This window comes from Cuculus canorus, chromosome 21, assembly GCF_017976375.1.
Source record: "Cuculus canorus isolate bCucCan1 chromosome 21, bCucCan1.pri, whole genome shotgun sequence".
In the NCBI taxonomy this organism is placed as follows: domain Eukaryota; kingdom Metazoa; phylum Chordata; class Aves; order Cuculiformes; family Cuculidae; genus Cuculus; species Cuculus canorus.
Window position 1 is genome coordinate 6015594 of NC_071421.1, and position 118599 is coordinate 6134192.

The window sequence follows — 118599 nt, forward strand, 5'->3', positions numbered from 1 at the left end:
GCCTAAACCCATCAAAAGACTTCCATCATCTGCTCTAGACAATGGCTTATGCAGACATGTGGTCACTATCTTATTGTAAACTATTTCTAATCGCTAAAAGCGTTCACAATGGAGAGAACAGTGTAAATTATATTTCCTTCTTCCCCTCAGGAAGAAGTTTGTAACCAGCCCCTACAGTGCAGGCAATCACTTGCCTTCTGCATAGCGTATATACTGGTCCAGCGCTATTGCAGCTTTAAAGCAAATTAAAGGTGATTAAAAATGCAAGTTTCCCATAGCTGTTGAATGGGAGGATACTCTCAGGTATATCCACTTCTACTCTGGGATGTAATAAACAAGTAAAGCTGTCTTGAGTTTCTTCTCAAATGCAATTTATCTGGTCATCACCAACGGGTCTGTTGGTATGTGAAAAACCTTGGGGAGATGAGAGAGCTGAGATTCTTTAGGAGTACAGAGTTTCCAAATAAAAATATACACAAGAAAAACAGCACAGGATTTGCAGAGAAAACTTTGGAAGTCTGACTTTAAGGCAGCAGTTGGAGATGAACATAACTCTCATATCTGAAACCTGTTTCAACCTGCAGTTACGTTTCAAGCAGAACAGAGAAGGAAGTCTGAGCAAATTCTCTAACCCCCAAGACATCACCAAATTTAATCCAGCTCTGATGTAAAGCCAGAGCTTTATGTAGATTGTTATTTTTAACCCATGATTGCCATTATAAACGTGGCACAGAACATTAATAACTCTCATGAACCAATCTCCTCCAAACCATGCACTCTACACTCATTCATTCCAGTCCTTCCATAAAGAAGAACCACTAAACACTTCATCACAGCATTCAGACTGACTGCCACTGTGCAATCTGGCAGAGCAGAGGGGAAAGTACGACAAATGGCATATGTTCTGGTGAAAAGGAGGCAGGATTTCCTTCCTAGTAAGGGATGAAAATCAGAAATTATTCTGAAATATCTAGAAGCAAATCTGTGTTCTCTCAGTGGGAAGTATCCAGGTTTAATTTGTACTCTGTGCCACCTAGAAGACCTTTTGGAGAGCTCTCTTTGTTCTGATTAAAGCAAATTGATTTACAGTAATTAAAGAATTATATAGTATAATATAAAACCACTACCTCTGTATTCTTTGAGTATAACCTCCCCAGATCTGCAGGTCTGCATGGTACAGCAGAGAGGAAAACAAAAATCAAACCAAACCAACAAACCCCGACAGACAAAACAGGGACTCAAACTCATTTTTGCTATCACTGTAACACTCATGGGGTGAACACCTTTTCCACATCAAGAAGATGGTGCACTTGTGAGGATCTCGCTCAAATTTATACCAAATATCCACCAGCAAGAAAACAGTTCCATTTACAAAGGCACAAAGAATTTAATTGGAGGTTGGGGTCTTTTAATGACTTCTTAACTTGCTTTGATAAGGGGATTTCACACTGACATTACAAGTTACCTTCCCTGGCTGTATTCATTTAACTTATTTAATGTGGTCCAAGCAGGCACAACAGGGGGAAATTACAGGCCAGATCTTCCAGGTATTTTCTCTAACATAGCGCAAAAAAAACCCAAGACAGTCATTTGTCTATCCTTTCCTTCTCTAATCCACCACACTATTGCCACGTACCCTCCACGGATTTAAATATGCAGAAAGCATGTTCGTATTAGTGGGGATATCGAGCATCAGTTGAGAGGTGGGAATAACGGAAATAATGATGACATTCTACGTGTTGCCATAAAAATACTTCATCAAAACTATAACCAAGTGCTTAAAAGATCAGACTGTAATTTCAAAACAGTCTTGAAAACTGCCTTCTGAATAGGATGAAAACCCTGGATGCAAAGGTCTTGTTTGTACCTTTAAAACATAAAGTAAGCACTGAAGAGGCCAATACACTTTACTGCACGCAAAAAAATGTTTGGAAGATGACAAGAATTCGTTCTAGTTACCAATCTCTTGGTATAACCACCATATCTACAGTCCTATTCATGGCAGTTGATGCTAGTCATTCACTTGTCTTCACTTCTAGAGGGATCTTTCCATCCTCTTACAAGTTTTCCTGGCCGTGCAGGAGTATAGTGTCCGTAGGGAAAGCAGCACATTCTGACTTAATGCCTTCTGACATTTCACTCGCCTTGTTAATAAGATGGGTGAAATGTCAGGTGAAATCACATCAGTGAGTGCAGCAGTCCCCAAACAGGAGACATTCGGAGCCTGGAATACTGCCTCTGGATTTGCTTTTCAAAAACATGTTGATAGTCAAGGCTAATTATTACAATGACTAGTTTTCATAATTGCTTTACATACCTCATTGAAAACAAAGTGGGGGGCCTTGTCTGCTATCAGACACAACCCTCAGAATTTTCTTGCAGTCAGACTTTGTGTGGTGAATCAGGAATCGCTAGCACAGCTGCTCTCTCTAACCCAACTTCCTTCAGCCCACACGCTGATACTGCAGTGGTACGGAGCAGTTTAAATACTAGAGCTTCTGCAGAGCCCTTAGTATCGGGAGGTGAGGGTGTCTCAGCGCTTGGTTGCTCACTTCCAGCATGCAAGAGTTGTTCCACACCACTCCAGAGTGCTGCTGAGGAAGGGCAACTCACCGCCCTTGGTCAGCAGACAGAATTCTTACATATAGAATCATAGAATAGTTCGGGTTGGAAGAGATCTTAAAGATTATCCAGTTCCAACCCCCCTGTCATGAGCAGGGACAGCCCACAAATTCATGTTTGCATGAACTCCTTCATACATCTGCTTATACAGTTCACAATTTTGAAGGCTGCCTCATGTTAGAGATATTAAAGCTGAGACATCACCAAAAGAAGCTAAAAGGCAGAATTTCCTCCCTGGGGAACGTTAGTAAAGTTAATGTGCATTAGTGCTGGCAGCATGCAGAGCGCAGTTCTCAGTCATCACAGTCTCTGCGATGGGTCTACATCATTTTTTTTCCTTTAGTACTATAAAAAATAAATTAATCTCACCAACATGAAGTCTCTTAAATCTCAAATTTGAACAGAACCCAGAAGAAAAAGTAGGTTTGCTTCAGGGTCTTGTAAATGTTTCAGGAAGTTAATAGCACAGAAGATGCATGCGGTAAAATTATTGTTCACATGGTAACACGTGGAATGTACTATACTCTTCATTTCTCAGGCTATGCTGTAAGCAAAAAGATATTTTTAGGGATCATGAAATGGCTGCAATCTAAAGATAGATAAGCCAAAAAAGGTCCAAGAAACCCCTTTCAATCAATCTAAAATTGAAAAGTTAATTTTAACTGCTAAATTCTGTTTTCTTTTTAGATCAGTTTTTAACCAGGTATTTAATTTTTTAATGCTTACTTTTTCCCTGCAACATTCCTCAGGAGGATATCATCACTTTTTCCCTGCAACATTCCTCAGGAGGATATCGTCTTCTAAGTTTTCCAAAAAGTCATCTCCTATAACTTACGGTCAGATATGTCTTATCAAAGCACATAATGAAAAGCTTCAATTTCTTTCTTGACACAGACACTCATGCAAATTACTTAGTTCCTTGTGCAGAAGCTCGGTAAGCACCTGCTAAAATCACACGTGTGGCTTCTTCTCATAGAGATTTTACTTTATAAATACTTTATTTGCTTTTCTTGCAAATACAGGCCTAGCTTCCTGCTTTTCTTTATCAAAGTGGTTTTCTTTGTTTTAAGGAAGACGGCTTGAAATGAACTTCTTCACAGGTGCCTATGCAGTGCAATTAGTCAAAGCTACCTCAGACAGTCCCGTACTTGTGTTAAAGCACCTACGTGACTATCACGGACAGGGGTGGAACAGCTGGCAGGGTCTCCATGCGGCTTCTCTGCAGTCTTCAAAAGTTACCCACCAAGAAATAAGTCTCGAGTTGCCAACAATGAAAGATTTGTCCCTGCCCATCGCAGGGAGCTGGAACTGGAGGATCTTTAAGGTCCTTTCCAAGCCAAACTATTCTATGATTCTATTTTGATGGTGGTGGGAAGGACACTTTGTTTAAAGTTACTTTTTGTTATACTGCTATTGTCCAGTCACTAAAAATAGAACCTTCCTTTTCCCCACAAGGACAAAAGTAACATATTATCCAGAAAGGCTTCTCTGGCTATTATTCCAGCCAGGAATTGTGCATGTTAGCCTGCGGTAGGGCCAGAGTAACAGAGTTACCATGTACCATGGGGAAGTGCTTTAATGACAAGCTTTGAAGTAAGACTAATCTTTCCAGAGGGACTTTTAATGCTAAAAAAAAGATCATCCAATAAAGGATTAGTTAGCACAAGTGTTCAAGAAAGACCTAATGATTTCTAGTTTGCTTTTAGACTTGTCAATTTTCAGAAAATACAGAGTATTGGAATACCATCACGGATTGCATGGCTACCGGGCATCATTCAGTGGAGCAGACACTTCATTGTTACTTTTAAGAAGTCCTCTCTGCTACTTGTGCACATCATTATTACTTTACACGACAGAGGGCAACAGCAGAAAGACGTGGGGTCACAACCGCTGAGCCAAGAATAGAGCTCCATAACTCCTGGTGTGTTTTCTGAAAGACTTACACACAGAAATTTTATGCAACAGAAATATCCTGCACATTAAAAAAGTACAGGCCAAATTCCCTGGATACATGGCGTAAAGTTAAAAAAAAAAAAAGTCTATGTAAAGTCCCACATTTTACCTTTACTCCCACTCAGTGTTAATGCCCCAGGGCCTCGGTTTCCCTTTTTGAGACAGAACAAGGAATCAAACTGTTATAAGACTCACGGGCTACACAAAGATTAAGATACATGGATCTAAATCCCTTATTTTAGGGTAATCTTCTTTGCTATGAAAGATGCTGTGTTATCAATAACACTTGCAGGCAATTAAAATTGTTAATATCCTTTATATTGTACTTGGTGTACAGCTGCCTACGCCTACAACTACATGAATCACGGCCCTCTAATTCAGTTTCCTGCAGGGAAACTGAGAAGACAGGAACATTCCAGTAAAGAAAAAATCCTCTTTATTCACTATTAGTTATATTTAATGAAATAATTTATAGAACAGAAGCAGTGTTAGCACTGGAGGGAGAATCTGCAATGCTCATTTCTACTCCTGATTTACAGTCTGCCCTCACAGTGCTCAGTGCCTCGGTTTCCCCACTCTTTCACATGGAAATAACTAGAAGCAGCAACAGGATGGAGCATTCAAGTCAGATGATATTCACCTCAAAAGCTTTCAGCATTTCTATGGATGTTTAAACATTCATATTTTAACAATACAATAGCTCCTTGATCCGAAGACACATGCAGATGGCTTGGGGCTATTAAAGTGGTGAGCAAGCCTCCAAGAGAGCAACCATCCCATTCTCCTTTGTGTCCTAGGATTAGTTTATGCAAGACAGGTCTTGCAAATACAGAACAAAGTATAATACATTTATTTCCTAATTTAAAGCTTGAATTAACTTACACCCCTTAGGAAAATCATGCATTTGAACTGCCTTCCCTTCTCTCCCTGAAGTTATTACTGATGAGCCAATATCACAGAAGAGTGATCTCCTGCAATGGTTTGAGAAGCACAAAGATAAGTTCTGTTTGTGAATTCCAGTTTAAACCCATTCCTGTAGGTCCATCTTCTACACTGACTGGGACTCCACCCCTATATACATTCTCAAACCATCATTTCATTTTATCCAGACATCAATGATTTATCATGTAGTTTAGAGAATAATCAAGCCTTGACTCTAATATTGTTTCAGCTATGATGAACATTCATTACGTTTTATTGGCGTTCTTTGTTGTTCTTGTTTCCCTTGCTGTGATACTTACTTTATTACTCAGAAAAACAATCCAATATAAACATTTGGCAAAAAATATTTGTAAAGCCATGCTATTAGTCTGGTATTTCTCTTAGACAAAGCATTAGCAGCTGCAGCTGAGACCCTTTATTAAATTCAGGAGTACAGTATTTCAAGAGATTACAGGACATGATTCAGCTACATGTCAGTGGAATAACACATGAATGAATCCAGATATTGCAAAATAGCTGAAACACTCATGATTCCCCTCAATTTCAGAGTTCAGTTTCATTTTCATTTGAGGAATTCTTTGCTCCATAATAAAATTCAAGTTGCTGCTCTCTGTGAGTTTGGTTGCCAGTCAGAAGGTTAACTGGGGTCACCACAGAGACTGCCATCTCAAGAAATCCGATGGCTTCTACTGCTGAAAGATCACTACTATGCCTTACTCCTCTCACCAAACCCTTCACTGAAGCATGTATTTTCATACCCATTTGGATGTGTAGCCAGGGTGGAAAAACATGCTGCTGCTTGAAGATGTGGCAAAACAATTGCAGTCCAACCCCTCACTTGTCTGGAGCATGTTTTCTGCTTGGTTTCCTCACTGGGAAATGGGAAGTGGTAGAACCCAGCCCTGCAGCAAGTGATTTCAAAGAAATCAGTACCTGCAAACACATCACTCCATCTGGTGGCTGCAAAGTAATATGAAGATGGGCTCTTTCTGTTTATTCACTCGGATTATTTGCAGATAAATCAGAGTTGTATGAAATTCGTCACGGTCAGGAAAGGAGGCTGGAGGAAATCATTCTGTGCTCACTCCTTCCCCACATCCCTAAGCATCCATCCTCACAACGATCCCCCTTTTCTGCCCCCCTTGCTCTCCCCCATATGCAGTACAACTCTTCCTTCACCCAGCTTTCATTCATCTTTGTGCTTCCTTGATGAAGCTGCTTATTTTTGGGAATAGGCTTTGTATACAGAAAGGTCAGGAAACTGCATTCTTTTGTATGCGATTCCTCCCTAAAATCAGAGTTGAAATGAGAATTTTGTCATGGAACTGAACGGGGTTAAAATTTCTATCTGTGTGCATTTAATTTCTTCTAAAAGATACACAAAGCTTATTCAAAGAGACGATTACTCGTTCACAGAAAAACTGGCTGCGCCCCTCTTCTGTGTCTGCCCATCTCCTTGTGAGGCCCCCCAAACCCTGCCCCGCGCTGCAGACGCCCCGTCAGCCGACGGCCTGGCTGCTGGGACACAGCGCAGGTTCAAGACGTACAGAGACTGTGCTGGGTTCTGCTCCAATTCCATGCAGGTGTGATCTCAGCCTCCCTGTCAAAATTACAATATTTCTTCGTATATTTTCAGTTCGCTAACACCATGCATATTTAAAAGAAATGAGGACTTGTAAATTCTTAAAGACAGACATTTGTTTTGTCAATATAAACTCGCTATAGAAGCAGAGAAAGTCTGAGAGTATAAAGAAACAAACTTATAGAACCGTTGTGTACTACATGAGACTGAGTACACAGTACCTCTGTGTGTGTGTTTCCTCTTCTTTTGGCTCCATGGCTGTGTTGCTTTCCTTATATAACCCTTCTAGTTAAAAGAATACTCCTGACCTAAGAAAACCTACGTCAACCTTATAATTTTTTGTTAAATACATGGTGGTCATCCACAGGTTTAAAAGTAGTAAAGAGTGGGCATTCCATATTTAACTCTGAGTCACTCCATTGTATGTCACGTAGACACAACTGCTGACAGCTGGAAGGACTTTCTCCAGATAAAGTACTCACTGACAGAAATCCCAACTCCAGAGTGTCCTCGGGAGTGTGCCCACTCCCTATGCGCAGCTCTTGCGCCGTGTGGAACCTGTTGAATTCACCGAAATATATGTTTTCAGAACTGTGCCCCCAGAGAACTTCACTCTCTTAGGAGAAAGCAGCAGAGCATCGCTTGCTCCCAAGGTCTTTACATACACCCACCCTACATATCGTCTTGAGAAAGGCGGTGCAGACCGTCTACCAAATGTCTCCCGCTCCCTTCAAACCAGTATTTTGCTTCAGGTAGGCAATGGTATTACTCAATTAAAAAAAGACTAAAGTTCCTGCTTTTGTTTTAAGCAGGCCAGATTCATCTGCTTCTAATGAAGAATTGCACAGTATGAACAAAACCAATTTCAGTTTTGAAATGATAAAAGCAGGAAATCAAGTCACTCCAACATCAAACCACAGACTTCAAAACATCATAGAGAATGTGACATTTTACATAGACCAACTCAATCTTTCATAAAACCACTGCATAGCTCGCTCTATCCTTTCCTTCTTCCAGCCCTTCTTAACCAAGACTGAAATGGCATCATAGCGAAAAGCAGCTCGCACAAAGAACAACTGCCCATAAATCTAAACCGGCACTATTGCAAATGCAGCTGCTTAATTCTTTTCCCTTAAATTGTAGTTTACTTTGAGAGTCAGTCCAATACATCTGGGTTTCCTGGCTAGGATGGAACCCGGCTGCTTCGGAGTTGCGCTTTCTCCCTCAGCCTGCTGTGTAGCCCATAGGCAGTGCCTCTGTGTGTGCCCGTGTGGGATCATAAAATATTTAGGTAGCTCCTGCACCCCACACACTGGATTGTGAACACTGGTATATATGGGTTTTGGTGAAACTGAGTTATATCAGTTATATAAACTGAGTTATAGCCTGGCCCCATCCCTGCAACTGACTGATAAATTATCAGTACTATTAAGATCCCCAACTTCAAGCACTGTTGTATTTTTCTCATCCAATAATCTCTCCTCTCTCCAGCTGACAGCCAGGGTTGCTCACACATCTGTGCACATCATATTCTGCCATGAGGGTCACAGATGGTCAGGGGCCAGGATTTGATTTATAGTTGTTTATCTTAAAAATAGCTACATAATATGAATATTTGTCAACATACTAATACCATTCTCTTCCTATAGGGCACATTTTACTTTTCAGAAAGTGAATTCTATCAGCTGCAAGCCTGACTTCCCATCAGATGTGGTGTCCCTGTCAGCTGGGAAAGGCCTCCTGAAACATAAATAGGGTAAAAGGATCATCTTCTGGTTCTCCTGTTCCTTGACACCTGCCCAATGAAAAACTTCTGGATTACCATTTTAAAAGCTAAAGGCTTTTTTATTACAAATACTTTTGTATTATTACATCTTGCATCGCAAATGCACTTCCAGAAATTAAACTAGAAGTACAGAGACTCAAACCCAAAAGCTAACACAAAGCCATGGCTATTTAAGGCCTACACAAACCAATGAAGAGATATTAGACTTCACCTTTAATGATTTCTGAATAAAGAAAGGTAAAAGCCATTTCTGAGGGCAAGAGACTGTATTTCTGCAAAAGCGTTCTAAGAATCTTTGGCTTCCATGTAAATAACCTCATCAGATGGGAACACAATCATCCATACTCTCATATTAAAGTCTACTACATGAATCTGAGTATGTGCATGACCATCCACAGATTATTTCTCTCTACTTGCACACAAAGAGGCCAGACAAACGTCCCACCTCTTGAATGAGGAATATCCAACCTACCCCTCCACAGTCCTAAAGTCCCACAAGTTGTCAGAGATTGAGGCATGGTGACAGACTGGAATGTCCTGGCTCCTGCCTGACTTGTTACAGAATCTTCCACGAATGTGCTGCTAGACATCCTCTTTCCACAGTTTCCAGAACAAGTGAAATCTTAGCTTACAACATCCCCAGCACATCAAATGTAAATCTATACTTTCCCTTCCTACTTTTTTAAGTAAATTAAGCACTGTTTGATGATATCCTTTGCAAATCTACCTTGTAACTAAACAGATACTGTCTTTCTGTTGCCAAATTTCCTGTTTCTGTACCCCAGGGGCAGCAGTGGGCCCTGCAATACTTGGTCAGAAGCATAAAAAATGTTTTCTGCAAGCTTTATTAACTTTCAGGCCGTTTCCTGTTTTTCCTTTGCAGCCAACCCCACCCCTTTTGGCAGGTACTGAAATTAAAAAACACATAATGCAGTTTGAGGAAATGTTCTATTACTTGAAAGAGAAGACCCAGAACGGTAACTACAATTTTCACTGTCTGCTTTCAACAAGTCAGCTTCGCTTTACTGTGAGGTGATCTTGCAGTAAGTTACGCTGTATAGAATTGCCCATCCCTGTTTTGGAATATTTTAAATAACAGATTTTTGTCTTCGAAAACATTGTATAAGCCACAGGCAGAACATGTCTGCAAAACAAATTCACCTGGAAGTAGAAGTAGAAAGCAAATTCTATTCATAGATTGCATTTTTCATAACTGACGTTTAAGAAGCTTCTTGTGATATATAACCCAAAACTGCAGAAAGTCTATTCTGTTTCATGTGCGACACCAGAGCCTCAGATTGCAGAAGGGACAAGCATAGAATCATAGAATAGTTTGGATTGGAAGGGACCTTAAAGATTATCTGATTCCAAACCCCTGCCATGGGCAGGGACACCTCCCACTAGACCAGAGTGTCCAAGGCCCCATCCAACCTGGCCTTGAAAATAAAGGCTTAGAAAATAAAGGAGCTCTGCATGCTTGACACTCGTGGAAGACACAGATGTCCTCAAAGCGTTTCTATAACATCAAATCTAAAAAAAAAAAAATCAAATATCAATTCTGGTAATACGGCCTTAAAAATTTTACACCTTGATATATATCATTCATTGTGCTTTAGAGATAGCTGTAATGAAGAGTAATTCCTGAAACATTTCAGGAAAATGGTAATAAATTTGCTGTAATCTGAGATGAAGTGAACTAACAGATTCCTGCCACGCTTGGGCTTTGTAACAACAGCCCCTTCTCTCCAGCTCATATATTCCAGAAGCTGGATCAGCATCACCCAGAGTTTATTGCCACACTTTGCCCTACATAGTATCGCTTACTGTCTGGATCATAGTAAAGCTCGCTTGCAGAGAAAGGAAATCTGGAGCTCAGTTTTTGCACTGCAGATGAATTAAATGTGCGCATATAGATCATTTAACTCAGAGAAATGTGATCGGTTCCAGGATAAACTGCCAGACAAACTGCCAGTTATAGGGCCAATGCTACCAGAGGAGAGATCATCACAAGCACCACTCTTCCAGAAGAGCATCCTTAGGCAGACGGACCAACTCTAACACCAAAAGCAACCGGACAGTCTTGCGATCAGTCTGCCTACTATTTATTCCCTGCACGACACCCACTGTATCGGCAAAATTACACACAGAATAAGTGTCAAGGCTACTCTCGCTGATCCTGGAGTTGCTGTTCAAAGGTCTGGTTCAAAGCCTTTTTTACAACAATGGGGAGTCTTCCCTTGACTCCAGCGCTCCTGGGTTCATATTGCAACACTGATTCCAGGGAAAACACATCATCCCACACCACTCCTGCCAATGAGGCGTAGCACTCTGTAGGATACAGTCACTATTTCTCTACTCCCCCAGGTAGGTTGCATTCTTTGCTCTTATTGAACTAGATACAGCCCCAGCTTCTCACAGGGCTGTGCAAATGACTGAAACGGTCAGACGGAAAGAACAGATTATGAAACGAAAACACGAAAGCCTGCTTGCACTCCAGACTCTTTCTACCTCCTCCCTTAAACCTGTGATTAAAAACACACAGAACTGCTCAGCCAAGAGGATGACCCGTGCACTCATATCCTGGCGATTTGTGGGAATTGTTAAAACATGCCCAGAACAAATGAGACCAAATGACAACATCTCTGTACACACAGAAATTTAATTTCCTTACAGTGTTTGAGCAAACGCACGAGTCCACCACGGATCAAAGACACATACTTAGAGGTAGACAGTTTCTGGTTTGAGACAAATAGATCACATCATTAAGTGTTGCTTTAAATGCAGGTAGATTGTTAAATCATAACCTCAAAATTTCTAACTCCTTTATTTTCAACAAAACCTATTGGCTTAACAGAATTATAATACAGTGAACTCTAGTTCAAAGGAAAACTGCTCCCTCATTTCTCCCTAGCTCCATATCCTCTCCCAAGGGGATATTGGCTCTTCTGAAATCGTTGTGTAAATCAGAAGGCTCAGCAATGGCTCCCATCTCCTTACTCAGCCATGTGCCATCCTCACTGGAAGGCAAGTTCTTGCCATGGTTGTCCTTAAGGAAAAATTTCATCCCAAGATGACAATTAGTAAGACATTCTTGGCTTTTTCGCTAACTTGCTTTGCATCTGTAGGCAAAGTTCTTTCCCTTTGCTGCACTTTGATGCTGTGCTAAGAGCTGATTTTATTAAATTCTTCATAGTTCAATAAATTTATCTAAAGAGTTTTTCTTTGAGGGACAGGCTGAAGCAGAAGAAATAGAGAAATAGGCTGGTATTAAACTATTCCTTACTGGAAGAATAAAAATGTTAAAATGTGTTGAGGTACCCACTGGAACTCAGACATCTCCAGTTTCTGAAAGCCCAAGAGCTCCAGATCTATACCTAGAATATAGTACTCTTTAAAGGAAGAAATTCTTTAATTTAGCAAATAGCTTATCCTTCAGAAAGGCTTATTCCTAAACCTGAGACGAATTTGGTTATATGAATAATCATAAAACTGAAAGGCCTCAGAGAGCCTTTGAGGAAAATGGAATGAAATTCTAAACTTATCTTTTTTGGTTTTGTTCCTGAAGAGAATTTGTTAACGTTAATAAGTCACTGTTTGTGCCATTTTGTCTTTCAGCGTATTGCATTCATTTTTTATTCTGAAAATACAATCAGAAATCCAAACATTCCATTCTAATAAGGTAAAGAATGATTTGTTTCGATTTTTCAAAGTAAGCGTCATTAAAACTGACATCCTCCCCTAGGAAATTTCAGTTTCACGAGTGGCATTTCCCAATAAGCAAACATTCTTTTAAATAAATTTGAGGCAGCATTGTTGAGGAATAATTAGTCCCAGATTTTAAGATCCAAGACATGCTGAAAATTAGTATATGGAATATTTTACCGGTTTTCTAAAGACAATAAGCCCCTATTGCCTATTTCTTTGCATTAGCCTTGACTATTTTCATCCTGCTCTCTTAGAGACCTTCAATACAAAGACAATTCTACCATCTTAGTTTATAGCTGTAGCTAACAAATTGCTTCGGCACCGATCCCTTTCTGAAGGGATGAGATGCTCTGCGGAAGGTGTTGCTGCCCATCTGCAGCCCTCCTTACATGACGATATCACTGCTTATATTTGAACTCTCTTTGCTTTATAGCATAAAAAGTTGCGGGGTCTTAATGAAGGCTCCAACTCCCATTCTCTGAGCAAAACACCCTACCACGATTAGGGTTTGTTTTTAAAGAAAGATAAAACCTCTCCCCCAAGCCCAGCTCACTCCTCTGCAGAGGTTACCCCCTCCACAGCTGTCAGCAGAAAGGACACAGTCTGTGCTCCTGCTGCCACACTTGAGAGCTTGATGTCCCAGCGCTGCAGGACTTCAAGGCACAGAAACCAAGGGAGATAGTCACATACATCCTCCATGTCACCACATCCATCCATACTCTATGGCACACAGGCACGGTTCGTTCACGTAAACACTGATCAAAACTCACCACACTCCTCAATAGACGTAGACCAGTGGATTAATACTTGCCCAAGACAACGGAAGATCAGAAAAGGATTAATACAAATCATTGTTCCCCAAGTCCAGAGGAGGCTACAAAGATGATCAGAGGGCTGGAGCACCTCCCATACGAGGACAGGCTGAGAGAGTTGGGGTTGTTCAGCCTGGAGAAGAGAAGGCTCCGAGGAGACCTTATAGTGACCTCCCAGTACCTGAAGGGGCTACAAGAAAGCTGTGGAGGGGCTGTTTACAAATGCTTGGAGTGATAGGACGAGGGGCAATGGGTATAAACTGGAGAGGGGCAGATTTAGACTAGACATTAGGAGGAACAACTTCATCATGAGAGCAGTGAGGACCTGGCACAGGTTGCCCGGGGAGGTTGCGGCTGCCCCATCCCTGGAGGTGTTCAAGGCCAGGTTGGATGGGCCTTGGGCAGCCTGAGCCAGTGGGAGGTGTCCCTGCCCATGGCAGGGGGTTGGAAGCAGATGGGCTTTAAGATCCCTTCCAACCCAAACTATTCTATGATTCCAACTCCTGCTTCAGCCTCAGTCCCTAACAGCCATTATTCCCCAGAGTACCCATTAGAGATGTTGGCAGAGCATTCACCTTGTCTTGTGTACATGCCCCAGTGCTGATACAAAGAAACATAGATGAGAAGGAAGTAATTAGTCCTGTACAGCCCATCTACAGCCATACTACTAACAGTTATACTTGAAAAGGAAAAATCCTCTCTGTAGAGCGATATTAGCATGCTGAGACCAGCCAGTCTGTGGGCAGAGATAAATGCTAGAGGACAGCTAGGATGTCACTTAAGGACGCAAGTGAGAGACAGACATGTAGAAAAATTCAGACAGTATTTACTGCAGAATTAAATAATCCGACTTAAAACTATTTCAGTATCCCTTGGTGCACATTCAGTACCAAACTAGCTCAGATAAACACAGGAGCTCACTTTGAAAGGTAAAAAACATCAGTTCACTGCTGGAAATAACAGGAAAAATGCCTTTAGTGTTGCTCTTTAAATATTTTTTAAGGACAGTTCACAGAAGGGAGGGAACTCCCCAAACACTTCACTCTGCCCAAATACCCTTTTTCCCTCTTTGCTAAATAAGAGCCCTCTGAAAGCTACAACAGCTCCTGTAACTTTAAACCTGGGCTGAGATCACAATTTTAGTTTGGACCAAACAGAGTGCGGAGGGCGGGCCTGGCTCCTCTTTGATGACCACCTTCGGCATGCTCCCACCCCTTGGCTAAAGAAAATAATACCGACTCCCCTCAGTTTTCTTTAGCTGTACAGTGATCATCTCGGAAAGCCTTCCCCCTTTAGACTACAGCAGCTAAAGGAATATTTGTAATACCAAAGTCTTTTTTTGCAGCGATTTCTTTGTGATCTCAATTCTCATCTGCCTCAGAACTCAACCAGAATTGGAATCCATCTGGTCTCAGGATTGGGAAGTTATTCTCTAAGCGAAGATGTTTATTAAAGTTCAATTCTTCATCTTCATTCTCGGGAGCGTGCCTTTCATAGCACTTGCTGAAGAAGGTAAGAAGAAACTTTGGTGAAAATTATTTCCAGTGATTTCCTGTAATTTACCAGTTTCTGTGCTTGCTCACATGCAATATACTTGCTCTGCTCTGTTTATAAAGCTTTCTTTTGCATTCTTAACCGACTAGAGGGCATCTTCTATGGCTGCAATCACAAAAGGAACATGCCAGAAGTTTTCACATGAGCCAAGTTCTGCTCTGTCAGAAAACTTTTCTCTGTGCCTGCCAGGGAAGGAGAACAGTGCAAGCAGTCAGGGAAGGTGTTACAACAGCCCTTGGAAACGCCTTCAGCTTCACTGCAATACAGGCAGAGATGACTGCAAGCAATCATTCAGTTGTACCTGACACTTAGGTGGGGAAACTCTGGAAGGTAACTTATTAATCTTTCCATTTAAGAGTTCAGCTTCTGTTCTTAGAGGAATTACAACAGCTTAGAGTTTGAGCCTTACACAGGGTTTTGCTATGTTGTGCTTAGCCATAAGCACTATATGCAAGCAAGAGATATAAAATAGGAATAGTATTACCCAAGATACATGTGAAAAGTATTCCGTGTGTACTCAGAAGTAGTTTATTTGGCAAAGTATTTCTTTTTAAATTTATCAGGAAAATAGAAAATTTATTTTCAGGTAAAACAGATGTTCAAGACTTGTTAGAGCTAAAGGAGAAGAGCTTGATTTATTAGCAGCAAATCAGAATTGCCCTGATCAGTAACTGATTCCAGGAACATCACATTCAAATTCAGTTTGCCCACGTAGTATTTGACTCATTATGAATGGACGGGCCATCAGGCAATGTGCCTGATGTACGCACAAACGGAAAGCATGCCCGCAGTGATGAAATACAGCTACTCTTGCTACAGAACACGTTCCAAGAACTAGAGCTCTGAAAACAGTAACCTGAAACTCGACCCACTGCTCTTCCAAACCATGAATTTCCTTGTCTGACTTGGATCTGGGGACCCTAACAGAAACACGGGACCTGATTTTGGCATGGTGACAAGCCATTATCATTCCGCAGGCAATAGTGGAGCTTTATCAATATACTGTCTGTGTGGTCATTGGCTTGAAACCTCTAATGGGAATTCCTGGTGTCCTCCATGTCAGAATATGAGGCTGAAAGTTCGGAGTTCAAAATTTCACAGGAAATCTAAAATCAACAAACACTGGGCAAGTCCCAAATATTGGTTTCTAGACTTTCTCTGAGATAAGCTCTTTGGGCTCACCCGACCAGCTTATCCTTAAAAAGCATCAATATTAAAAGCACTAAAATTTAAAGCCATTAAAAATGAGGCAAACCCCACTACAGTTTTATAGAATTACCTCAAGCGGTTTCTAGGATACTGGAATTACAGGAAAAGGTCTTCCATGTTACGGCTTCTGGGGAGTTTTCAAGCATATTTTCTCTCAGCTCTGAGGGAAGTCATTCAGCAACAATCAGACTGAAATCCTATTAGACAGAAAAATGTTAAAATATTCTCTGCTTTCAAGATTCTACCTCTGTTTTATTACCAGTGTAGTTTGCACTGAACTCCACAGCTGAACCCAGAACATGTTTTACAGTATTTAAGGCTTTCTGTGTCTGTTTAGGTTTTATGACTTTAAGAGTCAGTCATTTAGGATAACTTCCAAAGGATACACTTTCCAGATAGAAAACAAGCAAGTCCCAAATATTTAGCATGTGTATCACTCCTGTTTACTGATAACCATCGGCAGTTACAAGTTAGAACAGACTTAAAGTGACAATGCTACCTTCGTCAACCTGTGAGTTCACTGACAGCAAATAAGGAGGGGTTTTGGATCATATGGCACGCCGTGGAGTGGAGATAATTCGGATACCCGAATCCCTAGCGGAGACTATTTGCCCTGAGGGTTTGCAAGAAAAAAGTTCCCTTATCAGGTTCTAATACTTCTTAATCCTGATCAGGCCACAAATACATCTGCAGCTACACTTCTGTTGTATTTGGGCACTCCGTTTTCTGGACTGAGAGTGAATCAAGAAAGGCAGGTTTGTTTCAATCAGGAAGGGTATTTCCAAAGTAATTATTCTTGGTTCCAAATACCTCCTCGAATTGCCAAATAAACTGAATTCAGCTCTTGATCCTAGTCATAAGCATAGCATTTCCCCCCTTCCAAGTGGTGATCCACAATTTGAGCAGTTCCATTAATATCTGCTGTCTTTGAGCTGATGCAATTTTACCAAAAACCAAGAGGTGCAGAAATCATTTCAGGACAATTGTGAACCAGAAACGTGATTGAAAAATAGCACTTCCCACTGATCCAACATTAGGGCTATGAGCCAACCTATGAACAACTTTTCACTGGAAACCTATGAATCTTAAAGGAGAAGTCAGAAATGCTTAAACACCTTTTGTTCATGAAGCATGTGCAAATGACATCTAATATTAGTAAGTTAAACACGAATGAAGATTTCTGTTGAAATTTCCCAGGTTTGCTCTACAGTAATATTTGGTCCCCAAGTCAGCAATGATGTTTCCAAAAGAAAGGCCAAAAGCTCCTTTGACGAGGCTATATAAAGCAAGACAAAGCTGTAGAAGCATCAAATACTATACTGATGTAGAATAGAACTAGCTTAATAATTATCAAACAATTAGAAGCACAAACATTCAAGTGAACGCTTACAGAGGCAACACATTTCCTTCTCTGAAGCCTTTCCCATGGTGCAGGTATCATTGCAGAGGAAATGACTTATTGGCTGTCACATAACATGAACAAAAGTTAACGTGATTGTTTAACAAGTAAGCACATGTCACTTGAGCTGTATCAACTGTCAACGTGCCTGATCCTACCTGGAGGCAAATATGAGATTATAACTCATATAACTTCTTATGCAAGGTCTCAAAATTAAACAGGTTCATGCTAGGTCATGTCATTCCCACTTGCTTTGGACTAGAAGTAAGCACATGGACAGGATAACGCAGATAAAAAGTATTTATACAGTAAGAAAGGAAACTGAAGTTTACAGTCAACCATGAAAGGCTAAGGAGTTTTGAGTTTTTCAAAATCATAAAAATCAGATTTCTCAAATTACAAGAAAGGATTTTTTCAAATTACCCAAACACTTTCACTAGCTCAGTGACAAAACTAAACATTAAAGTCAGGCAACTCTAAACTCTCCTGAAAAATCAAAATCTGTAACAGCTGGTAGCAAATAAACAACAAAAATGAAGTCACATGTGAACCAGTTTTCTACAAAATAAGCATGATAAAGCTTTTTGCCTTGCATCTGAAAGCATCAGGAAAGTGCACTTGTGAATCCCCCCCTCTCCTCACCCCAAACTCCAGTGTCGGAATCTTGCTCTCACATCCAATACGCCAAACTTAATTACCACAAGGAGAAAGCCTTCTTACTGCATCTCAGCAGGTCTGTAAATTAGTATTTTGCAGTGTCTTAGTAACAGACCAGCAGAAAATAGTTTTCTTTCCCCTTCATTGGGAAAGCAGAAAGGCTTGCCCATCCAGATCTCAAAAAGTTAGTTTTTGAATCTGTGTAACTTTACAAGGAAAGGAAATTGTCCTATTTAAATGCTCACAAGTGGACCTTTCATTAACTCGGGCAGTGAAAACCGTAGGAAGAGAGGCCAGATTCTCAGCTCCTGTAATTCAACGGTTTCCACTGAACCCATGCATTTACCACAGCTCTAGTACTTGTAATTCATCTGGAAAAATAAGCATCTAAGAATCTAGAGACATAAAAGAGCATTTTAGTAGATAAGAAAAAAAAAGTAACGGAAGGATAGCCCACAGCACGCAGGCTGTTGGGCTCCGACAGAAGCATGCAGTGTTCCCTCCTTGTGTCATTTGAGGCAAGCCATACATGCGTGCATACCACAGAAATGACTACTGTTTGCCCGGTCCTAACATATGGTCTGTCTCAGTTGCACGTTTGTTTTGTTGGTTTGTTTGCTTTTTGTCTGGATGTGGTCGGAGACTACAGGATGGAACCCAAGCGCTGCCAGGTCCTGTTCCCTGCATCCCAGATCCATGCGGCAGACCAGCAGCCTCTAAAAGGGTCTGAGTTGTGTGCACACAGACCATACCCTTGGTTTGAAATCATGCTGCAAAGCTCAGAGCTGTGTGTAGTGCACAACTGGCTTCACGGCATTTCAGAGATGTAGGACTAGGCATACAGGTATGTTCTAAAGAGAAAGAGGAGAAAAATAAATCACAGATTTACTATTCATTTCCAACTCACTGGCCTAGAAGCCCAGCTAAAGACTCTCAAACAAATTGTGACGCTGGCTACATTCCCATGTTGTTAGGACTTGCTCATGTTTTTCCATCTTTTTATTTGTTGATTACAAACACTACAACATCCAGCATAAATTACAACAGAATAATCCTTTGTGAGGGCTCAGTTCTGCTCTGTACACTACTACAAGCAAACACATGCTCTTAGGAGGGCTTGAGTAGTACATGAGCTGCTGCTAAATCTGTAAAGGGGACACACTTAATTCCAAATGCACATTAAAATGCTTTTATGACTCTGAAATCCATCCAAGTACTAGCTAGTATGTTATTAGTTAGTATGAAAGTCAGACTAAACATATTTAAATGGATCTTGCTTGCTGTGTGGCAATATAAAGCCACCAACCAAAGATCACTGTGTGAACAAAATGAAAAGCCTGACCAGCTTCCACTTAGTGTTAGCATGCATGTTTCAAACAAATGAGATAAGAAAAGATCATGCAAAGAGTTCTGCTGGCAGATACAAGGGGTCAGTAGCCTTCATCAAGGCAGCTGTGAAAGGGCATATGGCAACAGCCTCTGAGTTTTGGGAAGGAAGTGATTCAGGGGAAAGATTAGTTTATTACTGTATTGGAGGCCATTTCTTAATTCCTCTTGTCTGCATTTACATATCCCAAAATTTGGAGGCAGATTGTCTGCTTGCTGCTGCACACCCCATAAATCTTTCTAATCATTACATGATATTTTGTATTCTTCCTCCTTGTTTTAGCTCCAACACGCATTCCTTGTCAGCACGCAGTGATAAACACAGCACCGTGACACTGCAGGGTTGGGTGCCACTTACAGCATGATACAAGAGACTTAGACCTTGATCACAACTCCAATCTTGCTGCCCCAGCAAAACCCTTACCGCTCAGAAAAAAAACAAAGAAGTTGCTAGTAAGACTGCGGATAGTTACCACAGGGTCACGGGGCAGCGGATATCAGTAAGAAAGTGGTTTTAATCCATATTCATAGGATAGCAACTCTGAGGTCAGACAAGAAATCAGAGACTGACACAGCAACATTATTAAAAGCATAAACCTTAAAAGACTCATCTCTAGTTCAGCAAGGAATATTTTAAAGAAATATCCCATAATGAGTTAAATAGTCTCTTCCTTCTCACTGTCTATAGCTCTGTGGTTGACTTCATCAAGCATGAGAGAAAGTTCAGTAAGTTACCACCTTTTTTTCCTGTGGCTTCGTGTCATAACTTTGGCTGTGGGTCACATACACATAGCAAGAACTTGAAGAGCAGCTATTTCCCTGTACAGATTGTTTTGCTTTTCTGTGGGTATCCATATATGGACAATGTAGAACATCATAACATTCAGAAGACACGGGATTTGCTTCAGAAGCAGCCGAGTGGTTCTCTGGCAGTTGGCAGTGCAGATGCAAGCTCTGGCTTTGTTCCTTTGGCCAAGCCAGCTGCAGCAATAGGAACCATCTGCAGTCGGGTGTGGCGACCAAAGGAAATGCTTCTGACAATTCAGCAGAATGTTGTCATCATGAGCTCCATGGAATACCTGAGCAAAGTCAGTCACACTCTAAATAAGGCTGAGCTAAATCCTTCTTTGTGCATCAGAGCCATTTTTCAACCTGCAGATACTTTCCAAAGTTCACAACTGGCAGATACTTCCCAAAGTTCACAGCATTTTCTCACTCAGCTTCCTTCACTTATATAAAGCAAAGCTGTCAGATTTTGTACACAGAAACTGCATAAGCACTTCAGGGTTTAGACAGACAGTACGTACTTTCTCCTGAATGACAAAAAACCTAGACAGTTCAACACATGCCAGGGTACTTTGTTATCATGACATGATGTATTACTCCCACTTCCAGAAGGAATTAACAGAAAGAAAATGCCAATTCTGTGGCCCCAAACAGGCTACGGCTTTTGCAGACAGCAGGAATTTTGCAGGAGCCACAGGTACAAATGAGAATTTCAGTTCACATTATGAAAATTTCTTGCCTTTCCTGAAAATTTTAACTGTCCAAAGGCTCAGAAGCCAGAAGGCAAGCCCCAGAATCCACTATATTAGTCTCCAAAAGTAAAAAGATTTGTAGCCTGGGTTTGGCAGTGTTGAACCATTTAAAAAAAAAAAAGACACTAGATGTTTGCCTCTTTAAAATACTCCAAGACACTTAAGTAATTATAGAAAAATAATGGAAAACTACTTTCAGAGAAAAATAAGCTGATGAGGTAGGTTTTGGACCTGACTGTGGAATATGTTTAAATTGAGGATGAAGCCAAATAACAGGCAATATTGTATTTGAAACTAAAGAGCTGCTGCTGAGATATCGTGGATTAAAATGCAGATACCTCAACAAATCACACATTTTTGTTAAAACTTCCCCTGCTATGCATATAAGTCTTCACTGAACAACAATAGAGTGAGATTCCAATAATGAGATACTGACTTTAAGACTCACTCTGCTCAGTCTGAGTGAGAGATGATTCCTCAGAAAGGGAATTCCTGTATCAGGACATAAACGCTGAGTAAAATATGGCCAAAACAGGATGGCTAACGCAGACTATATACATAGACAGTCCTTCAAACAATACCACTTGGTCTGTAACTGTTCAGGAAGCAGATACTGAAAAACATCAGACAACTCCAGATGGTCAGCTCAGCAATATCTCCAATAAGAGAGTGATATCTCCCAAGTGACCCATCCATCCCACTAAATTCTCTCCCTTACTCTTCTAGATCAGCATTCCATTAAGCACTTATATAGCACAGTTGGAAAGGATGAAATATTACATTGATAAGACATAGATAAAAATAAACTTGAATAAGACCAAAGCTTTTGTTGGACAGTTAACCTACTAGTTAATTCTTTTAGCTGTTATAAATAACTGAAGCTGCTTTTCTTTTTTTAAAGAACAGCAGAGGGGCGATGAGCAATAAAGATTATTTCAGTTCTTGTTAAAGGGAACCGTTTCAGGTTCACCATTTTTACCTACTGGTTCTTTATCACAGAGATGGAAACTCCTTTTAGTTTGAGGGCTTCCTGTTTCAAGGAGTAAGCTAAAATACAGGCTTACAACTGCCTTTGGCCACTACTGTCGGGGTTTATTCAGCCTGTTGGGAAAGAAACAAGATCCTATAGCATTTTTCATCTTCAAAAGTATCTTTATTGGCTTTGGAGATACCTGAAAGAAATGCTAATGAGCAGTTTTACAACTCACTCTCCTTTCCGACACAACCGCTGTGCTTTGAAAACAGTCCTAAGAGGTTTTTCTAGTAAACTGTCACTCCGTGCATAACAAGGAGTAGTGAGCTCATCCTCCCCTAAGTGGGTCATGGGATGCTTAACCACGGGATGTTTTCAAAGCAGTATTAAACTTTTAAAGACATCGTATTTTCTCCTGGTGTGAGAAGTTGCAGCCTGATAGCAGCTGGGGACTTTGAACTGAAACGCACCCAGCTGGAACTCTGGCAGAAAGAGATGCAATGATTAATTCACATCTGCAGCAAACATATAGGGGTAAACAGAAAAGGCCACAGTGCTGGTTGGAGACAATCCTAGCACTGTTTTTATTTACATCCTTCTCTAAGACAGAATTAAGAACATATGCAGAAGCACCACTTAACCCTGTGGCTCTTGCTACACTTGGCCCACATCAGATGAAAACAAAATGCCTAAAGCACATCCACCCTTACATCCCATTGACATTCCTCAATGTCAGCACTGCATGAGCCTGTACTGGGTAACGGGAAAGAAGTTAAGTCCAATAGTTTCTCTCAATTTCATTTCAATATTTTTTACTTTGACAAAAAAAATCATCTAGCATCAAACATTCCTTCCTACAAAAAGTACATTGATAACAAGTTACCTCCCAGTCTTTCTTTTGGCAATAGTTCAGTAGTGTCTGCTTAGTTATCACCCAGACCACCTCCAGCACCTGGCCAGAAAAACAAACCTGGAAATACAGCCCAGAGACTGTTGTCCAGCAAGTGCAGGACCTCAACTGGAATCAATAGGGCTGGGACAAGACCTTCACAGTAACAGAAACCAGTTTAATCTGTGAGCTTCAGGAAGTTCATAGCAGAGCTGTATTAGTCTCCTTTCCCCTCACAGTTAAGGAAAGGCAGCAATACCAAGGATGACCCAAATCTCAAGTGAGCTGAATTACCTCCTAGAAGTATTTATCTTTCCCTACAGACTATAAAAGAAAAGGGCAAGCAGACACCTCATTTAGGCACCTTTATTAAGAACCTAAAATTAGGCAAGATTGATCTGGGCCACCTCCTTTTGTCAATCACTGTACACAGAGGGCAAATGCACAAAAATAGACTCTCTGCGTCCACTCATGGCCAAGAGCCTGCATTAACGTTATCACACACAGAGTAATTGTTTAATACTTCTTTGTGACATTCACTAGTCCTCTACACCTTTGTTCCGTGAGGTTGTTTCTATTTCCTGCCTTCACTATCAATTAACTCTTCATGGCTGAACACTACTGCCATGGCATGATATAAGCAGCTTCTCTTAATAAGCTGCTTGCCATTAACAAACAAAACTTGTATCACTTTTTACTAGTGTTTTTTCCTCTGGTAACTGGTTTTCTTCATCTGTGCTTATTCTGCAACTAGTGCACAAACGATGTTTTTTCAGCTCCAAGTGAGATACAAGGTAAACTTATCCCTACACAATTCTTGTTGTTGAGCTGTATTGCTATTTCTTCTTTTACATTTAACACTTATATAGCATAACCCCAATATTGTACTTTAAAGACATTACACTATAAGCAAAAAATAAGTACTATAAAGCAGTGGCACATCTTAAAATGTTCTGACATTTAGAAGGCAGTTCAATCAACACACCTGGAAGTCAAACCCTTCTATGCTACCTCAAAAGAAAACTTTCAGGGATGCTCACATGAGGTATTTCCATCAAAAATAACCAAAACATTATTATTATTACCATCTAACTTATAAATATGAGCTACCCTGGCCTATTCCAGTCTTTCCATAGATTATAAAGTGATTTTTAGGAGACTGGCTGGCTTAATTAGCCTCATGTTGGCATAATATCAGCACACTTTTTTCATCTGTTAGTACCTAAAGTATTGCTTGCACATTCATTTGGCTCTTAAATAGAAAGTGTATCTGTACTCAGGCTTATAAAGGTATAAAAATATAAAAGTCTATTTACTTGAGCAAACATAGAATTAGAAATCTAAGTTTAGACCGGTGTTTAGCCTCTTGGCAGTGGGACCAAGCTCTCAGTCTTACATTGCTAGAGACGGATGAAACATTTTTGATTTGGTTCAAAAATGAATTTTGGCAGCAAGGAAAAATATTTGCAAGTTTCCAGTAGAATTCAGATGAGAGCTTCAAACAAAAACAGAGGTTCTTTTCCCACATCAAATCATTCATCCTCTGTATGAAAAGTTTCCTTTAAAGTGCCAGGATACTGTTTTTTACTAATTCCAAAATTAAATATTGGCTTTTCCATCTGAAGTATTATTTTTATTTTAAAAGAGGCAGTTAAAAATAAAGAAAAGTTAAATGGAACTCATGATAAAAGAAAAATAATTTCCAAGTGGTACATTCACAGCTGACTCGAAGTGATTCTATCCTGTTTTCACTTTTGATATCAAGCAAAACACCCATTCTTTCTAATTTCAGTCACAGAAGACAAATCCTGTTTATTTCCCTCTACATCCTACATAACACAAGTAGGGTGCATTTAGGATTATTAAAGTCTTTCATAAGAAATAGTCTTACTATTTGGAACTAGTCTGGCAATTCAGAAATAGCCTAACTCCAAATGCAGAAGAGTTGAGGATATTTTTAGGTCACTAAAAACCAGGTGAAATTAATAGAAACAGTACTGAGATTTAATAAACCAAACAGGTCATGAATATTTCTCTTACATGAAATATTCAAATGGTACAATGAATCCCTGTTTTTAAATAACTCATGTGAATAGCTGTCCTCCTCCCTTGAGGGGATCACTGCACAGCACTCTCCATCTACCACTTACAGTTTACCAAATCACAGAGGTATGAGACTGTCTTACAGAGAAAGACAGGATTAGGTGTTCTCTGTTCATAATTAACCTGTTAACAGCTGACTGTTGTCACCTTACACACATCACAGGCAATTGATGTGGAGGCAGCCAGGTTTTTCTGCAGCCTCCCTAAAAATTCTCTACATTTTGAAGAGAATGAACAGGGTTCTCCCACACCCTTCAGCCATCACTGCAGTGTCTCCTTGCAATAGCTCAGTGTTACACTGAAACATTATAAACTGGATTTGAAAGTAGAAAATTTTGTCCAAATATTTGTTTTTCAGCAATCAGAACAAGTCGGATGCAAAACCTGAATCCAGGAAAGAATATTCCAGAAGCTTTGGGGTTTTTTTTTGCCTGAAGTTTTACCCAGGACAATGTCTATTATTACCTCTTCAATTAAATTTAAACCCTGGTATCTGGAATTATCAGAACTCTCAGGCCCCAGGCAACAGCATAACAAGCAGCCTCACAGAGCTTTAGAATCACAGCGAATTAGAAACTCCCAAGAGATAGCACACTGCATTAACACCAGACTCCGTACGGTCTGAGTTCCATGAATCAGCAAGAAGCTTAATCAAACGATACATACGTTTTCAACATCTTCCCAATACTGCCAATTACCTTCACATATTCAGACCTTCTACCCTGTTCCTTCTCATTTTTCCTACTGATGAAGTCTGGTTCCATTTGTAAAGAAAAAGCATTGTGTGAGCCAAAATTTAAGCATCCATTGTACCAAAGAGCATAGATGACAAATAGGTCTAGAGAGAAACAGAGACCTTACACTTACCTAAAAAACTCACCTCACGGCAAAAGTAAGGTTTGCAACTTCAGACAAATATCTGAATATATTTGTGTAGGAATATTTTCCAAACTATAGCTGCACCCATAAACACTAGTGACAGTTCCAAAGATAAAGGTTGCAGCTGAGTGAGCTTCCCCCCTCACCAGTGGAGTTTCAGATTAGACGTCAGGAAAAGTTTGTTCACCAATAGGGTTGTCAGGCACTGGCAGAGGCTGCCCAGGGAAGTGGTGGAGTCTCCATCCCTGGAGGGGTTTAAAAGACCAGTAGCCAAGGTGCCCACGTTAGTAGTGGACAGGTACGATTGGACTTGATGGTCTCAAAGGTCTTTTCCAACCACATGATTCTATGAAGGGAGAAAGCTCTTACTTCAGAAAACTGAAGGTGCTTGAAGGAATTTATCCAAATACTAAAGCTTAACTTGAAATCTGGAGTAGCTGCACCAGTCTGGGGGAGGAACCTTTCCTGAAAAAAATTATCTTTTCTTGGACAGAGTGCACAGTAATCAGTATGTTTCAAGAAGGTGCCAGGGTTAAGTGATGTGCACTTAAGCTCTTTGTCCTACAGCTATGTACAAGAGTGCAGCAGAATTCAAAGTTAATCCCAAGGATTTTGCAAACCTTAGTGCTCAGAGGCAGAGCGAATGAACGCTACATACAGCTCACGTTTAACAAAATTCAGATGCCAAAATAGCCTGAACACACAGACATCAAGTAAAATTCTAACTTATTTTCTAAAATTTTATTCAGCAAGCTCAGTTCTAGAAGGAGAAGAAAGCACAACAATTGATTTCAGAGACAGAAATGACACAGAATTTGAAGAACTACCAACCCTGGTAAGTCTCATTCTAAGTAATAGCTCCTTTAGGTTACCTTGAGTTCATATTCCTGGTCTTGTCTTGTGGTTTAGATTTTGGATAATCACTATAAATTATACGGAATAACCTTGACTTCTAACAGAAAAGAACAACTAACGGCAATGTTTTTGCTGTGCAAGCAACCAGGTTGAAGGCAACTGAGTTGAAAGCATTTTTGGCAGTTCTGTACTGCAAACATGTTCATAACCTGCTTATTCACTGCCATTTGCCTCTCAATTCTGTATCTCTTTATTAGCTTCAGTGAAACAAAACTGGCAAACTACTGTATAAATAAAACCACAACGAAAAAGGCAGGTCTGTGTTATTCTGCAGTTCTCTCCTACACCTCCTGTAGTCGTGCTGTGAGGCCATCTGATCCAGACAGCATCTAGCAGGGAAGACGAATCAGCTTGCTTTGTGGTTTTTTCCCCTCACTGTACAAGTCAAAGATGGCAGCTGATCGCTAGAAAGCATCCACAGGGTACCTGATAGACCAAGAAATTTAAATGCCTATTTCATGCTTACAGATGGAATGTACTGAGACTTTCTTTTCCCTCTTTTCTGCCCCAATTCTTGTAGTTGCCCACAGAACTACAAAGCGTAACAAATCTCTTGGAGTTTGGACAGCTAATGACCACAGAAAGTGCAATTGTCCCAGCTGAAGATGGTGATAACTCTACTGGTTATGAAGCTAACACAAAAAATGTTGATGGTAAAAAAAATTCCTTCATTTCTATTTTATCATATCGTAGTTCCACTGCCACCTATTAAACACTAGCTGGAAAATTCAAATACCAAGTTTAAGGTGTTCTCAAAGGTAACAATGCTGATTTTAGAAGGGGAAAACTAAGATACCTTAAAATGACTCCTGAATAATCATCCTAACTTCATAACAGGTATGTGCTGACAAAAGGAAGAGGTAACTATACAGTTTTGTTCACCGGTGCACCGCCAGTTCTATCTCCGAGGCAGGCGATAACTGAAGCCTTTGCTTTCTATTCGAATTATTTGAACAGAAATCAAACAGTTCTTCAGAAAAACACCAGGGTATTTTTTACCAGCTCAAACACTCTCAATGCAGAAAACATAACCGTTACAACTTCTTGACTGGCTCAAAGGCTGCCCTCTCAATTTTCTGCCAAGCTGTCTGCCTTAGCTTCCCTGGAAAGACACAAATCACTGTTATGCATGTATAAAGCAATCTGCATCCATGTCAATGCAGCATTCATGGCACTACAGACTCGTGCAGACTCTTTTGGACCAGGATTGTTCTTAATAGTTTACTGTTGTGCATAACAGTAAAGAAAAAGAGAACAAGCAGTTTCTGCTCAGATATTCCAGTCCTGTAATAGCATCAATGACCAGGCATAAGTTTAACGAATCACTTAAAAATGGTCAGATAAGCCACTATGAAAAAAGGTCTTTTTGTTATCAAAAAGCTGGTCTGGTAACTAAATGCAAGTTTAGCATGGTGTCTAAATAAATGAACAACAGTTTCTCCAATGTATGTGAACAGTAGTAGCTGCTGCCAACAGACTCTCAGCACGAGAGAAGCAGTGTTTAGCAGATTTGAAATTTAGATAGAGTTTTCAGACTTAGCCTAAAGAATACACAAAATATTCGGGATGACATAACTCTCAATGAATTAAAAGTAGCATTTGTATTTCATGTTTCTAATGGGGACTGAGCTACAAATTCAATTCCAGAATTAGAGAAGTGTACTAAACAGATTTTATACAATCTTACACACACAAAAAAAAAATCTACCTAAGCAACTTGAGGAGCTTTTAAACTGACAAAAAGCCCTTACAAATAGGCAAACAATTCAGCAAATGCACCAAGAGCAAGGCAAAATTTCATCAGCATAAAACTGTCTCAGACAATTAAACCACAATTTCTGTCTTAATTAAAATTATTTTATACTACGCATATCCTTTTTGATCTTAACGTGATCAGACTTAAGTTTCACAAGTATATATTATACCATAACTGGTCCCTTAGATTTTAATTTCTTCATTACTTCAGAGAGTTCCCTGCACTCATTCTCTCATGCTCCTCATTTTCTCATGCCCTATCAAAAGAAGAGGCTATTACACAGCCCTTAAACCATTGTGACATGGTTGATAAAGCTTTCCTTGGAGATATATATATATAAATTGGGATGCAATACTCCATACAAAGCAGAGTAAGTAATTATTCGCTTTCTGGCTTTACAGGTGGACTGAGCGAGGAACCAGAGAAAACTGAAAAAGGTATTAAAATTTATGATTATCCAGCCCAAAGGCACACCTGCCCACCTGCAGGCCACCGAGCCTGCTGAACTTCCCAAACCTACTCCAGAGTTCACAAGATAAGGACACTTCCGCCGAGGAGTGGGAAGCAGCAGAGCAGTGGTAGTTCTATCAGTAGCCTCCTACCAATGGTACCAGACAGAAACATGCTAATATGCCCAATTTCCTCTTTCAGGTGGTCTGGAAACAATTGCACTGGTTGGAATAATTATTGGAATCATAGTTGCAGTTGGAATCCTTGCAGGGATAATCATCGCTGTTGTAAGGAAGATGTCAGGCAGGTACTCGTAAGTAAATTGCTAATCAGGCTTTTCAAAAGCATCATATTCTAAGCAAGATCACAGGAATTGCTTCGTGAATTTCTAATGCATCTGTTTGGACAAACAAACCTATTTTCATGTTCTACAGTGCCTATTGATTCAGCAAGGGCTGTCAGTGTGATGTGGGTGATCTAAACCCCCACAGAAAAGTGCATGCTGTTACAATATTCATTAGGTGCATGGGGTTTTACTACCACGCAGAGGTAAAATTCACTGCAAAGCATTACAGGACCAACTTCTGGAAGTGCTGGATAACATGAACACTGACAACTGATCCTTATCTTATCACTCTGGACATTTGTGGAAGCTATTTTGGTACTAATAAGATTAATTGGTGTCATGCAAATCTAAAGTGCTTGACAAACTCCAAAGTAGTAAGAAAACTAGCCTACATTTAACAAATACTATTTGGCCAGCATTAGGAGAAAGCAAAATATGAACTGCAAAGAGAAATAAAGCAGTGACAGAGGAGACAAGGAGAGGGAGGAAAAAAGATCACATAAATGTGCCTGGTTAACTATGAACAACAAGAAAATGCCTGTGTATTTTGTTTTATAGGCCCTGAGAACGGTTGAACCATGCAACAACGCCATTTTATGCCAAAGGATACAAGTTCTTCTTATTTTATTAGAACTAAAGACTATTCCTGTTTTAGTGTGAGAAGATGATCCATGGAAAATATGATCAAAACACTCAAGATCTATGGGGATCCCACACAACTCTAAAGACTCCCCCCTGCCTGCACTACAGAGTATGGGACATGTCACAGAATTTTTACTAACCACAAGTTTACTGGAAGAAAAGTGTTATGCAGTAAGAAAAAACCCAGCAGCAGTAAGACTTACATCTGCAATGTGATTTGCAGGTAATATATGCTATTTTGGTTTTTAAATGCTACCAAGGATTATTTCACATTACATTTTATGCATTTCTTCAAAAAACATCTCCAGAATCTAAGTGTTTTGGGCTGGTTAAGTGCTTTTAGCATGTTTATCTACCAAATGATGTATCAAAAAATGAAGAATTAGCTTCGGAGAGAACCAATTATTTACAAATTTAGAAAACACAGGATATTGGAAGCTAAAATCTTTCCACTATTGATACAGATATTCTGCTTTTGATACTTATGTTATTATGTGGCAAAATGTGGTAGGCCCAGCTGGAACTGACCTACCTACTGAAAGCTTGCTCATTCGACTTGCACCAGGAATTTCCTGTCCTCTCTTGTTGCAGAGACATGCAGGAATTGAAATACACATCCTGAATTAAAGGGTGCTTGGAAAATACCCAGTTTTGATGGGTCACTTTAACCAGTTACTCAGCACGCTTTAGAGCTGACATGTAGAAGCTTTTAAATTAGTGTTTAACACTTATTTCTTTGTAACTGTCTCATTTTCCAACTGAATGCTTGGCTTATTTGAGAGTGTGTTTAATGCTAGATCAGGATACATTAATGAGGTATAATGCATCTTTGGACTCCATAGCTTTTTTTATTGCACATTTAGTGCAGCAGTACCTGACTGCACAGAGTTCAGAGCAAAGGCTTTGTACATCAAGTGGCTGCAACACATTATGTTTGGTGTAAAAATCATGATAATCCTTATGGTCAATAATTGTTAAACACATCAACTTACCTAGCTTTGCTTTTCTGTTTCTTTCATGTGTAGTGAACTATCATATCAATCCAACCTTTGGAAATAAAACCAATAATTGTCTTATTTTACAGTAATTATTCTTTATTTTCTTTAAAAAGAACTTATAAAATATTTTGACTTTCCCTCAATAAATTTTTTACCTGTGACTGACTGCATTCTGCAGCATTACTCATTTAACAGCCATGCAGTTTACTCTATCAATTCTTAAAGTTCTGCTATATTAAATCATTTATATTTCAAGAAAACAAGTCTACAGCATCTTACGGACAAGCAAAGAGGTCCCACCCTTGAAATACAATTCACACACACCTTAAAACACTTCCTAGTTCCTGTTACTCAGTTCAGTTGAAGACATTTGTCTTGGCTAGAAAGAGTTTAACTGCTCACACCAGTGTCTTTTGCTCCTGTACTTTCAGGATACACTACTTGAACAGGGGCAGATTATTTCAGGTTTTTTCAAAGAATTATGGTCAAGTTTCATGCATGACTGTTCTATTCACTTGTTGGAATTCTATGAATTAACTAAAAAGGTGTGCACACATAAGAAAGCAGGAGAGTTACATCTTTTTCTTATGATGGTGACATAAAAGAATAGAAATTTCTGTTATGCTAAGATTTAACAATTCCTCTGTACTAGAAACTACCCTGTAAGATGCACTTGATGTCTGACCAAATGCATGCCATATGGAACTATCAATTTTTCAACCACTGCCGGGAATAGCACAGATGTCATCAGTTTCTTCTACATCAGCTCAGTTGCTGTGAACGTGCAAACACCATAAAATGAGAAAACCATTCTTATGCCAGCTCTGAACACTGGTTAAGCCAGAAGTAACAAGACTCCACTTGAAAAATGCATAGCATAGAGCAGAAAACCTTTTAGGGAAGTATTGAGTTTTCCTGGATAACACACAACACCCCTTGAACAGCCTGAGTTCTGCTCAAGTAAACTGTGATTTACTCCTACTCCAGAATCTTTTACCAAGAGCCATTTTAGCTTCATTTACAGACTACCTATATTTTCTGGTCTTAACCATGCCTCTACACTCTGCCCTCTAATTTAAGGAAAGATTTATTAATTGTAGGTGAAATTAACCCCTAATCAAGTGGTCCATGCTCCACTAAAACATGATTTGGGGAGCTTCCAGCATTGGAGACTCAGTATTAAATATTGAGCTGTACCAAATCTGAACCTGCAAATATGTGAAGGCATTACTTTCCTTCTGATGACAGGTACAGAATACTCAGGGTATGGCTAAAGATATTAAGGGTTCTGAAGAATCAGACCTCCTCCATTATTCTGTCAACATGAAGAAACAGCAACTGCTGCAACACCAATAGATTTAATATTCTGATGATTCACACCGCCTTGCTGTCTACAAATACCAAGTGTAGAACATCCCATCTAGCATCAAGCAAAGCTCAAGAAACAATGGCTTCTTCATGAAAAGCTTCTTCATTTTTAATGTATCTATGTGCTATTAAAGAACTCTTAATTTAATTCCCTTTTGTAACTTTAGGACATGCTAGAAGTACAGACAAAGTCTGTGCAGAGAGCTATATTCCATACACAAACCACTGCAGTGTTCTGTGAGCGAGCTTTCATTGACTCAAGTTATCTAGCTTCCAATTCCTAGCTCAGGACTTGAAAGGTAGGTTGAACACAAGCCGTGTGGTTTTTGGTAGAATTTATCTGGAAGATGGGATCTTTTCTGGTTTGCAAAAAGTCAAACAGCACATTGTCCTAGGGCAAATACTTCTGTAAGTTGTGATGAATGATCAGTCTACTTGCTGGCAAAATTGAGGCCTGAGGTCAGGAGACTTCCTATGCATGAGAACACATCAGGAAGCTACAGCTCCATACTTTCACCAGCTGGCCAGGTTTGATTTGTACACACAGGGAACAACATTCAATATATCAACACTTGCTTTTAACTTAAAGTCCTTACTCCTGATCACATACATTCCTTTATAGTTAGTAACAGTAATGTTCCCTTTTGCAGCTCGGCTTTGAGTTATGAATGTGGCTCTCCCCAACAGACAAGCAGGCACCAGGCTTCCTGTGAGGATGCCAGATGTCTATAATATTTTTTTAGTGACATAGATGTCCTCTTGTATTTGTGTCTGTGGGGAAGATACACAGCAGCAGCACACTGAAAGCAACGGCTTGATGCATCAATATTTATAATACTCCTAGGCACCAGCACAGCAATCCTTACAAGAATTCATCTAAGTCCTGTTTTCACTGAGAACGGAAAGTATCAGAAAAATTCAAGTAAACTAGCAATAATTAAGATCAAACCAGAAGAACTATGGAGATCTCAAGCTACTCCTATACATTTAGAAGGTGTTCATTGATAGCTAAATACCAATTAAAATACACAGCAATTCCTTTTAAATGTAATTACTCACCATTTTAAGAGCACCTGCAGTATGTTATTGCAAATATCTTAATTACAGTCTTTCATTAGAAAGTAAGTGCAACCTGCACTTTAACACTTTGTGTACAGTTCTCAGGCTCTGTCATATCAAGGTGACGTATCATTCACACCAGGACAGCAGGCGCTACCTCCAGCTTAGGAGAGTGCGATACACCGATTGAGTGACTTGTCAAGGGTTATAACCACAAGTAGGGGAAAAGCCACCAACCCAAGAACCTTTAAGCATCAGTCTTGTCACAGCTTCATCTTAGTTCAAATGAAATTATGTCTCCCATTATGTTTTATGGCAACACCACCCTTAACATTCTGTAATATAAGATGGCAACAAAGGACAGGTAAAAAAGCAACCTGCTGTGTCTAACAAGATCTCTCGGGTCAGAATGCTCTGATTGTTTTTGATGAGAAACCATTCCATCTAAAATTAATTCCTCCTTCAGCATCTGAAATTTTGCAATGTAGACACTACTGAAGCACTGCCATATAAGCTCAAGTCATAACTGGCCTAGACCATGCCTGAAGACTATTGTTATATCTATTTTCACTTACCTACTTAACTAGACAAAGCACTCAATTAACCACATGTAACCTTTTCCAGACAGCTTTTTTTTAAGCTAAGATATTAATGATTCTGAAGTTGTCAGCATCTAGATTTGTTAGATGACTACTGATGGATACATACATACTATCACCTTCTGTAACCTGACACTAGGTGCCATAATGAGCTGTCTGAATTAGTGCTTTGTATGTTTTGCACAGCTGCAGCATGGAGGCATTTATGTATAAACAAACCCAGCACAACGCTAGCCATGTGTCTTTGTCCAGGCCTTGTGGATTTAGGCATCAGACCAAACCCACAGCTCCCCCTGCTCTACAGCAAACAGTTGGACTGCAACACAAAGATCCCTATTCAATCATGTAGCTTGTTCCAGGCTGGAGAAGTCAGATTTTCAGACTCCAGTAAATGCTAAATTGGCAAGTGTCTCAGCAGGCAAGGAGTGCTGCACATTCCATGCATTTTCAAGGTTGCATTCTGTTTCCAGAAAGCAGTTGGCAAGGATGATTGATATTCAGAATTCAAACTCGAACCAAAACAGTGACATTGACAAAAAGATTGGAAAGTGGAAGGAGCAGACAACTGCAAATCATTGTTTTCACTAAAAATTAATTTTCACCCGCATTTCCAGATCAAGCTAAAATGAAACAATGGGCTTACCCACCTGTGGGGTGATCCCAGATGTTAAGCCAACTTGCATAAGGGGAAAAGAAAATATCTTAAACATGTTTTGTTCTGGCAGATTAGAAGTTTCTCTCAAAACCTCCATCTGTCCATTGTCAGGCATACAGGGGCTCTAGGTCATCAACCTAGACTTTTCCCTGACCTAAGCTTCAGGTTATCATAGAGTCATAGTTCTCAAGCGTTTTCTGGAATCTCACAGCACAAATACAAAGATGAGGAACCACTCACTTCATCCTGGACTGTTCTTGCAGCATTAGAACGTTCTACTGAACAGAACCTTATTTTTACGTGCTGTCAGGACTCCACAAAGTACAAAACATTAAGGCTTGAAGTTCACCAAAATGCCCTTGGATATGGCCGAGCTATCATTTTCCACAATAACCCTTAAAATCTTTTGAAATAGATTCTTTGAAGGATAAGGGCATTCCCTTACATTAAACCACTGCAAGTTTTATCCAAGTTGAAATAAATAAACAAGTTTTACTGATAAATGAATACTGACTGGGACAGAAGGGTAGAAAAGTACTGCTCCTAAAAGCACTCAATGTCAGATCCTCTGTCTACAGCACGTCTATTGAATCAGTAAGCGTACACAGACAGATTCTTCTGAAAAGAATCATTTTATTTTAAGCTTACTTCTTCCTTAACAAGATAGAAATTCACAAGACAGCCTTCAAATCAAGCTCATTAATTTGGTTCAGTGAGAACATAGCTTTCAAAAAAATTGGCTTTTGAAAAGTTACTACAGAGTCCACTAAGTTCTAGCAAACTGTACCAAGACTTAACCATGCTGTCAGAAAGGTTGAGCTTCTCCAGATATGAGCTACTGAGCCACGTGTTGGTTCTGTTAGGCCGGGATTCTATTTATTGCAAGCTTACCTCAATGCGGTAACTACAGGCCATTAGGAAGCCAGATGGCTTTGATAATTTCTGCCGAGCATTGTCCAGATTTTGACATAAAGTACAGGCCACAATCAAATGCATTCTTCCTGTAATATGCCTCAAGATGCACATCAGTAACACAGCTTCTTTGTGCTTATAGTTATATAAAACCCCGCAATGCACTTCTTCACAAATGAAAAGCTGCTTTCTAGTCAATAAAGACTGAGTTGACAGCAAATATTTTTGCGCTTCTCCCCATTGCTAGATCTACCCCTTAGCGAAATTAAAAGGCAAAGAAGGATTTTTTCATAGCTTATCTTTCTGAAAGCATCATTAATTACTATGCAGTTTACCAAATAAACTTGAATCTTCTGTGCTCTACATCTAATTTAGGACTAGAGTATTTTTCTTCTGAAATGGTACAGCAACACTGGTATAAACCAGGTTTAATTTTCCTAACAGGAAGTAATCTAGGAAGAGGCTGTAACAACTGGCAGTAATAGCTAAGCATAGCATGACACATGCCAGCTTCCTTCTTAAAGGAATGTCCTTTCCTGCACACTTAGTATTGATGCAATTTGCTAAGAAATAAGTCACAGCCATTTGCATAATTCTTGTCTTCCTGCCTACACCTATACATACTGTTTACACAGAGAATTAAGAAAACTCCACTTCTCTCAACTTCGACATAGCTTTAGAAATGGGTGGTACAAGAGATTTTGACCCCAAAAGCCCTTAAAGATAAGTTGTATAATAAAATATAGCTTAATTTAACAGGCAGCCTTTGCTTTATTAGTAAAGCAGTGAAAGAACTTACAATACGTAAGTTGCTGCATAAAGTTACCTCTGTGATCCAGAGCTAGCCTTAGTCCAAAAAAACTGCTCCTGGCACTAAGATCTGCCTCTTTCGAAGAGACAAAGCATGAATGAGATTATGAAAATGCACATCGCTATTAACGACGACTCACAGAGAGGCAAACCCTGCCATCTGTTCATTCAAACCTAGAAGTGCTGAACTTAAGAAATGTTTAAGTCATAATTATGAACTTACTCCTTGAAAATAGCTTTTCTAATGGATTTTTCTAGCTCATTTTGTCATGATTAATAATTAGCTTACTTCCACAACAGGCAGGCTTGATTGAGGGGAAAGTAATAGAAGTATCTGAGAAGGTAAAGTATGCTTGAATTTTATGCAGAAAACTCAGCAAGAATGAATTAGGATTTGATACACTTGACAAGAAGCAACGTATAAAGAAATACACAAGCAGAATACTAAGATGAAAGACTCCTCACTGCAGGCTAATAATGCAGAGGCACGATGGCTGCATCCTCAGTAAACTGTACCCTAGCACCAGCTAGTGGCAAGAATTGCTGAAGGCTTTCTTAAAAGAAAAGCAAACAATAGTGAATAAAATAGAAAAGCTTCAGATTTTATAGACCGTCTCCCTGGCCATCAAGCCAGAGTTTATTTTTAAAATGCTCCCAACAAAAGCAGAGCTACAGACCTGTTTCAGAGTGTGCCTCCATCACCTATACAGCACCTCGAGTGTTTTTTACTGATCTAGCTGCTAGGAGTCAGAAGCAGCAGTTGTACAGACAGAAGCAAGATGCTTTCTCCATACTCAGTGCTACTTCATCCTCAGAGCCAGCTTGTCACTACACAAGTATTATGCAGGCAAAATAAGAGTTAAACTCTATTTTTAACACACCTTCCCTTCCACAGAGTATTGCAAACATCTTCTCTCAACATAAATTTTTCTTGTGCTTAAGTAATTAATTCAGCTAAGAAACTCGTGGTCATGCATTTTCTGAACCCAATCGTGTTGTGTTTGAATTAGTTTACAGAGGCAGTGCTAAAACATCTGCTCTAGTTTGCAATGGATACCATCCAAAGTCAGCTAATAAATTCAAATCTTTCTAAATCTAAATGGACCTTATCGTTATTTCTGTGCCATCATTGGTGTAATTGATAGAGATGAAATTCTAGAAAGTCAGTAGAAGTACTCATGTAATAGACTTACCCTATTGACTAAAGACCTCAGCAGCTGTCAAGTTCTGGAGAAGACAAGTGAAGCGCATCTATTCAGCCTTGGACAGAAGCGACCCATTCTGTAAAATGGAGAATATTAAGTCTTGGGTTCTATTGCCTATGATCAAGAGAACTCACTAACTTGGCACCATTACCCTGACCCATCAGAAATCCTTTTTGCTAAAGTCAGTCATATGGGAATTGCAGGAAGGCAACTCGGAGCATGCATACGGAAGACAATATCTACGATTAATAGGCATAAGCATATCATCAGTTCCATAAAGTGGTCTTGAAAAGAAGCCTGTGTCGCTAGAGGAAAATAGCACTTGTTGGCCAGCAGATCAGGGACATCAGCACAGCATAACGAACAAAAAACAAATTCAGATATGAATGACAATCAGTGAGACATAAGCGAGTAGGTCTCATTCTCCAGGACATTCCAAGCACAAGTTACCTAAGTAACTTCGTAGTTCAGCCACTTCTTTTTTTTACCTGTCAGAAATGCTTAAACACACCCAGGCAACCTGAAAGGTCAGCTCATGATTTTAGAGAGCACAACATCAACAAAACTGACATTTTCAGAACACAAAAAGATGTAAGCATTTGTAATTTTAATCAACTAAAGATCTGTGGCCTTCTGTGATCACCAGAAACAGCATAAATTGAAGTGCAGGTCTACTGCAACACCACCAGGTGGTATATATTCTCAATGTAAATGCGGGGAAAAATAAAAATGATTTGTACGCACAACCCGATCGACCCAAATTTTAAGCACAAATAAGTGACTACACGACATAATCAACAAAAGCAAAAACTTCCAGGCAACAAAAACTGAGAGGATCATCTGGCAATAAACAGGGGCAAGGGAGTTACAAAGACCAGCACAGGCTATGCCAAAACTAGAAAACTAGACAGCGTGTTCCTGTACAGCGCAACTGAATGACGGGTTCTGGAAAAACAGTATTAACAGTCACAGATGTCCTCCAATACAAGCAAAGAACACTACAAGTAAGAGACTGATTTATAGAAAAAAAATATTTGCGGCAAAGTTGACAGTGGAAGCTGTACTTCTAATGTAACTGTGGATGTTTCCTTCATGGTTCCCCAGCCAGTAAGCCAAAATCTGTCACCTCTGTTTCAATGCTGCCAGTCTGTTAGCCTCACTGGTTTTGGATACCTCTGAAAACAGGGGGTGATGGGCCTGCTATAGCATTTCTCACTCTGAGAGGGTAGCACACTGCAGTGAGCTTTGTAAAGACACTTACAACTCAAAGGAGCAGATCAAGAGCCTTAGAATTCGTACACAGAAGATTTCTATGTCAAGAGTGACATGCTAAGAGATTCATAAATAATGTGAGTTTCTACTATTTAACGACTGCAAACTAGCAATATTAATTCCAGACCAGAGATAAAATATTTTTCTTCCCCACATCCCTCTTCACCTTTGGCAAATAAGAATACAATGACACTCCTAAACCACAAATCCCTTTATCCACATAAGAAACTCCATTTGTGTCAGAACTTTGGTTATCACATCAAGATAAGAACTAATTATTTCCAGAAAAACATGCAGCTTTGAACTTTGACAAAGACTCTGTCCTGTCAAAACCATACTGTCCACACTACACACAACCTTAGCCTCCTTTCAAATGTTAGCAAGGCCTTACAGCACAACAGGAGTCAGCCTCATCCCAGTTTTCCTTTTGGCAATGTTTCATTTCAAGTGAAATACTGAAATTACACCTAACATTCTATCTGCAGCAGTTATTAATGAAAGAAATTTATTAATCAGAAGGATATATGCCAGAATCAACTACCTCACACTGCATTTCTTTAAGAGAAAGGATGTTAAATACCAGTGTCTTTCTAGTCCACCTTTCACTTTTAAAGGCTAAATATTAACTGATCACAGCAGCATAGAACAGTGTAAAGTATTTAGAACCCGGATAACCAGCAAAAAAAAAAAAGGGAAAAATATACTTAAGCAACGATTATGGGTCTCACTACCTTCAAAATTTATGAGAAAAATTGCACTAGAGGTACAGAGGTATTTCACTCACACTCAAAACATACAGACTAAATATCTAGAAGCTGGTTAAGCGACAGCTAGTTGGAAAACAATAGTGTCTATTAACACTTGAGCAAAGCACAGCTGCTTAGAGTAAGAGTGATAGGATAAAACAAAAATAAACAGTCTGGGAAACTACCAGTGAGGGCCCTAGTCAGAATAACTGTAATTCCCATGGTCTCATGTATGTAATACTGAAGTAAGAAATTGTGCCTTATGACTCAAGTTTCTCCACATCTCCAAGTTTGCTTTCATAGATAAAGTGGAAGTTTGTTTGTGGATATCACATTACTCCTTCTTCAGTCTCAAAAGGTAGCAGATGTTTGTGGCAATAATCATAGAATATAATCCATTACAAGTCACTGTATGAAAAATATGAAGATTCTATAAAGCCATTTTACTGCCTCTTTTGGTTTAATAAGTCCTAGATAGATCAATAGATCACCTAAATAGATGAGTATTACTATTACACAGCTTAACAACAATACTCAAGTTACTTCAAGCAATTCCAAACACAAAGTGTGTATTTTCTAAGTGATTTACTATCACGAAATTAACATCTTATTATTCAAGGACACCCTTAAGCAGATTCACCAAACATTTGACACAGCTACTGTTATATTTCCAGTGTCTTATTTGTATCCCTTGTGTGTTTGTTTGTTCTGTTCCTGTACTAACTTCATCAAGTTAGTACGTATTATTCCACCCACAAGCTAGTATTCATCACAGGCATTCTCACCTTTACCCGAAGGAGATCTAGAACATAGATAATAGGCTTGTTGCTATACATACTTTTATTGTTAATTCATTATTGACTCACTGCAATATATTGGAACCTTTTGATAAGACTTCTAGCAGGCAGAAGTACCCTACCTCTTTCCTCTCACTTTTCCTTGAAGCTTTATCTTCCCTTCATACTATTTCTCCTACTATGAATTTTCGAAAGAAAAAGAATCTGCTGCAAGACAAATAGAAACACTATACTATGTAGTAGTAAATGAAAACTTGTATGTATAGTAGTGACACAGTTTTCAAGGAATTTTTTTTTGTTACAAGTTATTTCTTTAAAGGTCTTGGGGAATGTTTTTTACTAAAGATTGCAAATACCAAGCCTAGAAGGAACTATGCATCCATTTGTGTAAGAATAGAAATAAATAGGATACAGGTGCAACAGCACATTTACTACCAGATAGCTGACATAGTTGAGTAAATGGCTTTGGAATGCCTAAGGAAAGGCCAGGACAACAGATAAGGCATGGGAATAGTAACATTGCAACTGTTAGTTACCAAAAGTACTGATAAACTGACAGCACCAGACAAGTTTCTTTCCCCTCTTTTGCAGTCACACACAATACGTTTATGAGACCTACATTTCATACAGATATCGAATGACTATTACAGTTTTCTTCTCTGAAAATTTTGACTGAAAAAAATGAGCTAACGTTTCTTTAGAATACCGACAAGTACAATTTCCTTAATTTACAAATAAAATAAATGCAACTCAACCTAAAAGCCTATCTTGTGTTAGCTAACAGCAAACTCTTTAAACATTTAGATTCCATTTGTACTGACAGTTACACTTAGTCTTACTAGCACACTAAAAATAAAAATATATTTTGTCTTAGCATTCAAAGTTCTCACACTTACCAAATGAACCTTCCAAGAACCTATGGATTTAACAAGAACTTGTTTGAAAGTTTTAGCTTCTGTTATAGTGGAACTATAACCTGTATTAGTAGCAATTACATACAAAAAAGCAAACAGCTGAATGAGTTACCTGATACAACTTCCTACTTGGGTCAGAGCTCCAGCTTTTCAAGAGTCCCTTTTTCACCTACAATACAAGGGTACAACAAAAAATCATCACTAGATTAAGTAGCAAACATTAAAAGCAACAGCTAAGCAGTCTTTATAAATGATTATACAGTTATTAAGAATTTCATATTGATTTAGCATTATATTTTTACATATTAAGGACCGAAATTGGATTTTTGAGCAAGTATAAAAATTGAAGATTTAAAACCCCATCTACTAAAACAGTGTTTAAGAACATTTAATACTAAAACAAATAAAAAAAACTCTTTAAAGTCTTCAATTAAGCCAAATATAAACCAAGAATAAAATATCAGCTACACGTTCCTACTTTATCATTACACCAAGCCAAACAAAACCTGTAGAAAACAAAAGAAAAGAAACCCAAGCAGCTGACTGAAAAAAACACTCTCACCTTCACACCCTAACCTGCAACTGAAAATTAGTACGAGCTTCCACCATGTCTTTTAAAGGGACATCCTCCAACCAGCAACAGGGTGAGTCTTCAAAGTGAGCCTCTGAAAAGCCACTACAGCCTTGACCAGGAAGGAAAAGAGGAAAAAACTATTAGTAGTTGATCAAAAGCCTTTACTTCTTTCAGCTTTAAATGAGTGAGTCAGCATTTCTACTGTAGAAATGAAGTTATAAACACAAAATAAAATGAGCAAACTGAAAGGAAGAGTTTAAAATACCAGTGTTTTGTAGTCAGCCCTGTTTATTTGTGGGTTAGCTTGCTGATACCTGCCCTGCCTGGTTTGCTATCTAGGTAACAATGCTTTCAGAGTAGAGAGCAGGAGTTAAGAAGGTAATAGGCTAATTTATTTTTTTGAATGGGAGTGTTCTCTTTTCGAAGCTTTTTCTAGAGCGCTAACAATGTTAAGTAGCGGAAAGTTATAACTTGCTATTTGTGATACATTTTGAAAAAATTAAAAATCTTGAAGGTAGAAAGGTTTGTACTCGAGCTGATGTGGTATGTATTTTGTTCTGTTTTTGTTTTCTCTATTATAGGTATAAGCCTCTAACATGGCAGCTTTGTTTTTTTTCTTAAAATAGCCCCAAAACTTACATACCTGTAATTACTCTAGCTTACTTATAAAATTAAATACTAATACAGCTGCATTAGAGCAGAGCTAGGGAAGGGTCTGGAGCAGAAGGGGTTCTGGGAGCAGCTGAGGGAACTGAGATTGTTTAGCCTGGAGAATAGGAGGCTGAGGGGAGACTTCATCACTCTCTGCATCTCCTGAAAGCAGGTTGTGATGAGGTGGGTGCTGGGCCCTTCTCCAAAGGAACAAGGGATAGGATGAGAGGAAATAGCCTCAAGTTATGCCAGGGGAAGGTTAGATTGCCTACTAGGAAAAAATTCTTTACTGAAAGAGTGGTGAAGCCCTGGCAGTGGCTGCCCCGGGGCAGTGGTGGAGTCTCCATCCCTGGAGACAGTCACAACACCCTGACAATATTCCAGGAGCATTTGGCCAATGCACCCACCCACAGTGTAAATGTTGGGGTTATCCTGTACAGGACCAGGAGCTGGACTCGATGGTTCTTGGGGGTCCCTTCCAACTCAGATCATTCTGTGAAGTAAAAGACGGGCAGATGAGGTGCTCAGGGATGGTTCAGCAGTGGACGGGTATGACTGGACTCGATGATCTCAAAGATCTTTTCCAACGATTTTGTGACTCTCCTCAACCACTGATGGTTTTGCCCCCCCCCCCCCCCCGAGCAAACCACCTCCCTGCGGGGCTGCATGTCTACAAAACGAAGGAAAACAGACTAAAAAACAGTAAAAGGAAAAGAGAACTTGCTCTTCTCCACAGCTCACTGAGATGACACCAAGCTGAGTGATGCAGTTGCCACACCAGACGGATGGGATGTCATCCAGAGGGACCTGGGCAGGCTGGAGAGGTGGGGCTGTGAGAACCTCATGAGGTTCAACAAGGCCAAGTGCAAGTCAGGACAATCCCCAATTTCAATACAGGATGGGGGATGATGTGATTGAGAGCAGTCCTGTGGAGAATGACTTGGGGTGCTGGTTGATGAGAAGCTTGACGTGAGCCGGCAACGTGCACTCACAGCCCAGAAACCAACCGTGTCCTGGGCTGCATCAAAAGGTAAGAATTAACTGATAAGTTTTACTGCAGCTGGTTTGTATGTTGAATTATCTTGTCATATAAATCTGCCTTGCATCAAGAGATAATATGCAGACAATCTCCAGACATGGATAAATAACCTGAAAGAATAAACCCTTTCTTAAGAGTTTTATTGATATGCTTAATTGTCTTGTAAGATGTAGTTGCCTTAGGTCAAGAGATAACCTGAAGGGAGACTCCAGACATGGTTGGATAACCTAAAAAAAACACTCTTTGGGGACTTACATGGTTTCTTATAGAAATTAATATATATACACCTACTGCTTTTGTAGGAAGGTGTGTTTTTTTTTTTAGAGGGGCATCCAGTTCAGCGCTGAACTGTATAATAAAAATATTATTGCCTTTGCATCAATTTGTCCTTTTCAACATTTTGCCAGTGAATGGTGATAGGACAAGGGGGAATGGCCTCAAGCTGTGCCAGGGGAGGGTCAGACTGGACATCAGGGAAAAGTCTTTCGCAAGAAGGGTCATCGGGCACTGGAACAGCTGCTCAGGGAGACGGTGGAGTCACCATCCCTGAAGTAATTAAAAGATGGGTAGATGAGGTGCTCAGGAACACGGTTTAGTGGCAGATGGAATGGTTGGACTCAGTGATCTAAGAGGTCTTTTCCAACCTGGTGATTCTATGAGTAAGTGTTCCTCACAAAAAGCAGCATGGCCAGCAGAGTGCGGGAGGCGATTCTGCCCCTCTATTCCTCTCTTGGGTTGGAACTGGATGGGCTTTGAGGTCCCTTCCAACCCAAACCGTTCCGTGAGTCTTTAAGGGCGTCGGCTCGCGGGACGGGCCGTCCTCAGGGTAAACCCGGCGAGGAGAAAGAGGTGATGAGGAGCTGGAAGGAGGAGGCGGGGGTCCCCGCGGGGTCCGTGCCCGCTGGCCTCCCCCCAACGTCACTTCCGAGGCCGCAGACAAAATGGCGCCCGGGTGGTGCCGGCGCTGAGCGCGCTGCGAGCCGGGGCCGCGGGCGGCGGCAGCGCCGCAGGTGATGGGGGGCGGCGGGGGGAGCGCGGCCGGAGCGAGGCTGGGCGGGACGGGGAGGGGGCGGCGGGGAGGGGAGGGGGTGGAGCCGCCCCGCGGCGACCGAGGGGCTGAGAGTCCGTGCGGAGGGGCACGGGCCGGGGCAAGGCTGAGGAGCCGCTCCATCACCTGCGCTGTTGGGAGGCTGCTGGGTGCACGCAGCTCCCTTGGAGGCTGCTTGTGTATAGGCAGCTTCCTCGGAGGCGGCTTTTTGCAGGCAGGGAGCATCCTTGGGGGCTGCCGTTTGCAGGCAGGGAGCTCTCTTTGGAGGCTCCTTTTTGCAGGGAGCTCTCTTTGGAGGCTCCTTTTTGCAGGAGCTCTCTTTGGAGGCTGCTTTTTGCAGGGAGCATCCTTGGGGGCTGCTTTTTGCAGGCACGGTGCTCCTTTGGAGGCTGCTTTTTTCCAGGGAGCTCCCTTGGAGGCTGCTTTTTTCCAGGGAGCTCCCTTGGAGGCTGCTTTTTTCCAGGGAGCTCCTTTGGAGGCTGCTTTTTTCCAGGGAGCTCCCTTGGAGGCTGCTTTTTTCCAGGGAGCTCCCTTGGAGGCTGCTTTTTTCCAGGGAGCTCCCTTGGAGGCTGCTTTTTTTCCAGGGAGTTCCCTTGGAGGCTGCTTTTTTTCCAGGGAGCTTTCCTTGGAGGCTGCATGTTTGCAAGCAGCTCCCTAGGAAAGGCTGCCTTGGAGGTGTGAGGGAGGCAGAGCTTTAACCCAGCCTCATCCATCACCTTCCCAGTAGTTGATCATAGGCTTTTGGCTATTCGCACACCTTAAAGCTGTCTGCATGTCAAGCTGGGGAGAGGGGTTTGGAGAAGGTAACAGGTGAAGTGGTTTTCTCACTGGAAATGTCCATGCTAGGACAGGTCGTATAAAGCAGAGACTTTGGGGCAGTGGCGAAGAACATTTGGAGTGGGAGAGAAAATGTGAGTTTAAGACATTTGGGACAGCTCAAGAATAGCATCTTATTGTACATTTTATATTTGAAGTCAGAGCAGCGTGCGGAGCACCACGGAGAACTCGTGAGCGTGTAGCTCGAGTCTTTAGAGAAGTTCTAATGGTTTCAAATTCATATGAAGCTGCAGAATTCTCATTTTGAAATAATAAAGAAAACTTGAGATTCTTTTCAGCGAGTAAGTAAAGGGAGAAGTAAAGGAAGGTGAAGGTAATCTTATTTTAAGTTTGAGTAATCAATAGTGGACAGCTCTCAAAAATGATAGGGCTGCTCGTAGAGAAGAGAAGGCTCCGAGGAGAGCCTGGAGCAGCTTCCAGTACTGAAAAGGGCTACAGGAAAGCCAAGGAGAGGCTCTTGGTCAGAGCAGTGGTGGCTGCCCCATCCCTGGAGGTGTCCAAGACCAGGTTGGATGGGGCTTGGAGCAACCAGATCCAGTGGAAGGTGTCCCTGCCCGTGGCACGGGGTTGATACTGGATAGGCTTTGATGTCGCATCCAACCCAAACCGCTCCATGATTCTATGATTTCCAGTGCCACTCCAGTTTGCTGCTCCCAGTCCACATGCCTGACTTCGGGCGTGTTACTCGGATGCAAAGTCTTTTTCACTTTATTCACACCTAGTAGCTAGATTAGGAGAAGTGGTGATATACAGCAGGGTGGTGTGCAATTATTATGTTGTTGTCCTTCCGTGCTTGCCACATTTTAATAAAAATAATGTCTGTGTTAAGAATTCAGGTGTGCATTTGTTGGCGTAGGCAGAGAGGCCGTCAGCTCTTCCAGCAATTGAAACGTGATGGTTGAGTCAGTGATAGCGTTGACACTCTTCAGATAGAGAACTGCATCCTTCAGAGGTGGAGGGAGTGGATTTTGAGAAGCAAAGGACTATTGGCCATGTAGAGACAGCAGTGAGGACCGCGTGATAGCACCTCTTAAGTTTCGGGCGTAGAGCTCCCGGGGTTTTCTAGGGCAGAAGTGTCTCATTAGCCCATCTGCATCATAGACCTTAAAAACGAGCCCAAGTTTCACTTGCAGTGAAACATTACTGATGTTAAATAAAAGGGCAAATCATCACTTTGGATAAAATAGGTAGAAATGCCATGTTGGGTGTTGTGTTTGGAGATTGCTGAATTGATGCCTGTTCAGCGTAGGTGTGGAGATCCAAACAATAGTCTTATTCCAGAGTAGCATGGAAGATTGGGCGTTGAAGCACGTTTGTGCATTTGTATAACTTATTTTTCTCCATCAATAGTTGCTTGAGAATGGAAGGGAAATAAAGCAGAAAGTCAAAGCAAACTACTGCTTTTCTGTAAAAACCAAAATGGCTCTTGTAGTCTTTCCTCCAATGCAGCGATGTCCCCATTTAACTGTTTTACGTGAAAGCTTTGATCCTTAAGGTTAAACAAGTAATGGAATATAAAGAGATCTGAATATTGTTCCTTACTGAGTGGCTGTTTGTTGAATACTGAAGTTCAGAGGGATCTAGAGATGACTGGTGTGGCAGGGCATTTCTTGTATCATTGGTATTCAGTTGATAGTTTATTTGCCGCGTGCCTGCAAGACCTTCAAGTGAGGATCTCAACCAGAAAAAAGAATAATAGTTGCTTATAGCAATAGGGCAATACATGGAACATCATGAGTGTTTTGCTACTGATGGAGACTGCTGTGTGTATGATTTTTATCAGGGATTTACCAACAGCAGTAGTTCGTAAACTCCGTGACGAGTGGTGTTCCTCAGGGGTCCGTACTGGGACTGGTGCTCTTTAATATCTTTATCAATGATATTGACAGCGAGATCGAGTGCACCCTCAGCAAGTTTAGAGATGACACCAGGCTGAGTGATGTAGTTGCCACACTGGAAGGACAGGATGTCATCCAGAGGGACCTGGACAGGCTGGAGAAGTGGGGCTGTGAGAACCTCATAAGGTTCAACAAGGGCAAGGGCAAGGTCCTACACCTTGGGGCAATCCCGGATTTCAGTACAGGATGGAGAATGATGTGATTGAGAGCAGCCCTGCAGAGAGGACTTGGGGTGCTGGTTGATGAGAAGCTCGACATGAGCCGGCAATGTGCGCTCACAGCCCAAAAACCAACCGTGTCCTGGGCTGCATCCAAAGCAGCGTGGCCAGCAGGGTGAGGAAGGGGATTCTGCCCCTCTATTCCTCTCTTGGGAGACCTCATCTGGAATACTGTGTCCAGTTCTGGAATCCTCAATGTAAGAAGGAGATGGAGCTGTTGGAACAGTTCCAGAGGAGGCTACAAGGGATGATCCGAGGGCTGGAGCACCTTCCAGCTGAGGACAGGCTGAGAGAGTTGGGGTTGTTCAGCCTGGAGAAGAGAAGGCTCTGAGGGGACCTTCCAGTACCTGAAGGGGTTCCAAGAAAGCTGGAGAGGGACTGTTCATAAAGGCTTGTGGTGATAGGATGAGGGGCAATGGGTATAAACTGGAGAGGGGCAGATTTAGACTGGACATTAGGAGGAATTTCTTCACCATGAGAGTGGTGAGGCCCTGGCCCAGGTTGCCCAGGGAAGCTGTGGCTGCCCCATCCCTGGAGGTGTTCCAGGCCAGGTTGGATGGGCCTTGGGCAGCCTGAGCCAGTGGGAGGTGTCCCTGCCCATGGCAGAGGGGTTGGAACTGGATGATCTTTTATGTCCCTTCCAACCCAAACTATGCTCTGATTCTGTGAACTGTTGAGTTGTATTATCTGCGTTACCTTTTTACACTCCTGCAACGTATTAGCTGTTGACCTTGTTAGTGTGTGACAGGGCAGGTCCTAAGACTTGGAACTCCTCCAATGAAATAATTTCTTTTATTAATGTGTGTTTTCTCTGATTGTATTCTTAGCTGAAAAATATTTCTTCCCTGTCTCCGTATAAAACATGCCGGTAGACAAAAATGGGAGGCTGAGTCCTGTATTGTAAAGGGAAATGACCGAAATGGACTTTTTCACCTAAATCACCACTGTCCATCTCTGAGAAAATGGAAATTTGAATTTAATGTCTTTGCAAGTAGAGTTGAAAGCGTCCTTATATCCAAAGATGGGAATGGTATTTCTGTGTATTTGGGGTTGTTAAGAGACTTGTTATTTTCTGTTGACTATTCTTGCCCGCTTGCTGTTTAATTAATAAACTTGGGTTTTGCTTTTGTGTTGTTGATTTCTTGGCTTATTTTCTTGGCTATCTGCCTAAACACTTCTAAAGTGTAAAAGTTTAAGTTACGTGGCAGTAAGCAAAGCCTTTTTTGTTAAGGGTTAATAGGCAGTAGATTTTAGTGTTCAGAAATTCGCTGCTTCTGGCAGTTTTGAGATACTGAAAAAGTCTTTGCAATTAAGTGCCCACAGATAGTGCTTCTTGTTTCGATCAAATACATGTTTTAATCTTTCAGAGTTAAGATGACCCTAATTTCTTTTCTTGCAAGCTTTGTTTCACCTAATACATGGTGGATTAGAGAATTTCAGTATTGAACTGAAAAAAATGTTCGTGTCCTGATGTTAAAAAAATATATATATATTAAAAAATCACGTGCTGCAACTGGAAACTAAAAGCAAAAGTGCTCAGCAGTATCCTAGCCTGAACCCTGCATCGTTAGAAAAGCAAACTGCTGAAGACTTTCAGGTTTTGTTCCTTGGTGCTGTAATGAATGTGTTTTTACTGGAGCAGTGATGTAATGCATGTCCCATTTTCAGCTTCCAAAATAGGATTGATGGTCTTATGCCTGGTTTTTCCTTGCTCTGGATTGGAAGCAGTGTTCTCTTTGATGGCTTTTTCATTCTAGGTTATTGTTTTATTTGGTTTTTTGTTTTTTTGTTTTTTTAAATAACAACAAACTCATGTGCAGAAATGATAAATAAGGCTTATAAAATCTGAGGATAGACTGCTTAGTACAGCCTGGGAATGCTTATTAGAAATACAGAGGCTGATTTAGTTTGACAAAGACAATCTGCAATGTCGTTTTTGTATAAAATGACTTACTTTTGTTTGCAGACTTTATTCCCAACAATTTCATTTTATTTTTTTTTGTAAGGGAATGTTTAAATTCTTAATTATAGTGACCTTCAAGTACCTGAAAGGGTTACAAGAAAGCTGGGGAAGGACTGTTCACAAAGGCTTGTGGGGATAGGATGAGGGGCAATGGGTATAAACTGGAGAGGGGCAGATTTAGGCTGGACGTTAGGAAGAATTTCTTCACCATGAGAGTGGTGAGGCCCTGGCCCAGGTTGCCCAGGGAAGCTGTGGCTGCCCCATCCCTGGAGGTGTTCCAGGCCAGGTTGGATGGGCCTTGGGCAGCCTGAGCCAGTGGGAGGTGTCCCTGCCCATGGCAGGGGGTTGGAACTGGATGATCTTTAAGGTCCCTTCCAACCCAAACTATTCTATGTGGAGGATGCACAAGAAAGCTGGAGCCAAAGAGTGGTGAAATTTAACCACATCCAGAGTGACCGGGGCTCGTGTTGAAACCTGCGGAGCGTTCTCCACTTGTTTGGTAGCTTCTTGATGTTGGCTGTGGTCTCCATCAGTGTTAGAGAAAACTATAGAATATCAATTGCTTGGGATCTATCATTCCTAGGAGTTGACTTGTGTTTGACAGATCTACTGAAATAAGTTAGAAATTCGAAATAGGACATTCCAAAAGGAATGCTTTTCTTCAGCTGTTTGAAAGTCGTGCAGATGGAGCTCCTTATTCTGGAATGGATGAGCTGGCAAACTGTAAATCCCACAAAACCGGTTGCAAACTGGAACTGAAATGCAGATGTTTCAGCTCTTTGTCTAAATTCAAATGTAGCATGGAAATACCAGGACAAAAGGAGTTAATCCTGAAGAATCGCTTACAATAGAAATAGCCTTTTCAAGGAAGTTTTTCCTTTTCTTACGAATTTCTTAAGCAGCACAACATTTGTATGGAGCTTGGCAGTATTTTCACTGCTGTTACGCAGCGTTAAGAATTCTTACAGAGCAAAGATGTGAAGGATTAGATGAAATTTATTTGGAGTATATTATGCTTGAGTGTATTTTAAATGTTAACGTTTATACAAAGTACTTACTAAAAATTAGTTAATCATTACTATAATAAATAACCTAAAGACAGAGAGGAAACAGCTTGAATAAAATGCTTTAAGTGATCAAGTACTCATTAGCCTGCAAAAAAGGGTATTGTTCATTTATTGGAAATTCTGTATGACACCAGGAAGGATCATGTTTCCAGCTGTAATGCTTTTTTGTATTTTTTTTTTTTAAAAGAAAAGTGAGTCGATCCAGACTCTGATACCAGACTCTTAGATACAGCATCGTTCTGATTAGCTTTGTCTTAAGTCATGGATTTCCAAATGTGATGCCTACTTAAACTAGGAATTTTTGTTGGACATCTTTTGAAATCTCAGCCTTCTTTTAAACAAGAATGGCAAATGTGTCAGTGTAATAAAATACCTTCGTCAAAGGCTCAATAGTAAGGAAGAATTTCCGATTTCTGATATGGGAGAGCGGAGACAGAAATGCATGTGTTCTGTTAATTTGAAAATCCCTTAAGGTCTTTCACAATGCTTTGATAAATTCTAAAGAGATCTGACTTCTGAAGTTATTAAAAGTGGTTGAACAAGCAAACTTGGTTTAAAAGCAAACGAAATAATCCTACTTGAGCACATTTCGGTTGCGTCATTTAAAAATGGGAGAAAGATTAACGATAGGTATGTTTTGAGATCATTCATATACATTTGAGCAATAATAACAAAACTATAGCTTGGAGCAGGATTTTTTTATCAAGCAATATGCTCCTTTGTGACAAATGCTTTAGGAAGAGACACTACCAGTCTGTGTGTGCATTCAATTCAGTGTCGATTTGTAGGTAGGTACGTGTTACAATTGCCTGTTTTTCTTTTTTAGGGCTGATGTAATGAAAGGAGTTTCTTTGTTGTGTGTATCCTTTCAGAACACAACAGGAATTCAAAATGAATCAGGTGAGTATCAATGTAAGACTTTATCGAAATATTTAGATGTTAGAACAGTTAATTATTAAGAAAAATAAATCATCCACTATAAGAGAAATGTTCTTTAAAATCTTTAATGTCATTGTTTCATAAGCCTCCTTTCCACAACATGTATCCGTATGAGATTTAGATTTATATTATTTCATGGATTTAAGTGGTTAGTGTGTGAATTCCCTTTATCAGCATGTTATTACTGGTGGCACCTCGTATAACACCTCTCCAGAAAAATCTATTTCAGCCTGAAGCTTTTGGTAATAATTCAGCTGCTTATAAAAGTGGCTTGAAAATGGAAGGCTTCACCTTATTTTTTAAACCTTTTTAAACCACTTTTCCATTTCAAATATGCGGTGAACAATCAGAAATTGATTTTCCCTAGGATCAAGGATAAAGATTGGGAAAGCGTGTTTTTGTGATGCAGTGCCCCGTGCTATGGATGCAGGAATACCGTGGCAGGAGGGGTTTGTTTTAATTGGCCTCAAAGGGTACAGGATGTTCTTTGGCATTTGTCTGTCCAAGTAGGAATTACACATCTGTTTGTCCATCGTGCACAACTGTATTGCTTAAAGATACTTATAGAAAAAGTACATGTTGCCTTAAACTTTTCTGTTAAGAACTTCTCTCTATGGATGATCTTAAAGTCCCTTTGGATGTGGGAATGTGAACACAGGATATTACGCTGAAGGAATGCTCTTTTGGGGGCTAAAAACACTGGCTGTGAACAGAAGCTTTCTTAGCCAGAAACAACCATGCTACAGAGTCATGTAAAATGCTTTGTACGCTCTTTTTTACTGATGCCTGTATCTAATGAGGGCTTTCATTGTCCTTTATGCCCTTATTTGATCAGCAGCAGTGAATACAATTAGTGCTTTACTGAAGTATGTTCTTGATGAAATTATTGAAGTACATATATAATAGAAGCAATTACAGTGTGAAACGGGTTGGTGGGATGTTTCCTGTTGCTTTTTTTCCCCTCTGATTGAAAGTGAAAAATCTTCAATATATGTGTGCATGTTTTAAAAGTAAAAAGCAAAATATAATCTCTATCAGAGCCTTGAAATATGGATTATAAAAAAAATACCTATTTGTATCTATACACAAATGTGAATAGATATTTGTGTATTCACAAATATAAATGTGAATTTGTGTATTCATTATGTAATACAAATAACATTTGTATTTTGTACATTATGTAATACAAATAACATTTGCATTACTGCTATTAGTAGTCTGGTTTGGGGTAGGTAGGTTAACTATTGCTTCAGAATTTATTTCTGTTGAGGCTTGAATGTTTTCACCTGTTTTCTTTTGAATGTTCTCAGTGGTGTGAAGTGCACAGCCTATCGCTTGTCTGCTTCAGTAATAATCCTGCTTTATTAGTTGTTCCTATAAGCTTTGGATGACGGTAAAATTCTGAAAGCTGTAGATCCTAATCTTTAATTATTACCTGTTTAATTGTTGGCTGTTCCCTTCCTATTTGTGGGTCCATGTCCTCTCATGTCCTCTCTGTTGTTGTGTCCTGTCCATCCCCCCCAATCTATTTCTAGAATTAAGATTTTTGTGCTATAGGAAAAGAAAATTTATCTTATTGGGACTGCTAATGCAGCGCTGGGATGTGTGTCAATGCGTGTCATCTTACACTTAAATAATGAGGTGACCCTGCCTCTGGGAATAGCTGCAAGAACTTGGAGTCCTTCTTGGTGTTTCTGGCTTTCATGTTTCATTTCCAAAGTGTACAGAGCTCATATGGCTTTTTTTATTGTTCAATTACCATTCATGTTAAGTGTGTATTTAGCATCAACCCTGTGGTGTTTTTTCTTGCAGTGCCTTTGTCATTTCATTCACTGTTGACAAGTTGTAGTGCCAGGTCTGTATAAGAAATGTTTTTGCCTGATGCCAAACATCTTTCAAGTGTTCTGTTCTGTTTCTTTCCTTCTGCTCATCTCTGCTTTTGGTGTGACGTCAGTGACCCTGAAGCTAATTGGGCTGTTGTTAATTTGGTTTGCATGAAAAGACTACTAGTTTTGTTGTTTATCCCACAGAAATCTTGTGTAGACCTTTTCACAAATAAAATAGGAAGCCCTTTTCCTAAATAATTTGATGTTTCCTCTTTGTAGTAAGAAGAAGGAGAATTAAAAAAAAAAAAAAAAGCAGCTGCTAGGATTAATATTTTTGAGTTTCTTGGAAGAGTGCTGTCTTGGAGTAGACAATTGCTGTCTGTTTTAAAAGAAGATCTTGTTTTACTCTGTAATCTACTTCATCAGGATATACTGAATAATTTATTTAAAAAACACCCAAGCAGACTTGGGGTTTTGATTAGTAACGTTGACTGCATCTCAGACTGCATTAAGACAGGACGAAGGCTGCGCGCTACCTGGAAAACTAGAATTGTTTAAGGAATGATGAAGGTAGAAGTTAACAAAAGGTGCGTTGTACTGAAACTGCCTCCTCCCATTCCCTCTGAATTTCTCAATTATTGTTTCAAGTATTTCTGATACATCTTTAATTTTCAAGCACACACAGAGAAATTGTTGCAAAGAGGTGTAGCCAGATAAGGTTCTCAGACAAGGAGAGACCTTTCTGCCTCTCATTTCCCTTTTCTGTGCTAGCTGGCTGTTTGCTCCAATAATCTTCCCTAGACACTTAATTTCCTTTTCACAACTACCTCTTCTAACTTCTCTCCTGTGTTCCTCTCTCTTCCGTGGCATACTTTCATTTATCTTAATCCTGTTTCCACCAAAACATGACACTAACTGAATGTTTGTCATTCATGATGTTGTTCAGGGTGATTTTTTTTTTTTCCTTTTTTTTTTCTGCTATAATCTCTGATCGTCTGTGAACATCTTATCGCAGGTACTGCTCCTACTCTGCTCCAATACTGCTTGTAACATTCTAGTCTAATTTGTGGCTGGTCCACAGCTACAATTATATTGAAAGCGATGTGAAAAATTGCTTAATCGATGTGTTGAAAGGTGCTGTCAAAGTGATTGGACTCTGAATTCAATGCAAACAGGAAAAGTATTTTGGTTAAGGCACCCCTTCAGCCCGCAGATGATTTCTTTGCATTGTTCTTAAGTCGCTTCACCCTGGCTAATTTGAGCCCTAGCAATGTAATATTTCTGATGAACTTCAGAGTAAGAAGCTTAAAAGTGAAGTAAGTTTCAAGTGCTTTTATGTTCAAAATTGCAGTCTCAGACTGAGTAAAAAGTACTTCTGAGGACTTCGGTTAAATGCAAAAGTTGGCTGTAGGAGATGCACCAGTACATTGCCCTGGTAAAGAGCTGAATTTTTTTGAACAGAAAAATAAATTTAAATGTCATTCTTAAGCGTTGGCAGAAAAGCGATTGAAATATAGTATTTCTTAATTTGGTAGACAGACATTCCTTGGGGACAAGTTGCGATCGAGAAATGTTTTAAGCAGCTACATTTAGATTGCAAATAAAAAGATTGCACTGATTTGACTGAACTAAATTGTTGTTTATTTTACTTTATAGTATTTGGTTACTTATTACCATTCGTTTGAGGTGTGAAATGTATTGTTAGGTACTAGGCTATATTCAATTTTCTAGTAATGAGTCTGAGTGCTGTGTTCTGTGAATGTAGTTGCTAATTTTGGATTTATGTAGGCAGGTGCAGAATAAAATTCTGATTGTGTATTAGTCCATGCAAATAAAGGTCTTAAATAACAGAACAGTTCTGAGAGACTGATGCCCAAAGGACATGTGGCTGTTAAGGAATACGAGGGTACGACACAGTGCTGTTTGCTTCTGTCTGCATCAGCTGAGCTTGATTTTTCAAGTTTTGGTAGGTTAGAATTTATTTGTGGAGCTGATATTTTTTTCACTGCTCACCTAGCTGTGGTTGGGGAAAAAAAAACCCAAATAAAACCACCCACCAGAAAACCCCAATCAAAACCCCCAAAGAAACCAAACCCCTAAGTGAAACCAAAAAAAAATCACCTCGCTTTTGTTAGCCTGAAACATGAATTGCATTGTCCTCATAGCTGGTTTGATCGCTCCATAGTGCTCCTCATCCCCACCTATATATTACCTTTTTGAAACCACGGTGAAAAACAGGGTTGGTTCTCTGCTAATGGAATTGTGAGGTAATGTACTGGGAAGATATTTAGGTGTCTGTGTTTAATATGCTGAGAAGAGTGTGCTGATTTTTTGTTTGATGAGGCAAGGCTTCCTGTGGATCAGTTCAAGGCTAACAGGTGTCCGAAAATCAGACAGTTTTCATCACATTTTCCTTTTGAGTTGTCGGAAGAGCAAAATAAAGCTTTGCTCTACTTTGAACAGATTTCAACTATTATATCTTAAGAATAAGGATTTATTTTTTTTAGTTCCTCCCTGATCTCTTCATTCCCTTGGATGAGAAGGAATTTCTGGCATGCTGCTCCTTCCATGGTTTCCAATTTGGGGGTCTTTCTCCCTACAAATAGCTCTCCGGGATGTGTCTGTGCAGCTGTTAGGGCTTACCGAGGCAGCAAGAGAATAACCTTGCTGACTCCAGTTTTATCATTTTTCTCATTGCTGTTAAAGCAGGCAGAAGGATGGGTTCTTGTAACTGAACTCAGCAAGTCACGTTAATTAATTTAGAGAATAATTGCTTGCGCAGCACCCTCACAAAGAGTGGTGGTAAGTAGAAAAGGTTGAGAAGCTTTATCTGTTTTGCTTTGGAGATAACGGCCTTAAATTTGATAGCATATAAAGATACATTTAAAAACATATTTCCAGTAAACTTTCAACATAACTTATTTCATAAGTGCTCAATGGAGAATGTTCCTAGTATTCCTCAGTACATGTAGGTTCTGGAACAGGTTGCCCCATCCATGGAGGTGTTCACGGCCAAGTTGGATGGGCCTTGAGCAGTCTGATCCAGTGGGATGTCCCTGCTAATCTCAAGGGAGTTGGAACTAGACGATCTTTAAGGTCCCTTCCAACCCAAACTATTCTGTGACTCTATGTAAACTTTTATGTCTCTGCTTTGAGGTGATACATAAAAGTGACCCCAGAAAGTCAAGGTTTATTTGGACAACTGTAGTGTTGCCCGATTTGCTGTTATTTCTTGGTTTAACACCTCCTAAAGCTTGCTCAGAGCATAAGTTTAACAATTTTCATATTAGTTACTACATCACCACCAGTGTTTCTTTCTGACGAGAATGATCAAAGGTCCGTGTCAGACAGCAGGTACTTTTTTTAGCATCACCATATGCCTGGTTCTCACCAAACACGATTCTTTCCTAATGTGGACAGATTTTGTGGGAAACTCTGCATGCTTCTAACTTTGAAATTCTTGGCGTTTTTGTTATTAATAGTGTTTTGTTGATTCTAATAAGGAGCTAATTGTTTAATGACAAGCGTGAGTAGCATTTGTGTTATCTAAATAATAATATGAATAATATTATAAGCAGCCTGTTGAATCTTGCAGACTCCTGAAAATGGAACTAATCACTTACTAGACATCCATAAATCATTCATTAGCTTTCTATTGCTTTTCTAAGTTTAATATAAAATTACCTTTTGTATCAGTAATAACTTGCTGGTTAAGAGTTACGAGCTCTTGATTCATTTAGGAATTAATATTTAGGATACTGAAATAATAAATATTATGACATTATTTCAACCCCGTTATTCTCTATAAAAGCAGCTTTTAGCTTATTCTATTCATTACAAAGCAGTAAACCTGACAGGGAAATACTTTAGTGTCACTCTTTGGAGTTAAATGGCATGTTTGTAGGTAGAGCAGCGGAAAGACAGTGTATCCCTGTTCTACTATCTATGTTAAAGGAGTTGGTTTACTGCATCCTCAATTCAATAGATAAAACAACTTATCGTTTTTGTGAATTTTATTTGCTTCTCAGAACTTTGAATGTGGTTTTCTTCTTAAGCTGCTGTTCATTCTTTCTCACAAGTCATACATTTCCCGAGAAGGCAATACTAGAAATTATTTTAGATTGTTTTGGGGGGCTGGTTAGATTGAGCCTGCCTAGAAGTAGTCATTAGAAGAAAGGAACTGAAGAATTGCCAATATGTGTGAAATTCTCCTCAAGTGTGGTGGGTTGCTAATATTCTGGCTCTGCGCTGTATTTCCAAAGCCATCAAGTTGTGTGTTTCCAGGCAAGTTATTCCTGTTCCTGGAGCTTTACATCATTCCTTCCTTTATACAGAGAAGTATAGGCAGTCGTTCCATTTGGAACTTTTATGTGCGTGTTTAGGAAATGATTGACAGGATTAGAACGGAAAGCTGCATCAGTGGGTCTGGACCCTTGGAGCGTAAGTGCTCTGGAGCTGGAATTGCCCTTGAGTTTGAAACTTTTGAGTTGTCCTTATACTTTAGAGTAACTGAAATACCAGTTAGCTGCTTTTTATAAGCAGAAATAATACGTAAGTAGAGTGTACGCAGGAAAACTGCAGTGTAACTTAGGGGTTTTATTGCTATTTTTTTTGTAGAAGGTCTTGGCATAATAGACTAGACAGGTCAAATCAAAAATCAAATGGCTTTTATCTGAAATTGGCAAGAACTTTAGTCAGAAACAGCACAAAGGAGTGTTTTCTCAACATAATGTAGCATATAACAGCGCTATTACTGACCTAATTCCTTGTTAAATGTAGTTTCCCATGGCATAACCGGTCAGTAAAAATAACCCAACTGAAAACTGGTCCATGGATGAGTTTTAGATTACTATATTAATAACTAATTTCAAAGACTTAACACTAAAACTGAACTCATATGAAAGCTGTATTCTGACTAACGTAGTTGTTTTCTGAGGTGTAGAACCGTGGTACCTTTCTGCTCACTCATCTATAGCTGTGATACAGCTGTGCTCATATTCCAACAGAGAAGGTACAATACCTTTAGCTCTCTTCTCCAAGTAACTCAAGGGAGAATTTGACTTTGTTTTTAACGCCCAGAGAATGAATGAAGTGGCAAATGGCCTAAGAGATACATGAAACCCCTTTCGGTTATTTACTCGCTGCACAGTGCTTGTGATCAAAACACATCCCTTAACTAAAGCAAAAGGATATTTACAGCAACTTTAGTTCTCAGTGTTTTATGTGTATCTCTAATGTGCTCTTAGAACTCTGCATTAAAGCATAAATAAGTGTAACGAAAGTATTAATAATAGTGCAATCTTGAATGTTTGGATAAAAACATACTTCTTGCATGGTGATGGAGGGGACCGTGGTTGAAGTGGCAGTTTGGAAATTTTACTTTAATTTCAAGTCAGGAGTGGTTTTGTAGCTCATGTGGGTTGATCATCTGTTGTGCTGTTGTTTTGTCTATTAATGGCTGTGGCCCTTCTGGCTTTTTGGCTCGTAGAACACAAGTGAATCTGATGTCGCTGTGGAGACCTTAGAGGATGTACCTGAGCATGTGCTTAGGGGGCTTCCCGAGGACGTGAGGCTCTTCCCATCTGCTGTTGACAAGACACGGCTCGGTGAGTGCTACAACTGTGCACAGAGAATGACCGTTTTTACTCTAACTCACATCAATTACAGTTGCTGTGAAAGTTTGGTGCCCTCCGTTGCTGGATTCTGAGTTTCTCTCCGACATCCCTAGATGATATTCCTGGGACATCAGAATTGGAGTGAAAGGTGGACCATGATGCAAATAGATTAGGTTATGAAAATACCGATGTGCTGCTTCACTGGTTTGTTTTCACTTACAGCACTTTACCATTTTTGTGGGTTTTAACTATCTTACTGTTGTCTCTTTAGAATGCTGCATCTCGCTTCCAACCAGTGTAAAAAGTTTAATTTATAAGGACAGATTCAGTGCGGACTTGAAAGCTGCTACGTGGAGCAAAGTGTTGTTTCTTTAATACATGCAAAATGCTCGGTTTCCTTTTTAAGAAAGTCTAATACGGGAGAACCTTGATGGCAGTCAGAATTGCAGACTGGAAGCTCGATGTTGAAAGCTGGTAGTTTGAGGAATAAGCCTGACAATAGATGTGTTACTGTTAGTAACAGGTTATAAGCTCCTTGGAGCAAGGTTAATCTTTTCCAGTATGAACCTGATCTGGCATGGTCTGAATGAGAATGTTATGCTTAATTAACGATTATTTGTCAATCTGTTCTTAGTTTTCGTGCTATAAAATGTAAAAAGCAGCTGTCGGGTTTCAGTTTAGTTAAGTCTTGTCCGTGAATTTATGGGCAGATGCACATATTTTAACCGATCCTAAATGTTTTTACCTTCAGAATATATTGTTTATGAGTTTTACTACTTCTGTGAGGGCTTCATTTGCCTGGCATTGTTTCAGAGAGAGCAAATAGGATTTGTTTTAATAACATGTTTACTCAGCAAAACAGCTGAAATCAAGGACTTTACAATATAAAACCTATAATGCTCTTACTTTCTGAAATGCAAGAAAATTCGAGGTTATTTTTTGTCTTCAGTTACAGTAGTCCATGTCCAAAGAATGAAAATGTGGTCCTGATATTGTAGAATGCTTCCTAATGGGAGCCAGACACATTTTGTGATCTTAAGAAATATGAATTGAGTAGAAGATCTGCTTGAGATAAGTTAGATTGGTTTTAACTACCGATGTGTCTCTCTTCAGGTGTCTGGGCAACAAAATCCATTTTAAAGGGCAAGAAGTTTGGGCCATTTGTTGGTGACAAGAAAAAAAGATCTCAAGTTAAGAGCAATGTGTACATGTGGGAGGTAAGAAACAGCTTGTAAATGGAAAAAAGTGTCTGTCACTAGGTCAATATTTTGTATTTAGCCTTAAATTTTTCCAGAGATTTTAGAAATGCATATGATATGAAATGAAATGAAATAATTGCCATCAATCTGTCTACCATTGCACAGGCTTATTTATAGACACTTGGATTGAGCAGCCATTCTGAATTACAAAGCTTTAAAGTATTGGCATCGTTTAAAATGGATGTATTTTCTCATAGACTGTGGATCACACCTTTCCTTAGGAGTCTTGGCTGATAATGCTTTGCTTTGTTGGTTTGAACTCTGAGTGAAATCCCTTCCACAAGTGAGTGCTCTCAGCTGCTCATGAAATTAGGGAAATGAGGATGAGATGGAATCTCTTAAGGAAACCACTGCACTCCTCCTCATCTTGCTCTTTGAAAACCGGCTTTGTTATGGGAATTGGTTTTGCTTCTGGAGCTTTTATAAAAGTTTTCAACCATTGCAGAATTTCTTGTGCTGCTTGCCTTAAAGCAAACACTGTCTGGATAACTGAATAGCTCTTTAATCTCCGCTAACAGTCATAAGACCTTGGATATTATGTAAATGTCGAAGTGTAGGTGTCTTAATCTGGAGCTGAATCCTCTCTACAGTGTCTCTAAGGCAGTTTGTTAATAATTCCAAAGACTTCCAGACTTTCTGAAGACACATACAGCAAACGGCTTTAGCAAAGTAGATGGTCAAGGAGAGGGGTGACGGAGGACCTGTGGCATAGCATGTTCAGGAAGAGAACTTGCAGATTTACACGTTTTTAGGCTAAAGATACTGGTTCTGGTCATCCCTCTGTCCCCTGGCCTGCAAAAATTGAACTGTATCAAACATTGGATACACGTAGAAAACTTAATGTTGACCCTTATCAGAGAATTTGATCTAGAACAATTTCCCTTAAATGCAGATTCACATTCTGTAAAGTAATAAAGTGTTGAATCATAATGCCTGTCGCATTGAGCTAGTATTATCGTGAACTCTGCTGCATAAGGTATCTTCAATTTTGATCTGGCACAAGAACACTTAAGTGAGATTGAATCAGTCGAGTAAATTATTGACCTTGCAGTTGTTTTTCTCAGTGCTGGATTTGGAATGTTCTCAGTGGATACATCTTGATATTTTTTAAATTTGTGGTACAAACATCTATTTCTATATTTCCATGATGGAACAAACCGTTGTAGAGCTTTGTAGTTAGCAATGCAGGCGATAATGGGAGCCCTTGCTAGATTTCAAAGTAGTTGTGTGTTGCTTTAATACCGATTTCGGAATTTTAAAAAAAGCAGCTAAAAAGAGACAGCAGCAGTTGGCCCCATATGCTGATATCTGAAACCACTCCAGATTCTTAACTGTTAGAAAATATGGTTTATAAAAGGATGGCGGTGTGTGGGAGTAGTTTGATATGTGGACCTTTAACGAAGAGAACAACCTCTTCCAGAAGACTCCTGCTTGTTTCTGCAGTGAAGTTAATCCAAAGGAAAAGTAAAGCTTCTACAGGCTGGCAGACCCGGTGAATTTTAACAATTATTAACTGTCATGCTAGGGTATCACTCTGAATAGGATGATTTTTGTGTGTCAGTGTGTGCTTGCCGTGTCTGAAGAGAGAGAGAGACTTGAACAAAAGCCACGGGGATGAAAACGATGGCAAGTGACTGAAAACTGAGGGAGATGCCGTCTGCCGATTCAGAATGACTGCCACAACTGTGCTGAATGCTCATGATTTACAGGACTCATTTAAAGTCGCAATGTTACATACAGGAGTTGGAGCTATTTCCTTTCTCACAGTGCATGAGGCCTTTAAGCAAAACTGTGTAAATTAGAAGCTTTAACTGAAAAGTAACTAAGTATTTTGTTTTGTGCAAAAAAGACGGAGTGAAGTAATATAAAAACAATAAAGTAGAATATAAAAAAGAAATAAAGTAGGGTATAAAAAGGTAATAAAGCATTATGTTTTGCCATATATTCCGTATCTGCTGTCTCATAGCATTGTTTGGCTTTTTTCTCCCATTTTGACCAAAAGCATTGCTTTTATAGCCCTGGTCTGTGAAGCTGTTTACATTTTCATCTTGTAAGGGCTTGGTGTGCAGATGAGCATTCTTTCAAAAGTCAGCTGATGAAATCCATGCTGGAATAGTTTGTGGGAAATGTTTTTCTGTCTGCTTAGAAAGAAACTGAGATGATGTTGATGTATTTATTGAAACTTTACCTTTGTTGCTAAAATTCTATTTTATTGAATGAACAGCATATCATAGAATGGTTTGGGTTGGAAGGGACCTTAAAGCCCACCCAGTTCCAACCCCCTGCCATGGGCAGGGACACCTCCCACTGGCTCAGGCTGCCCAAGGCCCATCCAACCTGGCCTGGAACACCTCCAGGGATGGGACAGCCACAGCTTCCCTGGGCAACCTGGGCCAGTGTCTCACCACTCTCGTGGTGAAGAAATTCCTCCTTATATCAAGCCTAAATCTGCCCCTCTCTGGTTTAGACCCATCCCCCCTGGTCTTATCCCCACAAGCCTTTATGAGTAGTCCCTCTCCAGCTTTCCTGTAGCCCCTTCAGGTACTGGAAGGTCGCTATAAGATCTCCTCTGAGCCCTCCCTTCTCCAGGCTGAACAACCCCAACTCTCTCAGCCTGTCCTCGTATGGGAGGTGCTCCAGCCCTCCAACCATCCTTGTAGCCTCCTCTGGACCCGTTCCAACAGCTCCATCTCCTTCTTATGTTGAGGATTCCAGACTTGGCCACAATACTCCAGATGAGGTCTCACAAGAGAGGAATAGAGGGGCAGAATCACCCCTTATAGATCAACACGAAAGAAATACCAACACAAAAGAAATCTAATTTAATTGTGAATGGTTTTTGTTTCAAGCTGTTGTGGAAGTGTACTTGAAACTGAAAATGCGGAACAGCTGGAAAAGGCTTAGAGTTACTTGTAAAATAAGTAACAGAAACAATAAAAAGCTACAACATTGTGTAACAGAATGGGAAGTTAGAGTGAAATGACAGTTTTAGTCTATTCCTTATCTGCAGTTGTGTTAAGTGAATGTTGCAGGAGGTGATGAGGCTGAGTTTTGAAAAGAGCTCTTCCAGGCAGAGGCTGATATTTAGACACTTAAACCAAAAGGAATAAAGCAAATAAGATATAATCAAATTGCACGCTTTTCCTTTTTTGTTTTCCTAAGACTCTGAGCTTGCATAATCCTCTGAGGCGTGGTGTACCTGCTTGTGTGTTCTGAGACACCGTAACGGGAGAGGGACAGGCCAGTCACTGACCAGCGGCATGTTCTTCAGTTTGGAAAAAATGTGTAGCGCCCACTGCGAGCTCTTCTTACCGGCATCCTACTTGGATTATAATAAGAAAAGTGGGAGATAGAGAACATGTCTTGAAAGAGAAGCAGTTGCCTGTCATCAGAAAATACTGAAGGTGTCGGTAACCTTGCCTTATTGCAAGCTGTCTTGAAATGGAAAACGGGAGTAGGTGTTAGGTTTTATTCTCCGAGAATGGAAAGCAAAGCATTTACACAGCGTCTTGGAACGCACAGAAGTTCATTGACGTGGTCAGTTTTATAAGGAGATCATAAGCTTTCTGAAAGGTTAAGGTTGTCTTTAGTACCCTGAAAAAAAGATTAAATATAAATTGTGCTGTCCCTTTCCTTTCCAAAGAAAGCAAACGCTTTTAACTTCTACGTAGTTACTTTCTCCAGTTAATCAGATATAAAAGCAACAAAGCTTTATTTTTACTCTCTTAAAATTGATCATTTTACTAAATGCAAAATCTAGAGAATCATTTCAGGCTTGCCAGGCTGAAAAGAGAGCATAACATATTTCGTGTTTTGGCTTTTGAGCCCAAAACCTTCCGAGAGGGGGCTTGCAGGTCAAAATTTACGTTTTTTTCCACTTGTACCAATTCCAGTGAAAAGCTTGCAGCAGGCCAGCAACGCTCCCCGCTGTACAGCCTCTGCTCATGCCCTTTGCCTTAGAGGATGACTACTACTTTCTGTAGCTCTAAAATGGGTCATGGTTTGGTGCGCGCACACTTTGGTGTTAACAATTGTCCGTTTGCTTAATGCCATTTTTGTCTCCTAGGTGTATTACCCAAACTTGGGGTGGATGTGCGTCGATGCAACTGATCCAAAGAAAGGGAATTGGCTACGCTATATAAATTGGGCTCGTTCAGGAAAGGAGCAGAATCTGTTTCCTCTGGAGATCAACAGGACCATATACTACAAAAGTTTAAAGGTATCTGTGTCTGAAGAATCAGTTACTGCCCTGTTATCGTTTATTATCAATACCTTTTTCCCCTCCTTTACTCAAAACCTATTTTTTTATAATTTGTATTAAACAGATTTTGAAACATTTTATGAAATGTAATTAAAATATTGCAGATGCTACATTTCATTGGTCTAAATTCTTCAGTGCCAAGACAGGTGACATTAATATCTGCTGTTAAAATGTAGAATATGGATGAACACTATGCATCTTGTTGGTTAATGATCTGCTTTAGCACCAAATTTGATACAAACTAGAATGAAAAACTATAGCAGATTACATAAAATCAATGTTTTTCTATTTCTGTAGATACAGAGACACTTTCTGCTGAGGGTTTTTTGCAGAAATCTGTTACTTTTATCGTCTTTATCGTCTAACAAAGATTGGTTGTCAAGATACTTTTATAGGACGCTTCGTGAAACAAATTTTCCTGGTTTTATACCCTTCTAATCTTATTCAAGGAGTGGGGGGCAGGAAGAAGGGTACAATTTCTGGGGCATCGTAGCTCCCAAACCAAGAAGAAAAACATGGTTGAACTATAAGTAGTGATAGAATCTGTTAGTGTTAGAATATGGTGGTTGTGAAGTATTATTTGAACCTCTGGTCAAGAAGCAGTGAGCATACGTAGCTCAACTTTGGTTCTGTTTAAAATGCTGTTGTGGGGTTTAGGTACGTGCATCCTTGCTGTTACACTATTGTTGTTTCTTACGTTTCCTGAGGCTAACGACATCTATAAGTAACCGATCCCCAATAAATGAATGAGTCGATACCCTGCAGTTTTGAACTTTATAGGGCAGTATAGCAATATGTAAAACTGTTCTAGTTTAGGTCACTCAAGCTAGATTGGAAAAAAAAAAAAAGTCAAGTTCTAAACATTTTCTGAGCTTTCTGATAGCTTTGAGATAGCGTTGAGGTAGGGAGAGGTTGGCTATTGCCAGCCAGACTTCTCGTCAGTGTTTATCACTGAGGGCAGGCTCACAAGGTGAATCTGTAGCCAACTTAGTTTTCTCTAGACCCTTTCTCTTGTCTTGCTTCTGCCTTTGCTGTAGTCAGACGAGTTCATGAATGTAAGTGTGCTTCTGGAGTCACTCTGTTTTAAATTTCTCTCTCATTGGTTCTTTTCTGCCAAGGTTTTGATCCTGATAAAAACAGGCATTCACGTATTTCAAATTTGGTTTCTGATGCATAATATTGCGCTTTGGAAAAGAATTGTAGGGCTAAAAGAGACTGAGCACTGCTGACAGAATAACAAATACCTTGCCTGAGCATCTGAAATATCCTGTCATTCTTTTGACTGCCTTCTCTTGCGACCTGGTTTATTTTATCCTAGTAGGTCTTGCCAACAAGATTGTGCTGCCAAGCAGCTCCTTCTGAAGACTGTTAGAGCAGCCTTCAGTTTTATTGGTTTCAAAATCTGCTTGGGATTTGTTACAGTGTGAAATTTGGAGTTTGGGATGCGAATGGGTTTTTCAAAGAGCCACCTTCGGCAGGCTGTGTTTGCCTCTGCAGCAACCACTTAGCTCTGTGTGCGCTGTGCTTTTCCCTGCGTGGTGTGGGATTATTTATTAGCTTCAGTTCAGAGTTGGCAATACCAGTCCCAGGCAGGTTTCTGGGAATTCACATTGGTGTCTGCACTGTGTGTGAGTTGGAGGGAGTGTTATGTCAGGTGTGGTATCACCTCCAGGCTGCCTCTGCACCTCCTAGAGCCAGCGTGGAAGGAGCAGCTCCGAGTAGTTTTGGGTTTGGGCGTTGCATAGAGTGGGGTACTGGGACCTGAGCCGGTATAGAACCACTGGGTTGTTTCTGCCCTTTAGATTTAGTTCCAGGAGCGCAGTGCAGACATGCTCAAAATATATCTGGAGCATTGTGTCCAGTTCTGGAATCATCCACGTAAGAAGGAGATGGAGCTGTTGGTACGGGTCCAGAGGAGGCTACATAGATGATCCGAGGGCTGGAGCACCTCCCATTCGAGGACAGGGTGAGAGAGTTGGAGTTGTTCAGACTGGAGAAGAGAAGGCTCTGAGGAGACCTTCCAGACCTTTCAGTACCTGAAGGGGCTACAAGAAAGCTGGAGAGGGGCTGTTCATAAAGGCTTGTGGGGATAGGACTGGGGGCAATGGGCATAAACTGGAGAGGGGCAGGTTTGGATTAGACATGAGGAGGAATTTCTTCACCATGGGAGTGGTGAGGCCCTGGCCCAGGTTGCCCAGGGAAGCTGTGGTTGCCCCATCCCTGGAGGTGTTCCAGGCCAGGTTGGATGGGCCTTGGGCAGCCTGAGCCAGTGGGAGGTGTCCCTGCCCATGGCAGGGGGTTGGAACTGGATGGACTTTGAGGTCCCTTCCAACCCAAACCATTTTATGATTCTATGAAACTATTTCTGCAGCAGCCAGGCTGGGATGGCTTGTGTTAATAACGCCAGCTTCATGCTGCTCAGAGGTAATCAGACTCTTTCCAGGACCGAGTTAGTCCAGGGATCACTGTGGCCGTGGTTCCATGGTGCACTCCTGCTGTTCCTGGACAATCCCTGCAACAGTGACACAGGTAACTTGGCAGGGAGTGTAAGATGTGGTGGCAGAAATGTGTGAGTTGCTTCACTGTGCAAAACTAGGTTATCACGCAAAGCTTAACTTTGCTCCATAGCGAGGAAAAAAGCTCACAAATGTGTAATAATAAATGTTTGTTAGAAGCACACACTGGTATTCCAAGTATTTGTTTGAAGTATCTATTTCAATATATTTTATTCTTTTCCCCCACCTTTTAGAGAAGTTATAGGTAAGGAAAATTCTGATCTTGCTAATCTGTCATGATATTTTAAGTGAAAGCTTGACATGGAATCGGGGCAGTTTTCAATACCATTAAATATTCGGCATTCAGTGAGCACACTGATAAATCAGGTCAAGATTCAGAAAGTCACATTGTGTTTTTAAGTTGCACAACTGGACTCTCTTGTTGTTTAATGATATTTTAAATCCAGTATTCTGTTTAATTTCTTGTCCATTCCAAGAATATAAAAACCATTAAGAAAGCTTGTTTTGTCGAGTGTTTTGTAAACGTATTTTTCCTTATCACAAATTTATAGTAACCTTTTTTTTTTTAAATGAAGCTTGCCTGAAGAAGTTGGAGTTTAAGCTGCAAGTGACTGACAGTGTAGGTAGGAGACGAGTAATGTAGAGGAGACTTTGAGGGCAAGTTGCTTCATAAAAGCACCTCAATATTATCTGTTGTATCAGTTTTTACTATCCCATACCTTAGAAACTGCCGGGAAAATCCATGCCTCGGAAAGAAATTGTGCTGTTTTCTGCTTTCTTTATAAAATACAGTTTCTTGGATGTCTGCTTTCATTATAAAGGTTTGGGTTTTGTCTCGCCTTCTGTATCAGAGATGATGTTGTTCTTTCAGGGTCTGTATCGGTGTTAGATTCACATCACACCTTACTGACAACTGACAGAACAGTAACCATTTAATAAATAACATCTCAAATGTCTTTCTCCTTCTGCATAAAATGTGTTCTGGTGTGTACACTGCCACTTCAAACTGTTGTAAATTTACCAGCTCGGCTTTGTACACGTGGTTCCTTTGTCATAATTCATAAATTTAGGGGAATTCCATTTGGTGAATAAGAAACACCATAGTTCTTATTTACCTGAAGAAGAGAATTGGAGCAGCTTGTATATAATTTTGTTCTGCTTTTCCTTGAAGCGTTTAAATGTCGTCGTAGCTATTTATAGCTATTTATTATTTTTCCCAAGGTTTTCTTCAGTTTTTATGGGTTTTGTAAGTTAAACAGGCTGATCTCCAAGCTTCCTTGCTAAGATAAGCAAATGATGCTCGATGTAAAAGAACCTAAAAAATGCACAGAGCTTTAACTTCCCTGTTCTCTGCTGTAAATGAACAGTTCTGGGACAGTGCTTTCAAGTGAGCACAAGCAAATATTTTTCTCTCCCATCTTCTCTTCATCATTAGTGAAGGACTGTAGATATTTGTGGGCTGCTTTCCATACGCATATGTGTATGAGAGTTGTGATATTTCAATGAAACAGCTTAAGCGTCCTGTGGGCTTCCAGAGGTTCCTCCTAATGAAGTCAGCCTGTTGAATAATGCTGTTCTGCACACAGTACAGGACTTTTAATTAGTGAAGCAGTAAAATTGCAGTGAAAACTCGGTTTCAGAAGGTCTTCTAAATGAGTTTGGCTGTGAAACTGTCCTCAATTAAGGTGAAATTAATTTGTTTATGGAAGAATGTTCTGTCAAACAGGTTTATAACAACTCATCAACCTCCCTGTTATGTAGGAACGCAATATAACAGAAGGTTTGAAAAATATATAATAGAGGGGTGTGTGTGTATATATATAAAATATAGGTTGTGAAAAATGCACACGAATACTAATGCCATGGATAGTCCACACAAGGCCACATCCAGGTGTAAAAGCACAGCACCACACTAAAACGCAGGTCTGTGGTGAACAATATATTCTCCAATAAGGTCAGACAGGTAAATGCCTTTCTTCATCTGTAGAAGACCTTAGAGCGACCTTCCAGTACCTGAAGGGGCTACAAGAAAGCTGGAGAGGGGCTGTTCACAAAGGCTTGTGGGGATAGGACGAGGGGCAATGGGTATAAACTGGAGAGGGGCAGATTTAGACTGGACATAAAGAGGAATTTCTTCACCATGAGGGTGGTGAGGCCCTGTCCCAGGTTGCCCAGAGCTGTGGCTGCCCCATCCCTGGAGGTGTTCAAGGCCAGGTTGGATGGGCCTTGGGCAGCCTGAGCCAGTGGGAGGTGTCCCTGCCCATGGCAGAGGGTTGGAACTGGATGGGCTTTAAGGTCCCTTCCAACCCAAACCATTCTATGATTCCAAGACACATTGCAGTGCTTGTACGTGTACAATTAATTGGATTTCAGGCAATCTGGGCTGGAACTTAGACAGAACTTGTTAGGATATTACTCTTGAAAATACCAAATTTTGAGATAACCTTTTGAACAGAAAACATTTAGATTAAGGAATGCTAAATGTTGCAGTTAAAACATAAAGCATTCCTGTGTGAGTTATGAACCTCATGAGCCTTTCCAAAATACATACCTTTTTTTAACTGAGCCTTCCCAACCTGACACCTTCGCACAGATCATCCATAGGTGATTGTTTGGGGAGGTTGGTTGATTTGTTCTGAGAGGGCATAATGGACAGTTTTGTGTTCTCCGATGTCAGAGCAGCCGGAGAAGCGATAATTGGTCAGCGTAGTCCCTTCCTCGCTCGTCTTGCTAGCGAGGGAGCAGTCTTAATTGCCTGGTTTTGAGGCGGCCACTGCATCTCCTTTTAGAAGTATGAGGTTAGAGGGCTTAAGTCAACTTCTAGAGGAGTCACCCCAAAACTAAATTCATCAAGTGGGACGTTAGTTCCAGTCTTGCATTTAACAAATTACTTGCTTATTAGCATCCTGTTTGCATTGCCTGAAATCATTGCCAGCTCTTTTCTCAGACTTTGCACATTGTTTAGATGATGAGCTGTTTTGCATCAGAAAACTCTTCTTCATTCTTTGCTGCTGCACAGCTGCGAAACAGGACCACGCAGACAGGTTTGCCAATATTTGTCCTGCCAGGCCTCAAACACATAATGTTGGGATCTTGTACCTCTTGCTCTTCCAGTGTCTGAGGGTATAAGGATAACTATCACCTTTATCAAGTGCTGCGAGACCTTCTGGAAGAAAAAAGTGCTTTAGAAGAAACAAATATTATTTTCTTGAACTATTTCAAGAACTATTGTTCTTGATACAAACATTCCCTGGGGCTGCAGACTTGAAATAATAGCGTAAGGATACCCTGTGCTCTAACATAATGACTCGAAAAATAGACTCTTATCTTCACAAGCCTCAAGTTCATTAAAGCCCTGGAAAAAAAGGGGGCTTGTAATTAAGGTAAAAGGAGGTATTTAAGTTGGTTTTCTTTGGTTCTGGGTAGAACGCTTCAGGGAAAGGAGAGAGAATGATGAAAAAAAGCTTTAAAAATACTTATTTAAAGAGTAGGTACAGATTTTTAGTCTGCAGACGTGGGCACTTATAATTTGAGTTTGATAATGATTTAGGGACCATGTGAGGTAATGAGAGCAACTAGCACTGATGGGTTTGGTGACAGTGCTGGGAATCGAGTGATTGTAGCGATTGCGAATTTGGTCTTTCCTGTGTATTTTTTTAGGGGATAAAAAAAAATTAGAAGTAATAAATTTGGAATGGCAAACAAATCTTTCATTATTGTGCTTAGGGACGTGTTAAACATGCAGTAATTATCTCTTTTCCTCTGTATTCCCTTTAACTTGCTGCGCATCCTCTACCGTGCTTTACAACATGCTTTGCTTTGCATGGTGTTCCAAATTCCAGCTTTATTGGGTGACTGGTTTTTACTCTGTATTTAATGCTCCACGTCAGGTAGGTGTGTGTAGCTGAGGAATGCTGAGAGGAGGAATTACACTGCAAATAGAGATTTCATTGCTCTGAGCTCAGCCCGCACGGATTTAAATCCAAGTCCCCATTTGAGACAACCCAAAATTTGGGGCATTCAGCTTCAAGTGTCACAGCTATGTACTAATTGTGTCTTGCTGTGGAAGTAATTAGGATCACTGACGGACAGGTTTCTTGGTGCTGCGGCATCCCTGGTACGCTGGAAAGCTCTTGGGGTCGGTTTGGTGCTGCCCATCTGCAGGAACCTGCTCTGCTGCTGCTGCTACAAAGCTCGTTGTGCTGCTGCGTTGTTTTTACCCTGTTGCATGGCTCCTGCCCCACTGCTGCGCTGCGTTTCGCCCTGGGGCTGTGCTGTGTGGGTTTTTTTTACCCTGCTGCTACTGCACAGCTCCTGCCCTGCTGCTGCACGGGTTTACCCCAGCCCTGTGCTGCTTCTGCCCCGCTGCTGTGTGGGTCCTGTCCTGCTGCTCCTGCACAATTCTTGCTGCTGCTGCTGCATGGCTTCTGCCCTGCTGCTGCGTGATTTCACCCCTCTGCTGTGCAGCTCCTGCCCCAGAGCTGCAGTTTTACCCCGATGTTGCTCTTATTCTGTCCTGCTGTGAGATTTTATCCCAGTGCCGTGCAGCTCCTGCCCCAGAGCTGCACAGTTTCACCCCTTGTGCTGCTCCTGTTCTGTCCTGCTGCGTGTTTTCACCCCACTGCTGTGCAGCTCCTACCCCAGGACTGCAGTTTTACCCCTTGTGTTGCTCTTGTTATGTCCTCCTGCATGATTTTACCCCACTGCTGTGCAGCTCCTGCCCCAGAGCTGCAGTTCTACCCCCGGTGCTGCTTTTGCTGTCCTGCTGTGTGGTTTGTACCCCGCTGCTTTGCACTTTTTACCCCACAGCTGCTGCGTGCTTTTTCCCCACTGCTGCGTGTTTCCACTGTTTTTCCCTCCCTCCACTGCGCGATTTTCCCCACTGCTGCGCGTTTCCCAGCCGCGTACTTTTTGCCCACTCTTTTCCATCCCCCCCCCCCCCGGTCCCGCGCGGGCGCTGCGCGTTTGCTGCGCCTTTTCTCACTCCCCCCACACCGGCTGCGCGGCACCTCTTCCCCCCCCCCAAGTCCCAACGTGCTTTTTCCTCTGTTGTGCTTTCCCACCCCTTTCTCCGCGCACTTTTTACCCACTGTTATGCTTCCCCCCTTTTCCCCCCCTCCCTTCACCCGCTGCGCGCTTTCCCACTCCCCCCACCGGCTGCGCGGACACTGCGCGCTTTCCCCCTCTGCGCGCTTTTTGCCTCCTGTTGTGTTTCTCCCCTCCCCCACCTGCTGCGCGGGCACTGCGCGCTTTCCCCCCTTCCTCTGTATACTTTTTTTCCCGCTGTTGTGCTCCCCCCCCCGCTGCGCGCTTTCCCCGTCTTGCGCGCTTTTTGCCCGCTGTTGTGCTTTCCCCCCCATCCTCTGCATACTTTTTTCCCGCTGCTGTGATTCCCCCCTCCTCTGCGCGCTTTTCCCCATCTACGCACTTTTTCCCCGCTGTTGTGCTTCCCCCTCCCTCCCCCCCTTCACCCGCTGCGCGCTTTCCCACCCCCCCCCCCCGGCTGCGCGGACGCTGCGCGCTTTCCTTCCCCCTCCCCCCCGCTCCGCGCTTTCCCCCTCTGCGCGTATTTTAGCCGCCTGTTGCGCTTCTCCCCTTCCCCGCCTGCTGCGCGGGCACTGCGCGCTTTCCCCATCTTGCGCGCTTTTCCCCCGGTGTTGTGCTTCCCCCACACACATCCGCGCACTTTTTCCCCGCTGTGCTTCCCCCTTCCCCCCCCCCCCTTCACCCGCTGCGCGCTTTCCCACTCCCCTACCGGCTGCACGGACGCTGCGCACTTTCCTTCCCCCTCCCACTGCGCGCTTCCCCCCCCCCCCGCATACTTTTTTCCCCCGCTCTTGTGCTTCCCCCCTTCCTCTGCGCGCTTTCCCCCCCGATCCGCGCCCTTTTTCTCTGCTGTTGTGCGTCCCCCCTTTCCCCCCCCCTCTCCACCCGCTGCGCGCTTTCCCACTCCCCCCACGGGCTGCGCGCGTTCTGCGCGCTTTCTCCCGCCCCCTCCTTCCTTCCCTCCCCCCCCCCACCCCGCGGTGCTGCCGTGGCGCCCTCCGTCCGACAGGGGGCGCGCTGCGTGTCTCCTGTGCGCGGGGGGCGGCGCTATCCCCCCTCCCTCCCCCTCTCTCTCTCTCTCTCCCTCTCTCTCTCTCTCTCTCTCTCTTTCCCCCCCCCCCTTCCCCATTCCCGCCGCCAACAAGCCGCGCTCTGACTGGCCCCGCGCCTCTCTCCTCTCTCCCCGCAGCCAATCGCGCCCGGCGAGGAGCTGTTGGTGTGGTACAATGGGGAGGACGACCCGGAGATAGCAGCCGCTATTGAGGAAGAGCGAGCCAGCGCCCGCAGCCGCCGCCACTCCCCGAAAGCCAGGAAAGGTAGGGCCCGAGGGGCGAGCTCCGAGCCGCCCAGCCCCGGGCGTGCCGGGGGGAGGAAGGGCTTTGCCCTCGCAGCCCCTCCTGAGGCCCGGCAGTGCCGGGTTTAGCCATGGGACCTTGTCCCGTCTCGCTGTGACCCTTCCCCAAACCATCCGTGGGGCCGCGATTCCAACCATCCTATAGCTCGTGGGATGCCAACTCCACGCTTTCAGCTGAATTTAGGAGGAGGAGAAAGGGTGGGAGAGGAATTCAAGGCTTGCACGCCTTCCGATTTGTGTCAAGCCGCGCAGCGAGTGGGGTTTTTCCATCACCAGGTTGGAAAAGACCTCTTGGATCAGCGAGTCCAACCATTCCTCTCTGCCACTAAACCCTGTCCCTGAGCACCTCATCTACCCGTCTTTTAAACGATGAACGCAGCAGCGATGGTTTTGAGCAGCTCCTGTGCCTCGGCCTTATATAACTGACATTTTCCGCACTGTTTTAGGCCAAAATCGCAGTGGAAGCAAACGCTTCCAAGGGGGAAAGAGCAAAAAGAAGTGTTTGCAGTTATATGGATCCCTCTCGTAACTTGTACATGTTTGAATTCTCCCAAAGTGGCAAGAAATCCAAAGCAAGAAAGGAGATAATATTTTAAAAGGCATCATTCTGAACATTTTTAACTTAAAAATTAAGCCCCGATCCTACTTGTAGCGCATGGAAATCACATTGGGAACAAGCTCAGATATCGAGAACAGCTGATAGACACGTTTTTCCTTATTTTAGAGGTCGAGGAGGGGCTGCGAGGAAAAAGTGTTGCAACAATTGATTGTTCTTTGGAACAGCAGTTTGTGGGTTAAGCTGATACAGACTGAAGTTCAAGCGCTGATTTTGCTACTTGTAATGAAAAGCATATTTAGTGTATTTCTTAGTAATGCTTTGTAAATTAGGGGTTGTGTTATACTTTTTTCTGAATGTGCTTTATCTTAGCAAATAGAATTTGTGCGCCTCCGATTTACCTGAAAGGCTAGAAAAACAGCTTGAACAAATTTGATTATGTTATAAGTCAGAAAAGCCAGACGGAATAATTTTGAAGGTAATTTTCCATAAATTTCCAGGCATAAGGAGGAATTTCTTCACTGTGGGAGTGGGGAGGCCCTGGCCCAGGTTGCCCAGAGCAGTGGTGGCTGCCCCATCCCTGGAGGGGTTCCAGGCCAGGTTGGATGGGGCTTGGAGCCCCTGATCCAGTGGGAGGTGTCCCTGCCCATGGCAGGGGAGTTGGAACTGGATGGGCTTTAAGGTCCCTTCCAACCCAAACTATTCTGTGATTCTGTTCTGTGTTGTAGAAGTTTTATTTGCATTCATAAAGTTATAGGTAAAAATATCAGTGAACTAATTCGGTGGTTCCTTGATTTTTGTTGTTGTGCTGTTTTGTAGGCTTAAAGTTTTAACTGTTATGAGATTTACAGAATTCAGATAATCGTAGTTAGGAATAGGTCTTTTCCCCCATTTTCTAAGCACAAGCTACTTACCAAGGCTCACAGATACTCAGAAATACTCAACAATATATACAAAGAAAAAGAAACCTAACCCCAAACACAGTATGGATGAAGCATTGAGAATAACCACAAATATTTCATCTATGGAATTATACTCCTGTATCATGAAGCAGAAAGACCAAATTCTTTGCATTTAGTTGCTTGGAATTGTTATGATTAAAGTTTCAGCATCCGTGCTTTGGAAGATAAGTCCATAGTACTTGCTTTATTCTTTTCCAATGCATGCATATTTTGTATAGTTCTGTTTTTAGTAGATTCCTTTGCAATTATTTTTACTTCTCTACATCTCCTCTCAGTTATTTTAGTATTTGTAATAACATCTGCTAATATTTGCAATTCACAGCAGCTTTCTTACAAGAAACTTAATATTTTTCTGCTGATTTAATAGTAGAAGCTGCAGTTAGCGTTCCAAAATGGTTTCTGCTGATAAATTTTCTTTTGCGGATTCAGCTGCATCTCTTGGATATGGAATTTTCTTAGGCCGGGAATTATGGTTTTGTGGGTAGAAAAAAAAGGAAACTCAGAAGGGTGAAAAAGTTTTCTTTTAAAGAAAATCATTTGAACTATATGATAAAAAGGGAAGAAAAAGGTGTTGTAACTTAATGCATGTGGAAGATTGAGAAGCAGTATAAGGCAATCTTTTAAATCAAATACCAATTTAAGAATCTTGCTAGAGAGTGGCTCCTCCAGAGGGCTGTGGAATTGGAATTTATTAGCTACCTAAACATATCGATTTTTCTTAAATAAACTTTATTTTGGGCAGTGTTGCAGGTGTTGTTCGCTTATACATTGAGGAGAAAATGGAACTAAAGAACTGCCAAATTTAAGCAACTGTGAGTGAGTGTGGAAACACCTTTTCCAGAAAAGGAAGCTGATGGTTTAATACCTTAGAAATGACTGGACAAAACCTTGTTTGGGAAGTGTATTATAATGCAGTTATTCAAGACATGCAGTTGTTAAATAGCTCATAATTATTCTGTAGTCGGTAGAGCAAATATCCTATTGAATTTATAATGCATCTTAGGCCTTGCCCTTGGACAGTTAAGATACCAAACATTTGACAAATAGTTTTGTTCCTGCCATTTATTTAATGAAATCAGATTTTACCAGAAAAGGTGACCGTTTCACGGGTATTAAAAATGTTCTGTTTGGCCCAATCAATCAAAGCTTTCATTATTGTAAAACTTTTCATACTGCTGTAGGAACACACTCTATTCCTGAATAAATCCTCGTGTGCTGTCAATTCCAACTGTCTGACCATGAGAGTTAGGCCCTGCTCAGTTTGTAAAGTTGAGATGACATTTAAGAATCAGCAGCTGACCAAGCCTGGGATAGGCACAAAGTACAGACCGAACTGTTTCCCTTGACCTTGATCTGACCTCTGTTTGCAAGCAATTCCTGACACAAGGTTCGTAATCTCCTTCAGTCCATATTCAGCATGGTGCCTGGCATTCTGCTCCGTGTATCGGTCTTCTCTAACATTTCCAGAAGGTGGGATCTAGGTTATGCTCAGTTGTCTTGCTCAAAACTCGCGTGCTTTTACTTCCACAATTTTTTCAGCAATTCAGTGTCTTCCTTTTTATTTTGTTCTCATAGCCCACATTCAAAATACTTCATGTCTCCCTGGTGTTCATGTTTGATGAGTGTTGCCTTGTTTGGTTGTAGGTTTTCATAGCTAGAGCAAATCAGAGAATTATGGTATAGTGTGGGTTGGAAGGGACCTCAAAGCCCATCAAGTCCCACCCTCTGCCATGAGCATGGACACCTCCCACTGGATCAGGAGCTCCAAGCCCCATCCAACCTGGCCTTGAACCCCTCCAGGGATGGGGCAGCCACCACTGCTCTGGGCAGCTGGGCCAGGGCCTCCCTGCCCTCACAGGAAAGAATTCCTTCCTAAGATCTCCTCAATCTCCCCTCTTTCATCTTAAAACCGTTCTCCTTCATCCTGTCCCTGCATTCCGAGATCAAGAGCCCCTCCCCAGCTTTCCTGTAGGCTTTACATCCCTCTACCCTGCACAACAGCTTGAGAGTCTTTGAGGAGAAGAGGCAATTCTTACTAATTTATTTTTAGGCATTGAAACAGTGCGTGTTTTTGCTGAGGTGATGAGCACGTTTGAGATTTAGGAAGAAATGTAGGATCCAAGTGTATTTGAAAGGCGGGGAATAGAAGCCGGGGGGGAAAAAAGTGAACTTGGGTAGCATCAAAGATTTTTATCAGAGACACCCCCTGTTATCTTTGACGTGATTACTGTGTGATTAAGAGCCGGCAGCTGCCGAGGCATGGGCAACATCTATCAGGAAAATGATCCTGTACATTTTTTGTTGGTTTGGGGTTTTTCTGACATTTAATTTGTTCGTTAAGCATTTTTTATCTGCGCATTTTTCATCTGCTTCTCTCAAGCTGTAGTTAGGCTTCTATCCTCTCTCCCGAGCTTGTAGGAAAATGTTAAAATCAGATGGTTTAACACAAGATTTCGCACGAATTCCATTTCTAAGGAAAAAGAGAGAACAGCAGTGTGGCTGTGTTTTTCTTTCATCAGGGCATTTCTTCCTTTCTATGACAGCAGCAATGTGTAGTGATAGTGAGCAGTAATGTGGAAGGTAAATTTTTCTTTCAGGAACACTCGTTTTAGAGTCTCTGGCCTCAGACTTGGCCTTCCTTTCAAAAGTAACCTTTCACTAAATAAATAGAAGTATTTTAAGTAAAAGAATGGCCATACGTAAAAATATCCAGTGGTTTTATCAGGCTGTAATCTGCTTTGAGGTGCTAAGTAGGCTCCAAAGTGTAATCAAGCAATGCTAAAACAATCTAGGTAGTTTCTGTCATGGTCTGTGTGGCAGATCAAGTCTTTTCTCAGAGGAAGAAAGGTACTAATGTTACACAGGATAGTTTGCTCTGCTACATGCTTGTGAATAATACCTGTTAATACTTCCCCCCTTCCCTGTTTTGCGGGGAGAAGAGGGCAATGTTGTGTTTCTCCTGTGCTTATTTGTATCTCTGTGGTAGTGGTTCTGTTCTGGGCTGTTCAGCTGTGTTTGTGTCTTAGCTGTGTTCCACTCAGCACTTTATCTGAGCAACAGTCGCCGGTGGCAGAATTCGTGCCTGTTGCCTGGAGTGAATATTGCTTGGGCCTCTCATATCTGCTCTCTGTACAAAGTCAGGAGGGGGAAGAAGGGTCTGTGCTGTCATTTAACCAAAAGCACAGGCGGCACAAGGCAACTGGAGTGGGAGTCTGTTGGGAAACCAAATGACCTCTTAAAAGACCTAATTATGTCACCTCTTAAAATAGTCTGCTATTGCAGCACAGGCAAACCACCTGAGTCAGGCTCACCTATGTCTTGGGAAGTCCGTGGTGATTATTTATTGTAGTACAATTTTAAAGTCTCCAACCATTGCTAATAAATCTTTTAAAACTTTACTGCCCTACATGGCTCTGCTACTACCGCAGTGTTGCTCTTTCTCGAGTTCTTATCAGATTTCGTGGAGAGCACAAACTATCTGGTAACTCTTAGTGAATAATGCTGTCCCAGAGATAGTGTGAGATTAAGGTGGGGGAATTATGAATTAATTATCATCAGTTATAAATAATTATTATGCCTGGGTTTATATCGGTCTGAATGCAAAGTGCAACTTCAGGCTTCTGCTTCAAAGATTCTAAATAAATGCTGTCATAATAAAAGTTACACTGCATTTTCTTTTGTCTATAAGCATGACTGTGGCTCAAACAGTTCAAATTGCTGCTCAGAAAGAGGAAAGATAAAGATGAAATAAGCAGTTTAAATTCTGTGATAGTAGAAATCCTTGCATTTTTTTTTTTTCTTAATGCTTTTCTAGGCATTCTCGCTTAGCTCCAAATAATTAGCTGTGCTTAAGAGTCACGTGAATTCGCATCCTGCCTACAAAAGGTAGGCTGTGGGTTGCCACCAGGATGTCATCACTGCGGAAAACGCGGGCAAATGATGCCCTGATTGTCTGGTTTTTAAGTGAACAAGATTGTCTGTTCTTTAAGTCTAACAAGAATTTGATAGACTTATACTTGGAATAAGTCTGAAAGTTTGTTTCCAAACAGAAAAGAGCTTGGAAGAAAAATGCTTGTGCGTTAATTGGAATGTAGCTTGTAGGCAGTTGCTGAAGTTCTATAAGTTCTAGCAAGACTATCATGAAATTAGATTCTTATCTAAGCTCTATTTCCAATAGATTTAATGAGAAATTTAGATAGGAATTCAAAGCTTCAAATCTTCCTAGCTAATGACTGGCAAAAACAAGAGAGGAAGGTGAGGCCAACAGGATAATCTGGAACAAAACCTTGAAATGAAATGTACTTTGATTTCCCAATGTACAAGAAGACTTTTATAACTCCTGTTACAAAGCCACATTTGGGCTGTCAAGGGAACCATTTCTTTTATGGCAGCTTTTATTTGGTCACTATCTAATGTGTTTGGGGTCTTCTAACCAGCAGGAATTTTCTTTTATCCCACATAAATGGGGCACTTTGAATGGGAGACTCTTATTACTGAAAATTCCCATCTTCACTTCTACATGAACGCCCTCAGTTCCTGTGATAGCTGCTGCTCTGAGCTTCCCCGTACAGCAGAATCAAATTGCTATGATTCATTCCAGCCTTGCTGCCTACGAGTTTATGAACAGGAGAAGATAAGCCCTCGTTTCAGAGGGAAAAAAAGTAAATTATCTGCATTTTAAAAAAAAAATTCAGCTCTAAATTGCATGCATTGACCCCCTAAATTCCATATTCCTAAGAATAAACTCTTGGAAATGTGAGGCTTTAGCACATTCAGATATTTTCCAAGCTATTAAAAATGTCACTGTTTTTGCTTTAGTCAGGTTGTATGGTATTTTTGTGAACATTGGGAAATGTGTTTACTTCGCTGCCATAATTACACGGTTAGGGAAGGCTGTAAGGATTGTTTCTTCTTTGGAAGCCTCAGAGGTGCCGTTGTGTATACGCTCCCTGTAGAAGTTTCCACACCTGGAGCCGGTAGGGGCAATCCACAGGTGCTGTCAGCACACTCTCCTGCCAGGCTGGAACTGCCACCAGGGTGCTGGGGCGTGTTCGGAGCAGGAGAGAGATCCCGCATCCTGGGGCTCTTGGGGTGAGGGCTCCAACTTTGTCTGCACAAGCATCCGGTGATGCCACTAAGAAAGCAGAACTTTCTTTACTTTTTCTGACTTCAACAAATGGCCTGAAGGTGGTTGGGAATGTGGTGTAAGGACTGAATGCTGATTATCAGATCTCTGTTAAAAAAAAAGGTGCGAGCACCTTGTGTTGTCTCTCTGTTACTTTGGGTGGTTTTTGTCCTTAACCTAAAATAATAATATGGCTTTTATGACTCTTAAGAGTTGGCATGTTTCTAGCTATTGACTTAGTTCTGGTTACAGCAAATGGATGTATTTATCTAACACAATACAAATATTTTCCTGGCTTATTTGGTTATTCAGATTCTAAAGTGTTTGGTATTTTTTCTTTATACTTCTGCTCTTTTCAACCACACTTCCTTATACTATTTTTTTTCCAAGTTAAAAAAGTAAAATACATCCAGACCTTAGTGGCAGCGTTTCCTAACCAGTTTGCTGGTGCTCTCTTCAGTTATAGAACCTGCAGTGGGAAGAGAAACAGGGCACCAGACAGCTTTTCAGGATTAATCAATTCTTTTTATTGTTGGTCAGGGTTGGCTTTAAAACAATAAGTGACCTGGAAGAAAAAGAAGTTTGGTATTCTGCTATTTCACTGCTAATTTTTCTTTTTTTTAATTAAGCCAGTGTGTTTTGAAATTATTCTCCTCTTTTCTTAGGAAAATACTTTCTTATTTTCCAAAAAATAAGTTTGAAGTTTCTGTTGAAATTTTACTTTCCTTACAGAAATACTTTATTGATTTAGGATTTTCCAAAACTTTCTTAGAACATTCTCCTCTGAATCACAGGGCTCTTTAGATGTTTCTGCTTCAAAGAGAAGGTTTGGTGGTTGCTGTTTTAGGGAAAAGTTTAAAGATAATAGTGTTGGAGGTTGTGTTCATGAACAGGAAGGGGATGAATTCCTGCAGTATAGGAGAACAGACGCTGATTTCCAGAGTGAAACAAGTGCTTTTTGTTTTTATTCCCTCAAGTGACCTGTCTTGTGGTTTAGCATAGTCCTGTTGCTTATAGCAGATGAAGCAAACTCAGTGAGTTACTGACTGCCCCACCTGTATTGCAGTGTTTGGGTTTGCTGTCTCACTGAAATCTGGGTAACTTTTATTCACAGGAATAATCCTTTCTTGAATTCTCCTGCTTTGTCTCATTTCAAGCCAAGGGTCTACCAGACACCGGTGCTCTCTATAGTTTCCTTACCCTCCTGTGCCACTTCTGGCTTCATTTTTTATTTTATAATTGGAGACTCTGGCTTTTACGGTAGCAGGAAGGTAAAGTCAGTGATTGACTTTCAGTGTATTCTTATTTACCTGTAGCTTGAATTATGTCTTAATTTAGTGGAGGCTTTGAGTTCTTGTAATGAGATTCTTTATCTGTTAATGTTCTTTACTGCATTTCTCTAGATGTTTTCTTTTTATGCTTGATCTTTTCAAAACTATTTGAACAGTATTATTCATGTTGATTCATTCTCATTAATGTTACAAACCTGTTTAGTGCTTGTTTTTATTACAGTTTACCGTAGTTTTGCATCAACTGTTTATTTTACGAAAGGAACATCTAATACTCAGTGTAAGTGATCAACAAGCGTGTTTAACTTCAGGTGTGTGCATAGAAAGTTTTGATGGCTGATTTATTTGTGGGAAGAGATGGAGAGACTCCCATTTGTGTGTGTGTGGCTGAGAGCTGTTCTCTTTAATTGGGAGACCTCTGTAAGGTAATTCATGTCGGTACAGTTTTTCTGAAGAGTCTCATGTCACTGGATTACGAAACTGCAAAATAGTAAAGTAATTTTGTATTGCACTCATTAACTATTTAGGAGATTTTCCAAATGAACAAAAAGGAAAACCAGTTGTCAGGCCGGAGTGTGTTTGTTTCTTCACTCTGTCAAACCTTCAAATTTATTTTGTTACTCCTGCGAAAACCCTTATGCAGATTGACAGGGATGACTTTGTTCTGAAGAATTCACACTGGCCTGCACTCGCTGTGTCAAGGTCCTCAAGGCAATGTTACAGCAGTCTGAGTTTCTACTTGAGTTTAACAGTTACTGAAATAAGACTGGTATTTCAGCATTTGTAGCTAAGAAATTAGATCATGTCTGGCTGTCAGATATTCACTAGCAAATATTTACTTACCTTGTATACACTTTTTCCCCTGGACTAAGCAAGGACAATGTTTATTTGGATCAGCAATGCAAGTTATCAAGGATGAAACTTTCAGAAGCGCTTATGAGCTTATCAGGGCTGCTGTTAATTCTGTTGTCACACTTTATGTCAGGGTTCTGCAAGAGCATTTGATAGACTATGATTAATGCTTTAGAACTTCAAAGAGGCAGCATTATTAATGCAATGACTGACGTTAAGTTACTCTAGTGAGAGTATTGTGATAGCTGAAAATCTGTCATCTTGATTATTACTGCAGAATGCCCTGGGAATGGGGAGTCAGCGTCGCTTTGAACCTACATTGAGAGCTGGATGCCTCTCTTCAGTCCGGTCAAATATGAATCTTGTTTTGTTTTGTAGTCCATAAAAAACAATATGGTTATTGATGTGGGAAGACTAGTGTTTCTGAAACTTACTTGATGCATATAGATTTTGGTAAATTTTCCTGTCCATTGCCATTATTTCGAGCAAAGTCCAGTGCAAATTTGTGATGTTGTTGCTGCCAGAATTGGAAACCAAGTGTCGGGGTAGTAAGCTCTGGTGTGAAGCAGCTCAGCTGTGATGATGGCCGAAATCTCTTTACCACTAATTTTGTATTGGAATGTTAAAATACACACTCCTGCCGTGGAGTCATAGTCTTAAAAGGAAACGAGTGTTATATTGCTGCCAAGTATTAGACTTGTTCTGGACTTGTACCAAGCAGTAGGTCATGCCGAGTTTCAGTGAACTGAGTAAAAAATTTACTTCCTGCACAGTGTTGTGTTTCAAGTTGCAGGTAAAGAGCAGGGAGTCCATGTTTCAGACCTTAGGGACCCTTATCAGGGGTTGCAAAAGCAAAGTGAACTTTGTGCTGGAACTTCACTCATAGCTATCAAACCCTTAACTGTTCAGTGTCGGCCTCCAGGCCCTCTGCTCTCATATACCAGAACTGTGTTTTTTCTGGTTCCTTGCCTGCAAATGAAAATGTCCAAGTTACTTTCCAGTGAAGTTTTATTTTGCCATTCTGTTTTAGTTGACATTTTATGCTATGAAAATGTGTGCAAAAAAACTTCTACAGCTTTAAAGCCTGATTTGATCCAGGCAGGTTAATCTTGAATGTAGCAGTTAACTGAGCAGAAAACAAATGCATCTGTGCTCTGACTAGACTTTGCTTTCACTTTATTTGGAACATGAAGGAAGCTGCCCTTCTCTGTCCTGACTTTATGAGCCTGTTGGCCTTTCTGGATTTCATAAATTAAGCAGGTACCAGTTTGAGGCAAACTCTAAACTTAGTAACTTCTGTTGTTGGTTCTGTTACCATGAGTGCCAGCTGTTGCTTTTGTCCTCTAGTGCTCTCATCTCTCTCAATGCGGGAACATTGTGGTAGAGTTCCTTTGGAGATGTGCTTCAGTATGTTTTTATGTTATCAGAGAAGACTGAAAAGCGGTTCTGTGAGAAATATCAACGGGCTGTGGCTGACGTGAGTGAAGGACTGGGCTTCCCAGAGAAAGCTAGGCAAATCTCATGATTTCTCTGCAGATAAAATTGGTTCATGGGCTATGTTGTACATGAAGTTAAGGAGTTTACGTAATGTTTACCTTTATTCTTTTATATATTAGAAAGGATCTGCAGTGATGTTCTGCCTTGTGACCGTGGATTGTCACTCTGAAGTTGGGAGAGGAGTCTTTCCAAATTTAACAGATGCAGAGAAGCGAAATTTTCATGCCTGCAAATGCGTCGTGACAGTAGCTGCTTGTTAACTATTAAAGCTGTTCCTTGTTAGGTTGGAGACCCAGTTCGTAAAATACTATCATATTTTAATGATGGCTAATGGAAACAGAGCGCATATTTACTATAGGAAGTAGTTGGTAATTCCGTTGTTGTCATCCCTGCTGAAGTTATTAATCCTGTTGTTTTCTTATCTTGTAGGAATGAGCGCATGTCATTTGACAGAGGTTGTTGTTACATCTCTGTTCTTGGTGTCTGAGCAAAAAGCTTAGGGAAATTAGTAATGCTATTTTTGCAATAAATAACAACCTTTGAAAAAGATTCTCATCAATGAAAGTGTGCACCGTGTGTGTTTTTTCCCCTATTGGATCGCCATAAAGATTGGCTCTGCAGGTTGTGCTGGAGAAAAATAAGACAATAAGAAGGTTAAAGGGAAGAAAGCTATCAGTGTGTGCTGAGGAAGGGGATGAAGTCCATTGTAAAACATAAGGGGTGATTTGACTGAAAATACTTTCCTGTTGGAGAAGAGTTTCTAACAAATGCTGTGATGTAGGAGTGGTTAAAGGATTTAGTTGGGAGGAAAAAAAGTAACAGGAGGCCTTTGAGTGAATGTAAACAAAAAATGTGAGTGCGACAGTGTAGCAATTGTGAGAGGTTTCATTTTATACATGGGAGACTTAATCTGGTGGTAGCAGCACTGTCCGGATCCTACATCTGTGAGAGGCTTTGCTCTTATTTCCTCAGCATTGGGGACTCCTGTTACAGTAATCCTGGAGCTCTGGCTGGATACAAAGGCAGTCCTGTTTCCTGGGAATTGTAGCCCTTGTACAGCTGCGCTCTCCAAGTAAAGCCACAGCCCGTGGCTGGACAAACGTTTGGATAAACTGTGCATTCTTGTTTTTCTGTGCATTTGTAGCTTCTCTGTGACCTTTTGAGAGTTCGGTGTGGTGTGGTGGACTGAAACGACAGCAGAATGCTATCTTTATTGTCTGCTACTAGAGTTGAACATAACCGCTTCAAACAGTGGAATAAAATGTCAAGAAAAGCCCTAAGTAGTTACTTTTAAAGATAATTTAACTAAAATCCCAGGTGTTCTTGCTCTAACCCTCTCAAATGTTTAGTGATCCAAACAGGACCATGACAAATATTTGGGTTATTTATTACAGATAAAGACAGACTGATCTAATAGAGATGATTTTAAACTTTGTGGTACATGTAGTTACGAGAGGTCTTTCATTCACATTATCTTGAAAGCGATGCTGTCAAAATGCATGTTATTTCTTAATTATCTGAGTTTAGCTTCATTTTGGGGTCAGAAAAACATTTCAGGGAGAGCTACAGTGGATGTAGAAACAATGTTTTCTGGATTCAAGGAAACATTCATTAAAACCAGAGATTTGAATTTGGACTAATTCCTTGTGTTTAAATACAAATTTTAGATGCTCCTTTTTTAACTGACTTGTACATAAAAACTGGCTAAATATAGAGAACGCCAGTTATTTCTGGAATATCCGCATGCCAGCTGTCATTTCTTTTGCTGCTCCTTTTGTTTTAATAATTAGCAAAATAAAAACTAGTGGAATATAACCCCCGAGAAGAATGTTCATCGTGCTGTCTGTAATGGGGTGGCTGTGGTCAGCTATCAAGTGACTGGCTAGGAATTTGTAGTGAATGGTGAGAGGTTGTCTTATTAGGGAGGGCAGGAGGCAGAAATACACAGCAACGTTGAGTGAGGGAGAAATTCTAGAGCAGGTCTGATTGCATGTTTGTGTACTCTGCATCTGCTGTTTTAGTTGTAGAAATATTGGCAGAGGGGCAGAAATAACATTTTTAAGTCTTGCTAAGATAAAAGCTCTGTGTTTAATTACTTACACTTAATTGTTTCATCACAGCTCTTGTGTGGGTTACAATTGCATAGAATTAAACCCTGTGGATGTTTGTTTGCTGTGTGTTGTAATTGGTAGGTGACTTTCTGTACTAGTTAAGTCATTATGGATGAGTAACTCTTCTAGTCTATAAAAGCAAGCCTTCCTGTGATTTGTGCTCAGGTCAGAAGGCAACAACATCTTAAGGATCTGAGATAACTGCAGTGTGGACTGTGAACTATTACAAATTGATAATATAAACTACTTTTTGCCCCTCTTTCTTTTACAGAGGGTGATGGTTCATCATTTACTTTACAAAACATGAAGTGTATCAACAAGACTGGAGGTAATTGCTGTTTCAGGTGTTGTGGACTGGTATAATACCACACACTTAAGATGCACTTCCAGCTCATGGGGATTTTCAGCCTAAATGTTTGGGGTTTTTAAATTTTTTTCATCTGAATTTTGTAAATAGCTTTGACTAAGATGTTCTGAGCTTGTGAAGAACTCCATGTAGTGGCAATATATTCCCTTTTGCTTCTTGCAACCTGTTGCATCATTTCTTTATGTTGGCATGCCATACCCTATGATGCCATGCTAACATTTCTTGTACTGATTGTTAGATAATTTAAGAAGTTTGGGGTGAGATACGGTAACATGATCTTCAGCGCTGTCATTAAAGCAGGGATTTTTGCCAAACACTTGCAGAAATTGGTGTTTTAAATAGCACAGCTCCAAAATTTCTTAGGCTTTCCATGGCAACAAGTTCATCTGTTATGCAAATGTCACGTTAACTGTCTCTGTAAATGCATTGCTCTATTTCGTTTCTGCAAAATGGGTAGTTAGTGCTTGGTACAACTATATTTTAATACATATATGCAGTTAGGTGTAAGTGCATCTGGCTTCGAGTGTATTAAATTATCTTCCCAAGGCGAGGCTTTATTGCAACATTTATAATGTGTTTGGAAAATGGCAGTGATTAAAATGCTGGGATTTGTATGCGAAGTGATGGTTAATGTGTAGCAATGTGTTTATACAACAGACAGTCTGGTAGAATTAGAACTACTGTGAAGTTTGTCTCCTGTGCTTATTCTATTCCTGTTTATCCTCTTCTGCAGTGTAAGCATGGAAGTATCTTTTTCAGGATGCGGAGTTGCAAGTTCTGCTGGAAAAAAATTACAGAAGAACCTTTGCTCGCAGTGTTTGCTGTAATTCATGGTGTCTGGCAGCCGATTGTCGCTGCTGATGATGTTTGTGGTCTCGAGCAGCAGCAGTAGTACTGGGTACTGAGTTTCAATTGGAAAGCCCTCTAAGTTCCTTCAGTCCAGCCATCAGCCCAACTCCACTGTGCCTGCTAAACCATGTCGTAAAGTGCTATGTCTACACGATTTTTAACCGCCCCCCCAGGGGTGATGACTCCACCACTGGCCCGGGCAACCTCTGCCAGTGCTTCACCACTCTTTCGGTAGAGAAATTCTTCCCAATATCCAGTCTAAACTTCCACTGACACAACTTGAGGCCATTTCCTCTCATCCTGTCCCTTGTTACTTTGGAGAGAAGACCAGCACCCACCACACCTTTCCAGGAGCTGCAGAGAGCGATGAGGTCTCCCCTCAGCCTCTCTCTTCTCCAGGCTAAACAACCCCAGGTCTCTCAACCGCTCCTCATCCAGGTCTGTAGCACAAGGATGGGACTTTGGCTATTGATAATTTCCATGGTTTTTCCAGTTTTTAAATATATGGCTGTATGTATTATGCCTCTCCACCTTTCAAATTATTTGATATATTAAGTTTGAGCAGATTGACAACACCGAGCTAAGATCTTCTGTAGCTTTAAATTATTCTCATGGTTCTCAGATATTCTCTTACGTTGAGATAATTTTTGTACTCTCTGAAACAACTCAAGGCAGTTGTAGTGTTCCATGTGCTTAACTCTGCCTAAAATTATGCCTGCATAAACTAGTTGTATCTGATAACTTTACAGTGGTATTGCAAGAAAAATGGCCCAATGAATATTTATAATAATGATAGAATGAGGAAAACAGGGTAATAAAGGTGTTTAAATTCTGTCTTTTCCTGCAGATTTTCGTACATTCCTGACAGTGTTGTTAAAATGGGCCTCATGATGGTACTGTGTGTGTAGCCGTTCTGATTTACTTAACGTCCCTTTTTAATGAGATGTTTGTTTCAAAAATTATTCTGTGGCTTGAATTTCACCCTCGGACTTGCTTTAATAGGAATAAGAACATGCTGCTCTTGCATCCTTTCTATGTCCTTCTTTAGAATTCAGTTTTGGAAAGATCAATGTTGAAGACAGAACAGTCGGTTAGCGTTGTCATCCTTGGTCTGTACTTGAGAATGGGAGTGATGGGTGCCTTCCTCCCCAGGGGAAGGATTCTGTCAGAGGGTGTTGGGAAGGGTTTATGTGTCTGTGTGCAGCAGAGTGTGGCGTGCATCTCTGTAGCCCAACTGGAAAGTGCTCCTACAGTAGCGTATCCTGTACTAACAGTGAAATGAAACGCTTTCTGTAGCCTGACTCATCCCAATTCAGTCTGGAAAAGAAAATCCACCACCAAGGCTGTTCTGTGGTAGCTCTGGAGTGGCTGGACCTTGGGAGGAATCCTGTTGGGATCTGCAGTGATGCTTCTTGCCAGCACAGGAGCATTTTTACCCAGAGCATTTGGTAGGCAGTGGTTTTGTGTTTTGTTTTGGTTTAAGTTGGAAGCTTTGGAGTTCAAAAGCCATTCCCTCCCCAGGTAATAATGTGTGTGTGTGTGTGTGTGTTCAGAAATACACTTCAGAGCTTTTCAGCTATGTTTCCTCTTAATCAAGTTTCAAAGCGATATTAAAATACAGGTAGGTAAAAGGAACTTTGGTTTGTTGTTACCAGTGATGTTATGTAAGAAATACTGGCAGTTGATGTCATAATATTTTAAGTAACTTTGTTATAACAAAAGCACAATTATTGAGGTGTTCTCTTTCAAGGTTGTCATCTTCTTTTTTCTTAGCTGTGTTTACTGGCATTGTGACTTATTTTTACTCACTTCTCTTTCTCTAGTAATGTGCAGTGTAACATGTTGAACAATGTAGTGGAATAACCTCACCTGTCCTAGGTCGTCACTTAAAACATTGGTCAGCAATTTAAGGAGGATTTAATTACTGTAGGCTCTGAGATGGTGGATGCCACAGTCAGATATTCTTTGATGCAGTAATGTGATGGAGGCGCAAACTTTCAGTGCTTAACATGCAGCCCCTGTTCAAAAATTAATAGCTGCGAAGAACCCGTAGTTTATACATTGAAATGTGGCTGTTGGCTTAGATCTTTAAGTAAAATATTTGCAGAACCTTGTGGGTTTGAGGTCACGTTTTCAGCAGGTTCTTGTAATCCCTGTGATTATAGGAATTATCCTCATACATGTATCTTTATGTATATAATGCATCTGGCTTTCCTTAAATGTGAAGTGTTCATAGCTGGTCGCAGTGGTTGTGAGCAGTTCCTAACACAGGTATGGTGGCGTTCGTTTAGCCAGGTGGTTTCTGCTGTGACTTTGCAGTCTGAGTAGGTGCTGGTGGATAATAGCAAAGGGTTCTGTAAACAGCATTTCACTGTGTAATGAACCGTGGGTAGTGTAGAGTAAAAAAAATAAATCTGAAAGCAAAGAAAAGACTCTTAAATGGCAGCAGAGGAAAACGTGTTAAAAGAACAGCTTTAGTGTTTACGTCTTCGTAACGGGCATTTTAAATTCAATGCCTTTTTCTGATGCTTAGTTACTTTAATCAATTCCATTTATTAAATATGTAAGGTCTTTAGCATTTATGTACTGTGACATTTGCAGTTGGGCAGGATTTTGAGAAGTCACTGCAGCATGTTTCTGCATTTTTTCACGCTCCTCCAGCTGACGCAACTTGGATTTAATTTTTTGGAGCAATTTATGCTGTTATTTTGGATATGGCCTTTTTGTGTATAAAAGGCATTCATTTTTTCTAGCCTGTCTTCCAGAACAAACATCTAGTCAGATTTTTACAGATGCCTGAAGGCTTAAGGAATTTACTTGGAAAACCATGACATCTACCAGTATTCTGGACAGAGGAACAGAGGAGTTCTGGTCCACAGCAGACATTTCTGAAATTAAAAATCAAGTTCCGTCAGTATTTCAGAATTCATTTTTCAGAATACTATGGAAATGGTCATGCAGTTGTCTTATGCTGAATTTTCCATAAGGATTTTTTAGTTTGTATGTACTTTCAGTCTTTATTTCATCCTCCCCAATGCCAAAATACTGATTTCAAGAGGAGGAGAAAAAATCAGAAGTTGAATTACAGAATAGTAGCAACTACTGCGTGGGATTGATGCAAACTTCTGCTCATCTGAACCAGTCCCAAAGGGATTTGAATAGCAAGTTTGTATTATTTACACTGTAATTTGCATCGTGAAATTCTGTTGTGATCATGGTTTGTCAGAGTTTGTCATCTTTTTTCCCTTTAGCCACGTGCTTCCAAGGTGGCTGTGCTTATCTGTGCTCTAAGAATGTTTTTCGAGGGTCTCTGAGGTAGCTTCTGCACTGCTTTCTGGGAGACCTGAGATTTGGGCAGGTACCAGTAATTCTTTGCACTTATTAACCCAAGATTTTTGGGGAGGCAAATGCCTGCCTTTTATCTCTCTTGTGAGTGATCAAAACAGTGTTTGAGATGTGAGCGTCCTTGCTTTTTCTGATCTTAACTGGAACATGTTTGGTGCTACACTTAAAGGTTATTAGAGATAATAGAGCCTTGTACAGTTTAGCAATACTTAATTATAGAATTCGGCTCCAAGTATATGGAAAGACTGTGTTTAACTTCTTCCCCCTGGCGTCTGAGCATGCTTATCCCATCCCACCAGACAGACAACAATCCAGTTGTTTTACAGTTCCTTAATTTTTCTGGTTAACAGCAAAAATACGAGCACAGATAACTGTAGGTTGTCTTGAGATGTATTGGTATAGTCAGTAAAATGATGCATGCCTAAATACAGATAATTTCTCTATTTTAAATTCTTGCTCTGTTACCTGAACTCCTCTGAAATAAGTGGGACAGCAATAGTGTCTGCCAGTAGATCAGCAGTAGTGGGACATCTCCTCTGTCTGTTGCAACGTTGTGCTAAATGTTACTCGAATGTAAAGGCAGATGATGTTTGTCTTGACCTATCTACAACATTGGTGTAGGAAAGGGGAGAAAAGGGAGCCATGTTTAAGAATTAAGTTGCAAGACAAAAACTGATACATTCCTCTCTCGACCTTTGCCACTGCAGACACGTAGCTACTTTCCATCTGTTCCTTTCATTCATTTCCCTCTGCCTCTTTCTTTTGCAATTCCTTTAATGCACACACATATGTTAAGTTCTGCCCTTCATTTATTCTTTTGTCATTGTTTCCATTTCACTTTCCCTGTGTTTCATTCCTGTATCTTTCTTGTTTAGACCAAGTGGAGGATCCAGCTGGCAGTAGCAGCCATGTAGGACCCTTCAGGAACCTGATGGTAAGTGCACGTGTGTACTTATGCTCAGGCTTCCACCAGGTTCTGTATTCTGAGGCATTTTCCTCCTCCTGCAGGCTTCTACTAGTTCTTGGTACCTCAAACCATAAGAAAGTTAAGGGACAGACCTTGGGCTGCTTGTTGGTATCCTTTATACTGGAATAGTTGGTTGTGTTTTTCTTTGAAAATGTGCAGGAATTATGCAAATCTTGCAGGATCACATGGGTTTAGGAAGCACTTTGAGAACTCACAAAGGAAAGTCTACCAAAATCACCTTGTATGATCTTCAAAAGGTCCTGAGCTCCAGGTATGTGGAAGCTGGGAGAGCATTCCGATGGGACGTTTGCTATTACTCAGTTCTGAAATTCTCTTCCTGGGCATCTGCTGTTGAACGCTCAGGGTCATGAAATGGCTGAATCTGGGACAGTCATTGCCTTGCTCGAGTGTAGTGGATTCCTTTAAGCTTTACAAAGAAAGGATAGAAAAGGAACAAACCGAAGCTGATAATAGGAAAACACTGAAATTCGGTTGGTGTTTGTAGTTAATATATGTTAGAAATGATCTGACACATCTAAAACTACATAAGGATGCAAGCAGTTTTGCTCACTATTCTGAGGAAGGGCAAGTAGATGCTGAATGAATCTTCTCTTTGAATGCGTGTATGCTTTAAAGACCACAAACTTGAAACATTTCCAGCTCTATCCATCAGCGGTTTGCATCGTGGGCAGGTGGCTTTGGGGTTTGTTGGTTTTTTAGGACTACGGCAAGAGAACTTGCAAATGATCTGCTTTCCATCAATAGGATATGGAAATATGTGAGTTAAGTCACCCCATTTTGGGTACAAATCCTGCTGTTCTAGTGATTTCCCAGAATATGTTTGGATTTGAGTTACTGTAAATTTACTATTGTATGATAGATGCTTTGGAAAACCTGTGTGCTTTAGCACTTACGAGTGATTTTTGTTGTTGCTTTTACGTACTTTACCTCACACTGCGAAGAGCACAATGTATTTCTCATCCTATTATAAGAAAGAATTAATCAGGTCTTGATGTGGAACGTTTTGCAGTAACCTGTGATTGTGCTGTGAAGTTCAGTGCTGCTGTAGAATTGCCCAGTGACTTCATCTCCGGTACCATCATGTGCTACACCATTGAGTAAAGTTTTGTCTCTATCCCTGGCCAGGTTTGGCATAGCTGAGGAGGGGCCTGTGGGCCAGTCCGTTCCTTTGGTTTTCTGGTTTCAGCTGTAGAGGTGAGAGATGAATCTAGAATTTTATCATTTAAGTGAAGATATTGATGTCGGTCTTCAAAGGATGAGCATTCTGCAGAAAAGTTGGTAGCTCTGAAAGAGTTGTAGCAATTAAATACTTTTTGTTATGTCGCACCAAGGTGCATTATGATACACATTTGTTTTCCTAGAAATGTACTGAAATTTTCTGTTTAGACCTTGCCTAGGAATGGGACTGTTTGATTGTGTTACTGTGCATTTCAAAAGAGATTTCGGGTGGCTTGGCAGGTATTTCTGGAAACTTGTTTGAAATGTTTCATGCTCAGGTCCTGGCACGACCAGTTGTGATTACAAACAGAGCTGCTGATGGTATAAAAAATCATGTTACAGTGGGACATTCAGGGGCCTGGCAGGTAAAGATGTTCTCAAACTATTTATGCCTGTGTGAACAGTAAGATACACGCTAAATCTTCTGACAATTTGGTATAAAATAGAACTGAACATTGTCTTGTCAAATAAACCTGCTTTGGTTCATTCTAGCAGGTTTAGACATAGGGATTGTTCTGGTATTTGTGCGTTTTGTGAGACAGTTCCCTTTAGAAAGGGTATGTGTGTATTTTCCAAAGGTGACAAAGTCTTTCTGAGCGATGTTGTCAGGTTCTCAGACTAACAACTGTTAAAAGAAAATGGAGGAAAAAAAAGGATGATTACAAACATGAAGCTGGATTTGGGGAGAGCCTGTTAACTCTGCGCTCCTTGAGAGGAAATACAGATGATTATTTAGAGAGGATAGGATGCTCCAATAAAAACATGCATTTCCTTTTAAAGCTGACCTGTCTCTGATCTGTTCTGTTGGAGGGGATACATACTTGGAAATTTTCAGTTTGAGTAGAGGAATGTTTTTTAAAAGGCATTTCAGTTTCTTGGCTCAAGATGTGAAAAATATTTTTGAGGAAATAAAAAGGAAGAATTTGTTGACAGGGTTGTGAGTTGGAAGAATGTGCTTCTAAATAAGAAATGTATGTAGGACTATGATGCTCACTTGTGATTAGAGGGAAGGGTCAGTGTAGAATTTTGTAGAAAAAGTAGAATTTTGTGTGTTAGAGCAAAGGAAGAATTGGAATTGCTGCTTCTGGACGGTTTGTGTCCCTAAGAGGTGGTGTGTGTGACGTTTCAGAGGAGGTCAGTGTCTCAGCCTCAGTATTGTATATAAATTCACCGTACTGTGCAGGTAATATGGTCTTTGTCGTGAACTGAATTGCAAGATCTTAAAGTTTCACTTGTTATTACAGTCATCATCATTTCTATGTGTTATAAAACTGAATCTTTAGAGTAATGGAAAAAAATTAACAGTGTCACTCTATAGTGCATTGGTGAATGAGGTTTTCCATTTCACTATGTCTCACATCACTGATTAGATCTTCCCAGAATGTCATTTTGCCCTAATCTTCATTGCGTTCATCATGTGCAACTAATACATCCTTCTTAATTTTGCTAACAGAAGGTGTTAGGAACGTTGCCCATGTCCGTGGACACAAATGAAATACCTTTATATTTTACTGTTACCCCGTTCCATCATATTTGGTTTTACCATCTTTGCTTTGATCAAGATTGTGCTGCTTTTAATCTTCTCATGTTATTGCTTCATTGCTTTTAGTGTTCAGAACGTTGATACAAATAGAGAAGCCTCTATGGGTTTCTGCTGCGTAAGGTCTTCCAATTACCATTAAGGATTAATAGTGTATTAAGAAATTTGATATTTTCCATATACTTTAATCGCCACGTGAAGGTATCGGGTAGCTCTATGATGTGAGCTGGTTAACTCTGGGCAGTACATGTCTGGTTTAGCCTGTTATTGCTTTGAAAAGGAGTCAAGTATTTTGGGGTCTTAGATTCGCAGAAAACTCATTGTTGTCTTTACTTTTGATCTCTTCTGGGTTCTACAGATGTGCTGCTTTCCTTCTTACTGTGAAACGCTCTCGTTCTTACTCATCTGCTGTTTGTATTCCTCAGGAAAACAGAGTTGCTACAGAAGTGTGTTATATTCCAGAGCTGAGTGTTTTAACTCTGCCACTCAAATATGAAAAATTAGAATTGTTGAACGGGAATAAATGTTGGGCTTTTTTTTCCTCCCCAGGAAAGAAAAAGACTCAGGAAGGTAAAAACAAGGGAAAGAAAGCGGCGGATACAAAACAGAAAAAGGCTGATTTGGATTCTCCTTCTGCAGAAATGAGGGATTCTAAAGAGGGTGAGTTCTCATGTCTTTTTTTGCTTTCTAGCTATCTTTTTGAATCAAAGGACACTTCTTGTCATGGTATGTTAATGTTACCTTTGTGCAGCATCCTGAACATGTTTATATTGTGTGTCCGAACATTTTTATTAGTAAGGAACTGGGATATCAGGAATATGTATGAAGTCCTCTTCAGGCTGTTTTGGGTTTCTGGGCCACAGTGTTCAGTCCAAAGATTCTCAGTTAAGTATGAACAGTTGCCTACATTTTGCTTAAGTTCCAGAGGCAGAATTTCTGAATGCAGTTTTACTTTCAGTACTGAATCACAACAGTGAGAAATGAACTGTATATTGTGGCTGGTTATAAATGTTGGATATGTTGGGTCAGAGGAAAAGGTAGGAGAAAGATGCAACGTACATTGAAATGTTTGGTAAAAATGTCTCATGCTTTTCTTCTCCTACTTTTTGCATCAGGTCATAAAGAGGAAGATGAAACGCCTTCCGTTTCTGCTGTGCTGTCCCTGGAACAAACAGCCGTGATTCAGGAAATGGTAAATCAAGATGTACTTCCGAAGCTGATGATCCCCAGTCCTACCAGTGAGCCACAATTGGTGACTGAAGACAGACAAGGAGAAGCAATAAACTGTGCATCAGATGATTTAGATGATGATGATGGTGAGGAGGATGATGACGAGGAGGATGAAGAGGAGATAGAAAATACTAGTATGCCTAAAGAAAATGCTGAAATGCCTTTGATATGTGAAGAAAAGTTAGACTCTGTGGAGGAGCAAAAGAGTACGTCGGACGAATCTCCAGAAAGCTCTCCAAAGAAAAAGCTTGTTGTGAAAATTCCAAAAGGGAGGGGTGAATCAAACGGTGATGTTCAGGAAACATTCATGTTTCCCTGTCAGCATTGTGAGAGAAAGTTCACAACGAAGCAAGGACTTGAACGCCACATGCACATCCACATATCTACTCTTAACCACGCTTTCAAGTGTAGATATTGTGGGAAAGCCTTTGGTACTCAAATTAACAGGCGAAGACATGAGCGTCGCCACGAGGCAGGACCAAAAAGGAAACCGTTCTTAACACTAACGTCATCACAGCACTTGGATAATGTTGCTGATAACCAAGTAATTGTGGATGATGGTCTTAAAGATGACTTGAATGTTTCCGGTCTTGTACAAGATTCGGTCATCTTGGATTCTGAGAAAGTTTCCCAAGAAATGTCAAACTCCGTTTCTGCTGAGGAAAATAAGGAGCCCAAAGAATTGCATCCATGCAAATACTGCAAAAAGGTTTTTGGAACTCACACCAACATGCGGAGACATCAGCGCAGGGTTCATGAGCGTCATCTTATTCCCAAAGGTGTCAGAAGAAAAGGATTCTTCACTGAAGAGCCACCACTTCCAACAGAGCAGGCCCCACCAGTCCAGAGTGTATACATAGCAAGTACAGAAATAGAAGAGGACGGTGAAGTAGATGATGTCTATATTATGGATATTTCCAGCAATATCTCTGAGAATTTAAATTATTACATTGATGGTAAAATCCAGTCCAATAGCAGCACGAGCAATTGTGATGTGATTCAGATGGAGTCCAACTCTGCAGACTTGTATGGGCTAAACTGTATAATCAGTCCTGTCACAGTGGAAATCTCCTCAAATGTCAAAGTTACGCAAACACATATGAATGAACCTCCCAAGGAGCCCTCCAGCAGTGGGAGCAATGAATCCAAAAAGAGAAGAACTGCCAGCCCTCCTCTTGTACCAAAAATAAAAACTGAAATAGACCCAGAACCTATAACTCCTACTAGTTCTTTAAATCTTCCTCTTACCATTTCACCAGAAAGCTTACCTTTTCATAAAGAAAAAGGTGTTTATTTGTCATCAAAATTAAAACAGCTTCTTCAGACACAGGACAGTAAGAAGGTAACTCCGGCGAGTGAAATCCCTAAACTAGGACCTTCTGTTACTTCATCACCTATTTTGCCTCCAGTATCCAGTAGATTTAAAAGGAGGACCAGCTCTCCTCCCAGTTCTCCGCAGCACAGTCCAGTACTTCGAGACTTTGTTAAATCAGGTGAGGGAAAAACTGTGTGGAATGATAATATTCGGAGTTCAAAAATGCCAAAGTTGGAAAGCCACAGCAACTCACCTGCTTGGAGCTTGACTGGAAGGGAGGAGAAAGAGACTTTGAGCCCTCTTTGCTTTGAAGACTATAAATTATCAAAAGACTGGACAGCAGCTCCGGCTTTTGGCAGCGTGTGCAACCAGCAGCCACTGGATTTGTCTAGTGGTGTGAAACAAAGGTCTGATGCCAAAAATAAGAATCAGGTTCCCTGGGAGTCTGTTTTAGATTTAAGCGTGCATAAGAAGCCTTGCAGTGATGCTGAAATTCGGGAATATAAAGAAAATTCCATACAGCCAACCTGTAGTGGTGTTAAAAAGAAGAAACCGACCACTTGCATGTTACAGAAAGTTCTGCTGAACGAGTATAACGGAACAGATGCCGCTCCAGACAGCACCCTGAGTGTAAACAGTAGTGAGAGCCCAAGCAAATCCTTGGAGCCTCCAGCAGAACCTGACATGGATCCCAGTTTATCAGCATCATCTTCTCTTGACACTCAGCCCCTTAGTTCCTCTGTTTCCCCTGTGCCACAGGCATCTACTGTACCTGTCGTGTGCCAGCTGCCTCCTTTGTTAATACCAACCAATCCTCCTTCCCCACCACCCTGCCCGCCTGTGTTAACAGTTGCTTCATCACCTCCTCCCCTTCTTCCAACAATGCCGTTACCAACTCCAGATGTCTCTGCCAGTGCTACTAACACTTCTTCCTGTCCATCCCCACTGTCTAACACGACTACGCAGTCCCCGCTACCGGTTCTTTCACCTACGGTTTCTCCTTCTCCGTCTCCCGTTCCTTCTGTTGAGCCTCTTATTTCTGCTGCTTCACCTGGTCCACCTACGCTCTCTTCTTCGTCTTCCTCCTCCTCGTCCTCCTCTTTCTCCTCCTCTTCATCTTCTTCATCTCCCTCTCCACCTCCTCTTTCTGTAGTTTCTTCTGTTGTTTCCTCTGCTGATAACCTTGAAAATACTCTCCCAATAATAAAACAGGAAGAACCGGAAAATGAGCAACAGAAAGCAAGAGAAGATCCTCATACTTCAAGTGAATCAGGAGTAGTGCAGGAAACGTTCAATAAAAGCTTTGTGTGCAATGTCTGTGAGTCACCTTTTCTTTCTATTAAAGACCTAACGAAGCATTTATCCATTCATGCTGAAGAATGGCCCTTCAAATGTGAATTCTGTGTACAGCTTTTTAGGGATAAAACAGACTTGTCGGAACATCGCTTTCTGCTTCATGGAGTAGGAAATATCTTTGTTTGCTCGGTCTGTAAAAAGGAATTTGCTTTTTTGTGCAATTTGCAACAGCATCAGCGGGATCTCCATCCAGACAAAGCGTGCACACATCATGAGTTTGAAAGTGGGACTTTGAGACCCCAGAATTTTACTGACCCCAGTAAGGCGAACGCGGAGCACATGCAGAGCCTGCCAGAAGATTCTTTGGAACCTTCTAAAGAGGAGGAAGATGAAGATCTAAACGATTCCTCTGAAGAGCTTTATACTACTATAAAAATAATGGCATCTGGAGTAAAATCTAAAGATCCAGATGTTCGTATGGGCCTCAATCAACACTACCCAAGCTTTAAACCACCTCCATTTCAGTATCACCATCGTAATCCTATGGGTATTGGAGTTACTGCAACGAACTTCACTACCCACAATATTCCACAGACTTTTACTACTGCCATTCGATGCACAAAATGTGGCAAAAGCGTTGATAACATGCCCGAGTTGCACAAACACATATTGGCCTGCGCGTCCGCCAGTGATAAAAAGAGATACACGCCTAAAAAAAATCCAGTACCACTGAAACAGACGGTGCAGCCGAAGAATGGCCTGGTGGTTATAGCTGGCCCAGGAAAGAATGCCTTCAGACGAATGGGTCAGCCTAAAAGACTTAATTTCAATGTTGAGATTAGCAAAATGTCCTCAAATAAACTAAAAATAAGTGCATTGAAAAAGAAAAACCAGCTCGTTCAGAAAGCTATCTTGCAAAAAAAGAAATCTGCCCAGCAGAAGGCAGAACTGAAAAATAATCCGTCCGAGTCAGACTCCCACATCTGCCCCTACTGTAACAGAGAGTTTACTTACATTGGAAGTTTGAATAAGCACGCGTCATACAGCTGTCCCAAAAAACCCATCTCTCCTTCCTCTAAAAAGAATTCTTCCAAAAAAAGTGTAAGTTCTTCACCTGCGAGCAGTGAAAAAGGCAGCAACCAGCGCCGGCGAACAGCAGATGCGGAAATCAAAATGCAAAGCATGCAGCCTCACCTGGGCAAGACTAGAGCACGGACCTCAGGACCCGCACAAATCCAGCATCCTTCTGCATCCTTTAAATCGAAACAAAATGTTAAATTTGTACCTTCCATGCGATCCAAAAAGCCAAATTCATCTTCGTCCTTGAGGAACTCTAGTCCTGTAAGAGTGTCCAGAATGTCCCACGTTGATGGGAAAAAAACTAAGGGGATCACTAAGAACAATTCCTCTGGAATGTCGAGCAAAGCATCCCGGAAATTGCACGTCAGAATACAAAGGAATAATAAAGCCGTTTTGCCAAGTAAGTCTGCGGTGGCGAGTAAGAAAAAGGCAGACAGGTTCGCTGCGAAATCTAGAGAGAGGATCGGGGGACCTATCACACGAAGCCTGCAGCAGGCAGCAAACGCAGAGGCAGCAGAAAGCAAAAGAGATGAAAGCAGTACAAAGCAAGAACTAAAAGATTTCAGGTAAGCATTTAATTTGAAGTTGAAACAACACAGGAACACGTTGCTTACTGTTTTGCCGATTTTCTTGGTCTTTTTATGAGTTTCTCATACTTAAATAAAAAGAGGTTGCTTTTCCTAAACCATAGTTCAGCCGCTCAGTCATGCTGAGGTGTGATGTACATACTTGATGCATTTTGTCATGTTGTCATGAAATAAGGCATAGTTTTGTATAGAGAATATCTTCAATTATAAACTGAATTGAAAACCCTGGGAAAAAAAAAAGGTGTCAGTGCCTGAGTTCAAATAAACTTCACGTCATTAAACTTCATGTTATTGGAGACGATGACCTTGTATTTGATCTCTAACGTGTACAGTGGCCCAAAATCATTCTAGATTTTGTTGATGGTGGTTCACTAAGCTAAAAGTCCTGACTGCATTTTTTTACTCATTAAAATAACTTGCGTTGTTGGGTTTTAATAAAAAGAACTCTCTGCATATCATACAAGAAAAAAAGCCATGACCAAATACTTCAAAAGTGTATCTCATCCGAAACAGATCATTAATATAAGGGAAATAGATGTGTAAGAAAAGTTACTTGAATGTGTAAATTTGTTACAAATATCATGCTCTTATGTTTCAGTATAAACAGATTTTATAATGAAAGTTCTGTTTCTTTTTGAGAAGAAGGATTTTAATCCCCCAAAAAAGAACAATACTTCAATAAATAAATAAAACCTTAACCTATGTGCTCGAGTCCCGACTTACGTCTTCATGTAGCCTCTCAAATCAGTAGGATGTTTTGCAAACTAACTTTTATTGGCATGTTCCTGCCCTGTTACTCTGGATATAGGTCTCGTGTATCCAAGGAACTTTCTCAAAGCTCACTGGTGATTAAGGCTTCCTTGGGGCTTGCTGAGCGCAGTGCGTGGCCGTGATTAAACCTCCAGCTTTGGGGCTGAAGTGGGTGCGTTTTTATCAAAGTAACTGGTAGCAGAGGAGGGGGACAAGGTGGCAGCCTCCTTCAGGATTGGCCCCTCGTGGCATTTGTCGAGAAGAAGGATCAAAATCCAAACTGTTTGCAGCTTGCGGGTCTGGTGGTCAAGACTTTCTAGGTGAACATTTTGAGGAGATGCTTTGTGAAGTACCAATAGAACTGACCCATTTCACAGTGCTAATGATGTACAATAATCAATACCCAGAGTAGGGCATGTTGAAGAAGAAAAGTGTTTAGTGGAGTTTGGAGACTGATAGTGTAAAAAATGCCTTTAAGGAACAAGAAACGTCTACCAGGCCTGTTCTCTTGGGACATAAACACCTTCATGGTACTTAATTCTCATCAGCTGCTCTCTTAGTGCTATGTGTGAAACTGTATTTTATGTGATGCCAGAACAGATGAGTAGAATCTGAAGCCAGAATGACACATCTTTCCATCTAAATTAATCATTTGACATTAAGCCAAATAACCGAGTACTTGGAAATCTGTGCATATGGAAATTGTTTAATACTATTTGGGGTAAATAACAATTAACCTAGGGGCAGGATTTCCTTGACTGTCTCAAATACTGTTAGTTTACTTTGGCAGCTTGCAGTCTTTACCGGTTTAATGAATAGTTATGCTAGAAGAATTCCTGCTTTTTATTTCTGAAATTATGCTCATAAACAGATTGTTTAGTCAGGTTTTTTTTATCAAGCATATAGTATGAAGATTATTTTTCCCTTCATGCGCTGTCAGCACAGGCTAACTTCAATTTTGCTCTCTAGGCACTGTTGGATTGTTTTGGTTTGGTTTTTTTTTTCCAGGAAATCTTAATTCTTAATATTTTTTGAGACTTGCTTCATGTAATGTTTGTCTTCAGATTTGTTTTTCACCTTTCAGTTTTTCTGTGTAAACATAGACCGTTCACAAATAGTTTGTTTTGTCATTTATCTTCAGTTTTTGTTTTTTTTATTTTCTAGGAATCTCCTGTAAAAATCAAAACAAACAAAAAAAATCCCTTAATGACATGGTAGAGCTGTTGCATGCTCAACTTAGGATAAGCACTACGACAATGGATGTGAAATCCACCAGGCTTGCGAAACTGAAGCTGACTCACAAGCATAAAAATTGCCTGCAGGCTTCTTGCTAATATCCAGTGTCAGGCCTCGATTTTCTTATTTCTTGCCCGACACGCATGCTGGGCTACAAGACTGTTCAGATAAAAGAGAAGGGTAGTATTAGAAACAAAACCAAACCCACCCGAAACGATCAAAAGAAGGAGTGGGATTAACTAAACCAGATCTTGTATTTGCTTAGATTCTGGTTTTCTCCGTACCTTCCCGGATGGTGTGCGGGCAGTCCAGTGTGGACCCGGCAAAACTGGTTCCTTAGTTTTGTCAATAATTCAGTGTAGATTCAAGGACAACAAGTGTTGCTGCACTCAGAGTATTTTTGTCGTGTATTCAGTCTCCTTTTGTCCAAATGAATCCATAGAGGCCAACCTAGCGCGACAGATTTGCCTTTTCCTCCCACCTTCTCCTCGCTTCCTGAGTCTTTTAAATGACCGGCACACAATGGGGAAAAAAAAAGCCTGATTTGGATGTTTTATGGATTTTGCAAATTCCTATTTATACATGCAAATGAAACTTTATATAGCAGTGAAATAGCGCTCTCGATTTCTAAATACCATATATATAATGAATGCAGCGTATCTTTTTATCGATAAGAAGTCTAGACCAGGACTACATACCTGTATATTTTGAAAGTTAAATATATAATTACTCTAAAAGGTGGTACACCTCTATCTAATAACTTAAAACAACAAATTGGTCTGTTCACAACGGCTTTTTATGGAAATACCGTTTGTCACGTGTTCATACAGCTTTCGAGGTTAATGACAGAATCGATGGAAAGTGACTAGTTTCTTTATCCAGCCACCCCTTTCATATTTTGTTCTTGACTTAAAAAGTAATCTACCTCTTAAAATTTGTAGTTTAATACCTGTTTGGTGAATTTGTGCCACTTTAACTTTCACTATCATTCCCATTTTGTTACATTTCTGTTATGGGGGCTTTATGTTGAAATATTGTATAAAGCATTTGTAGTGAGTTTAAAAAAATAAAATATTTAAAATTATTTAAATGGGTTTGGACACTTCAATTGTACTATATGTGATTTACATTTTACATTACTTCCATTTTGTTTTCATTTTGGGTTGTTGATCTCGGAGCATGTTCCTGTATTAAAGTTTGCTGTTAGCTCTATTGTTTCTTCTCTTGGAGAATGATATAAAGACTATTCTCATGCAAACATTAAAAATTACTGTTTGACATAAAACAGCGGGGTTGTCATTGCTTTTGAACGTTGTAGCTTTGCCGAAGATGCTGTAAATGCAGGTAAGCAACCGGAGAGGGTTTTTTCTCCTCCAGCATGCACATCATGGAAGTTGCAGATGTGTTAGAGGCTCTGTGGTGGTGTAAGCACTTAATGACCAACTAGATGGAACCGTGGCATGTTTTATAGAACTGGAACCAATAAAGTAAACTTTTTAAGAACTTGCGGGAAACTTGCCTTTGGATGGAAACCAGATGTACCAGGAAAAATGGAACAGTGCGCATCTAGAAGGAATTGTGTGCTTGCGTCCTTTAACTGTCTACACCCAGTTCGCTGCAACAAATTTATACCAATTAGACACTTCTGAGTTAGTCTGGGATTTTATTTTCTCTTAATTGTGGACACCATTAATAAATTTAAACTATTTTAATTAAAATTACACACCATTTCAACTTTTTCTGATATTATGATGTTGTAATTTTACATGTTTCAAACTCGTGAATAGTTTAATTTTAAAAGAGCATTTAAAGGGTTTTGGCTGTGACTCTTGTGGAATGTTTTGTTCCATCATCAAGATAGGGGTTCTGCCTCCTAGAGTGGAGCTGAAAGCATCTGTGTCTGTATTAGTGTGATATTTAGATGGAATAATGGAACACTGTTAAGACTACCAGTATTACGGTTGGACTCGATCTCAAAGGTCCTTTCCAACCTAGTGATTCTATGATTACAGTAGCCTGTTTCATAGCATAGTTGCTGCTAATCCAGTAGTAAGTTAATATTTTATGTAGTAGTCTATTCAAATTAATACTTCTTTTTGGGTAAGGTTGTTTGGCCAGAACTCCCTGTTTATTTTCTCCTGTGATGTGTCATTCCTTGAACTCATTTTTCTCTGTAACAAAGTTTTCCCTGAATTTTAACAGATAGGGAAAAATCTGCCGGAGTTCTAACATGGTTCATTGAGTGATTTTGCAGCCACATCTGCGTTGTGATAAACCATACATCACTTTAATAGCCGCACCACGATTAGAGGTGAACTCTTAGTCTGTTTTACAGCAGCAGTGAGATCCTTTAGGTGGTAGGGCCAGCCACAGTGAGGGGTTTCAGTGTTGATTAGGTGTTGCTAAGTGAAAACGTTTTGGTTTTGTATACCCATAGTTGTATTTGGGTCTTTTATAAGGATTAGGAAACATGAAAAAAAGGTCAAATCTCTGCTGTAGATTCAAAGTTACTGAGGGTTGGACTTAACCATAACTCCTCGTGTTTCACCTCTGTTGTGTTACAACTGAAGTACCAGTTGGGGTGTGGTCTTACTGCGGTCTTGGTGTTTCGATCACCCTGCAAGGGTTTATTAGAGATTTCTGGTAGTGAAGTGATGGTGAATAAACCAGCTTCCTTCCCTCATTCCTTCATATCATGGCAGAAATGCTGTTGCCTTTACTGCTTTTCTGCTGTGATACTAAGTCCTGTCGGGTCTCAAGGCTGTTGCCATCCTGAGATGGTTCACAGACGTTTACACTCACCACTTCTCAGTGCTGTGTGATGGAGATTATTCCAGAACAAGAGCTGATCATCAAGGAAGAACATTCATTCCTAAACAGGCTACTTATCACAGATAGGAAACATATATTTCATTGTCACTATTACTTCTCGCCTGCATAATTGAATTTCGATGGCTTTTACAACTGCCTCTTTATGATCTGAATGCAACAATGAAGCTGTAACGATGCCCACAAAGTGCTGACATTTCTTGAAATGCATCCAAGAAGGCAATAAAAACGATTAAACTTGTCCTGTTTACAGAGATTACCTGACATGCTGGTTGAGGTCAAATGCAGTGGCAGTTTAATAAACACAGCAGTGCTGAAGCATGTATGGAAGATGTAACACATTGGGTTTATCTTTTTTTCTGCCCCCCCACCATCCACTTTGCTAGAGGGAGTTAAAACCAGCTTGTATTGGGAGAATGTCTTAAAAGCGTTCCAGCTTTGTGGGAGAGTCCAGGTGATGCAGCCAGTCCCCTTGCACGTAGCAATTAGACGTCAGTGTTTCCTGCCTTGCTCTGAATCTCCCGATGCTTTCTGAGCTCTCTGTAGTGATAGAGGCTGGTGCATTTCTGGGATTGCATTTTGTCGGCATTTTGTAGTGTAAGCCTTTTATTTAAAGTGTTCTAGTTTAGTTCCTGATGATATTCCTTAGGTGGTTGTCAGAGAGAAGTAGATCCTGGCGATTTGATGTGTGAATTTCCAGTTGCAAATGTAAAAATGAATTGCTCTCCCATCGCTCGCTGCAGTTTGTGACTTCAGTTCCAAAATTATGGGGCCAGTTCCAGCTTTTACTGGAGGCAAGTTCAGCTGGGAAGCTCAGTTGCAAGTGATAAGACAAATAGCTTGTGAATGACCTTAAAAAGAGGACTTGGGAGACTTTACGTACTAATTCTAGCTTCTATTTACTGCCTGTATGACCTGCGTGAGTCGCATGATAGTCTGCTTCTATTCATGAGGAAAATGAGCTGAAGGATAGATTCTGAACAAAGAGTGCGTGCTGATTTGGAGCTGAGCTTTTGTGGTAAGTGAATTATGAAAAGGAGGTAAACTTCCACATCATCTATTTAATTGAACTAGTGAAGAATTAGAAAGAAAACTGGGACTAGCATGCAATTTCTTAGTAGTAACTGAAGATGCTTTCATAGCAACGTGGAGCAAAGCTGATTTGAGGTCACCCTTGTATAATATTTAAAAATTGAGTGTTAATAGTTGTTGTAGAATTAATACCGTGTGTTGTTGGGTGTTTTTAAGCTGTAACTGGAGTTTTGAAAAGCACAAATCTTGGAGTGCTTTAATGGGAACTCTGTAAAGCTTCACCTGCACAGCCACAATGATCTGCATTAGTTTTTAAAGTGAATTGTTTCGTCTTTGTGGTTAGCAGTTGCTCCAAGATCCAGTGGCCTGAGAGGTCTTAGGAAACACCTGGAGACACAGTATAAATTCAAGTGCTCAAGAGATACTCATATTCCGATGGCAGTAAACATCCATGGTTTGTTTCCTCTTTGTGTGCCATGTTTTAATAATGTAGTTCCATACGGTCTTTTTTTTGGTAGGACGCCCGTTAATTCATGGGGTGGAGCGGCTCTACAAGTAAATCACAGCTCTCTTAATGGAAGAGGATATGCGTAGGACCTTCCAGTATATTTTATAAGAGTGGGAAGGCGAGGAAAATGATCCCATTTCAGAGGAAGATGCAATTAATGCATTTCTTACAATGTTCTAACGTTACAGTTAACGGTCCATTTAACACACCGAGACAGTGAAACATGTTAGCGTTATTAAAGATTGGTCTTTATTCCATTTGTATGAATGACGTGATGTCATTTCCTAAGCTGCCTTTGGGATCTTGGCTTTGCAATAAATAATGTCTTACAGGTATTTCTTTGAGGGAGGTCAGTAGCGAGGTAACACTCGGGCTGTAGCTGCAGTTGGTGCTGCTCTGTGCTCAGCACTGACAGACAAGGCTCCCCACCCAAACGGCTAAAACGCAAATAGGTTATTAGACCAAGAAAGGGAAAAGAAGCTGTTGATGTAAGACATCATATTGTCTAAAATGAGATCAGCGGCAGAGCTCAGAGAGGAGCAGGCAGCGTTGGAGTCCTGTTCCGTTTCTGGACTGCAGTCTCCAGCCGCTGTCTGGTTTTAAACCTCTTCCTTAGCTAAGAGGAAGCCTTATTGCTACCGAGTCACCTCTGATGCCGCTCCCCACGCACACTTCATCGCTTTTCATTCTGGTTTTGCTGTTCCTGCGCATTTACTTCTCTTAGTAAGTCTTCAAAAATGCTGGTGGTAGATTGTACTTTGGAAAGCTTGGGAAGGGGCATTGAAGTGCTCGGTTTTCTTCAGATAGAAGGTGGTAAAGCACTGAAACTCGCAGGGAAGCTTGAGAAGGCATCAAGCTGGAGGGAAGCTTTTTCTTAAGGGATAGGTAGCTGCTTCACTTTTCTAGTTTATTCAAGGCTCGAGTGGTTTGTGGAGCATATTCTAGTGATCAGCAGCATGCACTTTGTGTATGTATCTCTGCTTTTTTTTTTTTTTTTGTAAGATTTTTATGTTTCACAAGCCATACAGGGGCTCTGAGTCATGTTTTGCATGACGGTACTCCCAGGAACGCCAAAGGGTTGTGAGAAACAGCTTTGATTATTCAGTGGGTGATGTTCCATTTCGCAGAAATATGGGCTCGGCATCCAGTTGGTTTGGTGCAAGGTGACATTCCACGCTGGAGGTGTGCTGCCTTCAGATTGAACTGCTTATAATGCTCTGGGTCCATCAAAAGGTAACAACAATCTATCTGGGATCGTTCCAGCAGAACCTGCCTCCCTTCCATCTGCAGCTTGGGCAGTGCTACTCAGCAAAGTTAAATGCCTACAGTAAAGTAAATGCAAGGAGTTTTTGTCAGGGAAGTGGTTTTGTCGAGAACACAGAGCATGTGCTGCCTGCTGAGGGCACTTGAAGGCCTGGCAGCAAGTGGAAACAGAGAAGAGCTTGGTGTGTTTTCCTTGAGCAGTTCAGCGTTGAGCCCCCAGCGCTGCCCGTGTGCCCTTGGAGGGAGCTTGCTTTGGGAGTGCTCCGGCACACTGAGCAAACGCTCTCTCGTGCAGATCGTGTGGGAGGAGCAGTTAGTCATGTCCCAACTGTGACTCAATGGTAGAATTTATTTAGCATTTGATGTAGATACTGCGATTTCTGCTAAACGTTGCAGCGTGGAAGGAGGTAGGAGGATGTGAAACAATGAATTCTTCCATCCTTGAGCTGCTTTGAAGAGTTGCACGCTCAAAGTGCTCGCAGTGGAGCTCTCTTGAAATTGCGTTCCCCATTCATTGTGGCAAATGCTTTCACTCATCTGTCTTTTTAAATCAAAAGCACGTTTTGTTCTGTGGTTTCTTTTTTATGTCATGAGATGTGCAGGGCTGAGGGGTTGTACTGCTCTGGCAAGCCTTTGGTAATCGTTTTGAACTCATTGGGAGTCACCATTTCCTGTATAAAGCTAAATAAAAAACAACTGCAGTCTTCCCTACGTGTGATGAAGTTTTCTCATTGCACTTCTCTGTCAAGAATGTGATTCAGTAGATCCAAACTCTTTATCAGGTTAGATTACCTGCCAGTGCAGATGGATTTGAGTACTGCTTTTTTTAATCCAACACTCTTCACCTTTTGGCTTGTGGAATGCTCTGAACTGCTTCAAAAGGGCAGGAAGATAAATTGCTGAAGGGATACTGTTCATCTGAGTTTATAGACCTAGAACATGGCTTCTTAAAGTGACTAATAAGGGATTTTGAGCTCAATTTGATGTGCCAACAAGGAGACTGAGCCCCATAGCCATCCTCAGTGCTGAATCCCTTTAAAGGGATCACTCGATCTTTTACTTCAGATCACTAGTTGGTTTTGAAAATCTAATTATATTATAGTAAAACAGTATTGATCAATTAGTTTTATTTTAGTTGTAGGCACGGTGTGAGCTTTTTTCCAAGTTCTCAGTTGATTTGGTGTTCGCCTCTGAAGTTAACAGTGATCGGAATCAGGATTTCTCTGGGAGTGGAACTAAGTCAACAATGAAGAAACAAACTCTGGAGCACATGGAACAAAACAATTTCTGAGTTCTTGTGAAGGAGCGGTGCTGCTTTAAAGGTGTTCAGCTCTCTGAACTGCTGTGGTTAGAACGCTGCTGGGTATCTTCTTGAAAGCTGAGAACGCAAGGATCTCAGGAACAGGTTTTTCCAGTTTAGATTCATGAAAGGCCTGACCATAAAATCATAATATTCATGTTGTGTCCTTCAGCGTCACGTGATTGCAAGATAAAATCCTGATGTGTTCCAGCTTTTTTACTGCTTTCATAAATAAATGCATGTCAGTCTCGAAATAGCTGTGGCACAGCACATCGAGATCCTTCTTGCTTTCTGCTGCTCCCTCTTTTTTGCACACAGAGACAGGAGGGCATCCTCCTCAAGAAAATTCTCTCCACGAATGTTTTTGTCCTGCTAAATATTTTGTTTTACTTCAAAAACCAAATACATTACAAAAAAAACCCACAAACCGGTTGGTGTAATTGCTGCTTGATGTTTTTCCAAGCCCTTGTTTTGTGTATTTACTTTCCCGTTAAGCAATAGGCTGGAACAAGAGAGCACATGCTGGTTAGGTTCGCAGTGTGATGTTTAGTTCTCACTGAGCACAGAAAGCTCAGAAATCCCATTTATCCCCACCCTGACCCCCCTCGCTTGCCTTCTGGCCTGTAAAACCGCCCAGCCTAGTTCAGCAAAAATGAGAATTTAGATTTAATCATCCACACCTCCTTATCTTTTTCTTTTCTCTAGGCAGTCAGTTATTTTAGAAGTCGGCTTAGCCATCATTTTAGTTAAGAACACTTAGACACTTCTGATGGAATATGTCCTTGGTGTGTCCCTTGTGAGGAGATACATTGGAGTGTCTGTGTGTCTCTGAAATTTGGACCATTTGCATGGTTTTTTTTTAGATGAGGAGTGCAAAAGTGTAAGCCCTGTGAAAAACCCCACGCTTTAATCATGGTAAAAACAGGAACCTAAATTACCCAACTGTTTGTCACTGTGGTGATGTTGCTCTTCTCACTGAATTTTGCTGGTGTGACGAGCAAATGGGTCCGGGGGAAGTTACTAAGGTGATCCAAGGGATGGAGCACCTCCCATCCGAGGACAGGCTGAGAGAGTTGGGGTTGTTCAGCCTGGAGAGGAGAAAGCTCCGAGGAGACCTTAGAGTGACCTTCCAGTGCCTGAAGGGGCTACAGGAAAGCTGGAGAGGGGCTGTTCACAAAGGTTTGTGGGGATAGGACTGGGGGCAATGGGTATAAACTGGAGAGGGGCAGATTTAGACTGGACATAAGGAGGAATTTCTTCACCATGAGAGTGGTGAGGCCCTGGCCCAGGTTGCCCAGGGAAGCTGTGGCTGCCCCATCCCTGGAGGTGTTCAAGGCCAGGCTGGATGGACCTTGGGCAGCCTGAGCCAGTGGGAGGTGTCCCTGCCCATGGCAGGGGGGTTGGAACTAGGTGATCTTTAAGGTCGCTTCCAACCCAAGCTATTCTATGACCAGCAACCCTATCGTGTCACCCCAGCCTTCATTCCCACAACTAACGTGGCTTGGTTTTCTAGGACATTTCTAGTGAACTAAACAAGCAACTGGGAAGAATGTGAATGGCAGGAGTGTGGTAGGAGAGGAGGTAATTTGCATTAAAAATACCAAATGTATTTTGAGAATGTCCAAGGGAAGTGGGTGTGCCGGGATCGGGCGTCCTTACCAGCCCTTTTTTTTTTGCCCTGGAAGGTTTATGGGACTAAGAATTTTGTTCAGACAAATAAGTTGAAACCTCTGAAGTATTTAGGAGACAATTTAACTTGGGGCACGGGAACGCAGGGTGATGGGGAGCCTTCGCCTTTTCCTGCTTCTGCTTTCAGACTGTGGATTTTCTGGGTGACCTTGGCAAATCATTTTCCTCCTGGCTCTATCTGCATCGCAAAAATGGGGATTAGGGGACTGACTCATCCGCCAAAACACTTTCAGATCTAAGGAAAGAAGACTCTAAGACACAGGATTAAGTGTGGGTTTATCTTAGCAAGTCTCACCAAACTCAGTGATTTGTCTCTCTGTAGTCAGGATGTGCTTTCAGCTGAGAAAGAAAGGTTTAGATCCTGTCTGCGTGTTACAAAATAGCATCATTTAGCTTTTGCTTTAGCTTTAATTTATAATACAGCCGGTACATTTACCAGAACTCCTTATACTGATTTAAAAGTCCTAGTTGACAGAGAAAATTTAATGTAGGCAAGTCCTTCCTGCTGCCTAACAGTGGCCTTCGGGGCCCTTTTTCTTGCAAGCATAGTGCGTTCTCTGATGCTATTCTTTCTCCCTGCCTCCCCGATTTCCCCCCCCTCTTTTCCAGCTGTGACTATTCCTAAACGATGGCCTTGGGAGGGCTGGGCGGGCTGTCTGCCCACTGTTGTCTGGCCTGGGGTGCAGCCTGTGCGCAGTGGTGGGATGGGGATGGGGTCCAACCTCCTCAGCCCTTCCCCATCACATCCCTTATGGCTCGGCTGCATCGGCACGGGGCCTCTAAGAATTGCTTTTCTCTTGCCTGTCTCCAGTTACCCCAGCACAGATGATGGTGAAAGCAGGTGTGAGGTGACAGTGCTAAAAACAGCCGGCTCAATAACAGCTCCTCCATCCGATGGGGATATCGCAGCCCTCCTCTGAGATCAGCTTGCCCTGCCGACACAGGGCTTTACTCCGAAAGCATCCGGGCGGCCCTGCATTTCTACATAGACTCTTGGAAAACAGAGTTATCAATCCCTGTCAGTTTAATATCGGTGCAGAGAAGGGCACCCATTCCCTTTCTACCTTCACGCAGCGAAAGTCACTGTGATGCCACGCTTGGTGCCGAGTGCTTTCAGTGCATGGATGGGAAGGTGACAGGCACAACTCTATTTCACTTTCTATCTTCCAATCGCTTTATATCTTCTCCTTCCAGTCCTCAGCTTCTGAATAATAACTCAGTGATCTATTAGTTTAAAGCTTGATGAAATTAGGGGGTGACGGATCCCTTTAGCACACGCTCTTGCGTGGAGGGTTTGTGGAAATGCAGGTCAGCTTTTCGCGATACTTCGTCTCTTTGAGGCTTTTAAAGTTTCCCACAGGGTCCAGGCATCGGCTCATTGCAGGCAGTTATACAGATGTTATTGATTACAGAAGAACATTTACAAGTCATAATTAATTTTTTGGCATTAAATGGAAACATTCTAAATAAAAACAACCTAAAATTTCTCTCTTCTAGTTATAGTAAAGAACTGAAGCCAAACAAACTAAACTTAATTTGGCTGTTCTGCCGTTTCCCTTGGTAACAGCCCTTATATGGGACAATAAAATCTGGCTTTTGTTGACCTCCTCGTTACCGCTCTGGTTTTTACTCAGTAGATGAATACTCCACTATTAGTCACAAAGGCTGAGGAGTATGATTTACATAGAACAATAACAAAACTTTGGCAGAGTATTTTGACCACAAATTTTAATTTGGAAATAATTGAACTGCTTACTTTTCAGAATTTCTGTGGCTTGGGTTTTGTGTTGTAATGGAAAATTTTGCGCTTCTTTCTTTCGAACTCGCAGTTACGATGCACTACAAAGGCTGTGGGTGAGGACAAACTGTAACTGAAATCTCCTCTAAAAGGTCAATATTGAACTCTAAAAATAACCTGGAGGAAACTCTTAACTTTGAAATTTTCTTAGAAGTGTCGTTATGTAATAAAATTCTATTTCATATTATGTTCCCTTGGAAGAACATAGGGGTTTGGGGAGACTGGAAGAGTTTGCACATATAAGGTAGGTCTGTCATTGCCAGAGGTACGGGGGGTGCAGGCGTGCATCTGCATGCACCAAGGAGGTACAAGTACGTGCAGGAGAGCAAAAGATGGTCAATGAGAAGCTGGACATGAGCTGGCAATGTGCACTCATAGCCCAGAAACCAACCGTATCCTGGGCTGCATCCAAAGCAGCGTGGCCAGCAGGGAGGGAGGGGATTCTGCCCCTCTATTCCTCTCTTGTGAGACCTCATCTGAAGTCCTGTGTGCAGTTCTGGAATCCTCAACATAAGAAGGATATGGAGCTGTTGGAACAGGTCCAGAGGAGGCTACAAAGATGATCCGAGGGCTGGAGCACCTTCCATAGGAGGACAGGCTGAGAGAGTTGGGGTTGTTCACCCTGGAGAAGAGAAGGCTCCGAGGAGTTCTTATAGCGACCTGAAGGGGCTACAGGAAAGCTGGAGAGGGGCTGTTCATAAAGGCTTGTGGGGATAGGATTGGGGGCAATGGGTATAAACTGGAGAGGGGCAGATTTAGACTGGGCATTAGGAGGAATTTCTTCACCATGCGGGTGGTGAGGCCCTGGCCCAGGTTGCCCAGGGGAGCTGTGGCTGCCCCATCCCTGGAGGTGTTCCAGGCCAGGTTGGATGGGCCTTGGGCAGCCTGAGCCAGTGGGAGGTGTCCCTGCCCATGGCAGAGGGGTTGGAACTGGATGATCTTTATGGTCCCTTCCAACCCAAACTATTCTATGATTCTATGATTCTATGCTGTATTTAAAGACAAAAAGGAGAATTTATCTTTCAGTGTACAAAAGTTTAGCTTGGGAATACAGTTGAACTGGTATTTTTTCAGAATATGGCAAAAGCCTTTCTGATTCCCTTGCTTTGACTCATGTTCTCAGACTTTCTCCCCGAAATCATTGTTGACAGGGATGGAATGTGGTGAGTTAGAATCCCCAATTTTTACTTTCACTTTGGGATTCTTGGAGTTACTTTAAAATTTGAAGTGAAATAACTTATCATGTACAATCTATAATGATGAAAGTGTACTGCAGAGTGTGGCCTTAGGAAAAGTGACCAGATATGGTATTGCACTTAGATAAAGTAAAATTCCTTTTCCATAAACATGTATTTTAAAACCTGATACGGACTGTTCTGAGGAGACCAACTGTGACTTTTTTAGTTGTTTACATAAGTGTGGATTTGTCTCTCTGCCTGGTTGGAGGATCTGGGATGTTGGGTGGGAGGCTGGACACTGCACATTGTCCATTTCCTACTTGAATAAACTAACGGGGTAAGTTCTGAACACAGCAAGAAACCCCCTTTGCCTTCAGAAGTGGCTCTTGGTGCTTGCAAGGTGGGCGGAGTGTGGGTTTTTTCCCATCGCTTACTAAAGGCCCTATTGGGCCCTACCACGTCTCTGCTTTTTTCCCGTGGTACCCCAATGCGTGTGTATGAATTTCTTCTGCCTCTTTGTACAGTTACAGGCTCCGCCTGGCCTCTAGATGTCCTTCCTCCTCTTCGCATAACACCAGCACCAGGCAATGCAAGAAATCCAACTGCACTGCATCCCACTTCTTCAAGGAATAGACCCATCTGCATGTCCAACCAAACCAGGTACAGCGATGCAGCCGGGCGCTGAGCTTACTTGTCTTGTTTTTCTGTGGGCAAGGAGTGCAAACCACTTCAGTGATGTTATCTGAGCCTCAGAAAATCCACGGTGTCGTTGCTTTCGTTGTCACCGGTCACTAATAAGAAAGCAGGCATGAAGGGGGAGAGCAAGGTGCCCCGTGTCTTAGTTAAATCAAGCACAAGAGGCAAGGCGCAAGGAAAAGGGGTCTCTTAGAGCAGACTCAGCTCTAAGATCCTTCGGGAGCTTGGAGGCGCGATGGTAATTTTTGTAAGGATGGGGTTTGTCCCCATCTTGGCAAAATCTGTATCTGATTGTACCAATGGGTGAGGTGCTTTGAGATCTTCTAGGCTAAATGAGTAAACGCTGAACGAATGTTGACCAAAAAATACGCCTGGGATTGTGTCTTACTGGCCGGCTGCTTTGGTTGAAAACCAGAAGCTCAAAGACCAGTACTACAGTGCAAATTGCAGGGCCAGGATAACACACAGAAACACCAGTTGGGGTTGTGGTGAGATAAACTGCTGTGTGGGCTGGGACAAATTAACCATGTGGTCTTGTGTTATTGGTGAAGATGAACAGATTTCCTGTTGGTTGATTTAAACAAGACAGTGTCTTCTTTATTTCCTCACCTGTAACACGCAGATAATCACCTCCTTTATTCTGACATTGTAGTTAAGGAACGTTACACTTACCTGTATAAAGGTAAAGGTGCAAATGGGTGCCAGCAAAGTCAAGATGCTGCAGCATGAGATTTTTTTCTTTCTTATACATTCCTGAAATAACATCTTGGGGAAAAGTTAGTAAAACTGTGACATTTACGACCTCCTGAATAAAGGGAGCGGTTGCTAATGAAAGGTTAACATCTCTAACTGTGGCATAGACCATGTACTTGGGGGAAACCCAAGCAAAAGTTAAATCGTGGGCATCTCTCTTGCGCACCACGTGCTGAATGACTTGTCCTGCTCGCAGGTAACGGGGCAGTTACTCTGACTGCTTAATCTTAAAGCTGACTCGGATTAAATGCAACTCTCTGTATTTGCAGGTATTAGGAACTGTTGACTGGAAAAGGTGAGGTGAATTAATCCTCAAGCATTATCCTCTCTCTCCTGCTTTTATTCAGATGAGGTGAGACCGGTTCCTCTGTAGATAACAGGGACAGCGGTTTCTTCTGCTGGAAGCAGCGGTGCGCCTCTGTCACGTTGTCCTTCCTTCCAGAGGGAGAGAGCGCAGAGCAGAGCTCCCGCCTTCTCCAGAGAGTGATGAACTGTGGATGCTGCTGAGAGGGTGATCTCAGGGTCCCCTGCGGTGTGGAGTCCGTGCATCAACAGCCAGTGGAATAGCATGGAGAAGTGTCCAGACATTTGCAGGCAGATTAACCGTGTTCTGAGTGTTGGTGGGTCTGGATGAGTCTCCTCTTTCTGTTAGAACACAGAGGGGTTTAACATACTATGCAATTAAATTCTGAAAAGACTGTTTCATCATTTTAGTTTCTGCTTTACATCCTAACGGGTAAAGAACGGAGCATCCTACAAAAATCCACTGAAGGCAGTGGCAGGTTTTGCTGAGGTTTCCACAGCTGTGGGTACCGCAGTCTCTTGACTTTGTACCATTAGCTTTAACGGGCACGATGCCATTTCTTTCCAAATGTGTCAGGACCCACATTTTTTTGGAAGCCACCTGCTAAGTGATCTCCGAAATGCACTGGTGGCCCAGATGCATAAAGGGCTGAGCATCCATCTCATGACATTTGTTGCTAGCCTGGTGCTCTTGCTACAGCCAGGATTTATTTCTTCAGTCAGAGTATCAAATGTGCAGTATCAAGCAAGACTTTTCCTTAAAGACGGAGCGACTCTCAATACAAGCATGTTTAGAGAGAGCATCCATGAAGGCAGCTGGCAACCAGTAAAGACAAATCGCAGAATCGTACAGGTCAGTTGGTAAAATGCAGTGCAAAAAGGTCTCTTACCTCTTGCTCCACAACAGTGACAATCACACATAGGTGTCCCATCTGGCAGGAGGGCTTCCCCAGGCCCCTGCAGATCTCACCTCCGAGACAAAGGGTTCCTTCTGTCAAGACAAATTTTTGCAGGATCCCTGCAATTGTAGCGTCTGGGTTTGGGACTTTGCAAGGATGCCAAGGGGGTTGATTGCTCTGCTTTCCCCTTATTTCAGTCAATTTATTCCTCTCCTTGTCTTTGCACTCCACACAGATAAGCACCCATCTGTGTATGCACATATTAGTTGGGAAAAAAAAAAGTCCCCGGTTGATACTCCTTCCCACCATCCTGACGAAGTCAAAAAAGGATCAATTTTATAGACATCTTCATATATACATGACATATATATTGGTATATCTATATGAAATTGCTGAAAACAGTTAATTTTTTATAGTTTTGATGAAAATCAAAATGTTCAAAATGAATGTGAAAGCTTTAAACAAGAAACATTGGTTTTGTTCATCATAAAAATGTTTTACCTGCATGTCGTTTAAGTTGGAAAGAAAAGGTCTTCAGGATCTTGAATTATCTAGCTACAGAGTTTTTTGGATAAACCCCTGTTGGAGGCTTTCTAAGTGCAATTGTGGTTTGGGGGAAGGCTGAGACCCTGAGAACTAGATGAGCCATAAAAAGCTATATCCGCTCCCGTGCTGGAAGTGATGCTTCCAGATCAAGACTGTGAGACCATTGACTTTGTGGGGAGAGCTCATGCCCTCGCTGGCTGCTTGCTCTTTCCTAGAGTGGAGAGCCTCTAGGATTTGTCCCCTCTTGAGCTTTTTGCTAGCAATAATTTCCTCTTGAAATACCTGATGTATTAATCCCAAACGAAGGCTGACTTTTTTTCATAGCAGCCTTGGAAGACTGAGATTCTCATTATCCTTTCAAACTAGTTGGAAGCGAGTATCCGAATCCGCTAGGCAGCTTGGCAAACCTTGGTTCAAATAGCACAGAAATCAAGTTTTCTGGCCTTATGGATATCTCAAAGAAGCTGGTGTGCACATATGGCTTGGCTCACTTCAGTTTTGCACATTATCTTTATTTTCTCTCCACGTTTTCTCCTTCCTCTCCCCATTTAGCGTTAGTATGGTAAACCCTGATCTTTCAAACAGGAATTCTTTTCCTGTGTGTCTAGAGAGCATCCAAATCATTTAAAAAAACAAATATACAGCGCTGATAAAACCGAGCTCCGATATACTCTGTCTTAAAGCACCGGGATGATGTGCCCTTGATTTTCCCAGCGCAGCGTTTTGTCGAAGATCCCACTCATTGTCCCAATTTTCTCTGGCTGGTTGAGGATTGTTGCTGAGGATGAGCTTTCTGGTCACGCAGCCCAAATCCTGCTTTAAACAATCGCTTCTTCTGAGACCCACGCAACTTCCAGCAACAGTAAGTTAAACCAAGTAGAGAGTTTCTGGCGCGGCTGCTGCCGAGTTCAGTGCCTTTAAGGCATACCAATGAGGTTAAGAGAGGTCACTTTTGTGCAATTTATTTTTGCTGCTTTTTTTAGAGCGGTATGAACTATAATTACCGACAAACTCAAGGAGAGAAGTGTGTAAATTGTTGTGATATATGAACATTGGTTTGTTTGTTTTTTTTTTTCCCCCCAGAGAACTTCTGGTTTGTGACACAAGCCTGTAAATATGTATTTACAATTTTAAAAGCACGTCTTTATGTCCCTGGTTGTAAATTGCTCCGTTTTTAAAGTTTTATAACGTGTTACTCAACCGAGAGACCACAACACACAGCTTTATATTGTACTGGTCTGTTTGAAGGCTCCGTTACGGTCTAAGCTGTGGCAAAAAAAATATCCGCGCCGCTGATAAGAAATAACCCACGGTTGCCCCAGACTTTTCAGTTTCCCTCAGATAAAAAATACAAGTTTTTTGGGGGAGGGTGGGGGAGTTGATTTTTCTTACAGACAAAAGAATCCATTCAAAATGGTGTCATTTCTCTATAACAATGAGGATGTTTTATTCGCAGTGAATTCAGGAAAGTATGCCATTTTTATTCTTTTTCCAAGGCAGAATTTCACAGTTTCGCAGCAAATTTTTAACCTCTCCCGTGCCTGCTGATGAAATGTGAAATTTTGCCCTTGATTCATGTCACAAGTTCTTGTGAAAATTCAAGGAGAGGGTGGGGAAAAAACTCAGGTTTTGCATGTAGGATTTTGCGAGGCCGACACCAGGAGCTCTGCAGTGCTCTCATGACAATGCTGATACCGAGAAGTTTCTTAAACTGTGTGGAGATGTGGTATCACCCGGTTGGGCCTTTGGTTCAGAACATTGCTCTGGAAGGCTGAAAGCTCTGTTGTCTGTCCGCCCTGTAAAGAAAAAGAACAATAAATTAATGTGACAAACTGCATCATGGAAACGGTTACTGTTATTTCAGCAAAAAAAAAGCCTTCAAAATGGAGATCCAGTGGATCCTGGCTCTGGAACGGCCGAGCAGTGTGGTTTTCTTTCTGGTGGGTGGCAAGGGAGGAGGAAGGAGATGGAAATGTCACCTCGGTCTATCAAGCTCCATCCATGCTAACAGTAATTATTGCAGACTGAGCTCTCCTGACAGCTTCGGACTCCACGTCTACACGCTTGG

General features: G+C 41.1%; 2 protein-coding genes across 11 annotated transcripts; both read left to right on the plus strand.

Annotated features, from left to right (window-relative positions):
• The first annotated feature begins 14590 nt into the window (after positions 1-14590).
• On the plus strand, positions 14591-31043 carry PDPN (podoplanin). Of its 3 annotated transcripts, none has more exons than XM_054085791.1 (6): positions 14592-14914; positions 26739-26824; positions 27425-27557; positions 29062-29097; positions 29312-29423; positions 30015-31043. In XM_054085791.1, the coding sequence occupies exons 1-6, from the start codon at positions 14845-14847 to the stop codon at positions 30019-30021; spliced, it is 444 nt and encodes a 147-aa protein (XP_053941766.1). In that variant the 5' UTR covers positions 14592-14844; the 3' UTR covers positions 30022-31043. The 3 variants fall into 3 exon arrangements, with proteins under 3 accessions (XP_009560669.1, XP_053941766.1, XP_053941767.1); XM_054085792.1 differs by having other exon boundaries at positions 14594-14914; positions 29312-29417; XM_009562374.2 differs by lacking the exon at positions 30015-31043 and having other exon boundaries at positions 14591-14914; positions 29312-29427.
• Positions 31044-44621: 13578 nt separating this feature from the next.
• On the plus strand, positions 44622-118226 carry PRDM2 (PR/SET domain 2). Of its 8 annotated transcripts, none has more exons than XR_008453205.1 (11): positions 44622-44707; positions 51555-51628; positions 58982-59099; positions 60222-60325; positions 64434-64586; positions 73380-73506; positions 94793-94903; positions 95359-99730; positions 113859-113994; positions 115053-115939; positions 117246-118225. XR_008453205.1 is itself a non-coding variant. In XM_054085534.1 (11 exons), the coding sequence occupies exons 5-10, from the start codon at positions 60317-60319 to the stop codon at positions 113965-113967; spliced, it is 4881 nt and encodes a 1626-aa protein (XP_053941509.1). In that variant the 5' UTR covers positions 44622-44707; positions 51555-51628; positions 53480-53522; positions 58982-59099; positions 60222-60316; the 3' UTR covers positions 113968-113994; positions 115053-118216. The 8 variants fall into 8 exon arrangements, 6 of the variants coding, with proteins under 6 accessions (XP_053941509.1, XP_053941507.1, XP_053941506.1 ...); XR_008453206.1 differs by having other exon boundaries at positions 117251-118225; XM_054085534.1 differs by adding an exon at positions 53480-53522 and having other exon boundaries at positions 115053-118216.
• The last annotated feature ends 373 nt before the right edge of the window (positions 118227-118599 follow it).

Bases quoted from the DNA above. Each gene is read 5' to 3' on its own strand.
- PDPN (XM_054085791.1), top strand. From the start codon at position 14,845: ATGTTTATTAAAGTTCAATTCTTCATCTTCATTCTCGGGAGCGTGCCT. The intron at 27,558-29,061 runs GTAAAAAAAATT...CTGGCTTTACAG, and splicing joins TAACACAAAAAATGTTGATG to GTGGACTGAGCGAGGAACCA. The intron at 29,098-29,311 runs GTATTAAAATTT...TTCCTCTTTCAG, and splicing joins ACCAGAGAAAACTGAAAAAG to GTGGTCTGGAAACAATTGCA.
- PRDM2 (XM_054085532.1), top strand. The intron at 59,100-60,221 runs GTGAGTGCTACA...GTCTCTCTTCAG, and splicing joins TGTTGACAAGACACGGCTCG to GTGTCTGGGCAACAAAATCC. The intron at 73,507-94,792 runs GTAGGGCCCGAG...TTTCCTCCCCAG, and splicing joins CTCCCCGAAAGCCAGGAAAG to GAAAGAAAAAGACTCAGGAA.